Source organism: Gavia stellata, chromosome 1 (genome assembly GCF_030936135.1).
Source record: "Gavia stellata isolate bGavSte3 chromosome 1, bGavSte3.hap2, whole genome shotgun sequence".
Classification (NCBI taxonomy): Eukaryota; Metazoa; Chordata; class Aves; order Gaviiformes; family Gaviidae; genus Gavia; species Gavia stellata.
In genome coordinates this window covers 72624719-72740304 of record NC_082594.1, presented here as the reverse complement: position 1 = coordinate 72740304, position 115586 = coordinate 72624719, and the positions used below count along the sequence as shown (strand labels likewise).

The window sequence follows — 115586 nt, the reverse complement described above, 5'->3', positions numbered from 1 at the left end:
AAGTTTTCCTTCCTTGGAAAAGGTGCCCACTTTTTTAGTAACACTATCCAACAGCTCTGTATTCTTTAAATATCTATCAATCTTGCTTTACAATATGAAAACACAAATAATGATCAGATTACTGTCTATCATCTAGATCCATGGTCTGACAGTAGACAGCAATGTATCAGTAAAATGCAAAAAAAACCCCAGCTACAGTTTATTGACAAGCCATCAACTTTCTAGTTAACTACCTCCACCATAAAGACAAACTCATATTATAGGTTAAAATTCAGGTACTCCATGCCCAAACCTGCATAAACCCCATAATCCTCATTCTCTGAGGACTCAAACGATGAGAGCCCAAAAAGAAATAAGGAAATGAATACCCAGAGAAAGGGAAGTAGAGATGATGTGACACAATGGAAAGCACCATAATGGCACCATATAAATCGATTCAGAGCTAACACTTCTGACACAGACACTTCCAACAATGCAACATAAAAAAAACGTACAAATACACTTGGAAATCCCATGCTACGTTTTTTCTGTCCTTTCACAGTTATAAGGTAGAAGCCACTGTCAAAGACAGGACATGAGGCTGGGCTGGTTTTTTTCTATGACGAAATACAGATATTTTGGGGTTCCTAATTTACGTTGGTAAGCCTCCAATCTAGTTGGCTGCCCAATCTTACCTGTTAACTGCCTGCTTAATTAAGTAATTCTCAAGACACCTAGAACTACTTCTGTGCCTGCCCAAGCCCAAGCAGGACCCAGAAAATGAGCGTTTCTCTGGCCCCTGGGAAGCCCCACCGGTATGCGTGTTCCCAGAGCAGACGAAACACCAGCAGGACGGCACTGCTCACGAAATGTAAGCCTAACTGCAAGAACCCTGTACCTGGGGGCCATGGAATTACAAGCAAGACGCTGTTTCTTGCATTCACCCCCAACTGTGAAAAACAGGTAGCTAGCCTAGGTTAGGTTCACTCCAGGAAACAGTCTGCAGCTGGAAATGCCCCATGGCACTCGGCCTGTCTGCCTTAGCAACAATCCCTCCTGGCTAGATGAGAAATCACTTTCCCATCTCTCCACTCAGTAAAATCCCCACCGAATTCTCACAACCTAAACCAGCAGCACTTCACCACCTTACTGGAAAGGGCCACACTGGATAACAACTCATGCACTGAAAAAGCCATCTGGTGCTTTCGGAGTTGTCTTCCGAGGACAATGATGGGTAGAGAGGCACAGTAGAGAAAAAGAAGAGCTCAGCTTCCAGAATCCCTGCAACCATCTGGTGCAGTGGAGCTGCAAGAAGGATCCGAAGGGGAAGAACGGTGCATGCTGGTGGCTGTTCCTCAGGGCTGCAAAGCAACAGAGGGTGCAGGCAGCAAACGAGGCCCTTGTCCACAAGCTGTGTTACTTAACTGGGTGTGCCAAATGCAGCTGGGGTAAGGTTGTGGCTGCGCCTGTGAGGCTAGAGGTACAAAGCTTTGTCTCTTCTCCCAGCGCTGGGGTGGGAGAAGGAAGCCCAAGTTGAGGTGAGTCTCAGCGATAAACTTCCTCATTAGCAACTCCCAATATAGAAAGCCTCAGGAAGCTCAACACCACATCAGGCAACAAAGATATCTGCAAGTTAGGCGAGGTATGGGTGGCAAGTGTCCTTTGTAGAATTAGTCAAAGTGGCTCTTGCAAAGCTTTGCTGATGGCAGCAGCAGAGCCAGAATCTGTCATGTGTAATTCACTGCAGAACCATTCAGATACATATAGTAAAAACAAACATTTTCCAGTTTCCTCATGCTCATGAGGGAAGAAGGCAGGACAAACAAATCTTCCACTCTCCTTGGAAGTGTCTTCCTCTTCCCCTTCATAACTGATAATTCTCATTTCCCTGTGCTTTGCAGAGCATCTTAAGACAAGTGCTCTCAAAAGTGCAGAGGTACAAACACCTCCAGCTGAGTCACACTAACCTGACACAGGGGGAAAACAAATCCCACACATTCTCTCTGCATCAGCTCCTGGGGGCAAAAGTTGCAATCAGCTCTGCAGGCAGCCCCTGACACTGCTGCCATGGGAAAAGACAATGAAGGGGATGACACTTTTCACTGTGACTTGGGAAATTCAACCAGTGCCTCGAGAAGCGGCTGCCAGTCGGCTGCACCGTCCTGCTTTGCAGCACACCACAGGCTGCTCCTGCATGCTGACCTCCCACAAGCACTGCGGTGCCTGCTGTCCCCCTGTCAGATGGGGGAGTGCACCTGCATTTTCTGAATTACTGCTGAGCTGATGAACCTTCTTAGAGGAAAGGAGCTGGGACTGAGGAAAATAAGCTAGATGAATTTTTAGTAGCACTGCCATATTTCACACCAATAACTAAGCACTTCTACTGGCTGGTATTTCTCAATAAATAAGCTTTATTCTAGCTCTTGCCATGAGTCATGTCTCACAGTAGTGCTGCAGAGTTACCTACTTTGAGAGACTATTCCCACATAGGTATTGTAAAGCCTTTTTTCATACAGAAGGTTCACTTTTTTGGAAGATCGAGAAGTTTCATGAAGGTATTCTAAATCTGACAAGAACGGAGGAAAGTCAAAGATACTCAGCTTCAGCCATTTGCCTGCAGACTGTGAAATTGTGGATGCTGCCACAGTATTTCAAGGAATATCCACTCTCTCATACAACTTAAACTAAAGCTGATTGAAAATGTAACTTCACGTGCTGTAACTGAAAGTCTTGTCAAGCTTATGGGAAATCTGGTCAAAACACAATGTGAAGAACATGCAATAAGATCTCACGGTTAGAGGAACAAAATGGGGCAGGAATAACCCTGAATCAGAAAGTTCTGAGGTCAGAAAGAGTTTATAGAAAAAAACCATCAGAATGACTGTACCCTTTTATAGCTAGCAAATGCTACTCAAGACCTGACGGATATGTCTCACACATCTAGGCTAAATGACCTCATGTTTGTTCAAACCTGTAACATAAAGGGCATTTTTACAGACATTTTCAAACAGAACATTTCTGTGACAGGAGGTAATCTCCAGGATTTCAATGTTAGATGCCAGAGCCATCATCTGCCCAATACCAACATCAATCAGTGGCAATTTAATAAACGTCTTGAAATACCTAAAAAAAAAGAGTAATTTATTTCAGTATCTTGCTTTTCAGGTCTTCTGAGATCTGCACTATTTGCAAACAACTGTATTTCAAGACATGGCTACAAATTCAAGCAATTTGTAGTCAAGTATTAAAAGCAGTTCGGTATCCTTCCTTCATATAAACATGTTTTATTGCTACAATATTTTATGAACTTCCCTCTATTTCAAAATGGAAATTGCAAGAGTCACCAATATGCCAAGTCAATAGGACAATAAAAGACATGCAGTTACCTGACTACAATTTATAGGAAGTTTCATTTAAGCGCAGGATCTATCAAATACTACAACAGGATTCTCAATTCTGTTGGATTAAAGAATACTACATTACTACCAATCACGTTTCTAAAAGAGATGCGACGGACTGGGGCGAGGGGATAGTCCACACGGACGAGCACTCCTTGTTTAGGAGGAACGGTAATTTGGAGTAACACGTACGCGAGGGGTGAGCTCTACAACACCCGGCTGAAGGAACCAGCCAGGCTGCACCTTTCACAGCGGCCTCCCTCGCTGGTGTCCCCCCCGAAAGGAGGACGGCAGCCACCGCTGCGGGTCCCTTCACTGGCTCTACCAACCGCCACCGCGGCCGAGCCGGGTATTTATTACCGCGCCGCAGACCGGCCGCCACCGGCGACCCGCCTGCTGCCGCCTCCCGCTCCGCTCGGCCCCTTCAGCCCGCCCGTGGGATCGCTCCCGCCACCGACCCCACCTGAGGTAGCTTCCTCCCCGGCCCGGCCTCGGCCTCGGCCTCCTCGGGCAGGGACTTACAGCGGTACTGGGGTCTGCCCCGCGGATGTCGGGAGAGCGGTCCCGTGAGGGTGGGGCCGCTGCCCCCGGGGGGCGCTCACGCACGAGGCGGCGGCCGTTAGGCCGGGGGGCTGACGTGCGCCCCTCCCGCTCCGTTCTAACCGGCCGCCGCGCGGCGCGAGGGTGGCGGTTGGGTGGGAGGGGCTCCTGTGGGGGGCCGCGGCCGCTCGGGGGCGCCCCCGTGGGGTGCGGGCCTGGCGGGGGTGGGTGTGCGTGGAAGCGGGTGGCTGCGGGCGGGGGGGGCGGTTAGAAGTCCCCCGGCACGGTAACGGCTCTTGTGGTGTCGAGTGCCACGGTGCTCCCAAACCTCCCGCGTGCGCCTGCTCGCACGCGCACGCGGGTCCCCGAGAGTTTCCTGTGGTTAACAAACGGCGTTACGGTCGTTCCTGGCTTTGGGGAGGTATGGAATACTTGCCCGGCCTCCCTGCTGCAGAAACCGCCAAGGTACGCTCTTCAAGGTCTTCGCTCCCAGTTAATCACTTTGTTCCTGTTAATTACTCCTCTTCTTGTTACGCACGGATCCCTGGCTAATTACATCATGAGTAAATGGATGAACTGCGTCCATCCTGACGTGGTTTAAATCACGCGAGTTGAGTAGTTTTCCTCTGCATCCCGCTGGTGTGTAAGCACAACTCAGGCAGGGCGCAGGCAGCAGTAGGATTTTTATTGATGCTTTGATGTGCGTATTGAAAAAGGTTTATGAGCTTGGGGGAAGTAGCAGACTGAAGCAATTAAGCACATTGTCGTTACCAGAATCAGGGCTGATCTGGAGGCCATGTGCATAAGCAACTGCTTTATATTCCAGTTCTATATTCCTTCTCATTAAAACTTTAAATTAGATTGAGAAATTTCTAGAACTTCTCCCCTTTTTCTCCCACCATCCAGTTGGGACGTACGTCCAAACTCCCTCTCAAAGGTTTTTGCCAGGAATTCCTGTGTAGTTTCAGCAGAAAAGGCTTCTAATGACCCTGATGGGACCACTAAGCAAACAAAACCATTCCCACCCCAGATCACCAGTTTCAGCCACAGTGTAATTTGCTCATCTTACAGATGATGCCTTTACCATTAGCCATTGTAATCTCTCTTAACTTTTCAACTTTACGAGTAATTAAACATTTAGTGAGCCTGATGGGCAGTGACTGACTCCAGGCCAAGTGATCTAGTGCGGGGGTTACGGCTGCTGTTCGTGTTGGAGATGCTGGGAAGGCTCCTTCGCCCTGATCCCTCAGGAACAGTCAACAAGCATAGTGATTTGGGGTTAGGTACAAAATGACACACATAAGGAATAAACAGCACATTATCTCAAGTATTTTGACTGCAAGGAACAAAACTTTTCAATAAATTTCATTAGGGGATGTACAGTATGTTCCTTAGGCTGTAAAATCTGTAAAATGGAGAGTTGCAGAATTTTACATTCAGAATACTTAGGGTCTATGCACAAATACAATAGCCACGACAAAAAATACGAACTTGCTGCTGCTGGAGTCTATGCAGAATACAGAAAACATCAGAAATTATAGAATCAGACTAGCAAATAACATACAACTTAATATTGGCACAACTTAAGAAAAAAAAATGGGATGCTTGGCAGGGATACCAGGGTCTTACAAGCTGTGTTTTCATGCCATCAGCTGATCACATTGGACACTACTGAGTAAAACAGGACACAGTCCACATGTCACCATCATGCTGCCAAAGGGAGTCAGTTGCAATGGGCAAAATTCTGCTGAAAGAAAAGTTTGAAAGTTTGCCTGACATTTAAAATAATGTGAGAAAAAGAGGTCGTTGTTAAGCTTTCCCATTCATAGCCTGAAAGTCCTGTCATTCATTAGGGAAAGCTATTTTAAACAAACCCGTATGCAGTTGGCAACAATACATAGATAGAAAATTTCTGAGGTGGGTCTTAGAAATGTTTAGGAATTCATAAACTGAAAAAAGCTGAAAAAGCTTACTCTTGGCCACCAAAATTATCTACAATGTCTTCTGATGAGGAGTCTTTCTGGAGTCTTTCTGGTTTAAACAAGTGTTTTGCTATTTTGTTGTATTTTCTTGGTTTTCTAGTATCTCGTCCATTTTTTGTGTTGCATCTATTAAAATTTTCTCTCTTTTGTCAGAGTACATGTCAAAATATAAGACAGTACATTTGCAACATCAGGTAAGCCTTTCTGAAGTGCAGTTAGTGCCCGTACACAGAAAGCTGTACCAGAGCTTGAAGTCCTGCCTGAAGGCTGTCGTACAGCAGAAGCCATGGCTAAGAGATGGAAAGAGTTGCAGTTCCACACCAAAGCACGCAGTCATTGCTGCCCCCAGCAGCTCCCCATAGCATCATTTACAACCCATGGACATGCATATGCCCTTCATACAGCCGCAGTTCCACAGGCAAGCTGGATGCACGGTCGCCTTGGGTTTTGAATGGAGCAATCTTTACGGAAACACGTACGTCAGCTTCAAACAAGTGACAATTTCTCTAATAGCTCGGAATGCTTTTTACAGATGTTAAACTTTCAACCATCTTTTAAACACCTCACCTTCTTAAATTAAAAAGAACACTGGTAGATACTTTTTTGACACCAATTTAAAAATTCTGAAATGCATGTATGTATATATAGGCACATGTATGTATATGTGTTTTGCATTTCCAATTTAGGAATTCCCACCTGTCAAGCCTCTTCTCTTTCCGCATTTTGAATGAAAGCAGCGTGGGTTTTTTTTCTGGTACTGTTTTTCTTTCTGTGTAACTAGAAAAACTAATTCATTAAGCTCCACGTCTGGTCCTCAGTCCTCTTTCACACAAATAAAATTGTATTTGGCAGTTCTCAAACATCCAGTGACAGAAGAATTACATTTTTATGTTCTATTCTTCATATTTTATAGAAATCAGAATGCTCTGGATTATTGTCTGTTACACTATTAAATCAAATTCATTTAACCTGAAATCAAAATGACAACAATGACAACGTATCCCTGCTGCAAAGTAGCACAACTACTAAAGCTGCTGGAGGGAGGGGTTGGCTGAAGGGGAAGCAGCAGCAGAGAAGGAATTCTATTAATGGAAGGAAGAGTGAAAAACAGAGAACGAAGCTCAGGAAGGTCTTACAGAAGATTCATGGAGAAAGTATATAAAATTAAGGAAAAAAAATCTCAATACTGCTTCTTTGTTTAACTGTTGCTGCTGAATGTATAGCATGTGGGACAAACTGATGTCTGACAACTACAGAAAATTGATAGCAGCTGTACTTCAGCAGGGTTTAGAAGTAACTACTTCCTGACTTGCGTATCTGTGTAAAATATCTCCATACGCAACTTAGCTTAATATATTCTCCAACAGATAAAGCCTAGCAAGTCAAAAAACCTGAAAGTGTTTATTTTAATTTACCACAAACGCATTAAAAGTAAGCCACCATTTGTTATTCTTGTCAGTTCTTTATTGGTTTTTATCCTAAAGACTAGCACATTTACAGCATACATGGACTGGATGAACTAGAATATATAAAACAGTAGCCATATGTTTATGATATATTAATACTGCCCAAAACCAAATAAATAAAATATTTCAATGCACAAAGCTTGGCAATAACAGTGTGTTGGGACAAAACAGTGTTGTATTATACAATAATTTTACATGTATAAATGAAACAAAAGGCAACTGTGCTGTAGGTACTCTCACAGAACATACACACAACATACTTGGCAACAGTTTTCTTTTTTTACCTCTGTATGTTTTATAATTTAAAAAAGGTACTCAAAAAAGAACATTAGACAGAACTTCATTTTACAGTAATCCTTAAATTTGCCTCTCCTGTGCAACAGAAAAGCTTACTTCACCCTTGTGAAGCATCCTATGTGGATTTCAAGTTTCACAGTTTTTCTTTTTTGATGAACTGCTCGAGATCTTACTGTTCATTACGCCCTTTAAACAAGCCCGTCGATGTGCATGTACTGACAGTGTCGTATATATAAAATGTTAGCTGGACAACAATGTTTTACATGTAAGCATACTGAAATCGGAATTTTTTGGACAAAATTATGCAGTGCTTGAAAACAGGTATTCCATCACTTTAAAAAGGTGAGCAAAAACCATGCACATACAAAATTCAGCAACTTTTACTGATTACATTGGTATACAAAATAAATAAAGGATCGCTAAGCTCTGGAGTAGATCTAATGATTGATGATTGTTGGCCACAGTCTGAAAGAGTGGCTCTGCTAATTGTTACAGTAGACCTCTTGTTATTTTCTTCTGAAGCAGAGCAATGTAAGATTTTTAATGTAACAATACAGGACTTAAAATATAACCAACTATGTTTGAAATATACAAAATAAAATTATCAACTCATAAAAACTAAGGGATATAAAGAGTATAGTTTATACAAAAATAAATGTAGCATTTAATAATGGGCCAGGGACTGAAGGCTGAGCAGAACTAATGGAGTAACATGTCTAAAGAGATACCATTGAAAAGTTTTTCACCATGTATTTGTTTACATAATAGCAAAAAATAAAATCAACATTTATTAATTGGCGAAGAAGGTTTGTAAAATTTCCAAGGGACTGTTCTACTGTAGATGATTTGTTCAGACCTAGGATAGGTACTACAATACACTGATTTTGCACAGAATTCAGTGTTTTGTTACGCTAGAGAGACTGAAAGAAAAAAATGGTAACAACCTAGTTCAGCAGAACTCTCTGACCTGGCTTTGTGACATGCTGCTCAGTGTTAAACTGCAAAAAGCAAAATGCAAAAACTGCTAGACCTGCAACCCCCAAACCTGCATGGGAGCAGAATGAACATGGCTGATTGATATAGCAGTGACAGCACAGACAAACATCAGTGAGAGGGAGAAAGAAATCAGAAAACAGCCACATACTTACCTGGCTGTTGCTACTCTCACAAGAATAAATGGGCAGATTTTCTATTCTAAAACTTGCATCCTTAGAAACCAAGAAGGAAAGGGCACAGTCTGCTGACTTAATGATGACTTAATCCTGTTAAAATTTAGAAATTGTTTAGCTGCTTTTTAAAAAGGTATCTTAGCTTCAAAGGCATTCTTTGGGAGGTTATTTCCAAGGAGATCTGGTGAAAATTTTTTATCAAATGCTATCAAACTGATCACCTTAGTCATAAGCTAGAACCCATCTGCTGTTCTCATGCATTAGCAGTAGCACATGAGCAATTCCTTTCTATCAACATGGGGCATCGCTACCTTCCTCAGAAATACCCTGAAAACAGTCATACTTCCCTGCCCAGGATTCTGAACATCTGCCCAGGTAAAATGCAAAGGTAAACAGAAACCAATTTTGGTTATGGAGTAACGGGGATGCGTTGGGCACTTTGAGCATTTTTGTATTGACATACAAAAATTGGTATGGGGAAAAAATCAAACACCAATCAAAAAAATGTAACCCCCCGAGATACTAATGCTTACAACCTAGACGTAATATAAAAAGCCATGGGTAAAAAGGCATTAATTAATATACAATACCATGGAACATACTGAGTATGTCACATGCAACATTAGCAACTTGCTTGTTGCACTTGCCTTATAGTGGGGAAGGGCAGGGGAAACTGTTGCTGGCATTAATGGTTAAGCATCGTTATGTTTCTGAAACGCTTTTTAAAATCAGGTAAGATGTGTGCCTAAGTCCTTATCTGCCGAAGACAACAGGAATTTGTCTTATTTGGACAGAACTAGAAACTAGACCTCATATTCCTGGCCTTTTATGTATTGTTAATTTCATACATGAAGATGGCATCCTATATACAGTAAAACAATTTACACTCCTGGCATTTATTGTGCTGATTTTTTTTTTTAAGTTAACCTTATGTTTCTTGATTGTAACAATGCATTCTACAGTTATTAGACTGTCTAGGATCCGATCCCTTTTTATTTACAACTTTTGAGTTTTACTCTCAGTTTTAAAAAGTTTACGAAAAGCTCAATCTCAAGTCAACTCCATATAAAAAGATGTTACGTGAAACAGCTGCCTAAATGCCGTTCCTAGAGTCCTTGCCCATCCAGGAGGTACCTAGCTATTTGCATATAGGTAATTATTAAGTAGCACAATATCTGTTCATCTTACATACACTGAAGGCTATTTAAACGGGCAGAGAGTCATCACACTATTCTCAAGCTAAGGTGTCAGAATAATTGTTACTATAGATTCCAATTCTGTAAGTAACATGCTCTGTATAACCTAGCGAAACGTACAAAAAGGTTATTTATCGCTTCTGGATGACAAAATCATGTATTAATCTAGAGTGTATCCACATGTCTTAATGGAACAGCAATTAAAGGACATAGTATGCTTATGTTTCAACTTTTCCATAAGTTCCTTCTGGAGGCCTGTAATACTTTGGGAAAGCCTTCAGTTGCAGGGAATTAAATGCATACTTGCGACATCCAACATTCTTCATTGTATTTTCTCGACGACAACCCTCACTGGGGAAAAAAAACAAGCACAAAAAATGACAGCAGTAAAAAGGAAAAAAAAAAAAAAGACTTAAACTAAGATGAAATGAACTGGTTATTTTATAGCATTAACAAAAAGCTGGTTATATTTAATGAGCGCTTAATTAATTTGCCACTGCAAATATTAAAAATGATGACTCATCATACAATGCTAGTAAGAAGCACACAGAATGGGTACATGCTATGTCTGTGCTAGTTTTGCATTTCTAAAAAGCAGCAGTGCATCTACTGAAAAAGTTCTTTCACGACGGTTTCATGTATTTCAGGAGTTCACATGCCGCTTCATTGCACAAGGGATCCCAAGAGATTGCTTACAAGCAGTTCTGCTAATTTATTAATACATTAAGCTAAAAAAGAAAAACTGCTGATCTCTCAATAAGAGCTTTAAAGTAATTTTATTGTTCCCTGTGTATGTCAATATTATCAGTACTTACTTAAAAGATTAGAGCTGATACAAAAATAATGACTTTCCAGTTATCTCTGCATGCATAAATTTACTTGAAAACCAACATCCTCTGAAAAAAATAGTCTTAATCATGAAACAGCAGCTTTGTGTGGCTGCAAAAAAGATTGGCTGCGTTGACAGTCATCACCCCAATGAAACAAAGCTGTGCAGAATTTAACTTTTACCCAATGTTTTGGTGCAACTGCCCCACATTACAAAGAGGTTCTGTGCTACAATAAAAAACTACTCCAGTTATAAGGCTTCTTTACACTTGTAAATCTATGTCAGAGTTCCTTTGATTATATCCAAAAACAGACATACAAAGAGGAAGCACTATCTTTTAAATATATATCATAAATCAATTTAGGCTTGTAGGAGGATGTCTTTCCCTGGTAAGAGAACTGAAACCTAAACAATGAATACTAGAACTTCATGGCGAAGTGTACAGTACACCATCTTATGGTGGAAATGTCATGTTATTCCTGTCTTGGAGATGGCTGCAGCATCTATCAGGTAAACTGTGGTCACCTGATTCAAAGGGAGGGTTTGGGTTCTGGTTCAGTGTGAAAGCTCTCTTGCTCTTACTGACCTCACCGTTCTTCTAATTTTGGTTAGTTAAACTGACTGTAACTGTGTGCTGTATGCACCACCTAGTTTGACTTCATAAAACACTGTAACTTTTTGCTTTAAGAAACAGTTTAAGTAAGTTTGAAATTTGTCTCTGGAGCACATTCTGTGCCTGCCTTTTATATAATGGATCATATGTGATGACACTATTTTTATGGCATTGGTTTGCGTTTTACAGAACCCCCCCAAAAGCTGTTGCAGTCAAATAGAGTCATCAAAATTTTGCACAAATTATAGTTCAGAGTACTATAAAACCAGTAAGTTTAAATAGCAAATATGAGATGCTGGATGAGCATTTTCACTCCAAAGTGATTAATTCTGTTCATAATTCATTTCACTGCATCTGGTTATTGTACATATCTGTCTATGGCACAGGTGGACCATAGAGATGGCGACAAAGATGTATTTCACACACCATTTCATGTGCCATGTTTCTTCTGCTGGATGCACATAAGCAGTATGCACTACAGCATTTTAAATCTGAATGCCTGAATGAAAGCACAAAACCAAGCTAAAAAAGAAAAAAGGATGAAAACTTGTCCCCACCAAAGTTTAAGAAAAGAAAAAAGACACTGCTTTCAAAAAGCCTAGGCTTTCATTCTAGATGAATTTAAGGGTGGTCTTACTGCAAGCCTAACGATAGTCATGAGCAAAGCCTTCACACTTTATATAAACTGATTAGTAATCTCAGGGAGTTCAGTGGAGATACTAAAGTTACTTTCACATCTTGTTCGACCGAACCCAGGACACTCATCACATTGCAAGAACAAGGCCACAGTCCAACTTGACATTCCTTCACTTTGTAAAAAGGTAGATTTTGGAACCCATAGCAAATGAACCAGTGTTAATCAGAAAGAAGAGATGATTTGTATGGAGACACAGTGGTACTAGGTACCAGCACAGGGCATGGGTATGTCCAATACCATCATACCATGATTTTAAATCTCATCAGCAGGAAAGCTTTACCTAAAATTCATTGCAACTAAAAATAAATAGGATACATGCATATATATATGTATATGTGTGTATCTGTATATATGTCTGTCTTTTGGGGCTTTTTTCTTTTAAGAACAAAATTGGAAGAATAGTGAGGAAAAATACCAGGAGATGGTGTACTATACAGTCTGATTTCGTGAAGTCACAAATATAACCACATACTTTTTTTCTTAGTTAGAATATTCACCAAATTTAGGATTTTATTCTAATTTTTATTCTAACTGTGCTTTTTTCTTTTTTTAAGCTTTCTCTCAGAAGCTTTCAAATTCCATTAAAACTGATAATAAAAGCTATATCTACCTATGTTTTTTGAGCAAGTTGATAATAGTAGAAAATAGAAATCACAGTACTAGAAGAGCTCTCCTCAGAAGCCCAGTTTTCTGTCATCTCAGGCACCAAGCGAAATAAATCCCTTCTTTATGTATTTAGCAAACTACATTAAATGAGGTTAGATTTTTTATCAGCTATTGCTATTGACAAGCTCTGCCAGGCCACTGCATCAACAAAATCTTTCAGTTTAAATAGGCTTCTCCCAGTTTGGTGTTGTATATAAATGATGATCGAATTTCATCTGCAGTTATCCTGCATGATCAAACTAGGTAAGCCACTTTAGTCTCACCACTTAAATAAATGTTAACCTACCATCATTTGTTTATCTCTAAGTCACTATCAACATTGTAATTTATTAAAGCTGTCCAACACTTAAAAATGGAAATAACAGTAATATTTAGTCTACTGTAATTAAAACAAAGCCCAATGGAAAACCTCAAACACACTTACTAAAGGAGCTAACTGATACCTCCCTCTTCTTGCCTGAAAGATTAAAGACCAGTATCTTTAACTGCTAGGATGATAATGACCCTGTTTCAGAGTAAGTTCTGTAACAGAGCACCTGAAACAGGTAATGGATCATTAGCAGGCTAATGCCAATTACATCTTCTTCCCAACCACAAGCCATTCTCGTTATGTCTTTAATACATTACAAAATGCAGATCTACAAATAGAATAAAATACTTCTGCATGCAGCGCACCACAAGTTGTTTTTTGAGTGGGTACACTAGTCTATTGGAAGATACTTAACCATGAGAAAGGAACAAGACTATGGTTCTACAAACTGTTCAGTAATGTAATTTGGATATTATGCTTTGATGCTTTGAAATGAAGGTAGAAATTTGCTTATTTCTTTAAATAAATTTCTAAGAATTTCTTATAAACCCCACCCGTGTTTTTATTTTTCTCTTCATACTTCGTAAAAATGAAAGGCAAGATTAGCATACGCCTTAAATATAAAAGATACAAATTCTTTTCAGACAGAGTTCCTTTCTCCGGAATACATGAAACAAGTAACACAAAACTATATTTGGTAAGAGATCTTCAGGCCGGCTAAAGTAACGAGGTAACAGGCCAATGTCAGACTATGTTACAAGCACTGAAAGCAGAACAGTAATTTAAAGTTTCAATACAATTCTTTTTGATAAAATAATTTGATGTATATTTACAGTTTAGTACAATAGAAACGTAAAATTGTAAGGCATAATAATAATTCTTGGCAGACAATGCTATGACACATTCCTTTGTCCAGCAGGTACCAAGTGGCAATACACATTCAAGCACTTTTTTGTTCTTGTTTTTTTTAACCTTATCTTCACTTGCAACGTAATCTGGCCACCAGGTATGCTATGCTCAGAAACAGCCACACAATCAGTAAATTGGGGCTGAGAGCTAGTAAAGGAATAGAGTAGAGGAGGCTGGGATCTAGTCTGAAATCTCGGATGGGCACCAAGCCACTCAAGTTCTTCTGGGTGACTACCTCCCGTGTTCCAATGCTGTGAAAAGGAAGAAGGTTGGGAGGAGGGAAAATAAAACAGAAAGGACAATGGACATGCAAATGAATGTATAAAAAGAGATGGCAACACAAGGTGGTCAAGAAAATGAAAAAATATGGAAGAAAGCACAACAAAACCAAAAGGTGAAGTAAAGAAAGAGTAGAAAAACATCTCAAAAATATGTATCAGCACAATTACAGAATTAAGGAGAGGGAAAGAGAATAAAAGAGAAAAATAAGAAAGAAGTACTGTAGTCTACTGAAAATAAACACATGTAGGTTGAACATAAATGGTTTTCCATGTTCATTCTTTCAGATTACCAAGCAATAATAGCCCATGCTGCTCTGCCATGCTTCCGCACGCTGCAAAGAAGTGGAGCTCTGAAAAGCAAGCTGAACATGAATAACCATTGTAGTATTTGACCCTTTCAAACATCTTTCCATGTAGGCTGCAGTGAAATAATTTAACTTCTTAACTGCCTGCTCAATATGTAAACAAAAGCCCCAAACCACCCACTTATTTTTCTGCTTCAACATGAATTCAAGTGTGTATCAATACGCTTTCCAAAATGCATGTTTTTAAGTGCCTCAATGTATGCATGTGAAGGCAAGAAATGCTGCACAGCCCATCTCATTATGCCCCTGCTTCCTACATTGATTTGAGCATAGAAGGCTTATAGTGGAGAACACCTCTTTAGATAACCTGAAGCTTTGTAGCGTGGTGTTTCATTTTGGATCACTGTTATACCCCGTGCAGTCCAACTCTATTTTTAGTTTACAAACCAACAACTAAATGCAAGCTGTGAGCCTGATCCTGTTAGAACAAGTACACTCAACTCCATCCATAAAAGGTGATACATAACCTTGCTGGTTGCATAGCAAGGTTAGGTAACCAACAGACAATGCCTTTGGAGGACATCAGAGATACACTGGAGGTGGTGAAAGAGAAACATAGGCCTCAGATGCTGGTGACACTTCAAGTCAAATAGAATTAGGTGGGCAGGAAACTAAACCAACTGTATTTCTGATCTGGATTAACACATCCAAATTAGTGATCAAGTATGTTTTCACTCCTGGTGCCTACACTGGATCACTGAGTCTGTGATGCCTACAAATTCCAATTATCTCTGTAGTGGAGGGGAGGGGTGTGGGGGGGTGTGTGCGGGGGTGTGATCAGGAGAATCAGTAAGTGGAAAACTGATATTGACTGGAAAGTGGTGGGTAAAGGCTCAACAGAATAGTCTGGAGTAAGAGAAGTGTTTTAGGATCTAGATAAGGAAGTAAAACAATGGGAGAGGGAAAGAAGGAAGAAAGGCTCAAAATTATAAGATGATGTTATGAACATCACATGCCACATCTCTACCATTAAAAATTAGTATCAAGCTACTCAATTTTTCACAAAAGACATATGCACAGACACATATAGTAGGAATGAAGGCAAGAGCTGGAAAGTGCTTTCCTTGTCACCGTTGGCCCATGTAGATGCTTTCAGCCGAGGGGTGAAAAGTTACCTTTTGGAAGTACCAAATATACCAAATTTTACAGTGTCTTAAATCAAAACATTCATCAGCAGGCTACCTCTAGGAGAGGACAAGGGTAAAGAGACAAAGCAAATTCCCTGCTAATCCGGCTTGTGTATGGGAATCCTCTCTGTGAGGAGAGGCCGGGGCTGCCCCGTGATGGACACAGCTCGTTCCAGCCATCTCAGATGGACCCACCGCAAGCACAGCTGAGCCCCTCAGTCATGCTGGTGGTGCCTTGGGGAAAGTGTGCGTAAGAAAAGGCAAAACACTGCATGGCAGTGAGGAGTGATGGGAGAAGATGTGAGAAACAGCCCTGTGAGCACCAAAGTCAGGGAAGGAGGGGAGGAGGTGCCCCAGGTGCTGGAGCAGGGATTCCCCTGCAGCCATGGAGAAGACCATGGTGGAGCGGATATCCACACTGCAGCCTGTGGAGGACCCCATGATGGAGCAGGCAAATATTTCCTGAAGGAAATGAGGCCGTGGAGAGCCCATGCAGGAGCAGGTTTATCCTGAAGGACTGCAGCCCGTGGGAAGGACCCACACTGGAGCAGGGGAAAAGTGCAAGGAAGAAGGAGCAGCAGAGAGCACCTGTCATAGACTGACCGCAAACCCCATTCCCCGACCCCTGTGTTCTGCTCAGTGTGGGGAGGAGGTAAAGGAGTTGGGAATGAAGGAGTGAAGTACTTGGGCCTGGGAAAAAAGCAGTTGTGGAGAGAAGGTATTTTAATTTTTGTCTTTGTTTCTTACCATCCAGATCTATTGGCAATAAATTAATTTTCTTTAAGTCTGTTTTGCCTGTTACAGTAAATGGCGAGTGATCTCCCTGTCTTTATCTCAACCCATGAACTCTTTCATCGTCTTTTCTCCCCCTGTCCTGTTGAGGAGGGGAAGTGAGAGAGCAGCTGGGTGGGCATCTGGCAGGTGGGCAATGTCAACCCACCACAACTTTATTCTTAAAGCAGGTCAACCAGTGAAGAAATCCAACCAAACTTTTTAAGGCTGCTTTATTGCTGTGAGTGGTCATATGAAAACATGACTGCCAGGGCTTTGTTTATGTAGTCTTTTTAGTCAACACCATGGCAGCTAGAAGAGATTATCCCTCACCCCAATTCCAGCAGCTTTTCAAGAGCCCCTATCAGAGACAGCTCTTCTTTGTTGGCTGAACTGCTTGTGTCACAACTTCCTAACTGATTTAATAAAAATGAGCTGGGCTACCTTAAATGTGTAAAGGATTTTGCTACCCACATGGATTTTGACTGAAACTGGATTAGACTATAATCACACAAACAGCTCCACTGGCCTATCTGACAGGACAGTAATCTGGTAGGAGGTGCGAGGACAGGGAGACACAGGTCTATCAGGGAGGGTTGGCACTGCTGCAGATGGAAGAGGGTATGTGATCCAGTTGGACGTTGACTCTTGAGCTGCCTTTACTGGCCAGGCAATCATTTCCTCTGTAGCTTGGACTTCCAGACATATCATGATGATTTTACTATTTGTAGGCTGTGAGTTACCATGTATTTGATTTGGGATGGGAAAAGCTGCGACTTATTTACAGAAAAGTGAGTTTATTCTAATAGGATATTTGTTTCTAAGGTGATAGTCACAAACTTGTATCTGTGAATTTCTACAAGAATCTACAAGGAGCACTCAGTGTTCTCTCCCTGATGTCCATGCTCACCGAACATAATTATCACAGATACGTAATTATCAGAAGATAAGGAAGGAAAGGAAGTCCCTGAGGACGAGTAAGTGGGAACTAACACTTCTGAAGACCAACATCACGTAGAAGAGGGTGCTTTCTTAATTCTTCAAGAACAGTGTAAGCAAGGATGCTTTTCTTCTCTGGAAAGTTACCAGTAGAGAAGAAATGTAATACTTTCTTTGATTCCCACACTTAATAATGCTTCTTCCCTGCCCTTCCAACTGCCCCAGAAACTTCAGAAGTCTTCAAGACTGAACCAATCCTTCCTCATCTAGTACAATTACACAAATAAAAGATCCAAGTTAAAAGAAAAAGCAAATTTTCTGAGTGCCCTGGAAGTAATTTGCAACTCTCTCACTTCCTATGTCTGTCATCTAGCTCAGGTCATCCTGTCCAAGTTGAAATGGGTTTGGGTGGAGCTGGAATCCTACATATTTGTTCCGTAATCCTACCTCTCTCATTAAGCTCTGTTAATTCTGTGCCATTGTTCCCGAGAAGAATTGGCAAATAATTTTAAAAACACAACAACCTGCCCCAAAGAGAGATGTGAGGAAGAAAGAGTGATGGGCTTGAAGAATGGTCTAATCTTAGTATTACTTCAGGACTAGTCAGTATTTGTCCTGCAAAATCTCTCTTAGTCAAAGATTTAACAGAAGAAGAGAAAGTCACATCTTTCACCTGTTAGAGCAAGTCCCTGATGTTGCTAGAACACACTAGTCAAAGGTTTTTATTAAATTTGCCCTCTTTCAATATCCCTGTGTAGGTCAACATAAACCAATGCGTTTCTTGAGTCAGTATTTTATCTGATGCTGTGTTATATTAAATTGATAGTCTGAAGGTCCAAAACAATGTTATTATTAACTTCTGTCTCTACTGTGTCCACAACTGCATTAAAAAAAAATTAACTCAGTAACTAATTTAAAGAAAATAACAAGATTACTAGTATTATACTCATTCAGTTTTTATTCTTACTAAATGAACAACTGTGCAACAAAGCTTTTTTTCTTTCGGATGTCTAAGTTGACAAACTGCACAATTTAAATAGAGATATTTGAGAGTCACTTAGCTTCAGTTTAAGATAATAACTTCTCCCTCAAAAAGCTGTTTCCAGCTTTGTTTCTAATACCAAGGTTTAACTACTCTCTGAATGCAGTTTTCATGTACTGTACTAACTCTGTAACAATGCAGCAAGAAGTACAGCAAAAAAGTGAAAATAAAAAAGTCCAGTGCCATCCAATTAGATGTAGATATAAACCCCAAATTCTTAGTGTAAGAGGCTGCAAGTGTTATTATATGAGACATTTTCCTTCTAGGTAACTGAAGAGTAAGAAAGGGTCAAACAGCAAAAACATACAGAAAGGATAAGAGAATTGAACACTCTAGAGAATTTGGTGAGAAGACACACAGTACAGTACATTCAGTAAGAGTGAATGTTGAAAAACAGGACTGAACAGCATTGTTGAACTACATTGATAAAGACTAAAGCTAGATTTCTTATCCTTTCTTTTGGTATGTGAGTTACGGAGTTTTCCAGCAGTGCTTGAAACAAGGCATTGAACAACAGTAAACATATTTTCTTTTTTTTTTTTTTTTTTTAGTACAGTATTTAATTCTGCAAACATCTCTGCTGCTTCAGAATACAGAACATCATTATATTGATAGGACAACAGCACACTGACACGTTGTGATGAAATTTGGTTGCGGTATTGTGAAACACTCATACTGACATCTCACCCAGTGAGCAGTGTTTCACTGCTAAAGAATACAAATGGCAAACCAGTGCAAACTGCAGGCATCTACGTTTCCAAGAACAAAAGACAGGTCATCCCTGAGAAATCTGCCTGATCTACAACTAAGAAACCCAGTGATATGACAGTTAAGGTAACCTCATCATTTAACAACCTTCGAAGAAGCACCAGTTTCCTGTTCTGTAAGCTCAGCATTAATTGAAAACACATCTTTCATGCTCCTCTGAAAACTCCCGATTCACTACCGAAAACTAACGCCCATCTGATCCAAATCTGGTCACAACCAGCTTTAGCAATGCAACTCACTAATACATGCAAGAGATGGATGAATTCTAGCAGTCAGTTTTGCAGTTTTCTGGCTTTATTTTACCTTTTTTTCCTTTTGATAGAAACAGAGACCACTGCTCCTCTGCAGTTTGCATGGTTCCTCATTTAGGAGTAAGTGACATAGTCAAACTCTTACCTCCTCATACACTCCAGAGCTTGGGTGAAGACCTGTGGAGCCATTCCATGTTCATGCTGTAGGATCAAACACTGCTCTAGGGTGACCGACATGGCAGTCCTATCCTTGGCACTTTTACAGCTTGTAAATCGAACACCATTTAGTCTGCGACATATCTAGAAATGGGATATACAATTCATCATTCCTTCTTCATGCATAACTTTCTGTCAGAGAACACACCTGTACTTCCCTCCTTAGAGAGACACAAATGTTGTGTAGGACTTTGATGTCAAAAGTTGTCATTGTTGAGAAAGCAAAACTTTGTTACATGAGTTGTAGGGAAAATACTGATCTGGAAAATACATTTTATCTCCCCATGTCTCATTGTAGAGGAGGTTTAACCTGGCAGCATTTCCAAGCCACATGCAAGCAAATGAAGAAAATTGAATATAGCAGTAATAAAAAAGGGGAAAATACATATGCATACAGAAAATCAACTGAACTATGCAGAGATGCTTAGATTAATAAATACCTCAGCAGCTTGCCAAAGGATATCAACATTCTTATTTTTCCTTGCATGTACATTTTGTCCCAGAAATCTTAACAGTTCAGGCAGGCACGTCTGACTACGAGATCGAGGTAGACCTATAAAACAAACAAAACCAACTCCACTTATTTATCTGTATTCAACACTTCTACAAAGGTAAGTTACATGGAAAGTGTTCCTACATGCCTGTTGCAAACACAATCATGTTTTCTTGAAACTGCCAAAGCTTACAACAATTAATCCAATTCTTAATTACTTAGTACCACCAACAAAACAAATTCAAGTTTAATTGAACTCAACTGGAAATATACATTCAGATTATTTGAAACTTTGGGGGCTCAGAATCTGATAGCAATATAATAACAGAGTGAACAAAGGGAGCAAGATTGGTACAGTATCTTGGTTTGTGTGTCACAGATGTACTTGCTTTCACACACTGTTCAGAACTGTATATAAACATGTAACTGCCTGTATTATCACCCAGAGGTGACAGGATATCACGCATGTCTCCACAGAAACCCTGAAGATACAATTTTATATTCTGCTCACATTTTCAATTTTAAATTTGCAAGCTTGCCAGTTTTCAGTTACAAGAAACACTCTTTCCAATAAGACACTGCACTCCCACGATCTGTTTATTAATATCTCACTAAGTGGAAATAAATCAGTTGAAATTTTTCAGTATTTCAGAGTGCTTTCAATAGTCGTCTTACATGTTCAAACTGTTACACATCATCTCTTACACATGTTGCAAGATACTCAAAGACAATCAACAATAAGTATTAAATAGGTTGTCTTTTTTTTTTCCCCACGGGTAACTACAGAGGACACCAACTAAGGCTGTGACTGGATAAATAAGGCAGTATGCACTGTTAAAAAATTACTAATTGACAAAAAGAACCCCACAAAGGTGATATATGAGGTTTTATTTTTGGACCACATCTCTTCTCACAGCAAATAGTATGTTAGCAATATTGTGTCTACCTGGTCTGCTCTGCTTGAACTCTACACCTAGAAAGAAAGTAATACCTGTAAACAAAAAGAGGGCACAGACCATCCCCCCAAGTATTTCTAAAGACAAGGAGAGCTAATGGAACAAGGACAAGGAGCTAATGAAGTTAAGACAGTAATTAACTTCTTAGAAATTCTGCAGTGCTTAGAATTAAGAGCGCAGGGACAAGGACAGTGGATCAGGAACCAACTTCCCTTGTGTATTGTTCTTGAAGGAAACACCTCCTACAAGCTGCCAGCAGATACTTCACTGTGCCTCTTGTTCCCTAGAATGATTGGTTTGGTTTTCCTTTCGCATGTACTTACCACAGACTACAGCACTGGCTGGTCATAATAACCACCTGTTTTACAGCTAAATGTAAAATGTTATTCTCTCTTGACAAGGGTTCATGGAAAAATTATGTTCCACTTTGTGTGTCCCAAATATCACCACAGAGGAGGTACAAAACACACCCTCAGACCTTCCTTATGACAAGCACAGTCCCAGGTTTGGCCATATAGTATCAGCTTTTCACAGAGCATCTCTAACACATCTGCTGGGACACCCACAATATTTTTTTCACACTTCTGATCAAAACTTTTGCTTAATGTTTATAACCACAAACCATTTGTCCAAGCTGGATTGCAAAACCAGGTACAATACGTCTGCATTTACCCAGGACAAACAGTGAAGCAGCGGAAAGTTTTGGCAGAGGGCGGATTTTCCCCATTCGTGGTATTCATTTCATGTGGCAGGGACAAATGTAATGGCAGGTAACAAGAGTAAGGGAGAAAAGGCAGGTGGACACAAGACTATTTTGTTTTCTTTCATTGTTATGGTGCATGTTAATGCCACCTGTCCAACACTGCACGCCTTCACAACTTCAAGTTACTTGAAGAAAAACTTCTGGTATAAGAAGTGTTACTGGTAAATGAGAAACTCAAGGTCATGGCACCAGTGCTGTTAAAAAACAGAGGAGAGTGAGTATAAAACTAAAACAGAGTTCAAAAAACATGAAAAGAGAAGAAACAGATGACAGGACAGAAAACAGACTGCAGGATTAAAAAAAAGTTTCAGGAAGACAGGCAAAAGCTAAAAGATGACTGGATCAACATGAGAGGTTTGGGAACGAGGGAAGAGACTGATGTAAAAAAAAGTGAGCAAAATCTAAGAGGAGAGGAAGGAGCTGAATGGGAACTATTATTATGGAAGACTATGGACAGAGACATGAAGTAACAGGGAGAAAAGCAGAACAAACATCACTTTAAATTTATTAACTTTTGAACTTTACAATAAAGTCTGATGCTAGACTACTATGTAATAAAAAAAATCAGATTTTGCAGCTAAAATTTCAGAGAATTAATGTGGAGGATTATGAATCCTGGAAGGAGGGAAACAGCTTCTGCTCTAGCTGCATCAAAAAAATCCAGGATAATTGAAAGTACAATAATGTATAATAGACAGAATTCTTATTATCCTGTTGCATGTTGCTGCACTTGTATTTCTGCAATAAAACTGCAATTGTGGGACCCATGAAATTAGCTTATAAGAGGTTTGATACTAATAATAACGAATCAATGAATTTTCACCATTTTTGTCATCACATGTAAATAACATTTATGCCGCTGCCTCCCAAAAACCAGCAACAAGCAGGAAATTTTCCTATAAAACCAGTAAAATTGAAGCTTGTAGCTATTGTCTCTCTTCCAGGTGCTAGACTTCTCTGTTGCTGGCTGCAGATGCAACAATTATAGGAAAGTGCCAAAGGATAAGCAGAGGGAAAGTGATTAAGTTCCTAAAAACTGGCAGTTACTCTCTGAGCAGGGTATCATAAGTACAGAGAATGTGACCAAAAGCTGCACAAAAAAGCGCTGCTGCTATGACCTGTCACTTCTATGCTTTCCCCTCACGGCAATCTAACTGTCTAGCTGCATGTTTATACAGTACATAATACCACTTAGAAAGAGTGGCAAAGTAAATTAACAAAGGAAAGTTAATCAGACTGACCTTTAAACCTCTTGAATCTGCTCTACTTAGTACTACTGTATTAAAATAGAGTTGCATCATTTCTTGGAGGTTACTAATGCTGGCGTATCATCAACATTTAAACAACTAACATGAAGCAAACAAATTAAAAAAATTAGCCTGAATTGTGCTGTTCAACCAAATTTGCCATTAATTACCAAATACTTACAATCATCAGGCAAAACTTCCTTGAACTGCTCAAAATACGAATTCAACCGCACTAAGCTTTCCATGTTAATTACTTCTTGCAGTGAGGTGTCTCCAAACCTTTAAACGGTGAAGAAAGGAACAGTTAAGCCCAAGATAAATGGTTTCTCTTCTTCGAAACAACTGCACTTGGCAATATGACTACCAGAAAACTGTTTGAAGATTCATCCTATGGAATTCCTAACCATTCAAATGCAAAGTAGAGTGTAACAGAGAAGTGTTGTAGTGATTCATTACACAAAAAGAAAATGTATGAGCGTGAGGGGAAAAGTGGGAAGGAAGGTGAAAGAAAAATCTTGTAGAAAATAGTACTTAAAATTCTTTGGCTTTTGTGCCTCTCAATATTAAATACCCATCTGGTAAATAATTTTGCCAAAATTTAAACTTTTAATAATGGGTTTACTAGTTTAGTTTGTAAGCTAATAATAAGCAAAACATCATTAGGTAGGATTGAGAAATTTGATTTCAGATATGTAAATGAGAAATAAGGATCTAGGAGTAATAAACCATGAACGTAATAAAAATTGTCAACAACGCCATGATTCATCTCACCTAACTATATCTACATACATATATATATGCACACACAGCGTTGACATCTGTAACTATGCTTGCGACCCTGGGCTCCCTTTATAGGCAACAGACGACAACAGTAACTGCTGGAATGCCTTTGTTAGACTTTTCCTAGTTGTCCACCATCATACTGCACACTCCATCCAGGTACCAAGGCTGCTGTCACAACACACATGTGCCTGACTTCACTGGAGTTCTCCATTACAGCAGTGCTCTGTCAATGTATTCTTTACAAGACATGGCCATAACAGAGGGAAGCTCTGGTGGCTCTTCCAAAACTGAACAGTTTCCCTAGCAAATATAATTACATTATTATATTCTCAGCTTTACAAGAACAGTGTTGCATTACATAAGTACTGCACCGATATGTTAAAACAAAGGTCCGTCTAGCACATTATCCTGTTTTTTGACAGTGGCCAGAAGAGGGAGTCTTGGGGAGAGTGCAAAACCAAGAGGGCAAATACACAGCGATACTCAGAACGATCTCTCAGCCTCTAGTGATCTGTCACTCACAGAGGTCTCAAGTCACAAGCAGCACCTCTGTGTTAAATAGCACATGATAGATTTCTTCTTCTGTAAATTCACTTCTGAATCACATAAACCTGCACTAGAGTCAAAGCCATAAGGTAAGGAGCTCCACAGCTATGTGCCATATGAAGAAGGACCTCCTTTTGTTTGTTTTGCATTTGACAGCTTCATTTAACATTCCCTTGTTCGTGTATTGGAGAAACTGAATCACTGTTAGTAATGCAGTGTTAGTAGTGCAACTCCACAGAGAAATACTTCCATCAGAACAGAGGATTGCTGAACTGCCATTAAGACTGAGCTTGCACGACTGAATACATACTTCTCTGCTAGGGTTTGCTGCTCATTGATTCCCACGTTGAAAAGAACAGGCTGAACCCTCAGTAACATGCCACTTTGAATCTCTCGTGGCAACAAATCAAACAAGGCGCTTGGCAAAGGGATCCTCACATTAAATCCATCACTGCAAATAAATAAAAAGCTATTAGACATAAAGACCAAAAAGCTACATTCCAAGAATGTGTTATTTATGTCAAAAGGGATAACATCTACAACATAATATGACTATTAAAAAATAAGTATCAGTCAAAACTGAGGACTTTAAGGAACTGCCACAGCTTGCTCCTAATCAGAAAAGCTATTCTAGTTCAAAAACAAACCTGCAGCAACCTGTAATGTTGATTTTACATCCTCATGGACATTTCAGTCAGATCTGCCAATTTCCTGACAAAAGCTGATTTTGCTTTGCTCATTAATGCTGCAGCTTTTGTACAGCTTGGGTAGAAAAAGCCAAATTTTGGCATGTCCTCATCTTATCAAGAGTAAAGCATATTTGATTTTAAAGTGATAAAGGCTAGTTATGATGCACATGCATAAACGGATACATTTTTGGATACAGTAAGTAGCATTGATATTTCTGAGCAGAAGGATAGAGGCAATGATAGTAGCGACCCAAGCATAAATTGAAGGGGGAGATGACAAAAGCACTGATACAGAACTTATGACTCAGACCTACAAGCTGTTCCTGAAGCACAGCAGGTTACCTTGGGTCAGCTGAGCTACAGCAAAGAGCACTGTGCATGCTTTATCTCATGGCAAATGTGAGGTAACGCAACTTACTTTACCGCATAACATCAGTGCAGACTAAGTTATGTCATATTACCCTATGTTGGAATGGCCAAGGCACAAGTACTGTGGTTTGCGTGCTACAGCAGCAATACCTTTATGTTACATCCAAGTCTTTACGGTGCAGAACTCTCAAGTACAGCATATACGCTCAAGCATAGCAAAAGAGCTCTTAGAAGTATATAAGGTAATCAAAACTGGTCTGTCCCACATTTACACTGGATGAACACACAAATCCTATGCTATGTCTGAAAGCAAACCCACTATTTTCACCTCTACATGTAAAGCTTCCAATAGTTTGCAGCAAAATGAATATGCATGATTTCTTTCTTCTCTTGAGTAAAATCTATACAGCAAAATAATAAGCAACACTATCAGACCTGAAACTAATGAAGACTGGTTTCCTGCTGATTAGTGTCCTATAGCTGATGGCAGGTTTCAACTAAAGATTTTCTTTGAAAGGAATTTTCTGTCAGCTGTCAGCCATTTCCACAGGTCTCAGCAATTTCCGTAACATACATGATTGTACTCCAGACGTCCTTCAGCCAGGGCACTTAACCTTAATTTAACGAAGTTCCTCTAAATGTTTTTATCTTTGAGAATTCTAACTCTTTTTCAGATGTGGACAAAGCTGGACAAAGCTCCAGTGGAGCTTGGTACAGCACACTGTAATAGAATAAGCCTTATTTCCTCCAGAGATCAGATTGGAAACTAAAAGATTCTAAGGACTGAAATACAGAAACATTAACACACTGACTTTTGTGAGGCCTCTGTCCTTCCACAGCTTCATCCCCATCTGTGAACTGGCTCCCTCTGGGCAAGAACTCTACTGCAAGGGCCCATCAGCCCCATGTCAGAAACCAGTGCAAGGCCAGCTGATAAGCAGGCTGAGGGATTCAAACTGAAGTGTGACTCTGTTGTAAACGCTTCCCATCATAACAAAGCTGTAACAGATCACTCCACACTCCGCTTTACGTGAGAATGTGAATGTTTGTTACTTCAGACTTTTAAAACAAAAATTGCTTTTAAGCTCAAACTTTAAAATACCTCTTTTCAGACAAGTGGCCAAAATGAGCAGCAGTCTGGTGTTTCACAAGCATCCGTAAGTTAAAGCCAGCTTGGCCCTGATAGTTTGGAAATCGATCCTAAATAGGCCTCACCACAGCAGCAGCCCATCAACTGTCTGATGCACGTTCCATGTCCTGTTGTGCTAACAGCAGCCCATTACCCAGTGGCATACAGTAACGCACTGACCAACTGATCAACAGCAGTGGATTTCAGACAATGAGATCAGCCTCAAAAGTCAGACTGAGATTTAAAAACAGCAGAAGTGCTTAAGAAAAGATCGAATACTTCTGGCTTATGATTGTGGAAGGCTAGGTCAAGATGATATTTATTCATAAAACAACACTGCCATGGTTTAAGCCTTGCCATATATCCCTTTTCAGCTTAGCTCCCTGTAAAATGAAACATCAGTAAAAATGAGGAAGTCCACTTCAAAACATTTCTTTGAAGTTTTGAGGAGAAAACCAGCACAGTGCAAAAGCACATAATTCATTTCAAGTGCCTTATCGCTGCTTCTCCCATTTGCAGTCTCACTCCCACTTCCTGCTCCCCTCCTCCATTTTTTTACCGATTTCCAGTGATGACTGGCAGCATGTCAGTAGACGTATTTGATGTGGCCTGAGTTACTTTAAAGGTTACATTCCTCAAGTCCATGATTCCCAAACTCATGTCCTCCAGCATTGCCAGCTCCTCACCTAAATCAAGGAAGAAAAAATGAATCATAATCATTACTTGTTATGTACAATCAATTATCAATTTGATGATGACTGTAGGTCATTGCTCTTATAAAGAAGTTCTATGGACGAAGAGGCTCTGGAGCCCAGGCCTTCACCTTGACCTACAGACTGCAGGCAATGTCATGATTTGACTTTATGAGTTCAGCAAGTTTAGAAAACACCAATTCTCTAGCACAGCCCAGACTACTTGTTCTTCAAGTAGATTACATGCCGATTTTCCAATTTAGATTATGCTAGTAAGTACTTCTCAGCCTTGTCACAGCCATAATATTCCTTTGTGTTGGAAAGGTGTGTTGGAAAAGTTACAATGTACTCCAGATTTGCTCACTTTATACTGTAGAATTACAGGAGGTCAAGAAAATTCAAAAAGCATATTTTGGGCACAGTTTCTCCCAGCTTAACAGAATTCTAATCCATTTCTTTTCTGAAAAAATGATCAATATGATTTTTTTTTTTTAATCTTTGACATTGTATTATAAGGCAAGTACACTTTATCTTTTAGAAATAATTCAACCAAATGCGAAGAAATTGAGTGTTGTTAGCTAATTAAGTACTCCAGATATAATCTGGTTTTGCATTTCAGTTTTCAAAATAATTTTGTAGCTGAGCTGCAGATTGTCCCAAACACTCATGTTCTGTTGCAGCCAATTTAAAGCAGAATTTGCTGACTCAACAGCTAATACCACCCACTTGCCCTGTGCCTTTACCATAAGTGCTCAGCAGGCTCTCAAACTGCGCCAACAAGCCAATGGTGTAGAGTTGTCTCAGAAATCCATCATCATGCAGGCAGTTCCTCAGCTTGATAATGAAACCACAAATGAGAGCTGTCAGCTGTGGGAGAGAAAACAGAAAAGAGTGAAATGACTCAAGACAAAAAAGGCTCTTCAGCCCCAAATTGAAACAGTACCACATGTAAGAGCTGCCATAAAAACTGTCAGACTGATGCTCCTCTCCCTAAAATGTCACTCTTCTTTTCCATGCAGCTGAAGAGAGACAATGAACCAACAAAAAACCAAAACATTAATAAAATCAGATTTAGGGCACACTGCCTTCATCTTGCAAGCTCTCTCAAAACGCCGTTGATCTCACATCTATTTGTTTTCTACACACAATCACTTGTACTAGGGTCTACAACTTACTCCTTGGAGAATTCTTTTAGTTACAGAGGGAAAAGCAACACAGATAATTCCAGGCCATGAATTCTGGTAGTATGAATAAATTATTTTTTTTTAAATGACATTTTAAGAAAGCTTAAAAATGCAATTCCTGTTTGCATTATGCGAAGATTCAAACTCTAGTGTTACGAGATATTTGGGACAAGGTCCTGAAGACCTAGTACTAAGATCTAAGATTAGTACTAGTCTTAATTCACTCTGGCAACAAAGGAATTTCCCAGGTGATTGCCATATGCTATGTACACAGGTGTATGACTTTGTTACAGAATTAAACAAAAGGGAATAAAGTTCTGTTTATGGTGGGTAAACATTCGAAGCACTGAGTTTGAAAATGATCTGCAGTATGAAGTGGGTTTTGTATAGAAAAATTTCTTTAATTTATCTCTATGAGATATTACCTTTTGGGACAACAGCCCTACCAAACAATGTCCAAGAGATAAGTTGTTCAAAATAAATGAACGAGATACTGATTTCACGGGGAAGTAGACACACTATAGAAGTGTAGTGGGCAGAAGAAATGTGGAAAGTTTTTTAGTGCAGACTCCTGCTTGTCAGTGGCTGACTCAAGAGACCCCAGCAGTCTCAGAAACAGAACTTCTAGGAAAAACCCCAAAAAACAGCACTCATTTCTGTCCCTGTAGCTGGACTTCTCTCCTTATGTACCACAGGTCCTGTTGGTTTTCTTGATGCAGAAAACAACAAAAGGTAACCAAGGGAGTACACTTTCTGCTTATGGGCTTTTTTTTCCCCCTCTTTCACATCTTACTTCTGGTTTTAGTTTGGTGGCATTGGAAGGCAAAGTACTGTAGACTGCAGTATATTTTCACTAGTTCTGGAATTTATTTTTTTTTTTTAGTGAACGTATATCCAAGGGGATACTTAAGTTATATATTGTCAAATGCATGTAAGTGACCAGTAAGAACACAGGATAGCACAGCCTGTGAGAGGAGATCACAGTGTTAAACCCAAGAGTAGAACAGATCTGAAAAATTCTGAAAACAGCCATCTTTTGTATTTCATATAAACCCCACCACATGTTGAAGTGCAATCAAATCATGCATATTTGCTTGCTTACAGTTTGGCAGAAGACAACATCCCTGCGATACTGAAGGCTCAGGCAGAGCCCTATTGTTGGGGCACTGTCCTGCATTAATAAAAAGACCATGGCTTTCTTTGCCTTGTCACTCATCATTGCTACGCAGTCTGTGAGTGTTGTCAGCAAGGGATAAAGAGCTTCGCTCCATTCGCCTGGTAAAAAGAAAAAAATTAGCAGCACTGTAAGTACTTTATTTGAAACAAACAAACATGCATTAAGAAGAAACTTCCGGTTGCAAGTCAAAGTTGTTGATAATTCACATTTAGGGCTTGTTTTATTTTGGCTGGCTGGTTATTCCCTGCTTGTTATTAATTAAGTAATCTTACAGAGTGGTTATCACATGAGGAAAATATGGAGAATTTTACTCTGTAAGGCTGTTATGACTTTCCCGACCATGTAATAGCTCCCAGATTTGTGCCCACAGAACAGGCTATACAATAGCTGATTTGGAAAGTATAACAGAAAGATGAGTATCTATATACCCAAGTGTGTACGACTGTGTGTGCATGTTCAAACACACCCTTTCACAGTGCATACATGGACAGACAGTATGGAGTCCATCGTATAACAGAAATAGTGAACATCTGCTTAGCCATTTCTGTCAATGAGATTTCTCCCAAATATCTTGCTTTAGAAATCTTTTGTGGACTCACAGGTGTATCATTCAGCTGCCTCACCATCTTATTGATCCTTGTTGCACCTCAGTGAGGTAAGATGATGCTTATCTCCCATTTGCAGCATGGGAATAGTAAGGCAGAGAGGTGAAAAATTCATGTAGGTACTCTTTTAAGTGTCCTCTGTCTGCTGAGTGGCTTTGAAGGCTTAGAGCTAGCTAGCAGAAACACTAAGTATAGTGATTTAGATGGGAGTTATTGAGATCCTTGGAAGTAGTTCGGAGCTTGACTTCCACTGAAATACATGAGATATGTCCCGGAGGGACTCTGTTCAAGGTCCTACACAGCAAGCACAGAAATGAAACTGGGTTGCTGAAGTCCTATTTTAGTACCTCAAACACTGTGCATTCCTTCTCCCTAAGAGATTGCTCTGCCTTAAAATGCCCCACAAGCTCAGTTTCTTTTACTTCCTTCTTTCATCTTTTGTCTTAATCAACCACCAATTTAAAAAACCCCATTTCCATGACTGTACAAAAAATTATTCAGATGCTATACCAAAATCCAGTCTCTCTGCAACATAAAAAGAAAACAGAACAGTACTTTGGTTTTGCCCTCCTTAATGTAAGGTTGAAGCAGAAGAACACTCCTCTTTTTAAAAGGAAGGACAATGTTTTTTATTTTTAAAAAGCACTGGAGCTCACAAACAGAACACACAAACCCCAGCCTGGCTAGCTGTAGGAACAAGGCAACGTACAGATCAGAACCTGCATGAATGGGCATTTCAAGCCCCTGAAAGGAAGTTGTTTGGGATTTTGACTCAAAGGCAGGACTAAGAGCTAGTAATAATAAACATTTCTTTGCTAACCAGCCACAGAGGGGAACTTTTGAAGTCTGCTAACAGAAACATAACTGACAAGATTAACAGAACTATCATTTTTGCTTTTGTTCTATGCAGTAGATAGATAACCTAATAAACCACAGAGAAGGGAAGTTGTTTGGCTCTGTTCCATTGCCATAAAAAAGGCAGGAAACATCAAAAGAACAGGCAAGGAATTACAGCTTGTCTTTTATATTCTGTTAAGTATTTTTCTCTCAAAATAAATCAGATGCCACAACATGGCCCCGTGAACACTTAAAAAGCAAAACACAGATGATACTAACAGTGTTTCTCTTACTGCATTTAAGAGCTTTTCTATAAACAAATGAGAATGACAAAAAGAACTGAAAAGATCTTCCAGCACATCATCATCATCTCATTGCCTGGATATACATACATGTATACAGTTATTAACTCAGTGGAGATTTAAAATTGTAGTGCATCTGGCAGCAATTAATTTGAAAGATATGTTTATCCGGGGTAATCACAAAGTATACTGGTGGTATACCAGCCTGCCTGAAGATAAAGCAATTTTTAGATGGTTTTTTTTTTCTCCCAACACTCACACACAATGCAGTGGCTCATCTGGGGTCATGAGCAAAAATCCTCTGTGCTGTGTAGTCTCTTGGTTTAAAATTTTGGCCATGAAAAAACAAACCGTTGTCAGTCTGCAAAATTCTAAATGCTTTTTGCTACCTACTTCACAGAGGTGTCACTGGTGTTCTTTTAATTTTTTATTATTGGGCACCTGCAGTTGCCTTTGGTTTAGGTCAAGGTTGCAAGGACTCATGATCTCTAAAAAAAAGAATTATCTAATAAGTGGTAGTCGCTTAGCCCTGATCCAGTAAAGCATAATTGGCAACCCACTTAAGCACACGGTCACATCACATTTGGTTTCAGAGGGAAGCAAGCATTAAGTGCTTCACTACACTGCAGCTTCAGCCACTTAAGTTTAAGATGCAGTTTTGGGTATATCTGGGTACCCAGTTAGGGTAACATGACTGCTTTTAATTACTCCCATCTTAAATATAAATAGAATTCATTTATGCACCACATTCGTATTTTGCAAAAACTAAAGGGATGTTCCAAGAATTAAAAACTTGTGGAATCTTTTATTGATTAAAACCACTTTCTTAGTGATAGAAGGAAACAGGGTGGACAGCTGGGAAGAATATTAATATACCACATGAAGATAAAAAAAATCATACCTGCACTGGGGCTTTATTTCCCATTGGTTTCACTAAACCTAGGAGCCCATGCTGTAACAGTTCCAACACTGAACGTTCACTGAACTCAGATTAAACTACCTACTCTCAAATGAGAGAAATTACAGCCATCTAGCTGGGGGAGAGTGGTATTACAGAGGCATATTATTCATTGTAAAATGCAACACTGGTGTGCGGAAGTACAAGGAGAGAGGAAAGAAGGCTAACAGTGGGATGAAAATCTCCTAAATTCTATATTCTGAAACGTTAGACTTGGAGTGCTCAACACTACTTGGTGTGCACCCACAACACAGAGATTCTCCATCAGCCTTGTTGACTGCTCCGTGTTTTGCTCAAGTTCTCATTCAGAAAGGCCAGCTCAATAGCACATATGAAAGGGCATGTCCGAAATATCTGAAATGTCAAACTCCCACAGACTTCAATGACATTTGGAACAGGCCTCAAATCATTCTCACCCACAACAGTTTGCTAAAACACATCAACTGGAGAAACCAAAGAGACCATGAACAAGTGCTCTCCCATACCTGGACATGAGAAGTTATAGATACCCCTTGCACTATTATTTAGGAAAATAATAACTTCTCAATATGCTTAGGTAAGTCATGTGATATTGCAGAGCATTACCATTTGAAAATGGTCAACCTTAACAGCAAGGCACTTGTTCAGTTGTTAGTTATGAACCAAACTCTGCAATTTTCAGAAGAAGCAGAAGCCATGAATGCACATACCTGGGCCAGATTCTTCCGGAGCGGGGCTGCAATCTGCACAGAAATGGAGGGGCAACATGCATGATTAAGGAGCAGCAACACAGTCTAAACATAAGCAACTCAAATGCTCAATGCCAGGGCTCTCAAACACTTTCACTGAGGGAAGAGGAACTCAGCAGAGATACTCCTGTGCCTGTGGGCACCGAGGGCATGGGCTGTCTCCTCCACTCCACTGTTTCTGATCAGAGGAACATCTGGATGGGGACTTGGAGGAAAGCCAGTACCCGCTAGCTCAGGTGCTCTTTGTGGATTACCAGCAAGTGCACTGTCAATCCCCAGCGATCCACAGGGCACAATTTGAGAACCAATGGTTTAGTGCAATTATAGAATAAGCTGGCAGTAAGGCTGCTAAACAGAATAGCAAAAGACTAGCAGTAAGTTCAATGCACTTAACAGAAAATGACATTAAGGCACCCACAACGCAAGAGTAATAAAGAAACAGTACTTTGCTATCTTAGACAAATTTCTGTTATACAATTTCTGAGATAGTTAACACAAGCATTAGATTGTATATTAAGGGTTGAAACCTCACCAGTGAAGCCTGTGAGTGTCCCACTTCAGTGGGAGGAACAAGCTGTCAGATGAAAATACACTACAGTGCAATGCAAACAGTAAAAAGATAATATACACCCTGTTATAGCAACTCTTGCATTAATGAAATGTAGTTTATTAAGCTAACAGGATTTAAACTTCTGCTGTTTATATCTAGATTCACTAGTCAATGAATTACGAATTTAAAATTAACAACAAAAAATATAAAATTCAATTGTATGCCTTAGGACAATCAGTTGAGCTAGAGAATCCAAGATAAAAACCTCTCAGTAAATTAAAACTCATCATGTTCATTAAAGAAGCTATATGCTGTCATGCAATTTTCGTCATGAATACCTAAGCCTATAATAAAAATAAATTTTAAAATAATTTCTTAAGTCTTCATTCTACTATTACAGGCAGTATTTTCTTTCACAAAGATTCATTTCTAGAGAGATCCTCTGAAGTCCTTCAATAACATTGTACTGTCTCTCTCTTACAAATCCTGGAACTATCTTGGTTTGCTGGTTTTTACATTGCTTTCAAAGAAGTTTCTGGCTGCTCTCTGCTCAGTGTCATTTATTCAAAACTCAGAATTACTAACAGAAAAAGTGTTAGTTCTTTGATACATGACAAGGAAAAACTTTAAAATGTTGTGATTCTGAACTTAGAGACAGGATCTCCTTTGTCCCTCAGTTATTGCCATGATCAGTTGAGGAAAGTGACAGTGAAAGGGAATTAACAGGCCAGGTTTGGTGTGGAGTCAAGGAAAGTAACTCAATGGGAAAGTTCTCATAGATTTCAGTAAGACCATTTTTTTTGTAGTATTGAACCTGTTTCTCTGTCAAAATTACTGACCATTAATTAGGAACTACAGCTGATGAAAATGTGATCAAGTACTCAGCTTGCCCTGGCTTACAATAAACTTCCCAAGTGCAATTCAAATTGCTCATTAAGACCCATGAACAATGTCTGCACCAGATACCTAAGAAGCAGGATTCCCTCTCCAGGATTTTTTAAGTTAAATTCACCCCAAATTGGTTGACAGTCAGACTTCAGATCTAGTTCTTACACTTAGGTAGCACTGGGAAATGGCAGCAAGCCCCTTAGCTTTAAAGCTTGCTTCTTGATTCAATGTTTCTGTCCCAACTTCTGTGGATTAAATGGAAAGATTTTTTTTCCTATTTTGAAGGCACGACAGGGAAAGGTTACTGAAACTCTTGGCACAAACAAAACCTTTGGTAGATAAGTGCAGGTAATTCCACTTTTATATGGCATAAGTGTCAAGATCCAGAGTAGATGTAAAAGATTGACTGAAAGTGAAAGAAAAATATTGTTCTAAGATGCTTTCAGCATTGAATTGTCTTGGGAAAACCTTCTGGTATCACCTACCACAGATTTTTACCTATTCTTTATAGTATGAAACATCCACAACTTTTAATCATTGGTATGAAGATGCATTGAAGTTTACTGATAAAACTTCCATGTAAATACATATAAAACTTCATGTAAGCTAGCTTGCAAATAAAAACATTTAAAGGTATCAAATTGTAGTCAAAGATTAATAGAGAACACATTCTGAAACAAGAACCAACTCTCCTATTCCCTTACAGTATACAAAAATGTCAGTCTAATCTAGAAAAACATAGTCATTTAAGATACTAAGCAAATCATATGTAACATGTACAAAGCTATACAAAAATATATAAACATTTATTTTAACTTCCTTCTTGCTTTCTTTTTCTTAAGGTACTGCCTTCCACTGCAACATTAACAATGGGATGGACATGAAGTCACAGACACACGTAAGGGACAAAGGGCCATCAAACGGTAAGACAGAACAGGAAAAAGGAAATGAAAACACAAATCAATCTCTCTAGAGCTTAAGTTGGCAAACCTGCTCTAGTAAGTGGCCAAATCATAGTGACCACATGTAAAGAATGTGAGAATAAGTCAAATAAGTACATATGTAAATGAAACAATTCTGAAATTTAATGCACGGCTGCAAAACCATCAACCTAAACTGATAAAGATATTCACATGCTCATGGCTGGATTCAGTCCTGCACCCACTTTACCAAAAATTTTGAGAGGATTATTCCACGGAGAGCTTGTACTGCCAATTCCTACCTTCCAGCTACAAGAAGTCTAACTAACTGAGTGCTTCAGCAGCACAGCTTTTGACAATTTGTGTTAAAACTTGCTTTAAACTCCAGTAGGTTCATCCAAGTTCAGCTCAGTCTAATGGGACTGCTTGGCTCCCCTCCTATGTTTTGGCAGCCCAGCTGGGACCATTAGTGTTGCAGTAGTGCCTGCACTTCTCTCATGTATTATTTCTCTTTTATAGAGGTTCACCGTAATAAGCTTTGATTGCTGCAAAGAAGCTGAATCACAGAATCACAGCATGATAGGGGTTGGAAGGGAGCTCTGGAGATCGTCTAGTCCAACCCCCCTGCCAGAGCAGAAGCCAACAGAAAAGCTACCCAAGGTGGTGTTTGACATATGCTAACCCAAACACCTGTTTTACCAGCTTAAAAATCAAATGCCACTGTCATCCATGGATTTGGCAATGATTTCAGTGGGTTCACGATTTCAAAATAAATAATGGGCTTAGCAGCTCCCAGTACACCACCAGCCCTTTCTGCCTGACATCAGTGCTTAACACCACCACTAACCTAAAAACACATGGAAGGATGTAACGGAGGCTTAGGAATGATGCCAGTGCACAGCAAGAGAGCAGCAGTGAGAAGCAGCGTCTGGCATACGCACTTGTCTTTCTGAGAGAATGGCATGCACAGGATGGTGTGGATGAAGGTGGTGGTGAGGATGATGAAGGTGGTGAGGATGATGAGGTCTCATTTAAATCTTCTGGATTTATCCAGTAGGCACGAGTGTCCCGATTACCTTTCTTACTAGTACAGCTGATGTCACACTGGAAAACATCTTCACAGCTGTCACTTTGCAAGCGCTCCTTCTGGAGAAGTTTGTCCACTCTCTGTATAATACACTCCAGGCTTTTGTCAACATTCAACCAAACTTTCTCCTTAAAAGAAAACATTTCTTTCTCAATTTAAAAAGCAAAGATACATTGGGTAACAAATCCCTTGGCTATACATTTCCTCCTGTGATTCTAGTCACAATTTCTCTGCGAAGTTTCCTCTGGGCTATTGTGTTTACACCTATGCACACACAAACTCTGGATATATAAATAATGTATACCAGCATGTCAACAATAGGTAGCAACGTGACTTGTGTGGTAAATTGCAAAGCTATCTTCTAAGTAAATTTGCTGAACAATTTTAAGTGCCTCTTTCCGCACTATTATTCCAGCTTCCAGCTGGCACTATTGTTTATTCTTGAAACTTCTGTTTGACATAATAATTGTATACAATCACACATCTTTTTTCATATATAACTCAGTAAATGACAGATAAAATTACTGTATTGTATTACTATCTAAACAACTGAATTGGTTTTATTCGTATCTCATTACTGTGAGCTTGACTGTAAGTCAGAGTATGCCAAAACAATTAAAACTAGTAAGGATCCATTTCTAAAATGAATTGGATCTCATTTCTAAGTTGATATTTCACAATATTAATAATGGTTTTAATTAATCTGGACTATTTTTGAGATTTAATTCACTTCTGTTTATATTACACAATGACAGAATTTACACAGCCCAATTCTCATTTCAATTGGCAGTGTGGTAAGGAAAAACATTTAAATTCTTTGTGCAAACAGTTTTAAAATGCTGTTCGTAATCAAAACAGAGATGGACTGCAAGTTCTAAATATTTAGATGAGAATAAAAGCCAGGAAGGCTGAATTGTACAGTTAACACACACAAAATATGCTTTACCTTGGAGAAGTGTAAGAGCCCTTTGTAGTATGGTCAGTTTTTTTACTTTAAAAGCTATTTACTTTCCCTTGGAACCAACTTCAGAAAAGCCATGCACCTACTGTAACAATCTCCGCTGTTTAGGAGACCCAGAAATATTTATTAAGGCCTGTTTGTATCCCCATGCCAAGGAGTAACTGAACATAGGATGGAGGGAGCGTCTTTGCTAGTTGACCAATACCTCCAAAATAGTCATCCTATGCGTATCTGGTGAGCAGTTACAGAGCTTATAAACAAAAGAACACAGCAAAGAAAAACTAAAAAGAAGAAAATATTCATCACTCCACTAAGCATACATACCCATTCCTCTTCATGCCAATCCACCTGCAGAGAAGATCGGCTATTTCTTCCTGTCCATCTGGCCACAAGAGTATCTTGATCATTCCTCAGCATCACTTGCTCCCCTTCTCCAGAGGTTGGAGATGCTTTTGAAGCTATATAGTCTGGCCTTGCAGCATTCAGTCCGTGTATTGAATTTGCCAACAGCTTGCAGTCACAGACTGTGACAAGTTGCCGGGTCTAAAAAGCAATAACCCACCCCCCCCCCATTTTAACACCTTTTCATTATTCTGTACACAACTTATACTACATTCTTTCACAGAAAAAAAAAAGAAAATCTAGTATTCTGTAAAAGAAACTAACCATTGTTTAAGAGTCTCTAAGGTTCCTTTAAAATCATTTTACAGAATGGCCTTAAAAAGCAATATAGGATACCAAACCACAAATGGTACATTTCCAAAGTCTGTACTACTATATTAGCCTAGCAATTGTTGAAAACTTCACTAATAAATGTGCAATTCACCTTTATTTGCACTTCACTTTCCATTTGATGAAAGCTTAGAACAATGTGCAGACATTTTTATACCCCACACAATAGGTGCCACACCAGAGAGACCATGCTTAACCTCCACCATTCTGTCTGAAATCATAACAAGACTTAAGAGGAAGGCTGAAGATACAACCCACTAATCAATGCAACTTGTTCCCTGTCTTATTTAGTGGTGTTGTATTAAAGGATTTCTATAAGTATGCAAATATGAAAAGTACCTGGCCTGTGTGCCTATTAAAAAAACAACAAAAAAGCCCTTGCTACATTATATATACATGTTGTCCAGTTGTAGAAAATCCCACAGATCAGTTATACACACTGTACTCATTTAGAGTGAATATTATAGTAACCAATACATTTCACAGAATCATAGAATTGTTTAGGTTGGAAAAGACCTTTAAGATCATTGAGTCCAGCTGTAAACCTAACGCTGCAGAGTCCACCACTAAATCATGTCCCTAAGCACCACATCTACACATCCTTTAAATGGTGACTCCACCACTTCCTTGGGCAGCCTGTTCCAATGCTTGACAACACTTTCAGTGAAAAATTTTTTCCTAATATCCAATCTAAACCTCCCCTGGCACCACTTGAGGCCATTTCCTCTTGTCCTGTCACTTGGGAGAAGAGACCAGCACCCACCTTTCTGCAGCCCCCTTTCAGGAAGTTGTAGAGAGCGATAAGGTCTCCCCTGAGAATCCTTTTCTCCAGGCTAAACAACCCCAGTTCTCTCAGCCACTCTTCATCAGACTTGTGCTCCAGACCCCTCACCAGCTTCGTTGCTCTTCTCTGGACATGTTCCAGCAACTCAATGTCCTTCTTGTAGTGAGGGGTCCAAAACTGAACACAGCGTTCGAGGTGCGGCCTCACCAGCACCGAGTACAGGGGCACGATCACCTCCCTGCTCCTGCTGGCCACACTATTTCTGATACAGGCCAGGATGCCGTTGGCCTTCTTGGCCACCTGGGCACACTGCTGGCTCATCTTCAGCCGGCTGTCAACCAGCACCCCCAGGTCCTTTTCTGCCAGGCAGCTTTCCAGCCACTTGTCCCCAAGCCTGTACCATTGCATAGGGTTGTTGTGACCCAAGTGCAGGACCCGGCACTTGACCTTATCAAACCTCATACAACTGGCCTCGGCCCATCGATCCAGCCTGTCCAGATCCCTCTGTAGACCCTCTCTACCCTCAAGCAGATCAACATACCCACCCAACTTGGTGTCATCTGCAAACTTGCTGAGGGAGCACTCGATCCCCTCGTCCTGATCATTGATAATTTACATGGGGTCACGTTATTTTTTGCACTCTACAAAGTTGTATGCATATCCCCTCCACTGGGACAATCTATGGCAAGCTGATCGTCCATTACCGCCATTTACAACCTTCAGATCTGCTTCAGGGACGGAAGAGGTCAGTAAAACTGTATTTGGTTTTTTTCTCCCTGTAAATAAGACTCTATTCAGCTGTGGGTCCAGTCTGGTTTCTGTTAGCACTCATCAAGAAATAACTGATTCACATCACTATAATTCAAGCAAAGACTGTGTTGCCATTACTCCTTATTACACCAGTGGAAAAATACAGAATTGTTTAATTTACTTAAGTTTTGCCCAGTTGCTGCCATTGACAGATGACTCAGAGGAACATTAAGAAAGGCAGGTGGATATGGAAAAAAGGGTATAAAAGAAAGTGAAGAATGCAGATTTCTGGAAAGTGATGAATGAATAGAGGGAATCAGAGGACATTGCTCTCTGCTGCACTCTCAAGAGGAGGTGAAGCAAGAGTGTGAGAAGTAGGAGACAACCTAAATAAAAAGCAGCAAATTTTAAAGGCTGGTCTGATTTTGCTCTTTCTTTAGGACTGTACGTGTTACAACACACTACTGAACAAGATAAAATAGATGTTTCAAGAAAACCTACTACAGATGATAGAGAAAAAAAATAACACTGTGCTTCAGTGTGGAAATGTATTATTCTCCTACCTTGTCTGCTAGGATAGCAAGTGTTCTTTCAAGGCCATTAGCTGATCTATCCTTGGCAGCTCTTGAGAGCCTTTCTGCATAGTAACTGACTTGCGTTTTCAGGGTGTTGATCTGTGCAATAATTTCCTTTGCTCTAACAATGTCCTGTGGGATGTATATTATAGACTGGGAACTTGTTGAAGTGCTGAAAAAGAAAGACTGATTTTAGGGGGAAGATTGATCTAGAGGTACACACATTACAGTGGCATGCTGGGGAATTAATGGCAGACAACAAAAATTTACCTAAGCTAGCAATCAACAGTGAAAGGCCAGTGGGCAATTGCACAGCAGGAACATGATCCTAGAGTCTTCTCTGCCTTTACTGAAAGCATTCAGATGCAGATTACTAATCCCTTATGCCAAGGGACTGTGGGCAGAGCTTGTATACCAGAGGGACAGTTTTGCTGAGGAGAATATGGGTGATAGATTTTGCAATCAGAGACAGAACCACTGTTTGCAGAGACAGCTTGCCCCACTCTCCCTCTCCTTACCACACAGACATTTCCCTGAGGCCTGGTTTACAAACCCGTATTATCACATAGCTACTAGCACCATGAAAAGAAAATCTGCACTCCTTCCAACAAGAAATGCCACCCAGATCTGTAATGCAAACACTGTGGTATTAACAAAAATTCCTTCTGCTAGTTACATCCTTTCCTCTATTGCAGGCCTGCTTCAGGTTACACCAGCAAAAGCAATCTTATGACATATAGAAAACAAAGCATGTCTCCAGGCTAATCCAAGGACTCTGTCCTTGGTGCAGCTTCTGTTAGCACACGCTTACTATACTAGGGACATGGTACAACTCTCCTTATTATAAACTCAGCTGTAACAAGATAAAGCAATACCACATTTTGGCCTTTTCCAAATAGTAAGGGAAATAAACTATACCCATAAAACATATCTTTATACTGGGATACCGCAGCTCCACTAAGATCACTTACTTGGCGGTGGAAGAGAATAGTTTCATGTCCTCTAAGTTTAGTTGTCTACAGAAGTTGCTTATCCAGTCTAAGACAGATGCTTGGATGCCCTCTGTAACTGCTGGGGAGAGAATAGCACTTCTAAAGGGTGATTTAATCCTACCTGAGAAGAGCCATTCACAAAAGCTGCCTTTTAGCTTAGAAAATTACTTTAAGCTGAAGTTGTGCTCTTAGTTAACTATCTGGAACCAACCCACCACTACTCCCTTTGCCAGGCAATATGCTGGGTTTTTCCGCCCAGTAGGAAAGCTATACAAAGATCAGGCCTTTACATGAGCTCCAGCTGTGACAAGTGTGATGACGTGGCATCAAGCATGAGGTGACATCAATTGCATATTGTCTTAATTTTACTCATTTTTTCCAGTCATGAATGGCTTCAGCATAGTAACAGCACAGAAGAACCTACTGTTCGCACCAATCTCAGCACTGTTTGATGGACACAGCTACGCTGAGAGACTACACAGAGAGGAGCTTCTTTTCCACGCACAGTTACCCCAGATCATGAGCTCCGAGGAGTGTGAATACCTCTGCTACCCGTAGAGCAATGCTGTTGATTTCTGCAGCGTGTCTGTGAGGTAAGAAAGGAGGGTTGCATGGGGCACGCTTTAAAATCATTGCCACAAATACCAATTCTTGTCCCTTAACTGATATTAAGGCAAGGGGAGGAGCTTAATCCCAGTATGTGTCCGAGCTCCATTACAAGAAAAGATGGGGGATTTGTTTTCAAAGGATATAAGGCAGAAGTGATTCTTGAAAGACTTTCCTTATTTGTGTCCCTCTGGTTACCCACCTGAGTGGAGCAGAGAACAACCACTCCACAGTACTGCTACACCATACAGCAAATTAGTCTCAGCTTTTACGACTTTCCCTGTACATGATTTGTGTTCTCTGTTGACCAGTGATCTCAGTGATGATTCCTCTGAGCAATTTCTTTCCATGACAGTGTGGTTAACATGCATAAAGACGTATTTGGCAGGAATGGCCATGCAGCATATTGAGATCTGATTTAGAATTACTACATTTTTTATCACAAACATTTGCTAGGATGATCAGGGGGAAAAATTTATGGTGTAAAGTTCACATATATTTACTTTCCAACCTGCAATTGCTTTTTCAAATGAACAGCTCTCCTTGTACTATATCAGCAAACAGTAACACGGCCTTAAACTCTCAGTGGATTAGGGGTCCAACCTTTTATATGAGTAATTTAGAGCAGAACTTCTGCGCTGTTGAACCATCAAGTAATGTTTCCTTTTCATAGCACTGAATACCCCAAGATGACGAAAAACAAAGAAAAGTTAAGTGAAAATGTTTAAATGAAGACATGGGTTACAAAAATATAAACCATGCCCAATCTATCACCATAAAGATGTAAAAATATGTAGGGTTATCTTAATTATCTTCCACCTCTGGCAGAATGTTTCTTTCCAGGCAGTTTTCACTGGAAATAACAGAGGAAAAGATATAGAATTCTTGTGTTCTGATCTTCAGCTTTCTAACTTCTTACGATCAGAGAGAGCCAGGAAGCTAGCTGTTCATTCCAAACAAACATTGCAGATGAAATGAAATTCATTCACACATCATGTTCTACAAAGCAGCTACAATTACTTAGAGCACAATTAGGGATACAATGATGCATGACATTAAAAAGCCCTGCATACTTTAAAACACACCAGATCTTTGCCAAAGAAAAGAAAGAAAAGAAAAATAAAACAACCCAAAAAACAGAAACCCTCTCTACAGAACTCTCAGAAACAGAAAACTCACCAACACTCCTCATAACTGCTAAAAAAACAAAAAACCAAAATAAAATTAGCAGATTGTTAGCAAATACCAAAAGCAGGAAACAAAACGAAGGATATTTGGGGAAATAACTTATTTGAGTCATCTTTTCAACAAGGTGGGTACGTAACATTTGAACTTGTAAGCAAAAACCCACAGATTGCCAGATGCTCATGTGTTGTTCTGGGGAAATGCTGTGGATGGACCAAGCACAGTTTTGCCAATGAAAGGAGAAAGAACTGAATGATATCTATGTAACAGCGAAACTGAGGAGATAGATCTCAGTTCTACTATACTGGCTTTTATGACAACATAGAAGTACTTGAAAGGAAAGTTATTCTTCAAATGTTGAACCTGCAGCTTTCATGGACCCAGAAGTAACAGTTCTGTAAAGCTTAGAGGAAAAGTACTGGATAGAAATTAAGCTCTCTGATCAGCTTAATTACTGGGTGAGGGGAGGGGAAAAATGAAAAAAAAAGAAGACACGGGAGTGAGGCCCACTTCAGTAGCTAAGCTGACAAAAAGAGGTTATTTCAGAAAGCAGTAGTGGTATCAAAAGAACAGGAAGGGTAAACCTAGCATACCAGTGTTTCCAAGTCTACAGTTTCCTCTAGTCCCATCCTAGTGCACCCTGTAAGTCAGGAATAATTACACTAGGCACATTTTTGCACCAATCTTTTTATCTGTACATATCTGACTGATGTTCACAGGATGCTGCTATTCACTTCTCCACTGCCAAAATTAATTCTGCAGTTGGCAGAGCCTGATTCCCATGTCACTCCCTCCTCCCATCTGCTCCAAATCCTATAAATCCTTTCTTTGGAAGGGCATTGTCAAGGTCTCCTTTTCCCTGGCTACAATGACTCCTTGTCCTGCTGCTCTAATTGTTCCTTAAATTCTCCATACTGCAGCAAAAGTAGTGCAGACCCAGACAGCATTATCTCTTCCTTGGGAGCTGGAGTGGGTGCCATGCGGGTCTTGCCCTTTAGCGTATGTGACCTTCCCAATTTCTGCCTCTTCCTCTAGTACATATGGTTGCACTTCCAGAGAGGTCACTAGACAGCCCCTGGAGACAGGACTGTGGAGGTCAAGTATCCTGCCTGTAGAGCAGAGTGAGGCCAGATTCAGAAGCCTAATCTGTTCATAAACCTTGAGGCAACGCAGAAAAGCCTCAAGCAATAGTCCCAGAACTAAATCCAAGCTGTCAACAGCTGTTCTGTACTAAAGAGAGTTCAGCAACAGGACCCTGAAGCTATGAGAGGAGTGAAAGTCTCCTGAAAATAATAGGTTGAAAGCATGATGTAGTGCAGCTGAGAGGTTCTACAGACAAATTTTCTAATCCATAATTAGGCAGAACCCAAACCCAACACCTAAAATAGCTAAACTAAATGAACCAACAAGTATTCAGGAAAATTAAAGATTTAAATAAAAAGACTATTAGAAAGGGCCCATCAGTAAACAAACAAATATGGTAATATAAAGGGGAAACTGTTTTCCCTCTCCTTTGGAAAAAAACATTAAATAATCTTCACAATGTATAGTAGAACTATTGAATGAAGTGCAACAAAAACATAGAAAGGAGTGATTTTCCAAATCACTGAGCATGGACCAAGAGGAAAAGGCACAATAACAGCTGACACAACAACATTTCTACTTACTGTTTCTTTGCCTCTTCAAATTTATGCAGCTTTTTCCGCAAGCCACCTGATTTAAAGCCTTGACAATGAGCTGCTGGTGCTCCTATGGTGACTATGTCGTAGTTCTGATCTGGGATGGACAAAAAGGACTTACAAATGAAAGCCTGTCATCTTTAATGTGGACAAACAGTCATGGAAATCCAAAAACTACTCTGAAAGTAATTTTTGTAAAACTTTGTGCCAGTGATTTGAAGGACATGGAAAACTGAATTATTTTAGAGGCCCTGGAAATCCATCAAGTACTTTTGAGGTGAAAGAACCATACTTGAATTCAGGTCCTCTGTTTCTTAATCTAGAAGACTGACGGTGAAAAAGAGGCGTGAAAAAAAAGGATGGTGAAAAAGACATTGGTCTTTACACAAAACCTGTCAATACTGGAATCCCTCACATGGATACATGGGACAAGTGTGTGTCCATGGTTAGTGGAATTACTGTTAAAAGAAGGGAAAACCTAGGTTATTTATGAAGAAACAAGCTTGATGTGAACAAACTGGTGTGATTTTGCATAACTGTATATGATGGTTCCAGAGAAAAAGTGCCCAAGCTTAACAACAAACAACAGTCAGAACCTTTGCTATTCTGCTACAATTCAAAATGACTGGAAGGAACACAGCAGCTTAATCCAATACAGTCCCTAGTACAAAGGTTGACTTGTGCCACCTAGGGTACAGCTAACTCCAGAACCTAGTTTTGCCACCTGTAGAATAGCGATAATTGTACTTACACGTCTTCTTTTGCAAAGAGATTTGTAATCTGAGGATAGAAGGTTTTACAAAAATGCCAAGTAGCACTATACTACAGAGCAGTAGTTTGTAGAAACTTGGCTATATGGTTGAAGATGGAAATCAAAAAATGGAGAGAAAAGTAATAGAATAAGGTGAAGAAAGAAAGAAAGAAACAAACAAATACCTGATCCTCCATCATCCTGGACTCTCATTCTCTGTATATGTAAATTTGTAGGAACAAATTCCAATTTTTTATCAGCTTTCAAGCTACTGGCTTTAAATGAAGGACCTGAGAAATGCAGGAGAAAAGTAAGCATAAAAATCCTCTGCTTCTGCTTATGCTAAAACATTCAAAGAGCTTCATTCATCATTTGCTACGTGCTGAAAGTAAAGCAAAGAAAAGGAAAAAAAAAAACCCAACCATATATCCTTCTGCCACTGTTCATAATTGTTCTCTACTTTCAGGGTAAAATAAGAGAATGAATAAAGCAGACAAATATTCCCAGATCATTAGCAAACTCACAATAAATGTTAACAAAGAAATCTAATAATAGTATTTTTTACTCATCAAAATAAAACATTTTGGCTTCCCAATTTCAGAGAATCACTAACAATGGCAGTTGAGAAGTATCACATTATTATGAAAAAGAAATCACCTTTATACTGGTGCAGGTCAGTTAGATTTTCCTGATAAGTTAAAATTATTGTTTGGTACTGAGTAACAATTTGTCGACGAAGGCTTTCCCAACAAGGGGACAGTTCTCCCAATTCTTCTAGTTCACAAACCCTAAGGGGGGGAAAAAACAAAGGGAAAGAAGAGAGGTGTTTATCTCCATTGTCCACCTGACCAAGAATGAGTTCAACATTCTATCAATGTAGCACCATCCTCAGCTGACACACTCTCTATTCACTCTAGTCTAACCTACTCACCAGAATAGGCATGCTTCCAAACATAGGTCCCAAAGCATAGCTGTTGAGCTCTGCTCTAAGGTACGTAGGTTCCTCACAGGCAGAATGCACCGTGTTCCCCCAGGACCCTCAGGTGTTGGTCAAAACCAAAGCTTCCCACCTTTCTGCAGGAGCTCTCAAACTATGTAATGATTTGCAAATGATGGGCACTGTCATCATGTCAGGTGACTTGGGACAATGAGGACCTTTTCAGGCCACTCCACTGAGCTTTGGCGGCTGTCCCATTAAATCAGAACTGTGATAGAGGTTAGGTGGGAGATTAGCACCTATCTGACATTAGGTACAAGGAGTATCTGCACTGGCCAGGTATCTACACAACAGTTTTCAAGGCCAGAAAGGGAAGGCCTAAGGACGATAAGCATTAGTAAGGGTTTGGAGAGACAAAAGATGAACCAACAAAACCTTCATCTGAGATTCAGGATTTTAGGCACTCAAGTTTCACTGTAGGTGGAATAAAAGATGACTGGATACCCCAGGAAAACCCCTGGCTTTCTCACTGCACCCTGACCGCTAGGTTTTCAGTCACACATGGCAATCCTGTGTTACACACTGTTCCCCAACAGCGCTGCTGAGAAAATATTCAGTGTATTTCATGTCATGCTTGTATTACTGTCTTCTTGGATTAAGATACTATTTGGAATAAAGGAAGAAGGGGAAAAGTAAACAAGTCAACATGAGACACAATTCAACAGCAGGTTAACCCAGAAAAGGTACAATAATCATCTGTCAAAAGGATCCTGCAGTTCTATTTGCAGTTCTCTCAATATCCCTAATCCACAGTTTTAATCAATTGTCTGTATTTAATTTAAGACAGCATTTCACAGAACAATACCCACTCCACAGTATTTAGGATATTATCAAAAGGAAGCAAATTTCCAAGAAAAACATCAGATTGATTTGCCAACAGGCAACAGTGTAAACTATATTTATCAGTGACTTGGAAAAAGACACTTCCAGTTGCATCTTGTGAACTGCTTCTGCATAAGATGCTATTATGACCACCTTGTCAAACTCCCTGCTCAAAACTAGCCATGCATCTGAGCCCAGGTCTTCCTGAAGTAAATTCACAGCTTAACACTTCAAGTTTACTTGTTCAACCCATAGGGCTAAGACAGCAGGGGATGTGCATGCCATAAATAATTAGGTAGTCAAAATATCCCCCCCCAGTTAGACGTTTCCTTTCAAAGAGCTCTGGCCCAGAAGAGCTTTGTGTAAGACAGCAGTTGTGATTATCCAAGGACATTTTAAAAGTCACCAGGATGTTAAGAAAGACAGAAGCAACTGTGCTTGTGTGGCTGTCCAGCATTCCTCTGGGCTGCAGCACAGAGAATGGAGAAAAGAGCGCTTGGACAAATCTGAAAGATCCTATGAATACAAAATGTGACGGTGCATGTCACTGAGGGTCACCTCAGCTGAACAGAGAGACGGAAGTCTTTCTTGCTAATTACACAAAAGTCCTATTTACCTTTGAGCCATGCAATTCAGAGCATACAAAGTCGTATTAGCAATCACCTGGGCTGTTATTAACTCATAACTGTATACAATATGTATCCATCGATCTCTATAGGGTTTTAGCAAGAGTCTCTGAACAGTCACATTTCATGGTTAATGCCTTAAGAAACTTCACTATCCAGTCTTACAGAAAGCCACATCTTTTTTCCCCATTCACCCTAAATTCTCCTCTTGTTATCTTCTAGTCCTTAAACTACATCCATCACAGATGGCACCTTATGGGTAAGCTTGCCAACTCTTTATATTATTATGGCTGTACCTCATAATGAATAGGTGCTTTTAAACGTACTGTGAGGAAAGCTGTAGAGAAACAAAGATATAAAATAAACAATGAATAACCCATGTCTAAATGCATAACGGCATACCCCAAACCCCCTCCATCAAGGTTGTAGCAGGACAGCTAGGCAAGATACAGCATTCACTCTCTAGAATCTAAGACCTGACTACCCTTACTAAGTCCACATCACTTAAAAAAAAAAAAGATTCAACAGCAGCAAAAAAAAAAAAAAATCTACGTGAACTTCGGACACTCAAACAGTCATGTCATGCATTAGTTTTTCCATATATTATAAAAAGTCACTGCCATCTTCCTGTGAGAATTTATCATTTTTGCAAAATATGAAAACACCTGAAAGCACCGTAGACTACTTCTGCCTGCTCATATGGATTAACACATGATTTTCTTTCACAATATCCCAAAGGAATTGAAATGTATTAATACAGGATAATGAGAGCACTAGATAGTTTTACTTTTAATTAAGGTCAGGCTTAGTTAGGTCTCTAGGAGTGGATTCAAACACAGCCAAAATAAAAACCCAATACTCAAAAATACAGCTAAAATTCTTTTACCATCCCAATCTTGGCCTTTATAAAGAATACACAAACCATTATGTTTGCAAACTACAGCCTACAAATGTAGGGAAGTAAAACTTATAAATGAGTATGTTGCCTGGAAAGAGTTAGTTGCTTGAAAAAGAAGCAAATACAGAATAAACCTACAAAATGCTTAACAGATTTCCTTCTCCATCCCACCTCCTAAAATGAGAAAAAGTCATTATGGTCCTACAGTGTCTCATTTTACGTACTTTTATTCTGTTTGTTTTCCATTCAAAACTACTCTTCTGACTCTCAAAGTCATCTCTTAACTCCCTGAGTGAAGCCAGTGCTCCTGTCATCTATCTTTGCTTTGCTTTCACAGCACAGAAGTCAACTGACTTTTTCAAAGTTCACCTTCAAAGTGGTTTGGATTTTTCTTCTCTGTCTGCTACTCTAATTACTCATTCCACTCAGCTGGTTTCTATGTTGTCTCTGTTCCTTTCTCAAAATTCTCAGCAGCTGGAGTTACTACTCTTTCATTTATGCTGTCTCATCTATCCAGACTTCCTTCCACCTATGAAACACTGAGATGTGTTTTATTTTTAATGCGACTTCATTTTTCTCTTTATATTAAACTATGTTTAAAAAACAAAGTGTATTGAAGTACATAAATGATTATATATATAAAAAGATAATGTATTGTAATGTGCTGTTCCTAATACAGTCACATGACTATGGAATAACATATTCTGTGGTCTTATCAATACTTCTGTGAGAGAAACTGATAACCCCTAAGTGCAGCTAACTGCAGTATGATCCTAAGTGTTCACTATGCCAACAATTCTCTCCCATCAGCACCTCTGTATGTTCACGTTACCATACACTCAAGCCCAAACTCTATACTCTGATATGAAATTTTATTCACTGTAACTGTACAGCCAGCAACAGTACTTTTACTATTCTTTCTTCAGTGCCTCTGTGCATTAACACAGATGTATTCCCTAGTAAGTCAGTAACAGCCATGTAACAGCCATATCACTGCTGTATTACCGCACAAGTAAACCAGCCCGAACTCACCTGGCTGCATCTTCTTCTAGAAGAAGCTTCACAAATTGCCTAGGGATGTGCAGCGACAGGACACTCTCAGCCATCTGCTCCAAGATTCTCAAGTGGTTTCCATCAGTGGTTGGGAAGCGATACATTCGGCAAATGGCACCACCAAACACTAAAGAATTAAAATCCCGTTATTTAAGCATAGGGTTTGAGTTAAAAGTGTACAAAGTCTCTCCTTTTTGAAAATGAACGGCTTTGATTCACTAACGTGCTGTAACACACTGCTGTAAAGATCTGGTTTAACCAGGCATCAGCACAGCTTTTCCAAGCATGGTTATTCTGCAATGACCATTCTTCCAGTGTTTGCAGGAAAAGCCTCCAAATGATTTAAAACACTGGTAAGGAAATTAAATACCTATTCAACTTTTGAAACTTGTTTTTTTTTTAACGTACTGTGCCTTTTCCTCTCATGCAATCATTTGCTGGAAAACAAACCGTTCTTCAAAAATTTTTTTTTTAAAGCAACTGGTTTCTTCTGTCCCCCCCCTTACCCCACAACAGTTGCTTAGGAATAGACTAGTGAATTGCATGGAAAATTTTATACTACAGTCAACTTAATGACAGAAGTTTGCTTCTGCTGTTTTTACTATACAAAATAGTGCAGATGATAAAATAATTAGTTCTTGTATGACCTTCAAAGGGCTGCTCAATCAGCAGCCTGTTCCTATTCAAATGAAACATCTGCTTAAACGCTCTGGGGCCACAGGCAGACAGCAAGAGATTAACTTTCACCCATGCCTAAAGCTTACTTGTTACAGCCCACAGCAGCTTACCAGATTTCAGTAGTGCATCTTTCCGTAATGAAGCATATTTGGATCTGATTCCTAAAGATTCTGTTAAACTTTCATCAACTGGCAAGACAGTCTAAACAAAAACCAAAACCACAAACAGTAAAGAATAAAACCTCCATGCCAGGGCAGTGATGACCCTATTACACAGACTGGAAAGGAATATTCAACACAACGCATTGCTAAAATAAGTATTTCAAATATGTTTACCATGGATAAAAAATATTGCAGGCTGAAATAATAAATCCACTTTAACTCTCCAATCTAAGCATTCCTATTTACTTCTACTGTAGAGTTCAAAATGCTGTAAAAATTTTCATCCAGCCCTTCAACTACTTAATGTTAGCACAGCTCCAGACTCCTTAAAGGTACTGCACCAATATGGAGCAGCCACAGGTCTGGCTGGATACAAAGTGATACTAATCCACATTGTGACTGTGATACACAGATATGAGTGCAATTAACACTAGGATATTCAGAACACAAGGTTTGCAGAATTAAACGTATGTCTAGGCTGCGAAACCACTATAAATATCTGCTCTCAGACAAATATTTGGGGATCAAAAAAAAAAAAAATAAATCCAGTATTCAAGTAACCTGTTCAGTTTTGTTAAAATCTTTTACGTTGCCTGTGAAAATTCTGGAAATTCCCTGAGCATCCCCATTACAGCTTTGCTTAATGCCACCTTCCAGTTCACAATGTGAACTGGAATACCACATCTTTGCAAAACTGGTTACCAATGCACCAAGTGCACCAATGTACAGTACTGCAAGCCTATTCTGATGAAGGGCATGAGCACTTGAAGCTTAATCACTGTAAACTAAAATTTTCCCCAAGACTTTTAACACCAAACACAAGCACCAAGAGCTCTGCAAAGTACAAAACTACTTCATTATGATTAGGCTGCTCGTTACAGTATTTTGAAATTGTAAAGCACTACTAAATATCACGATGGTCAGGGAAGTTGACACCAGATGTCAACCTAGCTTATTTCAATGCTAGCAATAAATCTGCATTTTTCTGAATTTGATACAATGCTCATACTCACCCTTCCATTAACTGTATCAGGTGACCTTGTCACTGGAGGCCTTTGGTCAGTTTTTTCCTCCATTTGCCATCCAATAACTGTAATGTTACCTACACGGTCACTTTCAGCCGACCTGCAACAAACACTCTGCGTTGATATTTTTTTGGAGGTGGACCTGTTTATCAACAAGGGAACACTTATAAAAGGCTACTAATCTTCAAACTTAATGAACATTTTAATAGGAAGCTTTTCAACTTCATTTTACATATTTTTATAATGTGTTATTTCAACAGGAAAATGCTCCTGTCATTCTGCAGGGATGCTGTACAGACCTCCTAATTGAAGGCAACCTAAAACCATGCATGTGTTTAAATACTTCTGTAAAACCAGAAAGAGTTCAGATTTTACAATTAGCCTGTCATAGGCAAAAGCAGCTTAAATTGTGAACATTAGCAGGGAGCAGATAATTGGATGTATATGCACACGTGTGTGTGTGCCTGAGTATGCGAATGTCTGAAAGCGAACTTTTTAACTCCCAATCAGAAGCCTGCTACTTGCCAGCTGCAACTGGTACAGTTGCAACTGGTAAATTTTGATAATACGTGGACTAAACAGAAGTAGCACATACAAAATCTTCCCCTTAATAGAGAAGTCAGTCAAGGGCACCAGTTAGGAGGATCACATTTTGTGCTTCTGCAGACAGACTATTTAGATTGGGAAAACAGAGGCCCTGACATTCCAGAAAGAAAAGCTGATGCTAAAAAGAAGGATCCTGAAAAGAAGTGGTCTAGGGAAGAAGGTCGTGAAGATTCTCAATGGAGGAAAGATCCCTGAGGTGGAGGAAGATCCTGGAGATCAGGGAGTTGTGTGGAAACAAATGCCAGAGGTCCCCAGGGACCTGGCCACGAGCAGCTGAGACAGGTCACTAACAGCTGAGCAGCTGCACAGCACAAACTGACACAAGTTTCTGTCCCACCGTCCCAGACCAGCAGCCATCTCCCTGCTGGGGAGGGAAGCTGAGACCATACAGATAACCGAGGGGGGAGTGAGTGAGCAAGTGAGAGACAGAGAATCAAGTGGAGTAAAAGCTCTGATCTTGATGGTTTTTAAATACACACCAGTACCCAGATCTATCACGGCTGTCATTTATTCTGTCTCACCCATGACACACAATAATTTTGGCAGAGACTTTATGTTATTATTTTAAGACAGATTCTAAATGGTATTTTAAGATTGTTGTTTAAATGTAAAAATATGCTGGGACAACTAAGACAAAAAAAAAAAAAGTCTCTGGAACAGACAACACTGGGGAGGCAAAAGAAACAGGCACACAAGATGACTACAAGAAAAGGTTTAAGTATCCAAGTCATGCAGCATGTTTATAGACATTTCTCAGCATCCAGCTTATACATCCAAGGTGTAACGTGACAATGAGAAGACACGCATGTATTCACACACTTTGCTCTGATAATCAGAATACACTTGATATCAAAACAAGAGACTTAGTCATGAAAGAATAAACCTAACAGAATAACCATGTGTAAAACAACCATGAAACTCCTGCCACCACATTCCTCCTCTTTTTTATCTCCCCCAAAACACCCTCATCTTCACACCTATGATAAATTAGACTACTTTATCCACCGTCATTGTCATACTTTGGTGTCTTTTCTACCTCATTTCCCTCATCTGTTACCCCCTGTTAAATCATATCAATTTTTTCTTTACATTGTGGGAAAACTGAAAACTTCACTCATCTCTTCTCTTAGCATGGAAAGCTTTGCCCATGTTTTGTTAGTTGTGTCTGGGCTAAGAAATTTCTGCAAGTTTATCACAGTCACTGCTTCTAGTGCTGATTATGCCGATACTACCAACACCATCATCCTCAGTCTCTCTGATTATGCTTCCCCCCTTCAACTGACTTCCCCTTGCCTTCTCTAATAGGGATGCCTGTCCTACTTTCAACACACGCTACTATAATGTGCATTTACACATCAGAGCTCTCTTTTCTTAATCTCACTTTGTTTTCTTCATTCTTCCCCAACCCTGCACTTAACTTCGTCCCACACCAGCTTTCACAAGTGTGGTTTGATTCCTATGATTAGAACTACTACCTTAAGGATTGGTATTAGACTCACACCCTCTTTTTCATTCCCTCCTGAATCACGTTCCTTCCATGAAAGTTTCCAATATGAATTAAACTATAAAATTACATCAATCAATGTTGCTGTAATGTGAGTCCTCCTATACCTAGTGCATTATATTGATAAATAGACTATTTAGCAATGGGCAGGTGTTGAAATACTAATAGAGCCTAGATTTATCTAAGCCAAGGTATTCCAAACAGCTAAGATAAGCCTCTGTTTTGATGGGTTTCATTCTCCCCATCACGGGCTCTTTATATGTCAGCACAGTTAAAAATACACTATTTTGCCACTCTCCACAGGCACATGCTGAGGTGATAGGTGATAGGATGAAACGCACAAAATTTAAAATTGGTCTCGACAATACTTTCTTGACTTGTAGAGCTAAAACCAATGTCTAACATTATTCACCACAGTCTTGTTCTACATGTTTTAATTATCATGCAATATAAAACAGCTTTTCCTTAATAGTGGCCTGGAACTTAAAAAGCAAACAAACAAACAAACAAACAAATGGTTTTCACCACATCTCACAGACAGCTTTCATCACATCTTAAGCACGCTTTCAAGAATTAAGACTGTTAAATCCTAAATAGAGGATAACATTACAAACCTTAGTGTTAAGTGCAACCTGTGATTCTTCTCCTGAAGAAGTTCTTTTACAGTGAACATCCCAGAACCCAACAAATACATCTGGAAGAAGATGAGTAGTGGAATTGTAAGTATTTACCTTTACAATGAACAAAGACTTTGTCCACAGCACCAAATCCCAAAATACAATTATTATGCACAAAAGTCTGAGAACAAAAAATATAATTACATATGCCTATGCATAACTAAACACCTTTAAAATTTAATAAATTTGGTTATTTATTAAAAATCTTTCTTCTACCGAAGGACAGTAAGTCCTTTTCTCTCTAAAGGATTTTAGGGGAGGCACCTCAATATATACAAGCTTAGGTCCAGCAATACAGGAACACAGAAAACAATGACTGAATGGGACTCAGACTGACTATGTTGACACTTCATAGTCTCTCCCTGACCCAAACTTGTCTCCTCCTGAAGAACGCACCTCTTCAGGAGGTATTCCTTTTTCCCTAGAGTCTCCCCACGATGCACTCTACAGAGATGCCCTGCTACCCCTGAGGAAGCCATGGGAAAGCAGGCACGTGGGACCTGAAACAGAAATCTGGGCAACAGTCCAGACTGCACTGCCCACAGATCGAAGTAGTTACCTGGCAGAGCTGGCACTTGGACTTTTTTCAGTAAGGGAATAAATCTGACACATGAACAAAACAAGTAAGGGATTGGGGCAGGGGGATTTCTGAGAGCAACGCAAAAAAATTATCTGGGCAAAATAGCCCAGAGAATCTGTGTGTCAGGAAGCCAAGTGCATGGATGCTCTCCTGAAAGCAATCTTCCATTCAGAAACAATCTCCTGTTTTGTAAAAACACTCACAATTTTTGGTATTGTGGAATTCTAGATATTGGTAGTAATAAGTGTCTTTGAGACAACAAATAACCATTTTTCATAATTAATTAGAAAGTGCTCCAGAATAGTTAAGTTACCTCTGATGTTTTTCACCTTGAATTTGAACTCATGTCCCCTGCTAAGAAAAAGGTGGCTTTAGCGCGGGCCCATTTTTTACTAAATTAAGGTTTGGACACTGAAATTATGATTTTTCCCTTATTTCAGATTAAAAACATTTAATGGCAACTTCTATCTTACAATTTGTGATCCTCTGCAGAAATACTACAGAAGCCACCAGGACTCCAGGAGACTTTTTTCTTCTATTCCTTCCATTTCACACAACATGGATTAGAGGCCAGTAGCAGCCTCTGGTAAAATCTAATCTGCCTGACTTCATCACCAGCTTGCATCTAAATGTTAAGCAGTGAGAGAAGCAGACTTCTAAGGTCCTGAAACAGACATCTGAAGTTCCTAAGCTTAGACCGACATGATTGCTCCCCATAGAAAACTTCCACCAGACTGTGCCTACTACACATGGAATTTAGCAGCTCCGTTTATAAGGACTGTTTCAATATGAGCCCAACATTTCAGCACAGGTTAGAGGCCTCAGTTAGGGGTACTGGAGCCCATTCGTTACCTAGTTCAGTAAATAGGTCCACAACAGAAAAGAATAAGTGACAGAACCTCTTAATTTAAATCAATGGTTCCCAAAGTTGCTGCCAACAAGCCTTATTTGAGAAAACTGGCAATGCTCCCCGCTCTGCCAAGTCCATCTCGCAGCATTTGTCCCTCCTTCCCCTACCCATGTTGCTTTCTCTAGGATAGATGCTGCCACCCCTTTGCTTTCTTCCACAGAAGTTACTGGTTTTATCTCCTTGCCCCTCGTTTCCTTGCTCCACACTGACTGAGGAGGCACCAGAATGAAGAAAACTTACTGTTCCCTGAGATCTATCTTTGACGTCGTACACGGAGAGTTTGATTTGTGTCATTTGATTGATAAGAGAGTCTTGGAAAAAGGCAATGCTGCTTAGAAAGATAGGATTACTTGTTCCCTGCAATCATACACAAAAAAGGCAAAAATTAATGCGTGATATTTGTTAGGAAGAAATGCTTCTTGTGTTAGCTTCAATTTTAAATCTAATCCAGGAGTACCTCACCACTTACCTCAATAATTTCTGTCTGTGCATGTTTCGTCCAGAATGCCTGAGGAGGTGTAGTTACGCTCACTGCTACAAAACTATTTGGTTTTCGATCTAGCGATGGAGTTAGCAGCTCACTGCAAGCTTTAGGTATGCAATAGATAAATAAATTTAGATTCAAGATCTTCTTCATAGTGCTGTAAGACTCTACATTTTTATAAAAGCATATTATATACCCTGAGCAATAAAGCCATGAAGGACCTAATATTCATTCTACCGCCACACTATAAATGCAGACATCACTCACCTTTGTGCATGCAAACAGTAAACATGCAATCAGATCAGCCTGGCTCCAAGCTGTAGACCTGTAATTTAAACTTGTTCTCTTCGAACACCTGCCTATCCACCCCCCTGGCACAGCTCATTAGAAGAGCATACATGCATAGGTTTTCCTCAGGGAATCTCATGAGCATGGCTGCATTTGATTCGAAGTCACGCTTCATTAAGCCCATTAACAAACGGCATTTTGCCATGGAGAACCAACAGAAGTGCTTGAATGTTGATCAAGCAGCACTACTATGAGGAGAACTACCTTGTAATTGTAAAAGGAGAGTAATTTATTTCCTCTAAAATGTTATTGTGAGTTTAACTGCTGGGAAGGGACTATGGTGAGCAGGAAACAACTAGCAAAAATTTCAGTGAGTGACTCTACACAATGACATTAAACTTCAGAGCCAAATTCTAGCTAGCTAGATACAGGTAACTGCAGTGTGGTCTGACTGCTTCAGCTAGATGCAGAAAGTTAATTCTGAAATCTACTTGGGCAAGCAAAATGTTCAAATGTACACTGAACAGCTTTGCAGTTCTAGGTATTTTTAATTTATCTGAAAATATTTAAAGTACCTTATTCAGCTCTAAGGAATTCTTAAGATCATTATTCATAACACAATTACATATATCTGAGAAAGATTTCTAATTTTTCATTTCAAACATACTGCTAAAGGCATAACCTTCCAAACATTAGTCCACTATTAAGCCAAGAAAAACATGCTGCAGTTGAAAATGTGGACTGAATTTTCACGAGGAAAATATTTTTTACTTATTCTTCAAGTGAGGTCAGAAGCTTCTTGTCCAAATTTAAGCATTCCAGAAATTAGGTCACTTCCATTTCATATTATCACATTATCAGCAAAGACCACAGGAAAGAAGGTATGTGTAATAGCTGGCAACTTTTAGAAAATATTCTGTCTTAAAATGGTGTTTCCAGCAAATCTTCCATTTGCTTGAAGACCTGAACTGCTGATATACTGAGACTGAAGACAGTTTCACTGTATCTTCACATAAACAAAATAAACATTTAAAAGTAACATTCACATAGTAAACATTTAAAATTTTATAGGACAGATGTTTTTTAAAAGTCTGTAATTAAAACATCACAAAAATCAAACTGCTGGCTGCTTATCAAAAGATACTGTACAGGCAGCAACAAAACTGTACCACATATCCATAAAAATCAAAGCAAAGTCTCAATCCTCACTATATGAAGGGCACTTCAAAATCAACAATTAAAAATCTGCACACATACTCAATAGCATGTATCATCAAAATTAGCATAAAAATCACTAAGCCTACCTAAACTGAACTCTAAAATTGGTTCATCTGGATCCTGAACGTTTCCTGTAAATCAGAAAAATTAACACAAAATTAGCCAAACATTGCTGTCATGTGAATCCCTTCCTGAAGTTGCAGTCATACAGAGAAAGAAATCGAAATTTACAGAAAAAATTGATGTTTTTAATTCAACGAGCGATGACTGGTATTTAAAATATTTGCTAGCTAATCTTTGGTATCAAAAATTATTCGAAAAACCCAAGATGATCTCGTTTTACCAAACATGTTAAAATATGTAAAACTATGCAAGATTATATGGAATATGGGAATATTAAATGCCCAATCTCAGTAGAAAAAAACAGGATTAAAGCAACTTAGTGTCTGAGCCACTATTAACTCCGAAGTAATAAATCAGGTATGTCTCATCTGTGATCAGGAAATAGGGAGAAGTTTGAAAGCACCTGTCTCTCTGACTAATCAAAGCAAGCCTCTGGGGGTTACAATCCTAATTTACTCACCATAAAAGAGGAGGGAGATAATTCTCAGCTCCCTAAACTCTCTAGAAAATTTTATACAATGTCAAACAAGGAGGTTGCCAAGACTCTTCCTAGACCTTGACATTGTTTTGTTGTTTTCTCCCACTGTTGCTTATTTTTGACTGATAAACATAACTGCACAAAATCTAGTTTAATTTCTTTTTTTCCCTCCCTCTCCAATTTTAATGTTTTGTTTATTTTAAAAATGGTAAGTTTAAGATTTTTTAATTTTTTAGTATAATTCCTTTATCTCATTCCCTCCAGATAACCAGACACATCTAAATCTTCTAGCAATTAAAAGAAAAAACAATGTTAGCACAAGGCAAATTCTGAAAGAAGCAACAGAGCAATAGCTGACATGAAGGTACATACCTGCTAGTGAAAGGCCTAGCATGTCAGAGGTGACATCAATGGTGGAGGCCCGTTGCACAGTGCGGGATTTTGCACCATGGCGGGGACTGTGTTCTCTTGCTGTCATTTTGTCATGAAGAACCCTTCTTTTCTTGCTGCTTGGCTTTACTGATGTTTGTTTTACAGAGTAGCAGAGTGCAGCCGGTTGTCTCCAATTGCTATTCCTCTAACATTACCACACTAAGAAATAAAGGAAAAACATACACCAAAATTTTAGGCCACTATCAGCTACTGTTCTTTGTAACAGCAGCAAACCTACTGCCATAAAATTGCCTCAGGTCATTCAAATAAAACGCTCAAGGCAGATCCAATGCACAGTAACTCAATTTGCATGACCTGTACATCTGTAGCATTTTACTGCAAATTGTTGAAGACTGTACCACATGTAAGAAAGGCTCTTCTGGCAGAGAATGGGGGTTGAGAAAGACTTGTTAACAGACCAGCTGCTCTTCTCCTTTGTCTAAGTTATTAAACCATCCTTAATGAAGTTTCCTGGTTTTCATAATCCCTGGGGAGCACAAGTAAATTCGTCAGATGGGGCCTCTGTCTGCAGAGGTAGGACAAGGGATAAGGACAAAGGGACAATGGGTCGCAGAATGCAGAACAAAAGGGCAAGAAATGTTGTTAGTGTCAGCACACTGCTTCGTTCCAGCCTCTACTGCCATGAGAAAGGGATATTGAAAACTATAAATAAAACCTACTAGGCCAGAGAAAGGCTAAAATTGTGGAATGGTGACGGAAAGAAAAAGCAAAAGGGGGATGCCTGCTGATGTGGCACATGGCAGTGTCTGTGCTTTTCCTTCACCCTACACTTTATTGGTTTACAGACATCCATGACAGTTGTTCTTCCCTTCATGATGCCTATAAAGTGAAACGTTATGCTCAGAAAGAAGCACACAGCCTATAGAAAATCTGGTTACATTGTTAAATATGGTGCTTTTGGTTTGGCTGATAAATTTTAATGTTCCTTCTGTCAGCCACATTAGCACTGCAGTTATGGAACTTTTGTATTCCTTTCATACTATTATGAAAGGAATTATTATTATAATTACTATTATAACCCCCACTAGCAAGTGAGATTAGGAGCAAAATCTGATAAACCTGGAAGGTAGCAATACAGTGACTACTTCCTCTTAGATTGAGGGACCTAACAATGGGCAAGATGCATTTTAATTAAACAAAACACCCAGCTTTTACTTGTGTTTTAAATAGGCATTTTAGAACTGTCTGAAGGCCTTCAAAGGAACATTCAACCTGCCTAACTTAAGTCTCTAAATTTAACTAGTCAGCATCTCCCTCTGGAGGATTTCAAAAGAATCTCCCTCTCTCCACAGGGAACTCAAGCATCTTCTTAACTAGCACTGGTTCACTGGACATCTAACATTCAGGTGCAAGTTAAGCATCTAAGACAACTGAATTGAACACAACTCTGGCCATCTAGTTCATCTATGAACTTAGGAATGAGATTTTAAATGGGGAGCTTATTCTAGGGAGGAAGGAATTTGGGTCATGTCCACCAGATGGACCAGTCTGTTGCTACTCAGAACTAACAATTTGCCTCAGTGATTCAAATCAGTTTTATACAACATGTCGTAAGTAAATTCCAAATAGGAAAAAAGTGAATTCTTGAGTGGAAGAAGCAGAAACTGAGAGCTCTGAACGTCCCATCCCCAAAAGCTTTGAAATCCCGTGGCAGCATACAAACACTCTGCTTATAGATATAATTTATGACAGCCAAAAATTAAAGCAGGCAGTTTTCCAATTCATACGGAATCACAGAATAGTTGAGGTTGGAAGGGATATCTGGAGTTCATCTAATCCAACCCCCCTGCTCAAAAGCAGGGTCACCTAGAGCACGTTGCTTAGGACTGTGTCCAGCTGGTTTTGTACAAGTGGTTAAGTGGCTAGTGAATCACCAGTCTTTCTCAGTACTGAATGTCCTAAGATTTGGGCAAATAAAACTTCCATCAAAATTCTTTGCCAGTTTCCAAGTTTTTCCATCCTACTAACTTTTTTCCCTTCTTTCAGCAATAGGTTTTCCTTGGTTTGTTCTTTATGTAATGTGACATTTAATGGTTTGTAAGTCCATTAAACCTAATTGCCTAATGAAACAGAACACCTACAGAATGTGCTCGCAGAGATTTAGGCAGGATGCCATAGCCCCTTCCCCCAAATCCTACAAACACCTTATTAGAGAATGACTAACATAGGTACAGTTAGGTTAAAGAGTCCAATTGTATTTCAACTACAATCTCTGTAGTTGCTGACATCCTTAAAAAGGGTCAGTCCTTGAGAAGTTAAAACAGGGTCAGGTATTTTCTTTGTTTTAAAACTATCTTTATTTAAATATTACTGAGCATAATAATTTTCCAAGGCGCTCTCAGTTCTCAACTATTCATTTAAATTGCAACATCAATTTCTCACATAATGATACATTTTTAATTTACTTACACTGATCATACTTACAGAGGGCTATTTTCCTCATGTGTGGAAGGATTTTGCATATCACAACATCAGTTAACTCCACATCTAAAAAATTAACAAAAAAATCAGCATAAATAATCAATCCTTTTATACAGCATAAATCACAAACAAAGAGCAGGTACTATTCCCAGATTAACTGTAAATTTAACTTCTGATTACTAGCTCTCACATTAAAGTTTACTGAAAATAGAAAAAGAGTATGATCGTCTGCCAGACCTTACCCAGCACTAGTCATAGCAATAGCCAGTCAGAGCAGGAGCACAATGAAATAAGTTTATGCTGAAAAGGACTGACTTCAGGTCAGCATTTGGTGAGTGGGTAGCATGGCTGTAAGAAACACATGTTAATATGTTTACTGAAAGGCTTGGTGCTATTAAGAAAAAGGAATGTATAAGATATGTTGAGTATGAGACAGCATTTGTTACTACACTTGCTTTTCTATAGTTAAACTTTCAAAATTTTGCTGTTTGGAAGAGTTATCATCACCACTGTCAGAGGAAAAGATCCTGTGTCAAAACACAGAAGTTCAAAAGATCAGGATGTAGGGCTCTTTCTCCATTGGGTGAAATTACTATGTGAGGTCGGCTTCTATGAACAGCTAGCAATAAGCATATGGGAAAAGTGAATTATTTTTAAATCTGCTGCCAGTTAACTGAAGGTTTATATTTGCTAGTGGTACCATCTCATTCAAGTACATTTGCATTAATAGGATATGCCTTTTAAGACCTCCCAAGTATGCCATACTACAATAAAAGAGATGGGGAAGTCCAGTCTGAGCTTTTTGATTTAATTGCCTGCTCCACCAATTACCCAAGACTGCTTAAGAACATAGGTATGAGCTCTTATCACTTATGGAAAGGGTTTTATCTCACCTAAACTGCATAGGAGGCAGGTATCTGATCTCAACTCACTGCCTAGGTTCTCTATATGATCATCGGTGAGACATAGGCACTTCCAGAGAATGAGTCACCATTTTCCAAGGTAGGTGGCATGAATCACCCCATGAAGATACCTCTCTCTCTCTCTAATTATAGAAAGAATTTAGATGACTAGCTTAGGCCTAATGCTGCAGCTGGGAAAACTGGATCCTTCCCACAGTTGTGCTAGCTCAGGCAGGGATGACTTGCCTCTATTCACTGCATAGCCTGACAGACCCAGACAACAGGTGCTGTGACCACTCTCTTGAATCACAACCTTTTCAATCATTACAACTTTACAATCATGTTTTGATAGAAATCAATGGAGGTAGGATTCCTACCAAATTAAAGGTAGTATTAACACACCAGATAGATTCCTTAGATGGTACCAAAGACTGGTACCACTCCTGCAGCCAGCAATCCCAGAGGCTGATGTAATTCATGTCCAGGCAAATCCCATCTCGAAGATGGCATGATGCACTTACACATAGCCTTTGGCTTTGCCCTTACTAATACTGCAGACAATGGATGCTGGCAATATGTGCAGCTTTGCACTTCATGAAGTTTTGCTGCAAGCCCAGTTTTCAACTGTGGCTTCAAAAGCAGTATGAAAAGCTGTTGTTGATCCCCAATACCAGTAATGGTCATTCCCATTGTGCAGAAAAGGCTTCTGAACAAGCCTCCCTTTTGTTATGTGAATATTTATTTGGTGCTCTATTAGCATAAAAGCACATGACTCAAAGAAAATATTTTCATCAGATGCCACTTCTGGCCTGCTACCTTCAGTCCCGGCAGTTGTCCATGGGAAGCAAATGCCACTCTGCTCAGCTGCATGGCCTCACATCTTTGCGGGCTTGAAACTTTCAGACATTTGGTCTCACTCTGACTGCTTGCAAGATCTCAAGCAAAAACGATGATCATCTCAGCCTCAAAATAATCCCTTGATGACTGGCTTGTACAACTACAAGCTAATATTCTCCTCATCTCCACAATTGTTTTGGCAAAGTGCTTTGGTCTGTTCCCTTCTTGAAAAAAAAAACCTCCTACCAAACTACACCTTGTAACAAACGTGTCAGCTGAGATCAAACCTTTTTTCACCCTAACGCCTACTATTTTGACACTCATTACACAATTGTAAGAAAGAGGATTTTTCCAATTCACACATCAAGAAGCAGGAGAAAGAGGCTACTCCAATTATAGTCCAAATTAAAATCTACTTTGAGACTGTAATTTCCTACAACTAAAGGTAAAGAGGTAAAAGAAGCATGCCAAAGCAGAAAATGCAACAGCAGTGGAACGCTAAATGTTAGATACATCACAGAATCACAGAATCACTAAGGTTGGAAAAGACCTGTAAGATCATCAAGTCCAACCATCAACTCAACACCACCATGCCCACTAAACCATGTCCCACAATGCCACGTCCACACGTTCCTTGAACACCTCCAGTGATGGTGACTCCACCACCTCCCTGGGCAGCCTGTGAGTAATAGAGAGTAATAGAGAAAGGCAGAGTATAACAGCTTCTCTAATGCATTAAAAAAAATGTCTGGGAATGCAATCCTGCTAAAAGTTTACCATCATCTCCAAGGGGGAGTGAAAAAGTAGTTGTGGGGTACTTACGGAACTGCAATTAGTTTTACCACTCTCTGGACTGTGAGGTCCACTCTCTGGACCTTATAAATTAGGGTTCCGGTTCCTGAACAATCCATTTTGAAATATCAAAAGGGCTCCTCCAGCCAACTGGATACTTCAGATAACTTCTTTTTAAAAAGTTTCTTGTACTCAGATTGAAAATGTTTTAGCAATACACTGAGTGATCAAAAAAGTGGAAATTAATTCTGCCTGAAACAGTAAATATTTTGGATCTGGAACATGGCCAAGTTTCCAGCTAACATCTTATTAACTGTATCACTGTGGACAAAATAATGGAAAAGATGAAATACCAGACTCTGCTAAGGTATGATTATGTTGCCTTCCATAACCTTCTCTAGTATACCTACTAGACAGATTTTTTTTTCTTTTTTTCTTATTTTTTTAACTACAACCATAGAAAACCTTGGTAGTAAAACAAGATTTGCCATGCTGGCTCGAGACCAATCTTCCAGCAATTCCAGCATCCCATCTCCAACAGCTGTTTCGAAGACAATGCAAGGAACTTTACTGACCCTGCTTCAGGGTCTGAGGTGAAGGTCTGGACCAACCCTATCACTCATAGCTGCAGAGGCAGACCAAGAGCAGAACACCAGCTCAAGGACAGCAGCTCCCAGCAAAAGCCTACTAAGACCAACGCTGATTAAGAGCTATTTTTTTACAGTCTCATGAGCGCTTCACTCTTCTGTCTCATTTAATTAATGTCCTGAATCTCACATAGATCACAACAGGAAAACTCAGAGTCATGAGCTGACACCTTGAGTCAGATCCTTCCTTCCAGCCAAACTCATGGGGGCAGCAACACAGACTACGTCTACTGCAGATCCATGGCTGACAACAGAGTTTCACTCCCCTTTAGTTACCCCATGATCTAGGACATCCCGCTTACCATGCCCCCTGGGAAGGCAAAAGAAAGTAAGTGGTGCCAGCATCCATTATGGACCTTTGTCTCTGGCGGCAATGACTTCCCCACCAAGAACATGCTCGGCAGCTGCTAGTCCATCAGCTCCACAAAGAGGCTGTATATCCCCCTCTCAGTCTGCCCTTTAAGTTTAGGTTCCCCTCTCAAGCTGGTTCAACATCCCCCTCCTCACTGACCAGAATCTTGATTACCAAGGACAAAAAAATAAGTTTGCCCTGAAGAGCCTTCTTGTAACTCTCTGAAGCCCTCCTCAGGATTCTGAGCAAGTGGGGGACCTCAGCAAGAACAGGGAAAAGTCTTCCACAAGAAAATTAAATAAACTACCACAAGATACAATTAATGTATTTGTGCAGCATGGAAATCCCCAAATGCAACCTTTCGGTGATATGTAGATAAAAGGCCATTTCAGCAGTGGAAAGTAGCTTGCTTTCTCTTTGCTTTCCTGTCCACCCTCTCCTACTTACTTATAGACAAATCTGTAAGTCACAAACTTTCTTCTTAATCCTTTTCCCTATGAACTTCAGCAAACTCAATTAATCTAAAAACCTAATTTTACCTCTTTAATATATTTGAGTACTTTTAATAGGAAACTGCAATTTAGGCCACTTAGTTCTGTGTGCAAATTAAGACTACTTGTCTATATTCACAACTGAAATACAATTAGCATTCTTCTTAACTTAATGAGATTTTTTTAATTTCACTTGTCATCCAACACTTCTATTTCTTCAGTACTCCTTCTGTGAGCACAAAAATATGCACACCCACAGGTGGAAGCAAGCATTTGTAACACACACCTTTGCTAACTAAAAAAGAAAAAACACAGCTCTGTTTCACTTTACAGAACAGCTTTTATCAAATGGAGCACAGCATAATGACATGGAAAATGACGTCTTGCTACAGAGCGGTTTGAAGTCCAACCATCTCAGCCTCCTCCACTGTTTTACCAACAGAAATTGAAACAGCTTACAAATGGTCTTTAAATTAATCTTTGCCCTCTTTAGAAGAAATGTGCTGGGTACATTGTGGTGAAGTTTCCTGTGCATGGGATGGCTTTGCTCCTCATGACCTGGGGTTCTCATGCTACCTATTCAGACATGGAGAAGAGGGGACGTATTTTCTGTTGAGGAGTTTGGATTGGAAACACATTTCTGAATTAGATGGTCCTTTGGACACCCTTCCTGAAGCCTACCTTTTCTAAAGCCTTCTTTCATCATAACCATGATGCTCACAATGCAGAAACAGCATTGCTCTAACTGGAAAAAACAAAGAGTTTAACCCTCTCTCTGAGCTCCTCCTGCTGCAGGAAAGGGTGGGGTGGCGGAACAAAGGCAGAAAACCCAAAAAATCACCCAACAGTTTATGACCCGAAATTGAGATTAACTAGACACACCTTAACATTTGCTAAAGATTTCATATTGCTGTTGATTACAGACGGATGGCAGTAAAATATTCTCCAACATACAGGCAGTGAGAGAGGTGGGCCACAGAAGACACAGAGTGATAAAAGCACTGAAACTAGATCTGTAATCAGAAGTTTTGGTCAAGCTTGGATTACGACAAAAAGTCTAGGGAACTATCTGATCTATTTGCCTGTAATACTCATCCACTTCACAGACTAAGGTAGCACTAGTTAAAACCAGTGTATTCTGGTCAAAACAACAACAACCAGTTAGCACTGTCCTCTATGTGTTTGATGGGATCTCTCATTCTGCTCTGAAACCACTGGATTACGATGAGCTTCACCTGTACAACAGGACTGCACTCCAGGGTCACAGACTAACCATTCATTTACTTTCCTTACACTACATTTTCCCACATGGAAGGAAAACTCCATTAGGGCACAGGCGCACCGGAAAAATCTCCCAGGCACTCTTTATTTTTACGTGGCACTGATCTGACTTGCTGCGATTCCTGTGCTTACTGTTTAAAACGTTTACATAAATTAAAAAACATTGCATCATCAGAGGACAAACCAGAAGCACATGAATTCTTGCTCTAACTTACGTGTTTTCAGTAAGACATTACTAATTGACTCAGGAAATGAAACACTGTCAAGTATATAGGAAATTTACAATAAATGTTAGTGTGGGAGTAATGTTCCACAAAGGTTATTACCAGGATTTAGGCGACATAGGAGAACTGGAATCTTATGCTACTAATACAAATCCGCTCATGCATATTTCTCTATCAACATTTGTTCTGTACTTGTGAACTGTGGTTTGCGCATGTATTTCTGATCCACGTATCTTTTTTTTCTTACACAGTGCATGCCAAGACTATGCCTAATGGCCACGATACTGGATGTGTTTTCAAATGAAATAATTCCTTTTTGGTTCCAGATATCTGATTCCTTTGTGCTGCTTTCATTTCTTCTTCCTGGAAAATAAAATTATTTGTTTGTTTACCCTGATCTTTCTAAATCAATGGAACAGAGGGTTGTTGTGGGCCAAGATGCTGGCTGCAAGGCTCTTTCCTGGATCCCTTTCTGGAGTCATGTAAACAAGTGGTGGGATGCTGGCAGTTTGGAAGCGTAAGCATCCAACTCCACAAAGGCCAACAACAGTCTACACTTCCCACCACTGCTCCCATTTCAACGCCTCAATGGGATAGCTGTCCCAGTGAAAGGAATCCTTTTTCATGCCAATCCTGCCCTGTGGGTTAACAGTAAGATCACCTTGTAAGATACAAGGGGGGGGGGGGGTGGGGGGGGGTGGGCAGAGGGTGCGTGTGTGTGCTGCTTCAATGTCTTGCCAATGTCTTGCCAGTTTCTGAAAATACTGTCCTTGAAAATCTATTTAGACAGCATGCAGACCCCACTTTGCTAGCCCTGTCGAAGACTTCAAACTCATTCAGAAAACCCTGCCCAGATTCCTAGGATCTCGGCCAAGGATTCCAACATTTGATTGGCTTTCTTGCCCAAGTTGTGAGGAGAAACTACGGAGTTTCACACCAGGTTCGCCACCAACCAGATAAAGGCAGATGTGAGCTGAGATGATAGCCAAAAGGGAGTAGGGATGGTAGGTTTGAGGAAGGATGGACTGCTGAGCTGCTTCTCAGGAAGTGGTAGGACTCGGGACTAAATGGAGCAAAAGATACTGCTCATCACCTGTCAGCCATTAGCTACACCTCAAGACAGACACTGAAAGAGCAAAGAAACCTATTTCTGACTGGGTCTTGAGCAAGATGCAGCCTTTATATACTCAAGAATGTTTATACATTCAAAAATTATTCAGGAGCACAAGCACTGGAAAGAAGCAAGAGGAGACTCAGGGGTGACTAAAGGGACCATGTTACCCTGTGTTTGCATTGCCTACTCTGGGTCGGTGGACGCAGATGTGCTATCCCAGTTCCTCCCTGCGCCCCATACCTCCCTCCCACACGCACACACACATCCTCCTTGCCCTTCACAACATAGTTACAGCAGTTTTATTCTGATCAAGGCCAACGAGAAGGGGAAGTGGGAAATGAAGTGGCAGGGTCTGAGACACACTAATTTGTCCAAGCTTTTCTGCTACAGGCAAGGTACTGCTGCAGACACCTATCTTTCAGAAAAGGAAGCCACAATTTAATTTCCCAACAAAGCCAGAAAACATTAAAAAGTAATTTTTCAGAGGTCTCACAATGTCACCCATCTGCCCATTGCAGGTCACAAGGAAGGACACTACTGACGCTCTTCAGAAAAACAGGTTAAGACGGTAACTTCAAAGAAACCAACATTTCTACGCTTCAGCATCAACGATAGTTTCATTTTAGTGATATTTTTAGATATATTTCATTGCTGAACTTAAAAGGCCTAAATCGGTAACGCAAAACTGGAATAAATAAAGTATGCGACCTACAAAAAAAATAGACCATAAGTGGCTTGCGTGTCTTTGAAGTGACCTCGTAAGAGGAAATCAGACCAAGTATCACTGAACTATTTCTAAAAATTTGATTACAAATCATTCTCCAATGTAAGATCAGCAGCTTTCTATTAGAATATCATATTTCAACAATTGTCCCCTACTTGTGAAAATTTCCATGAGGTTTCCCAGCTTTGACTATCAGTCTTACTGAAACACTATATTCTCTGTTGAGGTGTGATGAACAAAGAAGCTATTATAGAAAATAATTGTCTTGTGGATATTATGATTCTAGCTCTAAGACAGAAAAGACAAAGATAAAGTTTGGAAAGAGTAGCTAAAGGTATTTCTACAACTCTGACCGGTTTAATGTGTAAAATGACCAAATATGTGAACACCCGGGGACAAATAAAAATGTTGCAGGTACTTAGTGAGAAGGTTCATGTCTCCTCACTCCAACATACTACAGATTAAAGTGGTCTGTTCAGACAGAGAAGGTAGCAAGTACTTGTGTAGCTGCAGTATGCACTGTGCAACACTTTATTCTGCTCTAACATTCTTTTCTTTCACTCTCATCTACTAATAGACCAAATGTAATAAACATTTCAGTCCAAAATTCAGAGAAAAATAGAGGTATGGACATGGATTTCTGGAGTACAAGGCTTTTAAAAACAACTTTCAAATAATTGCAACCACAATCTACTGGTTTGTTTTCAGCTACTAGTATTAATCAATCTTTAGAACTGACGTAGTTTAGTAAGCTTCAAAAGTTTATTTAAAAAAATAACAACTGCAGCGGGGATGGTAGCAACGACTACAAAAAGATACAAATGCTATGCAGGGACAAAGGGCAAGTGTTAGTGCTGAGTTCCTTGCAGCACTCAGTGCTCAAAAAGATGAGCTTAAATGTCAGAGTTTTGTCAATTCTCCAAGCACTGACATGCCTTATAAAACTGGTGTGTTACTACAGGCCAAGTTTATCTGAATCCCCCTGTTTCTAAAAGCAAATTTTGCATGGATACAGAAAAGCCTGAATATGTGAAGGATGCATCCCAAATTACTTTCCTTTCTTAAAGTTCGTGACTAACTCACTCTCACAACTGACACATTTGACTCTCAATTTTTGCATGCTGAAGGCAAGCAACAGTGATGCCGGCTTCTCCTGCTAACTCCTGGTGCCTCCCACCACACCTTCACAGAAATTCATAAGCATGCTGCCTACCTCAGTAGTCAAACTTCCAAGGCAAGGCAGCAGAGGTGACATTTCTGCCCACAGCTACCTGTCTTGCTCTTCTGGCCCAGATGAGAACAGGTATGTGTATTTCAGCCACACAAGTTTATAGTCCACCATCTCATCAAAGCCACTTTCAGCAACAGGTTAAACTAAGATACTGAACCTCATCTCACTGTGGGCACATGTTCCTACATCCACTGTCTCTGCTAGAGAGGCAGTACTTTCTGGCAAAAGGGTGGGACCAACAGCTGCACATGAAGACTGGGTCAGAGCAAAAGCTTAATCAAGCCTGGAGTCCTCTCCGAGAGGGGCAGCACTAGAGACTGGGAAAAACAGTATAATAAGCAGTACTGGTATTTTGTGAGGCATCTCCAGGTTTGCACTCCCAGATTCAGTGGACAAGCACCCTAGGAACTTTCTGAGCTGGGCATCACTCCCAGACCTCCGTATTTAACGGTTGGTGGTAACACGACAGCTAATGTGTTACCAGAGTTCATCGTTGGCCCTTGCAGCACTGTTACCCTGTAGCCCTGTAAGAACATATTGCCATCACTAGTGACTGGCCATAAGCCTTGCAGGGGGGCTTGCAAACCCTGAGGACTTCGGCTTTTCAGGCTTGCTTTGTCTGAACTTTTTTTGACCTGCCTGCAACTTTGTTTTAGCATGCAATTAAACTTGGTTTAGTTGTAACAACCATTTTTCCAACTGCCCAGATGTCTGTGGCTAATTTGTTTTTACTTTTGTTTATCTTTGCATGGTACCATCATCATTTTACAACTCTAACACAATGATGTAGTGTAGAAAAATACAGGCCTGGTATGATAGCAGAAGCCTTGCAAAGGATGCAGAGGAAAAGGGTACAAGCATGGGATAAACAGAGACAGAGTACAGAGTTGACACTTGGAGACGCTGTGGTTATAGACAGCTCACCCATGGTCACTTAAAGAACTGCAGACTTGAGGCTGGACAAAACTGGTTTTAGGGGTAATAAACAGAACAAAAAAGTAGTATCTAACATGTATGCAAGGCACCGCATATAGTAAATTTGGAAGTAACATGGAGCTGCAGACCAATGAAGAAAGAGACAAGTTTAAAAGCTTGCTAGCAAACAGAAAAATGACCCCAAATGGATCCTAGGGTGAAGAAGAAGAAACTAACAACATGAACATCATATCCCTGCTGAAACACCTTCACATCACCACCACCAGAATGAAACCACCTTAGGATCCAGAGGAGCAGGGAAAGGGTGAGCATTACAGCAGGATAAAGAGGTAGACAGTTTGTGTGGTCAATGATTTTAACTGTATTGTTATTTATTGAGACTTTACCCTGTACAGAAGCATTCTTTCTTTTCCTTTAGTTATTAGATCTGAACAAGTAATGATTCCTGGATTAGACTGTAAAGACTTTAACTATAATAACAACTTCTTGCCTTTAGATGTAAGGTGTGTTTCATCTTTGCCCATAAAAAAAAGATATTGAGTGCAACAGCACAGATGTGGAATGTAGTGCCATTATTCACTGTTTACTTGTACCAGCAGATGCTATTGTCATCCTGTATTTTAGGAAAGACATTTCTGAACAGTTGGGAGCACTAATTTTACTGTTTCTAGCTTTTTAAGGTCATGCAGATCTCATCTCTACAGCTTCATTTAGAGAGTTTTTATAAACTAAAGATGCAAGAATTGGAGCTAGACTTAACATTGTCAGGACAGTTTGTGATCAACGTCTATGCTCCAAGCACAATCTATTTGCTTCCACTGAAAACACAAAATGATTGTCTGCCCACTGTGATATCACTGTGAATCACAGACATGAGGGTACTGCATCTTTATCAAATAATTATTTTAAAACAGTAAATGTCATAAAACTATACTTTTTAACTGTTTGAAGTGAAACAAGCTAGAACTATGACAAAATTAACTGGGACATTATTAAACTCTTATATCAATAGCTTTTAATCTTTTCTCATTTGAGAAAAAATTTTCCAGAAGAACCCTTTGGTACAAGCTAATTTAAAGCTACTGATCGTAGGCTTGCTTTCCTCAGTCACTTCCCACCAACTTATTTGCATAGTTTATGGACAATTTAAAACCACCGATTTAAACATTATAAGAACCAAATAGCTCTGATATTGTCAAGACTAATCTTTTTTTCATTTTACACTGTTTCCATCTGCTCAGAACTACACAAATTATTCACCTAACATTCTAAATCTTTCCATGTTTGGTCTCAATTTAGAAGTAACTTTGTATTTGGAGAGTGTGAGCAAAAGCCTTTCTGGGCATTTTCCAGTTCTGAAAAGGGAAAGCCTATTAATAACTTCTTTATCCAATTAAGAAAAAAAAAAAAAGAAAGTAATATTTTTCAACAAAGAAAATAAAAACAAACTGTAACTGAAAACCTACAGGGCAAATAGTTCTTTATAAGGTATACACTTAAAAAAACCCGAACAAGCAATTTGCTAACCCCAATAAAAGTGAGTTAAAGAAAATCAGAGTCTGGCATTACCTATGGGGAATGAAGCCAGGGACCACTGGTTGAAATGACTAGCATTTGACCCAAACCCTGTGGATCTTTTAATACCGAAGCAACAGCAGTGTCAAATCCCTAGGAAAATTCAGGCTACTAAAGGATGATGCAGAAACAGTGGTATTACTGTGCATTCAACAAGCACTTTGTTAACTCTTCCATTTTGAACAGCTCTGGGGCTAAGTATCCGAGGGATGGTTCTGTGGTAACACAGACCCAGATTTTAAAGAGAACTCCACGCGCAATAAGCTACCAAATCACATCCTTATCTTGGCTATGAAATTTTCGAAGTACTAGACAACCTCAGGTATGCAGCCTCAGTTCACAATAAAGACTGTGAAAGCCACAAAAATACTGTTCTCCACACTTCTGCTGTACTACAAGTTTTTTTATGACCTAAGCCCCACAATTAGTTTAGCTAATTTAAATGATTGGTACTGTAAACTCCAATCTTACAAATGGGTGGGTGTTTTCAGAGATCCAGAGGGGGTGAGAAGGTATAGAAGTTTGACTGTACAGTCTGGAAGAAGATGCAAAAGTTAACATATTTATTAACGTTTCCTTTTTTAAAATATGACCACTACACAAATGGACAGCTTTGCTTGCAGTTAAATTGGCATAAAAGCAAATGTCATGAACCTGCAGCTATATCTGCCTTTTACGACTGTAGATAAAATTACATTGTCTGGGAGTGGACAACAGTGGCATCCAAATAACTAGGGTTAAAACACATTCTGTTTTCCTCTCCAGTGACACCTCCCAGGTCACTCCTGCATAAGTGAGAACAGAGTTTGCAAACACTTATCCAAATGGATTTTCCTAATGTGCTCTGTCATATTATAAAAGAACTCTTTAGTCTGCCAAGATTACAAATCAGACTGCAGGAGTCAATAGTGAAAAACATACTATGAATTTCTCCTCATTTCTGGGAAAGCCATGACCATGTGGTAATTGCTGTGTCTCTTTTTCAGGCACCTTTACAACCACAATCTTTTCAGCTCTCCTGTTCAGATTGTCCTTTTTGATCAGTAATATGGAAACTGACCTCAGGACAGAAGATACCTTACTCCTTTTGCGCTGTATGATTTCAGAGCCAAAACATTGTTACAATATGCCAGGACCGTGTCTCTAGTGACGGATGCAGCTGGTCATAGAAGGGATCTTTCCTATTCTGTAAGACTCCTATTTAGCACACTGATTTTGTCTAGTCTAATGAAAGATGTTTTGTAACAGATGCCAAGTACTTATTGGTACTCATTGGTGCTCCTGGGGAAGGGGAAAAAGGACGGGTTTTAAACAAGACCCAGAAGAGCAGCTCCAGATGACTGCAGCTGCGCTGGGAAAGTTACAAGCTGCTTTAAGACTTGAAGAAAAATCATGAGAAATTTTTTGTCCGTGCTTGCCTCTTCCCTTCACTGCATAGCAAGATATCCAAGCTCTCAATTACAGACAATCTGGAGTACTACCAAGTGCATATCTCCATAAAGCTGAATAAATATCAACAAACATATATGGTAAAATACAGTCATTTGAGAACACTCATTCCCAATACTCCGGGCATCTCTTTTGTCCATGGGGATCCATAACCACTGGTCCCCGAGTGACTTTTGCTCCCAGTGGTGCCTTCTTGAAAAATCAGTCCTCAAGAACTTTTTCTTTCAACCTTTCCTCCTTTTGCATCAAATACTATCTGAAAGCATTGCTCTCCCAACTTTCCTTCTAAAAGAAAAAAAAGACTCTGTGGCAGGGTTATTTAACTTTATAACTGTAACTTAACCCATCAAAGCAAATGGGTTAACACATATAACCCATTGTTTGTGTGAGGATAAAATGCTCCAACAGGCACCATACAAAACAAAGCTGATTTGTCATACTTATGAATCCAAAACAGAAAAGGCTTTTCTTCCTGTTATAGTACATGGATTTCAAAGCTGATTCATAGAGAAATACAAGGGAAATAAACCAGAAAATATTAAAGTTTATAATTCAGAAACTAAATGCTTCCTTTTAAGCTATTACTAAGCACTACATATGTCTCAAATGTTTACAAAAGACATTTTTTCAGAATTTCTCTTCAACAGCCATTTAACATATACAGTATATGTATATTAAGTACTCACCCTTGAACTAGCAAAGAACTCATCTGTTTGAGAGTTCATCAGTTGACCTAGAATATTTTGTATTATCTCCTACCTTATTGTTCAAAAGATTTAATATCCCCCTAAACTCTAATTTCTCTTTTTACCTAGTTCTTATTTCTAAAGCCTCTGAACTATAAAACAGTAACAAAAAAAAGCAGTCATAACATTTTGTTTCACTAGCAATGAAAACATCAAAATCACTTATATTGATAAATAACTGCAATTCTATGCCAAACTTAAACCTTTATAGACTGGCATGTGAAAATACTCATAGCTCTTCTGCTAAAATTTTCAAAAAACATCATAAAAAAATTCCAGATCTACATATATATACACACACACACATATAAAAGTGTAAATATATACATAATTAGAAAGCAAGAAATTCCTCTCCCAGTAACAGTGGATAGAAGGAAGATAACATTAAAAATTGGCTTTTGCTGCAGAATATGGTATTGAACCAAACAGAATGGAGTCTGTTTTGACTTGTATAGAGCTGAACAATTGTGACGACGGGGTTGAGTGCTTATGGGTAAGGATGAGGGGGAAGGCTAACAAGGCAGATATCCTGCTGGGGGTCTGTTACAAACCACCCAACCAGGACGAAGAAGCCAACGAAGCATTCTACAAGCAACTGGCAGAAGTCTCACAGTTGCAAGCCCTTGTTCTTGTGGGGGACTTCAACTCACCGGACATCTGCTGGAAGTATAACACAGCTGAGAGGAAACGGTCCCAGAGGTTCCTGGAGTGTGTGGAAGATAACTTCCTGACGCAGCTGGTAAGCGAGCCCTGCTTGACCTGCTATTCACAGAGAGGGTCTGGTGGGAGAAGTAATGGCCAGAGGCTGTCTTGGGCTTAGCGACCATGAAATGATAGAATTCTCAGTTCTTGGCGAGGTAAGGAGGGGGGTCAGCAATACCACTACGATGGACTTCCAGATGGCAGACTTCGGCCTGTTCAGGACACTGATTGAGAGGGTCCCTTGGGAGATGGTCCTGAAGGGCAAAGGGGCCCAGGAAGGCTGCATATTCTTCAAGAAGGAAATCTTGAAGGCGCAGGAGCAGGCAGTGCCCCTGTGCCGTAAGAAGAGCCGGCGGGGAAGACGACCAGCCTGGCTGAATGGGGAGCTTTTGCTGGGACTCAGGAAAAAAAAGAGAGTTTATCACCTTTGGAAGAAGGGGCAGGCAACTGAGTAAGAGTACAAGGACCTCGTTAGGTCATGCAAAGAGGGGAATTAGAAAGGCAAAAGCCCAGCTAGAGCTCAACCTGGCCATGGTCGTAAGGGATAACAAAAAATGTTTTTACAAATACATTAACAAGAAAAAGAGAGCCAAGGAGAATCTCCATCCTTTACTGGATGCAGGAGGGAACATTGTCACCAAGAATGAGGAAAAGGCTGAGGTACTTAATGCCTTCTTTGCCTCAGTCTTTAACAGCCACACCAGGTATCCTCAGGGTATTCAGCTCCCTGGGCTGGATGACAGGGATGGAGAGCAGAACAAACTCCCCGTGATCCAGGAGGAAGCAGTTAACGACCTGCTATGCCACCTGGACACTCATAGTTCTATGGGGCCTGATGGCATCCACCCAAGGGTGCTGAGGGAGCTGGCAGAGGAGCTTGCCAGGCCACTCTCCATCATTTATCAACAGTCCTGGTTAACAGGGGAGGTCCCGGACGACTGGAGACTTGCCAACGTGACGCCCATCTACAAGAAGGGCCGGAAGAAGGATCCAGGGAACTACAGGCCTGTCAGCCTGACCTCAGTGCTGAGGAAGATTATGGAGAGGTTCATCTTGAGGGTGCTCACAGGGCACGTGCAGGACAACCAAGGGATCAGTCCCAGCCAGCACGGGTTCATGAATGGCAGGTCCTGCTTGACCAACCTGATCTCCTTCTATGACCAGGTGACCCGCCCAGTGGATGAGGGAAAGGCTGTGGATGTTGTCGACCTGGACTTTAGTAAAGCCTTCGACACTCTCTCCCACAGTATTCTCCTGGAGAAGCTGGCGACTCGTGGCTTAGACAGGTGCACTCTTCGCTGGGTAAAAAACTGGCTGGACGGCCGAGCCCAGAGAGTTGTGGTGAATGGAGTCAAATCCAGTTGGCAGCCGGTCACAAGCGGAGTCCCCCAGGGCTCAGTCTTGGGGCCGGTCTTGTTTAATGTCTTTATCAATGATCTGGATGAGGGGATCGAGTGCTCCCTCAGGAATTTTGCAGATGACACCAAGTTGGGCGGGAGTGTTGATCTGCTCAAGGGTAGGAAGGCTCTGCAGAGGGATCTGGACAGCCTGGATCGAAGGGCCCAGGCCAATTGTACGAGGTTCAGCATGGGCGAAGTGCCGGGTCCTGCACTTGGGTCACAGCAACCCCATGCAACGCTACAGGCTTGGGGACGAGTGGCTGGAAAGCTGCCCCGCAGAAAAGGACCTGGGGTGTTGATTGACAGCCGGCTGAAGATGAATATGAGCCAGCAGTGTGCCCAGGTGGCCAAGAAGGCCAACAGCATCCTGGCTTGTATCAGAAATAGTGTGGCCAGCAGGAGTGGGGAGGTGATCGTGCCCCTGTGCTCGGCACTGGTGAGGCCGCACCTCGAATCCTGTGTTCAGTTTTGGGCCCCTCACTACAAGAAGGACATTGAGGTGCTGGAGCGTGTCCAGAGAAGGGCAACGAAGCTGGTGAGGGGTCTGGAGCACAAGTCTTATGAGGAGCGGCTGAGGGAGCTGGGGTTGTTCAGTCTGCAGAAGAGGAGGCTGAGGGGAGACCTTATCGCTCTCTACAGTTACCTGAAAGGGGGTTGCAGAGAGGTGGGTGTTGGTCTCTTCTCCCAAGTGACAAGTGGCAGGACAAGAGGAAATGGCCTCAAGTGGCGCCAGGGGAGGTTCAGCCTGGATATTAGGAGAGATTTCTTTACTGAGAGAGTGGTGAAGCATTGGACCAGGCTGCCCAGGGAGGTGGTGGAATCACCATCACTGGAGGTGTTTAAGGAATGTGTGGACATGGTACTGCGGGACATGGTTTTGTGGGCATGGTGGTGCTGGGTTCATGGTTGGTCTTCATGATCTTACAGGTCTTTTCCAACCTTAGTGATTCTGTGATTCTGTGAATCTGTGATTGTTTACCATCTTTTCTGTATTCCCTTTACCAACGGATTATTACCATGATATTCCAATTACTAATTTGACATGCTGTCAACTTGGTTTTTATCAATCTTCTTTCCTAATCCTGTTACTTTATTTCTGTAAGGAAGGTGTTAATTTTTTTACTTTCCTGAAGGCTATTAATCTTCTTCATAGTAGAATCATAGAGTTCCTCTATTAACCTGGGCTCATGCATTAAAAGAAACAGAACACAGGGAGTCCCAGTTAGTTAGGGAATAAAGGTGCTGAAAAATATTTCAGGAATGTTTTCTTTTAGTTTCCGTGGCAGTGCAGCTAGAGAAAAAGTTCCCCCTCTCTCTAGACTGAAGACAAGATCTTTACCTGACACCTTAAAGCACAATGAAGACCTTTAAAAAAGGAAAATCAACAAAAGGTAGCTCACGTTGGCTGCTTTCCCTTCCACCACCCACAAAAATCATAGCTGGTGCCTTAGTTCAAACAGGTTTAGCTTCTAAAGTCAGGCCTTGTTCATCTAGTGTTAACAGTCTTCACTGAAGACTAAGGTACCTGTCTGTATTAACAGGCAAGTTTATTAAATGGAGCCTGGCTCACCCCATGGGATAGGATTAAACACGAGAGTGCCAGCTGAAAAACAAGAAAAACACCTCAAGGTGGAGGATCTCCAAGTTTCTGGAATGAAAATTCCAACTGAACCAGTGGAAATCCCACTTCCAGGACACTATATCAAACCTGCAGGTTTAGACAGCTGGAGTTTCCTCCACACAACAGGTTTTCTCTACACCTCCACTTTGAATATTTGAGAATATTTGGCAGCTGCCTGGGACAGCTCCAACAATCACCGTATCACAAATCACAGCCCATCTGCCTAAAGAGAAGTTGCTAAACATGAACATGCACAACAACAGTGAAAATGCCTCCTTTCAGAAACACGAGATCAATGTTCCAATGTCCCACTAAAAACAGGTCAGTGTTAACAGCTGAGGAGCACTTTTTAATTCTTTTTCTTTGATTGCTCATGTTAACATGGGCAAAAAGTCAACCATGAAGTACAATTTCAGAGAGCGGATTTTTTAAATGCTTTCAAGGAGAGTATTCCAAGCTCTCACAAGGGCCTGAGCTACAATACATCTTTTATCTTTGTGTTCTAGGCATTTCTGGGGTTAAAGTCTAGCAGGAGCTGCACTAAGATTTTTTTTAATATGGAAATTACAGAACAATCTTAAACATAAATATTCCCAAATGGATATATTTTAATTTCAAAGCAAAATTAGCATAAACACATTTGAAAAAGAAATTAATATTCTCTCTGTCATGCTTGTCTACAAACCCCCAACATACCTTGGCACATTTTATTTTTAGCTTTTACAGCATATAATCTACCCAAACAGAAAATACTATTAGAAGTATCATGACAGAATGTTCCAAGTAATTTGGAATAACCTTCTCTGTTGTACTGCATACAGTTCAGCAGAGACCCTATTTAATTGTACAAAAATATTTAATTTTTTATAACTGTTTAAGAAACTGTGTGAATAAACCATGAGGACAGTGTTTACCTTGACTAAACACCACGTTATGATAAGGTTAAGCAAGGTGTATACTCTTTAGATGGGATTCACTTCACTGTTACTGAAGTTAAGCAAATAGGCAACTAGTTAGAACTGAGTAGAGAGGGATAGGAACCTTCAAAACGTAATTCTTTCTGACTTTTAAACAGCTGTTTTAAGAGACTGTGAAACAGGATTAAATTTGCATTCCAACATCTCATGTTTAATAATGATCTACAACAGTTCTTGGGCAGACCGGGGAAGTATTCCAAACCTGACAATACTCTTGTTTGTCTCTTCATTTGTGCTTTTTTCATCCATGCCCCCCAAAAAGAATTGTGATGGGAAGGAAAGATTTGCTAGAAATTGCTCTATTTCTTTTTCTTCCTCAATAAGAGCATGAGATGCCTTTTCCCTGAAACTTAGAGGTGGAAGTCCCTCAGACCTGATCATCTTTTCTCTTCCAGAAACCTCTTCAAAGTGATATTCTTCCAGTTTTTCTGGGCATCCTTGTAAGTGACAGCTATGCAGGCCTGAGATGCTCCAAGTGTTGTCTCTCAGGAAGAAGCTTAGACAGATTTTCAAACTAAAACCCCAGCTTACTAGCCAAAAAAACATGACTTGGAGCTAAATAAAACATAGAATATAGAAAAAAAAGCCAAACCTAAACTCGGACAGATCCTAAATCTAAGGGAGTTGACCATGACTCTAATAAACAATAAACCTGAAAAAGCACTCACACATTTTCACTCTTATCTTCCCAGTCCTCCCTTCTTGCCATCCGTCCTCTCGGAGTGTCATTCAAAGCACTGTGTTTCCAACAGAACACCCCCCTTCCAAACTATTGACAATTCAGTCCATAAACAGTGTTTTTTCTTTACTGTGGCAATTTTCCAAGTAAGGACTGTGAGATCATCACACAATTGTTTTTACCACAGAACAATAACGACTTAGTACCACTATGTAATAATTAATTAGGAAGCAGGAAAAAAAAAGAGAAGCCATATTATTCTCTCCTGATATTCTTCTAGGCACTTAAAAACCTCAGAAACACAGGCTAGGCACTTATTAATAAACAAATAACTATAGAACTAAAAATAGCATTGCCAGAAGTACATTAAAAAGGTTTCTGTCTGTGCCATTTTCCTCCTGTTATTTTATGGATAATTTTGCTGAAGAATGACCTGATCAATGTCTTAATAGCTGCTAAAGCCACTTAGAGCAACTCAGGATTTCAAACAGAGCAGAAAGCACATTACTCACCCTTGCTCAAAAAATTCAGCTCCTTTTCGAATCTGGTGTTGGGACAAACCAGCATCTAGGCAAAGGGCAGTTCTTCACCAACATACAGTTGCTAGTTTAAACATTTGTCAAACCAAGGAGATATCTGGGGCAAGGGCTGTCACTGACTGTAAATACTGCACCCGTCATTCGTCACTACAGGCACATCAGGGATCTTTAATCACAATTTTCACCTCAGAGCAAGCTTTTCTCTCATGAGTTTGCTGCCCAGCAGTCTGCTTCTAAACGTATCTTTGTCACAGACTAAACGTAACACACTTTTGTCCAGCCCTACAAATTCACTTGATGCCTGATTTATCACACAGCTTTCCCTGTGCAGTGCAGGGAAACTGCAGGGCAATACAGTAGACAGCAAGTATCACACTGTATAGGAGTGATCAAAAGCACAAGCTGCCAAACAGCGTTAAGTCCAAAGAATCCAAGCAATCATTGCTCTTCATAAATCTTTAAGCTCTTTCTTAAATGTATATCAAGCATTCTCCTACTGACTACTGTCATATATTATGGGATTATCACTACGCATTTCTATGTCGGTTAAATATTTTATCCATATGCTAGTTACACACAAACTCCAATCACTACGAAATGCCATATATTCAGGTCACATCACCTCTAAATCATATGTCTGGACACTTCCGTTTCTGTATCATACCCTTCCTACAATACCACACTGTTACATGTAGACTTTCATTAGTCCTCTAATGGACTACAGACATCCTGCTTGTTAGCTATCACCTAGCTGATACAAGCCACATCCTAAAGTTCCCCATGTCTCCAGCAGTACAGCTGCAGCAATAACATTTCCCATTTTGCTAGTCTTCCACATATCCAACACAGCTGTTTCGGACTCCTCTTGTAACATCATGCCTTTGATCATCCCTGCAGCTTTTCTCTGCATCTGTTACAGACTGAGCTGAAGTTTCTTGAATATTGCAAGAAGTGTTGCACACTTATTCCAGATCAGGTCCCAGCCCAGATGCACCCAGCTGAGTTGCTCTCCCTCAATTATAAATACCTCTCCTGACACTTCCCTGGATCCCATCCATCACTTTCATGATGGTGTCAAATTGACAGACTAGAGACAAACTTGAATCCCCTTACCCTCACATAGGCCCTTCTCCTTCGAAGTCTTCCATTGTTGAACTCCCTGTTCATAGGAAAAGTTGTTGCATTACTTCCTAAGCCGAGGCTGTAGCACCATCCAATTTCAGGCATTCAGCACAGATACCAGAGTTAGGTGCCTCGGCTCTGTTAACAGTCAAGAGAAAAAGACAGGAGTTGGGTGCCTAATTAAAAAACTGCCTCTTTCCACTGATTATGTAAGAGCTTAGACTGCTAATTTTGACACCAAGGTTAAACTCAGTAAGTAAATTCCTGCCAGTGTGTGGCCTGACATTCTGCTGCGTTGAATTCCATCCCTTTAATATTACCTAATTGTACAATTAATTGTATAGTCATTCCATCTAAAACTGTGTACTGGAAATTAATGTCCTCCTCCCAATAGCAAGTTTCAACAGCCTGCTTTCAATGCACCACGACAGCAAAATCAATTCAACTAAAAAAAAAAAAAAAAAAAAAAAAAAGCCTCAAGAAAACTAAACAAGTCAACTCCCAAAGAATAATTCATCTCATGTATCTACCTCCTGTTGTCTCCCCTTGTGCCAGTTCTTTGCGTCAGTTTACAGTTCTTACACTAACCTAATCTTCCTTCACCTTGAACAGTAATTTTGATGCAGCACTATGTTAAATGGTTCAGTAGAATCCAGAGAGACCAGATCTAGCACATTCTTTCTTTTTCTAGAAAACCTACTTTTTTATTAAAAAAAGATACTAGGGCAGTCTGACATGACTTATTTTAGCAAAACAGATCATATTTCATCCTCCTTCCACTCAACTCCCGTGTCTTTAATTATACATTTCTTCAAAACATTTTCTAAGGTTATTAAGGTCTAATTAACAAGCCTGAAGTTGTTTAGATCACATTTTCCGTTTCCTTAGAAATATATATAATATTCAATAGTATCAAGTACTAAAAATCCTTTAAAAAAATCTTAGTAGCGGATCTATATTTTAATTACACATTAAAAAAGGTACCTTTAAGAATTTCCCAATTTGGGAATTCCCAATACAGCAACTTAAAAAGTCACTCTGACAGACAGAAAAGTCTGATTGCTTTTAAAATATGAGAGATGCAAAAACTGGATGCTTCTGAGATTACAAAAAGCTATGTGAAATGATGAATAAAATACCCAAAACATCCTGAAAGCTCCTGACACCCCAAAATCAGAAGATATATAGCAAGATACAGCTAGGGCTCTTGATTAACTTCATATGGGAAATCCCAGTGCAAATCTGAGATGCTTCTGGGATCTGTGTTACACAAGCCTCTTTAAGCACTGCACAGTACCTCAAATTCCCACCATTTGGTACAATTTCTTACATTCTTAAACTGTTGAACATGTTCATGTAGACCTTCCGATTCGTTGGGTCACTCAAGCGCGCTACATCTGGAAAAGTTTTTGTGCTGAGGCATGATTTTCTTGATAAAATTTAAAGGCTTTTTAAAAGGATAAATACTTTATCCAGTTCAAGAAAACTGTTCAGTAGGATGTAAGAACCTTTTTTCTTTTTTTTCCTTTTCTTGTTCTTTTAGCACTTTCATATCTCTATCAGCTTGCCATCCACATGCATAAAAATTGCAAAAAATACCTTAAAAACACATTAAACATTCCCTTAGTCTGCAATTTTAAGCTTTTTTTTGACCCAAATTGGCATTTCTATGCCTTGAGCTGAAAGCAATCATCTTGTTAAAAGGTGATATTTCTGTATGTTGCCTCCTTCAGATAAATTGGGCCTGAATTTTAAGACATCTACTTTTCGATTCATTCTTCAAACAGTAGAAGTACAAGTTGCGCATCCTGATGCTTTAGAAGTACGTTTCTAGCTGTCTATACATGTCACGCAATGTTCAAAACAGGCCCAGCCAGTTCATGAAAGGCAGGTCCTGCTTGATCAACCTGATCTCCTTCTATGACCAGGTGACCCACCCAGTGGATGAGGGAAAGGCTGTGGATGTTGTCGACCTGGACTTTAGTCAAGCCTTTGACACTCTCTCCCACAGTATTCTCCTGGAGAAGCTGGCGGCTCGTGGCTTAGACAGGTACACTCTTCACTGGGTAAAAAACTGGCTGGACGGCCGAGCCCAGAGAGTTGTGGTGAACGGAGTCAAATCCAGTTGGCGGCCGGTCACAAGCGGAGTCCCCCAGGGCTCAGTTTTGGGGCCAGTCTTGTTTAATGTCTTTATCGATGATCTGGATGAGGGGATCGAGTGCTCCCTCAGCAAGTTTGCAGATGACACCAAGTTGGGTGGGAGTGTTGATCTGCTCGAGGGTAGGAATGCTCTGCAGAGGGATCTGGACAGCCTGGATCGATGGGCCCAGGCCAATTGTATGAGGTTCAGCATGGGCGAAGTGCTGGGTCCTGCACTTGGGTCACAGCAACCCCATGCAATGCTACAGGCTTGGGGACGAGTGGCTGGAAAGCTGCCCCGCAGAAAAGGACCTGGGGGTGTGGATTGACAGCCGGCTGAACATGAGCCAGCAGTGTGCCCAGGTGGCCAAGAAGGCCAACAGCATCCTGGCCTGTATCAGAAATAGTGTGGCCAGCAGGAGCAGGGAGGTGATCGTGCCCCTGTACTCGGCACTGGTGAGGCCGCACCTCGAATCCTGTGTTCAGTTTTGGGCCCCTCACTACAAGAAGGACATTGAGGTGCTGGAGCGTGTCCAGAGAAGGGCAACGAAGCTGGTGAGGGGCCTGGAGCACAAGCCTTGTGAGCAGCGGCTGAGGGAACTGGGTTTGTTCAGTCTGCAGAAGAGGAGGCTGAGGGGAGACCTTATCACTCTCTATAATTACCTGAAAGGGGGTTGCAGAGAGGTGGGTGTTGGTCTCTTTTCCCAAGTGACTAGCGACAGGACAAGAGGAAATGGCCTCAAGTGGCGCCAGGGGAGGTTCAGCCTGGATATTAGGAAAAATTTCTTTACTGAGAGAGTGGTGAAGCATTGGAACAGGCTGCCCAGGGAGGTGGTGGAATCACCATCACTGGAGGTATTCAAGGAACGTGTGGACGTGGTACTGCGGGACATGGTTTAGTGGGCGTGGTGGTGCTGGGTTCATGGTTGGTCTTGATGATCTTACAGGTCTTTTCCAACCTTAGTGATTCTGTGATTCCTTCTGAATATCATGGCTAAAAAACTTTTACTTGGGCTCTCCCTAAATTAACACTTATGGGGCACCTCAATAAATTCTCGTTCAGCAAAGCAACTCAGCTTAGGGACAGCATATGACCACATGCATAACTGTAAGCTTCAGTCCTACTGAAATGAGCAGAAAAGTTAAGATTTCTCCTAATGTAGACTTTAAGACTGACCTGACTTCCTGGGAGACCTCAGTTCACTTACAACTGCTCCTGACTTCAGCAAGGGCTGCAGGTGCTCACTGCCTACAAATGACTTTTAATGAGATGCCTGAGTTCAGATTAAAGATACGTATTTGAAAATTTGACCTCGGGTATTTAAAGCCCATCCACCCTGTCCTCCCAAAAGTTATGAAAAATCATGCACAAAGCTAAAAATAACTAGGAGCCTTTTCTGCTATTCATTCTGCAGAGACTGTCATAGTAGCAATGCCCCAGTCTGAGGCATACTATTACTGCAGATTTTTTTGTCTTTTATTACAGTGCTTCAAGCTATTGCATTCCACCTAGACCATACACAGAGTTGGCAAGTGTTTGTACTGCACAGTCTAGACCTTTTGATGTATGGAGGTCTGGACTTGAGGACCTGCATGGTCACTTCCTGTCTTATCTTCCAAGCTATATGGAAAATACCATTGGAAGTAGGAAATTATCCATATGCAAAGTTTCCAAGAATGAAAGTAGTATGGTAGGCAGATAATTCTGAGGGTTGGTTTAGGTGGTTTGGATTAAGTGTTAATCCTCTCAGTGTGTTTTAGTGAAAAAATTATTCTTGAAATCCTCATAATGACTCTGTGGCAGTTCATCTATGTATCTCCCAAGGATAATGCTGAGATTATTAACAATTAGGTACTGGGCATTTTGTAATTTAAACACTGTAACAGCTTTATAATAAAAATGCAAACATGGGAGTAAAATGAATATGTTATTGAATTGAATGTAGGCTCGGACAGGATAACGTTCCAAACACTTTAAATGCCTTGATGTAAGAGTAGCATTTAATTCCAGAAAACCTTTAATTTATTTTTGTGCTTGCACAGAATATAATGTAGGTTAAATACTTGTAAAAAGAGACAGAAGTCATCACAGTAAAGAAACAAAGTAATAACCCACAGATCATTGTAGTCTCCAGACACTTAAAACATCTGAAATTCTGCTGTCTTCTCCCTGACTCTGTGCCCTCTACAGCTGCTCTCATTAGCTATGTATCATCATGTCCTCTTACCCTTCTTTCTGTCCTCCCTGCATTCAGGCTCTACTCAATCTGATTATGCCTTCATTTAAGATATTATTCAAACTCAGTCCTTTATCTCTGTCTTCACTGCTAAAGTCATGGTTAACTCTGCAGACCAGAATCAGCAGAGTCAGAAAGACACCTAATGGAATATAGAACAATATTGAAAGGCCAAGTGCCTCACATTATGCAATAACTGCACATGTAGTTACTGCGATTATACATACCAATCTGGCATGGTGCATGCAATCGATCTAGCACTAACAAGAGGATGATGAACATGATGGTCTAAGAAACAAGATCATTGCACATTTAACACAGCCATGCATGGCCTACTCTGCATTTTAACATACTTTACAAACTGGCAAGAAGGGAAAAGCAAGAGGGGAAGGAACAAACTAGCAAATGCTGTTTTTTGTTAAAAAACAAACTGTAAAAGCAGATGGTAAACTTATAGTAAAAGCTATCAACAACAATAATCATAAAGCAGCTTGCTGTACTAGTAACAAGTACCCTTCCTTAGTCGGTCACTCACGCAGTTTGTCCGTTAGTCAACTATACCAGTATGTGCTTTAGCAGGGCATGTTTTCTGAATACGTCACCCAGAGAACTGACTGAAGAGAAAGCAGGGACTGCTACTTAAAAAGGGTGCCACTGGAGATAAACTCTGTTCTGTACACATACATTAATGTGTATCAAATAAAATGCGTATCAATCAAAAAAGCTATGTGGACCTTCACATATGCAACACTGAGTTTGACTCTTAATGAAGAAGCCACTAAATCCAAATCAGTTGAAAGAAAATATGCACCAAAATACCAAGCAAGCAGCCAAACCGAAGCAGGTGGCATTCTCTTTTCTTTCTTTCCTATTTTCTCTCCAGATCCTAATCTAACACAACATTTCAAATGAGTAGAAGCATCTGTCTATATGGAGTTGATTGCGCAGCCAGGGCCATATTTGAGAAACACTTAATTAGGGTGATATGCTGTCCCTGTAGGGGAGCCCCAAATGCTGGTTTTTTCCTCTATTGTTATGGATTTCTTTGAAAGTGTGGAGACAGATCCCACAGGGGAGAAGACATAGCTGTCTTGGGGAAGAATGACAATTCTTTTTTAATTTCTTCAGCAAGAAGCAGAACTGAACTGGATAGAGATGCAGGATTGCCCTTGGCGTATCTTTTCCAATGCAGACAATGATTAATAGAAGAAAGACAGATTATATGAATGACTAGTATTACTGCAATTCCTTTTAAGTCATAGTAAAGCTAGCTACAGGGTCTGGCAATGCTAATTTGCTGCTGGCAACTTCAGCCCTGCCTGCTTGGGATCGAGGAAGATCTGTAAGCACATGCCTGATTCCCAAGTTATTCTTCACTGAACGGTTCAAGACAGTGAAAGGGAAAAATTACACATAAGCCCCTGGAGCAACCTGTTGTGTACTGCATTCCATTCTGCCCCAGTTAAACAACCCAGTCCATGGTACTGACTGCTTGCTTTAACTCTAGATGTAGGCACAATTGTGGTGACATACCTCTCCAGACTTTTCAGTAATGGATCCTCAGTCTGCATTAAGACACACATCTGATACAAGAAAAGCAATGCTGCATGACAAAGTGCATTTGCTGACTCTTTCTGCTTGATCTTACAAATGAGCTTGTTCTCCCTTAGCAGGAGTTGGGGAAAAACATCTCTGAGAAGCCACTACAGTTCACCACTGACTCTACTCCAACATTCATTCTTTGCTGAACTCTGTAAAAGGGCACTGAAGGCACTACATCAGAGATGAGGAGACTGAAGGTTCCCCCCTCAATTTCTGCACGTGATTACCCACGTGACCGTAAGCGTCACATGTGCCTGTGAGCATCACATTTGACCTCTCGCTTCCTCCTATTCCCAGACCAGCAAAACCTCATGCCTCTACCAGAAGACTCATTTGATTGGCATCTGCTTCATACTGCCTTGCGGTTAAGGCCATATCTCACACATCACCAGCATGTGTGCCACAACTTCTTTTATTCTCTGGAATCCCAGAAGCTAGGTGCAGCTGGTCGGCCCGACATACAGCCCACCAACAGCTGCTCTGGCCCACAGGAAGCAGGAGGAGTCCTATTACTGAACTTTGCTTGGAAACGAGTGGGGAAGAGTCTTCTCACAAGAATATTCTGCTAACAGGAACCCTGCCAGGACACACATGCACCACTCAGGGCCTAGTAATGTGGCCATCAGCCTCTGCCCCCTGCCACATCATAGGACATAAAGTAGCTTTTTCACTGGAGAACTACTTGACAAATGTTTGTGAAGTGCCCAACAGGATTCAGTTCCCATCCTGAAGGATATTGCTCTATCCTACAGCAATATTCAATGACAACAAAGGCAGATCTGCCTTCCTCCATCTCTGTTGACCCAGGATGTTCAAGGGAGGAAAATGAAAGAACCACCAGTTTGTTTTTATGGTGGAAACAGGTGACAAATATCAGCCTTTCAGCATAGGTTGTACTTTAAATCTCACAAGTTTCCAGAAACACATCACTTGTTCAAAGATGAACAAATCACACTGTCACTAGCTAATGACTTACCTGAGCTTAACAGAAAACCTCTGGTGAATATAATGAATTACCCATAGTACAAAACATAGAACACAGGATCTTGTCAGCACTTCATTATTTCTGAGGCTGAAGTTTCTTTTGCTTTGTCTGCCTTTAATTTATTTCATCTTTGAACCTTTGCATTCAGTGTCCACACATCATCACACATTACAGTAGCAATCACTAAAATTATATTACCTTACTCCATCTTTCACAGATGAAATTCAGCATGTGCATCCAGTTCTTTTTCAATAAAGCCTGAAAAACACAAAAAGGACAAACTGTTTCTGACTGAATGGATCCAAATAAACAGTAGTAGTATAGGAAAAAAATTTTGGGGAAAGCAATAAATATAGGAACAATTTAAAAAAATCAATAAAAACTTGTAAAAAGTACAGTGTTAACATTTTTTAACACAGCTCCTTTACCATTTGAAACAGAATCTGGACTGTAGATCAGTTCTGAGGAAAAAGAACATAAGAATAAAGCCAAAAGAGAAATTTCAGAATCAGGTACTGTTACTGTAACATTTTACACTTGGAAACTGTGACGTATATCTCTCTTCTACTGTATAAATGAAACTACAATGCACTTAACTAAAAAGACTCAGTGCAGTTACGGTATAAGAAGCTCAATAAAGTAGCTACTTCATGTCACCAGCAACAGCTGAGCTTTCCCAGCATCGCTTCTCAACTTGGCTATCTTGTTCCGTCTGCTCATTCCAGCTGCAGTCAGTGTTGGGGTCACCACATGGCACTGCAACTACTTCCCCAAGAGGATGCTCCGCGAAACAGAAAAGCTAACAACTGAACCCAGCCTCTCAAGCAATTTTTACTGCCTGCAGGCCCAGACTGAATTCAGATGCCACTAGCAGAGAGAGTCAAGAGTTTCATTTCATGTTGCCAACACCCACAGCTTTTCCATTGTGACAAGGAACATACTGTCCTTGGCCATACCAACATCACTCACCATACCTAAGCAATAGGCACCTTAATGTTTTTTTTCCCCTTCAAGAAGTATAATCAAGACATTTCCTAGCACATTTTATCCCATAAATCAATCAGTCCAAGTTCATTGTCAAACAGATACACAATCCACAGGGCAGAAAAGTAAGACAGCTAGACATGAAGGTTAACTTTAAACTGAGAAAGCTACAGCATTCCTAGGCTCCCTCTGTAGCCGGCCGCATCCGACATCTACACCGCTTAATCCAGCAGCTATTGGGGTTAGCCCCTGAGCGAGGCCCCCAAGGCACAGGGGACGCTCCCTGTCACACTGCCCAGGACTGCTTCGGTTCTGTATAACACAGTTGTCACACAGTATCTTAGCATTTCACCCATGGTCTCTTTTCAGCCCCCATGGTGACGTTAACACATAATCATTATTTTGTGAGGGTACTGTTCTGAATTTTCAGGTTTCCAGTTTCCGAAATGATGCAAGAGCTGTGCTGCAACCCAACAGAAAGGTGTTTTATAGCGGTGAACTAGGAGCAGGTGCCTCGCATCCTGGCATGTGGGCAGCTGGGGTGTTGGAGAGTGCAAAACCTGCTGGGATGGAGCGCAAGGCAAGGTACATAGACAAACCTGGCACAGTGCTGTTCATGTGGGGAGCAGCCCATGGAGTGAATTATCTCTACCAACTCGCTCACTCCAGAACCAAACCCAGAAGTGAAGTAACATGCAGTATAAAAAAGCAGGGGATCAGGATGAGGGAGCAAACTGGAGAGCAAAATGTGGATGAATCTGATAGAAAATGGACTGGGCTACAGGCAGCCCAAGACAGCAGCCAGTTGAATACTCTAGCTCACCTTCTCAGCCTTTGACTTTGAAGGCAAGAGACAGGCTTCCTCTAACACGGTCCTACTGAAGTTACTATCTCCTGCTATAGCCCAGACATGACCACCTCAGATGTAGCCTTTTTTTTTCTTTTTCTTTTTTTCTAATGACACAAGAATCTTGTCAGAATGAAACAGAATTTATGTGAATCCATGCAGGCTAGCTGCATGATTGCCTCTTTGCAGCATCACAGCATCTTGCAGGCTGAGACATTACAGAACAGCAGAAGCCCAACCCAGCAAAGCAACACTAGTGTGTTCAGCACATTCTGCTGAATGATTACTCCACTGCACACCTCTTTCTAAGAGGGAACCCACTCCTCAGCAAGAGGTAGTGGAGTTTAACTTTACAGAGTAATTCAGGCTGAAAAGGATAGTCCAGCTTTCTGCTCCAAGCAGGGTCACCTCTCAGCTCAGACAAGGTTGCTCAGGGCTTTATCCAGTTGGGTCTTAAAAACCTCCAAGGATGGAAACTGTTCAACCTCTCTCGGCAAACTGTTCCTCTGCTGGACAACCTATTGTTACAGGTGGCACGGGAACCAGTAGTACAGTTATTTCATGTTTCCAAAAGCATTACAGAAGGAAAAGAGTAATTCATAAGCAATTGCTTACTGCACAACTGATGCACTACTCAAATTGATCTTTCAGTTTCACACCTTCACCTCTCTATTTACACTCAGAATTATAGAACAAAGACATTAACTATGTACCTGGGAGTTAGCAAATAACTTTATGGATCAATTTTTTTATCTTAAGGCCAAAACAAAAGCTCTTTAACTAGTATGCTCTCCAGGACAAGAAGAAGTATGATTTTTAACCTGAAATATCTGGCATTTTGCTACAACAGTTCATGTTAGAAATCTTTGACAGTGGTAGCACAAAACTGTGGCAAGGCAACAGATTCCTATGTGGAGAAGATACTTCTCTAGTAAAATATATATATGGGGCAAATATATAAATATATACAGTAGGATTAAGAAAGTGAAAACTTTGATTCACAGAAAAATACACTGATCAGTTTAAGCAGTTTTACTACTTAAAACATTAAATTCAGGGAAGATTCACACATAAAGCAGTGTTCAGATTTGTGATGTAGTAATTAAGATGCAATTCATCAGTTTACAGTGCTGTATGTAAATACTGGGAAAATCAAAGCTATCAAAGAAGAACCAGGACTGAAGTAAAAGAAATAAGATTAAGTTAAAAAGCACTAAGACAAAATGACACACTACAGACTAAGAAGAAGAACTTCCGCTACAAATTGGGAGTTTATCAGTTGAGAAAAAACAAGGAGGAAGTCCTCAGTGTCAGACAATGCAGCCATAAAAAGGGTAGATACTGTGTTAGGGTGTACCAGCCAATGTGCCCTTGTCACTACAAAAAGCAGCACTGAGACTGAGTCAGGAACACTGGCTACAACAAGTTAAACACTGCCTACCTCAGTCTGTAACACGTGTAGAAAAAGGCTTATGAGGACAATGGAGAGTCAGCCTCCCCAGAACAGACCAAAAAATAGTTAAGCTTGGCAAAGTGGAGGCTGAGATGAGTAACAATTTGCCCTCCAGAAATACATGACAAGAGCTAAACACCCAAGAGGGGAAAAAAGCATTAAGATAAATAAGACATAACATAATTAAACTAACTGGAATAATAGCAACCAAGAAACCTAGTTTAGCCAAGGAAAAACTCCGTTTCCATATAAAAGGAGCATTATGCCACTGTTAAGACTAGATTCAACAGCTCAGGAAACTCCATGCAGCCCTATGCTTCTATGCACTCATCAGCAAAGCATCTAAAATTTCTCACAAAATTATAACTCTTCACAGAAGTGGCCTATAAGGCAGCTCAAGTTTTCTTCTCTTTTCATTGTCCAAGGTGAAGACAGGACAAACTTGAAGTTCACTTCTATGACTGTCAGTTCAGATGAGAAGTTACAAAGCATTTTGCTTACTCTGGCTTTTGGAGAGTTCCTCAATGAGAACAAAGACATCAGACATTATGTGGAGCTCTTTCCAGGGTGTTATGCAGTAGTTTTTGGCATAGTCATTTACTATTTTAAATAATTTTGGTAAATTTTTGGTAAATTCAGTGCAGGCACACAAAGTTCCAATTTGGTATCCTTTATAACAACTGTATTTATTTAGTATAGTTATTTTTTCTTCTTCCATTGTAAAAGCAAGGCACGTACTGTGAAATATCCTAGACACCATGAAAGCTACTCACAAAGCAAGTCACAGCCAGCCACAGTCACAAGATCAAGGGCTGATACAATGGACGTGCTACATTATAACCTTGTAATATACTGTACCACCATTCACCTTCAGGACATTTAATATAAATTCTTAAACCTGGTATGCTATTATTCATTTCACTTAAAATGAAGAAATGAAAATGGCAGAGATGATAAAGGAATCTAAAAATCCTATTTACAATACTATGACCAAAAATGACTAGTTCTGTGGCCGCAGGCAGATACCTTTCATCTCTGTGGCTGAGCTCACACATCTGCAAAATAGAGACAATGCGACCTAGCAACTACATTGAGTTTCTCTGCTGGCAAGTTATAGTCGTACCTTGCTCAGTACCACCGGGAAGTCACACCCATTTTGCAGACCAACATTGGAAATCACACATTCTAGAGTGACGTGTTTTAAAATCAGCCTGTCAGTGAGATTTTTGGAAAAATATTGCAACTTCTGCAGAGAAGGCAAGTCCCACCTACTGATCTCCCAGCAAATTCTGACCTCGCGCAGTGGCTTCCTACTCTCCACTCCATTCTAAAAGCAACTTTGGTTCTTCAACTACATTTCTAGAGTCTGCCTGTAAATTCTCCTCTTTCACACAATCCCATTTTTTAATTGCACTCCAATTCTGTCGTGCTTTGGTACCTAATTAAGAACCACTGAAGTGCTAGCTTTAGCCATAGCAACTGAATTGAACATCAGTAGTACATGCCCAGGTAGTAAGCCCAGAGAGTCCAATGTCAATTGCGTATGAAAGATTCTAACTGGACACCGACTCAAGCCCCTCTTTTTCACCCTGTGTTGTACAGTTTTTAAATTACATTGCCCTGCATAGCAGTAAGACTACGGCAGAGTGTGGTAACGCGCTACTGCAGACCACACCAAAGCACCAGCTTCTTGGCATGTTCTGCCTCTGGCCTTCTGCATTAAGAAATGATGATGATAGAAAAAAAGATTCCTCAAAGACTGCAGCATGTTTTTGCTTAATTAAAACCATACAGAAATTGTTTTGCAATCGACTGATGATGGCAATTCAAGCCTTAGTGCTTGCTGCCTGATTTTAAAAGCCATTCAGATCCCTCTCTGTAAGGAAATTATATATGGTGAGATTTTTTTTGCCCCTAATCACTTGTACTTGCAACCAGGGTTACCACACAAACTGTGAAGAACACCAGTTCTCAATTAAATCTGCCACACCATTATTCCTAAATACTGCAGAAAGTGAAGCACATGACACCATTCCCTGCAAAGAAACCTGAAAATGTAATACAAAGCAAACATAAAAATGGCAGGGTGTGTATATGCTCCTACTGAAAAACCCTCACTTTCTCCTTCTCCCTCCCTTCTTTCCTCTTTCTCACTCACTGGAGAGCAGCTAAATCACTCCAGGGAGGAACGAATGACTAACCCTTTTCCTTTGCAATTCCATGTGCTGTCAACATCTCTGAAGGGTACCTGCAACCCATGATACCAGGTATGATTTTGTCCATTAGTTAAACACAGAAAAACAAGAGTTACTTCTAGCCTGGAGGCTAGCTTTGATAGCTTTTATCCAGGCACAGTCCAACAGACATGCTATCCCATGGAAGTTGAGCCAATCTATGCTACTGCCTCCCTTTGCTTGTCCTCGCTTTTCCCCTCCTCCTATCTGCCAGCAAAACTGCACATATTGGTACAACCCAAACTTCTTTAAAAAAAACCAAAACACCAAGACCCAAAAAACTAGAATACTTGGACAGGAAAAAAAAGAGCAAACCAGAACAGTTCGCAAAAGGTACAATTTAAACCTAAGCACTCTGACAGAACCAAGCTGGGGAAGGACTATATTTGCTGTTTACACTGGCAAATTCGAGGAGCGGGAACCTCTGCAGCTGACAAGCAGCTGAGGATGAACCACATGACAGCAGGGCTGCAAACAAATGCTCATTCAAAGCAAGTTGTCAGACCCAATGTAGCTCAGAAGACATTTCCTGTAAACATATTTTAAAGGCTCAAGTTTCCAATAACCAGCCTACAAACCCAGGCAGCACATTCTTTTTCTAGGTCAAGATAGTTATGACCGCTGCTACAAACCTCCGGCACACAGAAGGCAGAATATACTGCACATCCTGCTGTGCTCTGTCTGATCTTCTCCTTTGCCTCGTGGCAAATAAAATGCAGCGTTCTTTAAACTCTTCTACAAACTATGTACGATTTCCTGACGTCTTCCCTCATATTCCCCATTTTGAAATACCAGTCTTCAGGATTTTAAAGAACATAAACACTCTTCATTCTGAGCAAATTATTATTGTGATCAATGTGGCAACTCTTTCTGCAGTACTAACTTACACAAGATGCTATCACCATTATATTAAAATATGCCTTACAGAAAAAGAGGAAACTTGCCTTGTCTTGATTTGACTTCCCCAGAATTATTTCAGATTTGCTTGCATTATGTACGCAACCTGTACTTTCACAACATTAAAGTTTCAGCTATTCTCAGCTCCTGGTTGGGAAGAAATAAAACACACATCTGTGACTGTATCTGTATCACTGGTTGCAGCGGTGCTTTAGCATTCCTAATGCTAGGCTGTGTTCCTGATGAGTCACAACTTCTTGTTGGGCAGAAACAGTCACAGTTCACCTTGCTCTGTATCCAATTTTCATGGAAAGAAAATCATAGTACATGCCAATACCTCCCCAGGTTGAACAAACATAGGGCCAGAACCCACAGCATGTCCCAACATTAGGTCTGTTCCTCAATGTCGTCACATACAGACCTCCACAATCAGTCTAGCTAAAGAGTGCTGTCCCGCAAAATGGGAAGCGAAGAAAAGAAGATTACGAAACATACTCTCAAGATCAAACTGGTTTGCACAAGTGGATCCTGTATTTCACGTTCTATTTTAAATATTAAAGAGAAGCCCTGGTTTGCTATTAGAAGCATGATCAATCCAACCATTTACTATTTGCTTATGCAGAAGAGATGAGGTATATGAAGAACATCCAGGACCATGGTGAATCAATTTGAACAGTTTTGTAGTATTGTTGACAGTAAATTAATGGTGTCCAGTACCTAAAATTCTCAGTCCCCTCTTTCATTTATTATATTAGTGTCACAGTAAGACATATTTTTCTTAGCTACCAAATGCCCACATGCTTTTCACTTCTTTGTCACAGGAGGCTATGCTTTCAGGATAACTAATACTCCATTGTAAAATTAAACATCCAAGTAGTAACGGATGGAAATTATCTTCATGCAGTGTAAGCAAATGATAATTTTCTGAGGGTGTTCAGTTTTACACAAATCCCTGAGATGTCAATGTTAAGATGGGTTTGCCTTCTAGGGTAATCCATTGCACTGACCTTGTCATGCAGATATTTTTTATGGACCCCTAAATGCAACTTGAGAGCTGATGCAATTTGGAACATTGGGCACTCCAGCCATGAAATGTGCAGCACAATATGGGGAAATCTAGGCTGCATGATTAATTTTTGCATATAAATAGTCACAAGGTTACTGTGAAGACATTGTTTTCTTGGGTCCCAGAGATATGAACCACAGAGAAATGGGGAAAAAAGTGCAAGTTGTAGGGAAGTTGGGAAACTTGTAGGGAAGTTGAGAAAAATGCCATACTTAAAAAAAAAAAAAAGGCTGCAAAATATTACACTCTCCATCAGCTACCACAGTCCTCCCAAATGCCTATTGCCACCTCCCTTGTTTCTCTTAGAAGCAAATGTTGTTAGTGACAAGTAAGCACTATGCTAGGAAGGAACTACTCTTCCCATTAATCCTGGATGTCTTGCTCATGACAGGAAGGGGTATCAAATCTTCACACAAATTGACTCAAATTACTAATGAGTTCTTGCCTGCTACTTATCACAAATATAACATCAGCTAAGCAGATCTTAACACTGATAAGCGTTCTGCCCTCCATTTGTCTTTCTGCTAAATTTTACGTAAAATTGGTATTTAAAGACACCTCCAGTTTTTAAAGAGACAACTGTTACGTGTGCCAAATTGTTTCTAGCCCTCAATAAAATCTTACCAGTGGCCCCTTGTGACATTTTTTGATTTTCCATGAAATTAAAGTCTCTGGGGATGTTTACATATCTGAGATACAAATCCCAATAACCAGCACTGAAAAGAATGTTCAGTTCTTCTTGAGCTATTAGGAAATACTTGCATCCCACAAAAAAAGCAAAGCATTTAGAAAGTAACCAAAATTCAGACACAGTGGGCTTTGAAGCCAAGCCCCTCCCTTCCTGAGTTCACACAGACAGGTTGGCAGCCTCCCATCACTTCCAAGCACAAAAGCCAGCTCATATTCAGCCGGCTGTCAAACAGCACCCCCAGGTCCTTTTCCGCCGGGCAGCTTGTCCCCCAGCCTGTAGCACTGCATGGGGTTGTTGTGACCCAAGTGCAGGACCCGGCACTTGGCATTGTTGAACCGCATACAATTGGCCTGGGCCCATGGATCCAGCCTGTCCAGATCCCTCTGCAGAGCCTTCCGACCCTCCAGCAGATCAACACTCCCACCCAACTTGGTGTCATCTGCAAACTTGCTGAGGGAGCACTCGATCCCCTCATCTACATCATCGATAAAGACATTAAACAAGACCAACCCCAAAACTAAGCCCTGGGGGACTCCGCTTGTGACCAGCCGCCAACTGGATTTCACTCCATTCACGATAACTCTCTGGGCTCGGCCGTCCAGCCAGTTTTTAACCCAGCGAAGAGTGCACCTGTCTAAGCCACGAGCCACCAGCTTCTCCAGGAGAATACTGTGGGAGATAGTGTCAAAGGCTTTGCTGAAGTCCAGGTAGACAACATCCACAGCCTTCCCCTCATCCACTGGGCGGGTCACCTGGTCATAGAAGGAGATCAGGTTGGTCAAGCAGGACCTGCCTTTCATGAACCCGTGCTGGCTGGGCCTGATCCCTTGGTTGTCCTGCACGTGCCCTGTGAGCACCCTCAAGATGAACCTGTCCATCATCTTCCCCAGCACCGAGGTCAGGCTGACAGGCCTGTAGTTCCCCGGATCCTCCTTCCGGCCCTTCTTGTAGATGGGCGTCACATTGGCAAGTCTCCAGTCGTCCGGGACCTCCCCTGTTAACCAGGGCTCTTGATACATGATGGCGAGTGGCTTGGCAAGCTCCTCCGCCAGCTCCCTCAGTACTCATGGGTGGATCCATAGACTTGTGAGCATCCAGGTGGCATAGCAGGTCATTAACTGCTTCCTCCTTCCTATCCTTCCATGTGCCCAACGAGGTCCTCTCTCTCACTGCTCTCTGTACTCTGAAGGTGCTCAGCGCCTTCCGCTAGCCCCATGTACTGAAATGACAGGGCATCTTCAAAAGGATTCTGTGAGAGAGCTCTTCTTCAAGGGGAAAAACAACACATGCCAACTGCCCCATGCAAACTCCCAGCACCTCCACCTCTCTCCCTGAGGCACAGAGCAGCTGGCAGAAACAGGGATTTCAAAGCAGAAGGGGGCTGGATGGCAGGAGCCGGAGGACTGCTGCCGCCTCAGCCTGACAAAGTGCCAAGCTGCTGCAGGTCCCTCCCACCCACAGGCATCTCTGCCCTTCACAATCCAGCCTGCCACACAGGCAGCAAAGCCACGTCTCACTCTGCCCACTCAGGCCCACAGGAGCTGACTGCTGCGTAGCACTTGCCATTTTACTACGGAGGAGCCCTCAGATAACTGATTCAGTCTCTTTCAGACCGTATCAGTTAAAAGGACAATAATACTTGTGTTCATTCAACTGCAAAAGATGCTGGTAAAAGAGAGGCAACAATAAAGGATGTAATTTCACCATATAGTGAGAAATGTGACAAATTAAGGTCATGACACGGGAAGACAATTTTGACTGTATTTCACTCTGATCCCTCCAGCCATGGCTTTGTGGAGCTCAATAAAATAAGCCTCTTGAGCACCTCTAGCAATGGTGGTCGTGGCTTTCCTCCAGAAACCACAGGTCTGGATCCTTGAAGCATGGATTAAACACTGTCAAACACAATTCCTTTCAATTCAACTCTCATTTCTTACCTTACACCCTTAAGTGGCTGCTTCCATTCCCTATGTATTTTAGTGAAAATGCTATAGATAAACTGATGGTACAAACAGTTTGTGAATATTCAGTAAAGATGGCAAAGCCCTGTAGGGTCTTTCATAGGATCCTCCATAAGACACCACATCACTTCAAGACAAACTTAGGACTAAAACTTAATTTAATTTGCCTCTGCCCAGTAACAAGCAATACCTAGTGCTGGGGAAAAAACAAATTACATGACAGTATGAATGCTTACTCACGCTATGTTACAAATTCTAAAAATGGCCAGTCTGCAAACATAAGCACTCTCAACTTACTTTCTGATATAAGATCACAAGCAATTTCTCTGAAATTCATAAATTTGAGATCAAACTTGTCTCAGTTCCTTTCTATTCCCCAGTTGAACTGCAGACTTCGTAGGAGGGCAGCCAAGAAGAATCCCCTCTAATTCCCCATTAGTCTTTCTTTCCAAAGTCCCTTTCTGGTCTAGTTTGCAAGTCTGCCTCACTGCATATCTACCGTCAAAAGAGTAGTCACTTTTCCATGCAACTTTTCTGTCTAAAATCACTGTTCTGTAGAAGTATCAGTGTTTTTAATATCATGTTCGCACCAATGAGTCCACAAAGCTATAGGACAATGATTAGAAATCATTCTTACGTAGGCAAGACCACAAAGGCCACATTCTTGCTATTACTCACTACCTCCTGTTTACCAAAATACAACTGAAAGTCATCCACTTATCTCAGGAACTGAGAATAATTCAGTGAACTTTTCCCAGGCACCCACATTTGAGAGAGAGTTTGTAACAGAAAGACCTCATTCTAGCCAGCTCAGCTGCATGCATTTTTATGTCATGTATTCACAGCCACAATACTAGTATTTAGTGATAGTAATACTCAGGATGCAATACTTTTCATACACATCCTCCATACTAACATACAGAGCTCAAGCGAGCTCTTCTTGAAAGCTTTCCTGAAACAACAGAAGACACTGTCAGCATGGTATTATTTTTTACATGTCCTTCTATGTGCATGAAAAGAATCAACATTTTACCATGTTGGTCCATATGTCCTCAGGAGAAGCCCTCCCAGTTGCCTAACAGAAATAACATCAATGCCAGAGAAAAAATAAATGTTTTGCTTTAAAGTGAGACCATTAGTGTCTATTTCTGAAAAAAGAAGAAATCTTTCATAACAGCTTGTATTTCAGGAATCTGGGGCTTAAAATACCCTTACCTATCACACACAGGAAACCTGATGAAGATACTGGCTTTTTAGTGCAATCTAGAATATTGCAGTGTTGTCATCGGTTTTGGTGTTTGTTTTTTTTTAAATCAGATTTGCTGCCCAAATAACCTGCAGAAATGGACATGCTCTGTTATTCACCTCTGCCTGTAAGCAGCTCTGCCATCTGGCACTAGCAAGTATTTATCTAAAAAGTAAATCTGAATTAAGGATCACGAACCCACTCCTTTTAAACTGTTTTTCACCTGAACACAGAAGGTCAATTCACAGTCATGTGAGACATTGAACCTACCAGTTCACTGTTGTTTATTTAAACCCACACAGCAGACTCAGAGGTAGTCTGCTGCTTTAAAAGATGAAGCATGAAACTGAAACGAAAACTGAGCTAATCCCAGATTTCTGCATCCCTATGAAATACAAGGAGAATTCATCATAATCCAGGCCATAATCTCATTTAACCAGAGCAAAAGGAACTATACTCATCCTTACGCTGGCTCTGACTCCAGAGCATGGCAGGAGGACTACAGTCATGAAGGACTAGTCAAGTGGAAACTCAGATCCTGAAGGCAAATGAAAGGACTCATCATTGCTATATTCACAGTATAGGCTGCATCCTTCACTCTTTATTTAAACTAGCACATGCTCAAGTATACACAAAGGTTTCAAAATACAAAAACAGAGACTGTGACTTTTCCTGTGTGATACAAAACCTCACGCAATGCAATGAGGTGGGAGCCCCTCTAACAGTCTGGGCCTTCCAGGGCAAACAGGACGTGTTCACCACATCCCTCTGTGTCCCCGTGCTTGAACTGCTCCAGGATTAAGTGAAGAGCTTTTCAGGACACAGTATAAACAAAGATTTAACAGTTCTTTCCTCCTCCTCTTTAAAACCAGGCAACATATCTAAGCCAAACAAGAGGACTTATTCAGAAAACAGGGACAAAGCAGATACCCTCTAGGCGTATATGCATATACAAATAAAAGACCCCCAAGACAGCTGATTTAAAAATTGTCATTTCTAAAAATTACGCAGATAAAAAGATGAGTTCTCCAACAAACGAGACAGTTCAGTATTCAAACAGTGGTATTCATACTGCTCACATGCAAGGATTTTATTCCAACATAATTCCAGTCTCCAGGGGCTTATTTCTAACATGCAAAAAAGAAACAAAAACTTGTAAAAAAAACGACTGAAACAAACTTTTTCCTTCCCTCCTTTACAAATTTAGAGTTGAAAACAGAAATGCTGTGCCGTTCTGTGACACAAGGACGTACTACATAAACACCAATATACTGCTGCTGTTTCATATACTGCAGAGTCCTCTTTCAGAAAGTCTAATGTCAAATAGCAAATCACCACAGAAAATATGGCAATCATTTTTTGTGAAAAAAATCTTTATTCAGTGCATGGACCATCTTCTACTCTGTGTAAAACTCAGCATCTGATACAGTAGTGCTCCAGTTTGGATTGGTCATTAGGTAAAATGCTAATACCATCCAAAAATAATCCATATGAAAGATGATTCACATAAATTCATTTCAATAATAAGACTGGATTTCCCCGAAGTTCTACACCAGCCATTTAGCAAGGCTAGCTATAAATCATTGCTGATGTAGCTTTTGCGTAAAATAACAGAACAGATGCTTCGTCCCACAGAAGGTCTCAGAGCTTCAAAAATTTCGGAGAAATGCTTTATTTTTCTCCATGCCCCTCATTTCTCCACTTACTACCCACAGTAACAGCTGTATTTCCTGCAGAGTCATTTCCCGCTGCCACAGCAGGGAGAGGTAGAACAGCATGCACAAGGACTATGTCACTACACGTTTCGGAACTTCTGCTCAAGGACTGAGGAAGCAGAACATGTAAGAGATCAGAGTTAATCCAGCAGCATTGCTTCCCACGTGCCAGGAAGGCAGACGAAGGGCTCGGAATAACACAGTTAGGGCATGGCCACAAAGGAAGCCACAGAAAAAAGCAGCAGGTTTTATGAAGGAAGAAACAAAAGGACACCCGAACACCCCACCTGTTGCTCACAACACAAGCGGCAGAGGAGCAGAAGGGAAGAGCTGAACTACATGAGGTTTGCAGCTTTGCACCATTTAAGGCTTGCATAGGTGGAAAACCTACCAAGGGGAAGGAATCATTAAACAGGCTACAGTAGTGCAGCTGAAGTGAGAATCGAAAAAGGGGGCTTAAATTTCAGCAGGAAGTCAGCAAAAGACTCGGCGAGGGCAGAAATAACAAAACATGGCTCTGGAGTAACACAGAGATGAGAAAACCAGCCGTGCAAGTACCGGTGATGTCCTATAGGTTAGGAACAGGACGGGAGAACAGTGAGCTGGGATCTTCTGCTTGGGTTCACTGGAGAGAACAAACCATTTACTACAGAAAAGAAAGGCCAAGGAGATCATGAACTCTCACATTTCAAGTCCTGCCAAAAGTACAAGTGAAACAGTCCTAACAGCTTGTGTCGTATGTTGCCTTTACAGCCTGATGCAAAGCCAACTTAAAGCAATAAAACCTACCAGGGTGCCTAGAGGCCAGACTTTGACAAGCCCTATTATACTTATTACAAAATCCCTGCATAGAAGGATCAAACGCAACTGCTTCCTTTGCACTTAACACAGTTATGATCACTTCCCTGTGCAAATCTCTCCTACCTGGGCTACTTACATATTAGTTGTGTCTTGTTTATATATCTAAAAGAAGGCATGCAATCATAAAGATAATATCGCAACAGTTGACCACTGAAACTGCTTTAGTTCTTTCCAGAAGCTTTCCAACTCACATAAAGCACACTGTCTAGCTATCTTGCAAGGCTGGGCTTTTTCTTCTTTTTTCAGCTGATGCTCTTTTTCACTTAGTGGCATTCCCGCAGCAGACAGAGGAACATAGCAGGCAGCATGAGAACGAGATGCATCAGAGGGAGCTCTCCCTGGTGGTCAGCACCTGCACAAAGAGTTTATGGGCAAGTAGGATGGAGAGAGAGGCTGTCTTCAGGGTTATGTTGACTCAGGGGCTGTCATCCTGGTTTTTACATGTTTAGCATTTTCTCGAAATTTGTTTTCAAAATGTTAACTGTTAATTATTTAACTGCGCCCACAATGCATTAATAATGAAATTATGTAAACTTAATTGAAGGTAATTGAGTTTCATTATAATAAATTATTTGTTCTGGTTTGACATAATACAGAACTCAAATCATTAAAATCAGTCACCAAAATTTTGCTCTGAGCGATGGGAGTCCATGAGTGACATTGTTTTAAAAGCTTCTCTCACACTGTAGTTTTCCAAGTTGAATGCCACAAGAAGTGTAAAGATACTATATACGCGCTAACAAACCTTACTTCCCATTTTATTAAGAAACCTAGTATTTTTTAAAAGAGGAAGTAACCAAATCTAGCTAATTCATAGCAATGAAAATACTGTGCATCAGCAAATGCTATAAATTAACAAATAGAAGAAGAACCTAAAGTATGTTGTCATTTTTAAATGACCTTACTACAGCACCATATTTCTTTGAGAGGAGAAGACAGGGGTCATTTTTATGTAAATTCTACAAGGAAATGAGTGGTAGTTTCAAGTAGCTGAAAGTAAGCTAGTAAATGATTGGGGTTTGAAAATATCCTCATTCTCTCATTCTGAAAATAATACACAGAAGTGACCAAGCTCCGTTGTTACTAAAAGCAGCTGCCAACCTCACTGTAAGATGCACTTGCAAATCCAGAAAGGGGGGGGGGGGGGGAAGGAAAGGGAAAACAAAAAGAAAAAATAAATTAAGATAAATTCATTTTTGCCGTTCAAAAACTGAGTCCCTAACTTAGAAAATCTCTTGTGGGGAGTGCTCAAGATGCAATGGATTCCACGTGAGAATAATTAGTGATACCAGTCTAGACTACATTAAAATTATAGCACCAGAGTGAAAAAAATAGCAGTAAAGGCACTACAAAAAAACTGTTTTAGCCACTCTGCATTATGTCAACACTAACTAGAGTATGTCCCACTTCTTGCATATAACCAATTGTCAGAAGAGGACATATATCTACATATATAAAAATATATACACATATGGGCTTTTTGTGGCACAAAATGAAAACCACCCCAATATCTGGATTTAAAATATTTGAAGAAACTGTTTACATCCAGGCACTGCACAGACCACAACGTGCACACACTCCCAGCCAGAATGCTGAAGGCAAAACAACGCAGTGATTCTAAAGGTAAACAATTATTTTGCTACTTCTAATGCCACTGTTTTTTATTCTATTAACACAGAAATTCAGAAGTCAGTAAATTTAGTTTGAAGTAAGAACTACAGAACTGCAGCGCTCTTCAAAGAACAGAGGGCTGCTTAAAAATTAGTTGTTTTCCCTGCCCTACAGTCTAGCAGCCCTGTTTCTTCGAAAGAGGTCTTCTGTCCTTAACATGGCTGCCATGCCTTACATAACATCAATGAATGAGAATATAGTTATTTTGTTTCCCAGGACATGCACTGCCCATTAGCCACATGATTCTCCATATAGCACTGCAAACAGCGGAGACAAAGCTTTGCAGTAACACAGCTCCAAAGATCAGCATCCTCTGAGAATAAGCAGCAGCAGAAAGAGACTCAGCCTTCACAAGCTCTAAATTCCCTTTCATATCTTTCTCTAGTAAATTACAGGCGTTCTTACCTTAAGAAAACAATAATAATAATAAAGGTGCTCAGTAGAGCCTCCTCTGTTTCATCTGTGCTTGTAGAAAAAAATCTTGGCGCAACTGTCTGCTGCAGCAGGTAATCAGTAACATAACCTGCTTCTTCTGTTGCCGGAGCTGCTCCATCTGAACGCTAGCTAACGTGAACACTGTCAGTGTGAGTCATACCAGTGACTCAGAGCAGATGCAGAGCTGCAGGAGGAGTTTAAGTTTCAGGGCTTCCTCTCGCTCACTCACTCCTGCTGTCGCACAGGCACGCACGCACTCGCCGCCTGTGTGTCTGTATATGCCTGCAGGCTGCTCCAGCTTTTTCTTTCAGCAGCAAGTTTGATTTCACCCTCTACATAATCTTGTTTGTTTGGGTTTGTTTGTTTCCAGGATGGCAATTCTGTTTCTTTCTTCACTGTAAATATATTTATCCTGAATGCAAAAGCTTGCTCTGCAAGCCAGGTCAATACTGTGGTATGCCAGGTGGTGTGCTGCTAGAAGATATCTGTGGGCTCACACCTCTCATCAAGACTAGGGGAAGAACTGAAATACCCCAGGAAAGATTCTAAAACAAAAGTATTGAGTTAGGGCAATACCCATTTATTCATCACATGTTTATAGCAACGTGCCTCTGATTTCATTAAGTGCTCTGGGGAGGACAAATTTGGTCTCAAATGCAGTGAGATAAAAGAACTGTAGGAAGGACTATGGGATGCATGTGAGCAGAAATCCTATTGCCTGACACCAGTTTAGCAGGGAGACATGCCTATACAAAAAGAGCATAGCTGCATTATAGACAAGGGCAGCGGGTTTAGGGTTGAATTCTGGCAGCGTCCCCCACAGCCATCTATCCATCTCACTAGGGACCGATTGCCACAGTCAAAGAAGCAATTTAATCACCTATTTATTTCCCAGGCCTGCCAGACTCCTGAGAACAGGCATCATGAAACCAAAGTTAGGCACTTAATGCTAGACAGTGTTGATATGCACTGCTGTACTGATTACAGTTCATTTCTGAAAGGCACATTATACTAAGCAGTTGCAGTGTTAAGCAAATCCAGCCTTCAAAAGAGGCAGATGAAGCCCTCTACTACTGAGCCAGCAGGTCAACCACATGGAACCAAATTACAGTGGGATGAATCAAGAGAGTATTGTCAAAAGAAGTTGCTGGCCCAAGGAACAATGCCATTAAAACACGCAGACCTGCTTAACAGCCGTTCACATAAACATCCCGGATAGTTTGGGAATAAGGCACTTGGTTTATGTCAAAGCATTTACAGCAGAACATCCTTCCTCATACTTAGCAAATGTCCAGCTGGCTATCACCCAGATGAACAGATTTATGTTGAGATTTCTCATGGAAAAGCTAATATCAAAAGCATGACTTTCATGGTTCTGTGTTTTTCGTCTTTTTAAAGAATTCCTTCTTTTGCAAAGCCCAATCAAATGAAAGGTAAGCCCACCCATCCAATCCAAGTATGTGCATGGCACTGTTCAGTATTGTATCTGGTTGTTACTAAAGACACTGAATGAAGTTCGTACTATTGGTGGTGAATGTTTACTCTCTCCATGTATCTCAAAGCAGCCAAGAACACTGGCTTGGCAGGGATCAAGAGATGAGAAGGAATCAAGCTGAGCAAAACAACTCCTGAAGCATAGTCACAGAAATAAAAGAAACAAAAGGGTATAAGGAATAGATACACCGAACTAAACTCTTTCCCTTAAAACCATTAGTATTCTATCTATCACTTGGAACATCTTCTGTTGAATCACACCCTTTCCCTCAATTTACTAATGACAGTGAATCTTTGCTCCTGTCAAGCTTTCAGGGCTTTATTTTCTTGTCTTAAATGGTTGAATAGGCAAGAGAATGCTAAAATCCACAGCATGCCTGGGAAAAAAACAAGAAAACCAAGAACAGCAGCAGTAACAAAAAACCAAACCAAGACCCCTGAGATTTTAAACAGGAAAACTAACAGCACGGCCACAGTCCAAATGGCATCTATGACACAGGCAGAGAGGAAGACAACACTGTAGACAAAACTAGAAGTTACTTCAAAAGTTTGGGGGTTTGGGTTTTTTTTTTTGGGGGGTGGTGGTGGTGTTTTTTGTTTGTCTGGTTTTAAATATATGGCACGCAATTATATATGTACATTCAATTTTGTGCTGCTGTCCACCTAAAAGCACAGATTTGGATCAAAGATGACTCAAAGAAAAGAGCTGTTAAAGGTCTGAAAGAGATAAAACACACCAAGAGCGAGCATGCACTGTGTAAAAAGCTCATACTTGCCTAGCTGCAAATCACAGAATGACCTCATCTACAAATCAGAAGTGATCTAGCTGCTGTAGGCAGCAGTTCCACATTGCCTCATTTATCAGACTCCTTAGCTGGACCTTCTGCAGTAGAAAGGGTTTGGATCCTGGGTCTGAAAGTGGGAAAACCTGAAGCTTCTTACCCCAGCGGAGGTAAAACCCTGAAAACTTACACTGATGTAGATGAAATCTTGAACAGGAATTTAGTACAGCCTGCTAAACTAAACACTGCTGCAAAAGATTTTGCATTAAAAGGCAGTGTAGACTATTACACAATCTTTAAGGACTAGAGATAATAGTTTTTCCTTTTTCTGCTTTAGGAAACAAGCAAGCAAAGGTTTTTTTATAGCACCTATTCAACATGGTACCCCAGAATATGCTAGACTAAAGAATTCTGTTCCTCCTCATCATCTCCCCATCTCTGGAAATTTTTTTAAGTCATCATTATGCCAACAATGGTGGAAATGGTTTCCCACGGCCTCTTCCAGGTTGTCAGATTCCATATGAACCTGCTTTGTCATGAAAGCTCAGTCTACAGTCAGACTGTCCTTACTGGGAACAGCAACCTCTACTCCTGTTCTTGAGCCTTTTTTCTTCTTAGCTATACCGTCCCAGGGCAGGGAGGGTGGTGAAGGGGTAGCATTCATTTTCTTCAAGGACAGAGCTGGCTCCCAATGCAATGGAGTAACAGAAGCAGATTGAGGACCACTGCCAGTATCGACAGTGATGCCTCCCCTCCTCCTTCCCCCCTGACCCTTCTAGCTTTCCAGCCCTCTTTCCATCATCTGCATACTCTGCTGCATCCTAATGTTTTGTAGCCTGTTTTTCTGAGCCCTGTGGAAAGGTAGGAGTTCAGCAATACTAATTTTTGAGGAGCACTGACACTCATTTTCAAGACAAAAAGCAGAGCACATTTTCTGTACAGGCTCACACTCCCTTTATCATTGTTATGGGCATTACAGTAATTTCCAAAGGCCCTCACCAGTGAGCAGCCACACATGGAGGTGAGCACTATGCAGTCACACAGTAGAAGAGACCCACTGCAGAAAGAGCACGTATTTTGAAAAGACATACAGGCAAAAAGCTCAGAAGGGAAATATTTTTGCATCATCTTAGACAGCACAGCTAACTGACTTGACAAAAGTTGTTCCACATGTCCACAGCAAAGCCAAATGCAGAAACTAGATTTCAGTGTCTTGCTTAGTAGACCATCACACTTTCCTTTTGGTGCATCTCAGCAGTAGGTTCATTTCTTCCAGCTAATTACTTTCGTGGGTATTTTGATATACTATGACAAAAGCGCTGTTTGCTTCTCAGGAAAATTAAAAGTCCTGGTGGGAAAAGCATCAGCACCAGAACCTTCATCCTGCGCAGACAGTGAACAGAGGAAGCCACACGTGAAAGCAGAGCTTTAGCAATTGAGTATGGGAGGAGGGAGGAGGATACACTTATTCATCGCATTTATTTCAAGGCTTCTGAAGATAAGTAACAGGCTATAGCGGTTGAAGTTTTTACCATCACTACATCATGCACCAATGTCTCAGTAGCATCTTGCACTCATGTCTACAAAAGCAGTTAGCAAAGCAACCCACAAGAGGCTGTGGGAAACCATTTCCACCATACCACACAAGTACATCTCTTCACTGAGATCACCTCCTCAAGTTACTGCTATAGCTATGACCCAAGTAAAATATATTTTTTATTTCTCTTGTCACAATCCAAAGCTACATACCCTGCACTGGAAAGAGACTAAGAAGTGACAAGCTGCCTGTAACATACTGCACACAGATCTCACAGGGAAGTACTTCTGTGCATCTAGTGAAAATGCACCAGACTACCTAAATGCCCATTTCCTCTTTATGGTCTGTTCTCAGCAGATGAAAGAAGAGACTCCAAGAGACTAAGATCAGAGAAATCAGCCAAAACAAGACAAGAAAAATGTATCTCATAGCAACAAAGATGTACTGACCAGATGAGAGACTAGTTTACAGACACTGCTGTGGCTCCTGTGTATACAGACATCGATACATTTGCTGCATGCAAAGGCTTGCTTGGATAAGGAGGACTCCCCAGATTGCACTCTATGTCAGCACAATGTCAGCTATCTTTTGGCAGCTGGCCTGCTCATATCTATCCTCTTCTGTTCTTTTTTTCTCTTTAATGCCAACATCTGCCATGTTTTGCATTGATAGAAAAGGTCAGCAAGACCCTAGTGATGCATTAAACCTGATAATCAAGTGATGCACCATTTGCAATTACCATGTGACCAATCTCATTCCCCTTATATTCAGAGCTCTGCTTTTTCCTAAAAAACTATACAGTTGAAGTGTGGAACCATCTGTAATCTCAAATCTTACGTACATGCCATAGAGATTACTTTGGATAACAGAGAAAGCGTGTTAGAAAACACCTGGTCTCTCCAGGCTTCCAAGAATATTAAAATTTGTTCTATCAACATAGACACAAATTTCTGATTCCAAACAATCTTTATTTTTCTCTACAGTGCACAACTACCTCTCTGTTTCAAACCAGAGTGCCCCATTTTCTGCACTCATACAATAATTTCAATTGAATATTTATCTGTGAATCCTAACAAAAGAGACACCCAAACCCAGGCGTAAACTCATTTTGAGGCAAGCATGTAATACTGCATGACTTAAACACCATGGTTCCTTGCATTGTCTAACAAAATGCTATAATCTGCTGGGAATTGTTTACATCCACTCATTTCGCTCATTCAATACACTCTATACATTTTCCGAGTGAAGTTTTTCCTGTTGTCTTCACAATGCAGGACTTGCAGATCTCATGTTGGTCTTCGTGACCTATGATGAGTTGGTTCTTCAAATGCCTCAAAAAGAACAATTGTCAATACTGGAGAAAGTAGATGCAAAGACATTGTTTCTCAGTAACATTTGCTGCACTGGATAAACTAATCAAAAAACAGTAAAACTGAATGTAAAGCTGGACAATTTTGATGACTACTCTGCAACATTTCTTACAAAATTTACTCCTCCTCATCTGCATGAAGAAAGAGGAGCTGTAATGCACGATTTCTGTGTTTGCACAACAGATTTCTAATGCTTTGTCTTGTCTTCTCAACTCCTCTGTACTCCATTGCAAGTTAACCAGCCCCTATTTCTAGCAGGGAAATCATCTTCTGATATGTTCCTCATCAGTAAGGTCATGAAAAGGAGCTGCCTACCTAGACAGGTTGAAGGGCCTCCTTCTCTTATTCCTATTCTTGGCATTCTTTGCCTTTGCCATGCAAAAAAAGTCCTGTCATTAGTATAGTGTGACGCAGCACTTCACAAAAAGCTAAGAAGATCCCCAAATGTCTGTTGACCAGTAACAGATTGAATAAAAAGAAAAACCATGGTTAAACCATTTTCCTTCTTTCTCTCTCAAAATTCTTTATTTCTTCGTTCAAAATAAGTTATGTAACAATCCAATTAGAAAGAGGTATCTGCAAGCTCACAAATTTTAAGTCACTACATGTGAATCCAACCTTTATTTGTGGTGTGCTGTAAATTATTCCCCAGATTAATGCCACCAAATATCAATGGGACCATTCAAAGATTAAGGTACTGTACACGTTGGATTGTGTATCAAAATTCAGACCAGTGGGAGCCCGAGGTGGAAAAGCTTATTTAAAGTGTTGATAATGGAAGGGTTTCTTTCATGATTAATCTAAATTTTGACATTCAGAACTTAATTGACTTCAGATCACTTGGGATTTTTCCTAAAATTAGGCCATGGAAAAAGCTTATAAAAAGTAGCACCTCAGTGTTTTTAATGTGGTTTCAAAAAATCATAGTGTCAAAGGCTACATTTCTTATTCTAAGAACAGTGAACTACAAACCAGCAAACCTACACAGATAATAAAGAGAAGGCAAACAAACAAACAAAAAAGAATAGGTTCAGAATCTCCTTATTAAATAAACCATTTTCTTTTTCTTCACGTACATAAAAATACAGACTGCCCCAAAGAGACCCCTGTGAACCATTTGTTAGCACTTCCACCAGTTATGATGTCTTTTTCCATGTATCTATTGGAAGATCAAATGGTATATCAGAGCTGTGAGTAGTTGCTTTGGGTTTTTTTAATCAGTTTCATTTGTTTATGTATAATCCAGAAGTATGCACTGATACATTGCTACATATATTTCTAGATTATTTTCACTTCCTAGTACGGTAAAAGGTCTCATTGCATAGGATGTCTTGGGGACTAAAGGGAGACCAGAGATTACAGATGTTTGCATCATATAGTGTTTTGGGAAAAGACTTCAAGTCCTTGAATTTAAAGGGAATTAGACTGGGCAGATAATAATTGAAGACATTGCATCATTTGATTACCAGGTTTAATGCAGTATTGAGAATCTCATTGACCTTCTCTAACAATGTTTGTGTGTCTGTATTAAGGAAGCATGATTAGTATTACGGAATTATGATTAAATGGAAAACAGTCGTAACTGTGCTACTTAAAGGTAATTTTTTGACATCTGTATCTTATGATTCTACAAAGCCTTCATCCCCTCAGTTTCCCATCAAACACATGGCATACCTTCATTCAGTTGTTGAAGAGATCCATCTAAGTCACCAAACAACTCCAGCTATGCAGAAAAGTGATGTGCATAGCTCCACATACAACCTCTTGTTTATAGTTCAGTTCCAACAGCCTAAACCGGTAAGATTACTGGCATCATCCTTTTATATTATGAAGGCAGTAAAACATACATTTTCTATTACCCTGCCCTTCCCTACTTCCACCTTCTTCTAATTCTGTCTCTGGCGTGCTTTAGCTGTCTGGAAGCAATGGCTACTCCTGCAGTTGCCTGATGAGGCTTGGGGTGGTCACAGACCATGGGTCCTGCTGCCCTGCACCACTGGAGGCTGCAGCTGCTCTTCCCAGCCCTACCTGGGCCACAGACCCAAGGCTTTCTTGACATGGAGATAGTTTGCTGAAAAGCACAGGTCTGTTGGCACGCATTTTGCACCTGAGACAGAGTCAGGATCGAGCAAAAGCATGCACCCGGAGATCTGGGAAACAACAGGTCACGTTATCCTCATTACCTATTCTCCAGATCACCTCACAGTTTTTAACCCAAAACAGAGGAAGGCAAGGTTTCCCTCCCTGCAGCTCATCAGTTTTTTGGGGGCGTGGTCCTGGGTGGTTGTGTTTTGTTGTTTGGGTTTTTTTCAAATGGAAGAATAAAGCAGATAGAGTCTGAGGCTCACAGGCACAAGTTTCTAGGGCCCACCTCACTTAGCTTGTAATGATTTTATTCATTACTTGCCTGACATTACCCAAAGAGTCTTGGGAACTGAATCTTAAGTTCTGATCAGTGCACTAAATATTGGACAAGCTTTCTTTCAAGGTATTATTAAGTAATTTTGGGATAATGCTTAGTTTTGGAAGGAAGATATCCATCTACCCCCCAACCAAATCTTGTGAAGTTGATTCTAATCAATGTAGAACTGTTTAAAGAACTATTTAATAAATGACAGTCACATTCCTAGAAAGGTACGCTCCAAAATACATTCACTTTTGCAAGTTGAGGATTTCAAACACTCATGAAATGATTTTAGAGATAAAGAAGACATGCTCAAAAGAGCTGGCTATAAATACAAGATCACCAATACAAGCGTAAGTCAGCAAGAGCCATAAAGACAGGTAGTGTAAAAATACTTTATTGATTGCTATAGTCCAAAATAGCATTAATTCTCTGTTAATTTCTCTTGGGAAAAACAATTCTAATAATTCAACCCTTCTGAAATAGAATACAGTATATTCACCTTTGCTGATTGTATCAAGATTGAATGGAGACAGCAAACTGAGAAAAGAGAAAGAAAACAGAGCCTTTATCTGTGTCAGTTCTTCAACACAATCTGAGTAAGAAATTCTCTCTCTAATGCAAAGAATAGTCATTTTATAGCTTCTGAACCATCCATTTTGCTCAAGAACCACTGAACTATCTCCAGCTCGGTTAACTAGTGCACAGTACTGGTTCAGTGAAGAAATCACGAGAAAGGGCAAATACCACCATGGAGCTGCAGTTGTCTTGAGCCAGGCACAGCAGAGTATGGAAACTACATGATCCACACCCATAACTATGGAAGGACTCTTAAAATACACAGGCTATAATTCAGTGTAACAGCTGTAGTTAAGATGGGAAAGGAAACGGACACATTAAAATTAAAGGAAGACAAGTAAAAGCTATCCTGACATTAAACCAGTTCCAAAAGTATGGGTGTCTGTCTTTTTACAGTGAGTCTAAAAAAGGGTAAGATGCAAGCAGCACCTGTTAGGCAGTGTTTCTAAATAGCCTCCCTTTTTTAGGAATTTATATAATAGGCTGAAGCCACACAAATACTGGCCAAACACTATTTCATCAAAAGGACCTAATGCTTTGTCAGCTTCAGATAAATGAGCTTAAAGTTTTTTTTTATAGACTATAATTTAGATAGCAGCTAATGAGTACAAGTCTTTTTTTGTACAAAAATGGTGCACGTTTCTTCTACCCACTATTTCCCCCCCAGTTCTTCCTCCAAAAAAATACTTGATTGCAGGTTCAAAAAACATCATGGAGACCTGCCTGAGCCTTTTTACAAATAGCAACAAACTTTGCATGAAATTAGTAACAATTATAGCTTATATAAGAGAGTGAGAAGGAAATAATCATTTTTTAACCCGCATAAAAAGCTTCTGACACAGGGAAACAACATATTTTTGGTATCTTACTTGTGATCTTTTGGTTTGTTTGTTTTTAAGAGAAGCCTTTTCAGCATTATTACTCCAATGTTCCATATCACTATGGGCTAAAACCTGTAATTCAGGTACTAAAAAGAGGAAATACATAGTCTGTAGAGTTAAGTCCTTAATTGAAAAACCTCCCATTAAGCAAAAAAAAAAAAAAAGTGGGAACTTCAAAAACTGTATTCAAGAAACAAATCTATTGATTCCTCCTACAGATGCAGCCTGTATTTAAGAATATAAATTAAAAAGTCGTGGTTTAAAATTCTGTAATGCCTCCGATCTCTTTAATAGGTTGAAAATCACTACAATCCAGGCATACCCCTTATATACAATGCGGAGGCTGAAGAGACTATATTAACAAGAACATCCAGGAGAGTCAGAAAATGCACTGAATTCTCTACTTTCTCAGAAACAAGACAGGCAGAGCACAATTCAGAGCACCTAAGCTAAACAAGAGCTATGTTCCTAACTTAGGTGTCAGGAATCACCTCTCTAAAGGCACCCACTTCCTTCTTAAACTGTGGAAGGGACGAAGTCTGCTGGTGCTAACATGCCCCAATCAGGCCCTCCAACAAATAAAAAAATCCACAGAAGATATACAGAAATGCTGCAGTGGCTTAAGTGCTGAAGTTAAACAGGGAGACTATCCAGTAAAAGCAGGGCTCAAAATAGAACACAGATGGGCAGAATTTGGCTGTGAGGTATGAGATGTTTTTAGAAGATGACAGACAGAAACAGAGGAAATGTCAGAGCTGGGGAATCAAGGCTCTCAGTAAGGCAAAGATCAATGTTACCATGAAGAGGATATGAGTTCCAGTTAATACACCAACCTGAGAGCAGTTCCTAGCGTATGGTCTTGAAAGGAGAGAAGTTAACAGCACTGTAGTGGCTTGTTAATGGGACAGACTGAGTTAGAAAACAGGAAACGGAGAAGTGATGGCAAAACTGTACGGCAAGTCACCTTAGGCGAAAGCATGGCAGGGCAAGTCAAACAGCACAGTTAACTGTATGATGGAGGAAGATCCAAGGAGGTCAATTCAGGAGAGGAGTGATTGGGGCAGAGACACAGGCACAACCTGCAAGAGTGAGCTGCCTCACTGACAGGCTGCTTAGAAGCAAACACAAGAAAACGAGATGCCTAGGGAAGCTGTGACAGTCCAGGGAGAGAGAGGACACAAAAGGACTTGGGAAGAGATCATCAGGAAAACTTCATGAAAGTATTATTTGGCAAGAAAAACAATGTTTGTCAAGTCTCTGGAAAAAAAACCACAAAACTTTTCTCAGCTCTGTTTCCCCTGTTTTGAATTTAGGCAGAAGAGTTTTAAGGCTGTTAAGACTTTGCTGTACTTAACTGTGCTGATTCACAGTGGTAAGGCCTCTTCCACTGACACAGGTGTCTGAAGAGCTGTGCAGACCTCTGCAGGTTTCAGCCTGGAAAAA

General features: G+C 40.4%; 1 protein-coding gene across 3 annotated transcripts; it reads right to left on the bottom strand.

The window, feature by feature from the left end:
• Positions 1–7349: 7349 nt before the first annotated feature.
• Positions 7350–89277, bottom strand: INPP4A (inositol polyphosphate-4-phosphatase type I A). 3 transcript variants are annotated; one of them, XM_059823578.1, is made up of 26 exons: positions 89234–89277; positions 61735–61797; positions 59230–59448; positions 58343–58387; positions 56736–56854; positions 56507–56623; positions 54714–54793; positions 51978–52089; positions 50914–51004; positions 50105–50252; positions 46387–46517; positions 45915–46019; positions 44967–45075; positions 43294–43308; positions 40505–40688; positions 38000–38218; positions 36569–36842; positions 33231–33263; positions 29765–29937; positions 28222–28345; positions 27346–27472; positions 24910–25050; positions 23452–23549; positions 20252–20364; positions 19741–19895; positions 7350–10378 (listed from the first exon to the last, which is right to left on the bottom strand). In XM_059823578.1, exons 3-26 carry the CDS (start codon positions 59333–59335, stop codon positions 10246–10248), a joined length of 2952 nt encoding a protein of 983 aa, XP_059679561.1. In that variant the 5' UTR covers positions 59336–59448; positions 61735–61797; positions 89234–89277; the 3' UTR covers positions 7350–10245. The 3 variants fall into 3 exon arrangements, with proteins under 3 accessions (XP_059679561.1, XP_059679564.1, XP_059679571.1); XM_059823581.1 differs by lacking the exon at positions 43294–43308 and having other exon boundaries at positions 36704–36842; XM_059823588.1 differs by lacking the exons at positions 33231–33263; positions 43294–43308 and having other exon boundaries at positions 36704–36842.
• Between the last annotated feature and the right edge of the window lie 26309 nt (positions 89278–115586).

Coding starts and splice junctions, on each gene's coding strand:
- INPP4A (XM_059823578.1), bottom strand. CDS start 59,335: ATGACAGCAAGAGAACACAGTCCCCGCCATGGTGCAAAATCCCGCACT. Junction 58,388..59,229: donor GCTAGGCCTTTCACTAGCAG/GTATGTACCTTC, acceptor TCTGATTTACAG/GAAACGTTCAGGATCCAGAT. Junction 51,005..51,977: donor CTGATACAGTTAATGGAAGG/GTGAGTATGAGC, acceptor GTTTTTGTTTAG/ACTGTCTTGCCAGTTGATGA.